Source organism: Lichenostomus cassidix, chromosome Z, assembly GCF_008360975.1.
Source record: "Lichenostomus cassidix isolate B80296 chromosome Z, HeHo_3.0, whole genome shotgun sequence".
Classification (NCBI taxonomy): Eukaryota; Metazoa; Chordata; class Aves; order Passeriformes; family Meliphagidae; genus Lichenostomus; species Lichenostomus cassidix.
In genome coordinates, this window is record NC_139511.1 from 29,687,985 (window position 1) to 29,811,073 (window position 123,089).

At 42.6% G+C, this 123,089-nt stretch overlaps 2 protein-coding genes and 1 long non-coding RNA gene across 5 annotated transcripts; all 3 read left to right on the forward strand.

Moving 5' to 3' along the window:
• The first annotated feature begins 4,440 nt into the window (after positions 1-4,440).
• On the forward strand, positions 4,441-28,062 carry SLC49A3 (solute carrier family 49 member 3). 3 transcript variants are annotated; one of them, XM_085043602.1, is made up of 10 exons: positions 4,442-4,608; positions 13,675-13,833; positions 14,693-14,912; positions 20,699-20,775; positions 20,893-21,030; positions 21,598-21,714; positions 23,241-23,393; positions 25,161-25,318; positions 26,341-26,453; positions 27,908-28,062. In XM_085043602.1, exons 1-10 carry the CDS (start codon positions 4,480-4,482, stop codon positions 28,060-28,062), a joined length of 1,419 nt encoding a protein of 472 aa, XP_084899728.1. In that variant the 5' UTR covers positions 4,442-4,479. The 3 variants fall into 3 exon arrangements, with proteins under 3 accessions (XP_084899730.1, XP_084899728.1, XP_084899729.1); XM_085043603.1 differs by lacking the exon at positions 4,442-4,608 and adding an exon at positions 7,573-7,743; XM_085043604.1 differs by lacking the exon at positions 23,241-23,393 and having other exon boundaries at positions 4,441-4,608.
• A 6,062-nt stretch (positions 28,063-34,124) lies between these two features.
• LOC146424622 (uncharacterized) lies at positions 34,125-38,400 on the forward strand. Its single transcript, XR_014846835.1, has 3 exons — positions 34,125-36,143; positions 36,502-36,587; positions 37,369-38,400. It is a non-coding gene; the product is annotated as an uncharacterized LOC146424622 (long non-coding RNA).
• A 740-nt stretch (positions 38,401-39,140) lies between these two features.
• On the forward strand, positions 39,141-97,692 carry LOC146424623 (neuronal acetylcholine receptor subunit alpha-7-like). Its single transcript, XM_085042787.1, has 10 exons — positions 39,141-40,049; positions 55,837-55,976; positions 69,772-69,816; positions 71,478-71,587; positions 73,926-74,005; positions 75,202-75,369; positions 77,038-77,232; positions 78,517-78,603; positions 91,145-91,254; positions 96,632-97,692. Exons 1-10 carry the CDS (start codon positions 39,971-39,973, stop codon positions 97,148-97,150), a joined length of 1,533 nt encoding a protein of 510 aa, XP_084898913.1. The 5' UTR covers positions 39,141-39,970; the 3' UTR covers positions 97,151-97,692.
• Positions 97,693-123,089: the final 25,397 nt, after the last annotated feature.

Below are 123,089 nucleotides of genomic sequence, written 5' to 3' on the forward strand. Positions count from 1 at the left end.
CTACACAGGAGGAATTTAAAAACATTGCCCAGGCAAGTAGGGATGGCGTCAGGAAAGTAAAAGCTCAGCTGGGATTTTAACTTGCATGTCAATAGTAACAAAGAGAGCTTCAACTGTTAAATGGTAGCAGCTGAACAAGGAAGATGGTGTCTAGTCACTGGGTAGGCTGGGTGATTTACTGACAGTGGACACAGTCAAATCTAAGGAGCTCAATGCCTTTTTACATGGCTAGGTCTTCCGGGCCTTTAGTGGAGGGGAACTACAGTGGAGGGGAAAGATTACCATAAGTGGGTGAATTAGGAATTGTATAACTTGCATTATACAAGTCCATGGAAACGCAGGGGCTGTGTCCAAGGCTGCTGAGAGAACTGTCTGATACCATTTCAAGATCACTTTCGATCAAAGAGCAACTCAGGAAATGGCAGACTGTCCAGTCACACTTCAATCCCTGGTGAAAAAAGCCCCACGAAACAAGTTCTCTTGCATGATAATTCTAAGCACGTGAAGGAGATGTAGGCAATTGAGAATAATATGCACACATTCACCAAGGATAAATCTTAACTATAAATGTGCCTGATTGCCCTTTTTTGATAAAGAATGGGATTTGTGGATGGGTGAGAGCAATGGATGTACTTTATCATGAGTTTAGCAACATTTTCAACTCTGTCTATCAGTGTTCTTGTATTTAAGTTAGAGCATTATGGTCTGGATGGGTAGCCAACCGATCCAACTTTGAATGAGGTCAGAGAGTTGTGCTTAATGAGTTGTACTCTGTCTGAGGGCTGTGCTGTGGCATCTATCCTAGGACTGATCCAGCAGTATAATCAATTGCCCAGAGAGGTTGCGCAGACTCCATTGCTGAGGGTTTTCAAGACCAGACTGAGTCCTAAGCAAACCGGTCTGACTCCATTGCTGTACAATCCTAGAAGACACAGGGGCTAATGTGTGTGTCTGAAACACTGACAGCCATATAGCTGTGGAGCCAACCACGGATTGTGGGCAGTAACAGCCAAGTTGGTGATAAAACTCCGTGAGAAAGAACAGGATGTGGCTGGAGAAGAGGCTATAAGGAGGCAGGGCAGCACATTTCTGGGACAAACATCCCTGTTCTGGCTCCTGGAGATGAGCGCTACGCAGCACAGCACAAGTGCAGGGGTGAGGCTGAGAAGTAAGAGGGAATCAAGACCACCAAAGAAGCCTGAAGCCCTCTGACCCATTTCCAGAAAGGTCTGTAGGAATGGACTGCACAGCATTTCTAATTTGCATAGAAACTGAGAAGCTTATCTCCAGGGCAGGGAAATTTATCTATAAAAGGTACCCCCACAAAGCCCGGGTGCACAGGTGCTCCTAGAACCCTGAACATACCATCAGCTGGATCAATGCTGGAGCCAGGATTGGTGACCTCACTTTCTCCCTTTTTTCCCTTTCATTCTCCCTCCTCCTCTCTAATACATCTCTCTGTTACCTTTCACCCTACCCTGTTACCCAAAACCCAGTGCCATGTGCTTATATAGTAGGTCCAGCATTAACTTACACCAATTTACATACCAAGAGCGTAATTTATTGATAAAACTGACTTGAAATTTCTTTCAACCACGAGCATCTACAAATCATGGGTATTCCCTTGCCTTTTAAGCCACAATTGCTGACCCTGCTTTTACCATCATGGGGGCTGAATACTGGACAAGTGCTACAGATGCAGAATCCTCTCCCATAACTAAGTTATTTCATACCCATTATTCAACCAAGGTACAGAGACTTCAACTACTCCATTGCTAAAAACTTTCTTTCCCATACCTACTGTGCTGGTTGCATAGCTGGATCTGTTCAGTGAATATTAGAAATGCTCACACATCAGAAACTACAGGTATCTAAGTACAAGTACCTACTAAACAAGAAACTGCTTCTCTGAGAAGCAGACATCTAGTTTATGCCTCCAGTTCCTAGAAACAAAAATCAGGATGAAAATAGGGGTAGGATGTGCTTAGGTATGGGAAAGAGAGGGTGACAATGGGGACAAAGGGTCTAATAGAGATATATCAGGAAGAAGTAGAGCACCAGGAAAGAAGATGCAGGGCAGATGAGGCCATTCTCCTACAACACTGATCCTATTGCTGTCCTTGTTGTGTTGCCAGTAACAAATGGTGCCTGTGTTCATAGGGGACGTGATATAGAGCAGAGGAATGAGGTTGCAAAGAGCTGCTCTGAGTACTCTTCCAGCAGCCCCAGATCAGTCCCTATAGGTTACATGCAGCAAGGCAATACATCTAGAAGGGTAAGGGGAGAAAAATATTTATTTTATTCCCAGATGTGGGAGTAACTTGTTCTACTCCAAACAGCAAAGCAGTTCTTTCCTGCTGCTGTTGTCTTTTTCCCTTCCTGTGGCCCTGTTTGACACTGGATTTCTGAAATCTGCGCCCAAATCTACAGAGCTCTCACACCATCCATCTCCCTTACAATCCAGCTCCAGTTTGTTCTGGGAGCCTATTTCAAGTAGAAAACAGCACACCACATTATCTTGACATAAAAAATAATACAGAAAGGGGCTAAATAGGGCAGACTCTGTTCTGTCCTACAAATATGTGCAATTTGAGATTTTAATACATTTTACTAACAAAATGAACCAGTAAAAGTATTGCACATGGGATTTTGGTTTCTGACAGGATTATTCAGATATCTTTAATGATAACAGAGGTTTTAAGCAGAAAAAGGAGTTGGCATGGTGAATATTATGTAGACAGAGCCTTAGTGAAGTTCATTTTCACACAGGGCTTGCCTGCCAATAGGACAGACCAGGGAGAGGAGGAAATGATGGTTCTCCCTGGTGAGCATTGGCTGTTGTGCCATTCTGCTGTCAAACACATCTGGGCTTCTCTCTAGCATGTTGATGTACAAGTTTCTCCCCACATGACAGCACTGCTGGGTCAGGAGGGCAGTTCACTCATGCATACAACCCAGATCACTGCATGTCTTTCCAGAGCAGGGCAGAAGTTGCTGTACATCAGCCTACAACATACAAAGAGCAATGCACATTTGTCAGCAGCCTCACACACCAGGCAAACCAGGTCAGGCCTTTGTAGACAGAGGAACATATCAATCAACAATATTACCTTAATATTCCCACTTGCTATTACAAAATGTCAACTGCTATTACTAAATGTCAACCCCTAATTCCAGCTGAGAGAGACTAGAAAGCACAATCCATCAGTCAGTAAAGTTTGCTCACAAGCACAGCCTGTGCTTCTCTCTACCCTGAAACAATGGGCTTGACATGGCTTAGAAGTGGTTTCTTCTCCTTCATTTCCCTCTCTCCACTCCTTACTCCCTTCCCACCCCAGAAAATTTCAGCTAAAATTGTTCATGAGAGAGCACTGGCATGCAAGATAACCTTCCTTACTGACTCTTCCAAATATGCTCAAAGCATTCGGAATAAAGTCCTTCTGACATTAAGTGACCCCAGCCTCTTACTGAGAGGGTGTTGTGCTCTTAGCAGGTTGTGGTGAAGAATGGCACAAGGATTTCAAAAGCCTGAGCAAGAGGTGACACAGTGGATGTTAGTATTTTGAAGCCATTTCTGGAATCCATCAGCCTGTCAGCTCAGTACTGGTGAGGCCAAGCAGTGGTTGTGGGGGGGTGGGGTGTTACGGTAATTAGATCCTAGAGTTGGGGTAAAGACATTCAGGCACTACCAATGTTCAACAGTCCTGAAGTCGGTTCCAAACAGGTCTTGTTTGGAAGCAGGGGAGGCTTTTCTGTTGAACTCTTTGGCTTATTTCCTCGGTGAGTTTTTGACTAGGAGATAACAGCCGGGGAGCGTATGTATCTCTGAATCAGGGAAAGAAAATACCGCTGCCTGTAGCAAAACCAGTCATACAAATCCATAAGCAAACTATATATCCTGTGGCTGACAGACCCCAATGGGTCTTAACACTCTCCCTTCATTCTCCTCTAGTCCTTTTCCTACTCCAGTAAGCGACCACCCCTCGGCCAGGGCTGCTGCCGCAATGCTTCTCCCTCCTCACGCCAACACCTGCACCCCAGCCGCGGCCGCTGCCGCTCGGGTGCTGCCGGAGGCGACAGCTAACGGTGACTCCCACGGTACCGCGGAGCCGCCAGCGAGCATCAGCGATGGTGGCGACGCTGATGTTGTTGTTTCAACCACAGGCGAGCAGCAGAGGCGTCTCCTCGCCAGGGCGCCACTGTTCCCGCACACCTCAGCAGCCCCGATGCGGAGAGCCGGGCTCTGCCCCGCTGCGGAGCTCGACAGGGTAGATCAGGCAGGCTCTGCGGGCAAGGGCTGGCACTGGGCTGGCGCTGGGCTGGCGCAGCTCCGCAGCGAGGACGAGCCCGCAGCGCTGCCCCAGCCGGGCCGGGCCGGGCGGTGGCGCGGCCAGGGCCGCCCCGGGGAGGCTGGGAAGGGCGGCGGGGCGGGGCCGGACGAGGCAGTGCCGAGCCGGGCCCCAGCCGAGCCGAGCCGCGATGGAGGGTGCCGAATCGGCCAGCCTGCTGGGGGAGCGCAGCCTGGGGCCGCCGGCCCAGTTCAAGACGTACCGGCGGCGGTGGTTCCTGCTGGCCGTCGTGTGCCTGCTGAACTGCTCCAACGCCATGGTGAGTGCGGCGCGGCGGCCGCTTCTCCTGCCGCGGGCAGCCGCTCCCTGCAGCCCAGCTGCGGGACGCTCCTCCGGCTAGGTGGGGAACGGGGCGGCCGCCGGCAGAGCCAGGTGCCCCAGCAGCAGGCGGAGGCGCAGAGCGGGCAGAGCACACAGCCCTCCCCTACCGCCTCTCTGTGCAGCACATCTGGAGAGCAGCTCTGCCTGCTGCTGCTGCTGCGGAGAGAAGACGGGCTGACATGGCTCGCCGGAGCCAAAACCATCTCCTGTTTCTTCCTAGAAGCAACCGGGCAATCCTCAGGGCTCTGCCCCAGTGCCCTGTCTCAAATCCGCCCCCTCATCCTTGGAGCACCGGGACTCGGTTGTATGCGCACAGTTCAGAGAAACCTCTGCCGTGCCTTATGGACCGAATAAGTGGCTTTTACTTTTGAACTTCGTTGTTCTGGTTACGACCTCGGCCTGCTGGCTTTCCTTTGTGACCGGTGGGATCCGGGGCAGGGAGGGGTGGTGACGGGGGAAGGGCAGGATGGGGCGGGAGGGTGTGTGTGATCTCCAAGAGCGCAGCAGGAAGTACCGCAGCGTCGAATCAGACTGGGATGAAGCAAAATGTGTCCTGGAGCACAACAAAAGTTGCTGCCGAGTCCACTTCGCAGGCTATGGGGAGACAGAGAAAGTATTCAGCGTCTGTGAGGGTCACATGTTTCTAGCCTAAGAATAGTAGAGCAGTGTTGAAACGCCGTGGGAGAGGAATAGTAGTTAGCTCTGCCGCATTGCTGGCCTGTGACAGCAGATCTGTCTGGTCAGGAAAAGAAGCAAGTTTCCTTCCCGGGTCTGTTGCACGTACAGAATGCTATAGGAGTAATTCTGCGCTAAAGAGATATGGTTGTCTGAACTTTTGCCTACTCTTACTGCCTTATTCTGAGAGACCTGAAAAAATGGGATGCCAGATCATACCCCACCTGTTGAACAGATTTAAATTAAGTTTAGTAATTACAGGGATAAACCCATAAAGTTTCCTCTTATCAAGGCTTAATATATGAAAAAGATGCCCAGATATTTGCTCATGAAGTCATTGAGGATATTGTTGATAATTATCAGACTGATGTAGATTTATTCATGTTCTTGAGGATTATCGTACTGCGAATGCAAGGCTGTCTGGCAGACAAGATCAGGCACTGTAACCTGCAAACATTTAAATGCTGTGAAAAAAGATTAGGTATTCCATGATGCAAGAGTGCTGGAGTAGAAAAATGGGAAAACATAGTGAGAATTTGGCTGTGTATGAAAAAAAAAAAAAGAATGGATGCACCTTCTCAATGGAGAATCAGTATATCCTTTAAGAGTTTAAAAGAGTGTACTGCAGAAAAGCCCCACTGCTTGCTTGCAGTTACACTGGCATAGCAGAACATTATGTGGCAAGGAATAAACCCAACCTGCTAGAAGCAGACAGGGATGACATGGGTGGAGGAAGCTGTCCCAAGCCTGTTCCAGGATGTTCTGTCAGATTTTGACTTTGCTGAAACCTTAACAGTGGAACTGGAGGGTTTCTTACAACAGATCCTTTCAGTACATCTGCAAGTATTACTGTGTCCTCAGTGTGTTGCTGAAAACTTTGTAGCCTTGGAAAATTGACCTGTTCTGTCTCCTTTGTCTCTTGACAACTTCTTGACTGCCCAGTATTATTTTTCTGTGGTATAAAATTAGGCCAGAACTTTACCACTGGGTGCCTAATAAATATGCTAGAGTAGAATTGCTGTTTCCAAGCCATTGCAACAATCTAAAATGTTAAGTATGCTGATATATAAAGTTGTAAGCAAACATTTCCTGATGTTAAGGTTTCTCCTAAATGTTCCTGATAAAAATCACAATAAAATGGAGGGAGTGGTTGAAGATCCATGAAATCAAAGTGGTTGGTTGCTGTTTAAAAGTTCCAGATGAAAAGATTAATTTACCAGTTCTGTGGTGTGAAAAATTGCCCTGCAAGTTAAGATGTGTCCTCAGTTCCTGTGCAGATGTTGCATGCAGCACTTTGTTTTATGTACTCCTGTATCAGGCTGTCTGCAAATACATATGGTGAGAACACATGACTTTTGAGTTGTCTCATTGGGACCCCATTTGCTGGACCAAGCTCCCAGAATGATGCCTTGTATTCCACACTCTTGTCCACAGACATGCAGTTTTCTATTAAACGGCCTTCAGTGTCACTAAAAGTGGCAATTAGGAGACCAGATTGAGTAGGAGAGACTGCCAGTGTCAGGCAGACAAGGTAGAGACAACTTAACTGCAGGACAGCACACTTTGTCATGCAGCAAGGGTAGGCTGAGAAAGGAGTATTTCTTAGTTCAGTCTGGTTTAGAGTGTGATTGAGCAGAACCAGACCAGACCATGTGTGAAGAGAGGGGCACTCTTCCCTATATCCTTCTGCTCCATGTCATCGTGTCCCTGCATTAACAGGAGCAGAGTGGGGTTAACATGATATGAAGGCTTTTACACCAATGATAAATAGCCCCTTACTTGTGCCTTTGTTACTGACCTGAGTTTAAAAGCCTCTGTCTCTCCCTGCTGTACAAAGTGGGTACTACCTTAGTAGGAATTTGTTCTCATCTCCTAAATATGGCTATTTTGGGAATTCCTAGCTGTCCATATAGTGTAAGAAACTTCTGTCTTATCTTATGAATGCTGTAAGCAGACATCAGCATAATTCATTTGCTGCCTGAAGTCCTGGGCAGAGAGGATGTTCTGACCACAGCTAAGCTTAGGTGATTTATCCCCAGCTGTCTCTTGCAGCACTGCTGATGGAGGTGACATAACTTTGCCTGTGGTTTCTCCTGAGATTTGTTTTGCCAAACTTACGCTGTGGTTTTGAGTGCGTTTTTCTTCGTCTCAAGACTTAATATTAAAGAGTATTCATGATGTGCTCACAGCTGCTGTAGCAGCACTAAACTGTTGGGAGCAAATAGCTCCCTCCTTTCCTCCTTTCTGTGAAGCTGAACAGGCAGGAACTTTGTGTTTCATAGGAGGAACTTTCTCTTGCTTTAGCACTGGGGACATGGAAGAAGACAGTGGAATGAGACTGAGAGTGTTTACTGCCCTGTTCTGTGTACGCCAGCATGAGCAAGCTGGGGAGGAGCAGGTGAGCAGGGGTTTGGAGCTGGCTCATGCTTGGCCAAGTGGTTTCTGACTCACCAGCTGGAGGACTTACACCACCACTTTAGTGTACTTAGGAGAGGAAGGAGAGCTGCACAAGTGGAGTCTGGCATGCTCCAGGGCAGGGTGCACACGCTCCTCACCCACACCTGTCTGCTCCAGCAGTGCCCCTGTAGATATGCATGCACACACAGCTGCTGCTCTTTTGTCCTGCTACTTCTGAGAGCTTTAGAGGCTAAAATGAGACATCTTGGCAAGGATCTAGCCTTCTCTGAAGGTCACGCCTCTGTTCTGAAATCCTAGACTCCAGTGTTAGCATGGGTGCCTTCAGCTGAGCCCAGGGCTGTTTGCATCCAAACTGTGTGGCCCTTTTAATCTTGAAGATGAGGATTCTGGTGTAAGGGCTTCATCATCCAGTCTCAAGGAAGAAGGAGGCAGCATCCATGTCACAGAAAGACACTCTATATCACCTTGTAAGCAGTGTTCAGGTTAGTGAAAGAAAAGCATCCTGGGGTTGGGAGAATTCCTGTAGGCAAAGCCTGTGTGGGGACTGGCGAGCTGTGCTAGTGCCTGCTCTGAAGCAGAAATTCTCATTTCATGCAAGACATGCACCTTGGCTCCTCCTTTTAAAACTGTACAGAAAAGGTACTACAGGGCATTGCTACAGTCTAGTCAGCTATACAGTATGGCAGAAATGAAAACCACTCTGTATAGCAACCTTTGCTAGCTGATACAACCTTTGCTAGCTGATGCAAAGTGGCCTGATTTTCACCCTGCCTGATTGCATATGTTTGCCTTTCTGCATGTATTTTGGTTTCTGCTTTTAGAATTTTGATTTGTTCATGAGGAAAGTAGACACTGACTGCTGGCTTGCCCTCTGTGAAGAACATGTGTGATGTGTCAATGTATCATTGCTGCACTTTGATCTCCAAAAATCTTACATCTATGTCATGTATGCTGCCTTCTACTGCTCACACCTGTTGCTTACCAAAGTGTAGGGTCTGTATGGAGTCCTGCGTTCAGCCATCACCTTGCTACCATTGCGGACAGAGAAGTGGTGTCCCACAGCCCACCAGTAACCTCCTGCAGAAATGGGAGGAAGGACAAACAGTGGGCTCCCTTGGAATAGGTGGAGGGAAACCAGATCCTGCAGGTGAAATAGGTCCTGGGGACTCTGTGCAAGAGTGGAAACAGTAAAGGTAGTAGGGTGGAAGAACTGAACCAGGAGAAGATGGAGTTAGGAGCGGAATGAGAGCAGGAGGAAAACAAAAGGATTTGGGCTGATTCTGGGAGGAAGAGGGTGGGATATGTGTCTGAGAATCAGCTAAGGGGTATACAAGGATATACAAGGAAGTATACAAGTATACAAGGAAGGGCAACAGAAAATCTTAGAAATGGAATCAGGATGAAAACAGCTGTAACCTGTTTTGATTACAGGAATGCCCATGCAGGCCTGCAATTATCATAGGATCATGATCATAGAATCATAGAATGGTGTGGGTTAGAAGGGACATTAAAGATCACCTAGTTCCAACCCCTCTGCCATGAGAGGGGACACCTTCCACTAGACCAAGTAATTCATTCAGCCTGACCTTGAACACCTCCAGAGATGGAGAGTCTACAACCTCTCTGGGCAACCTGTTCCAGTCCTATTCCTCACCAACCTCACTGTAAATTTCCTAATATCTCATCTAAATCTACTTAACTTTCGTTCAAGGCCATTTCCCATTCTACCACTACAAGCCTTGTGAAAAGTCCCTCTCCATCTTTCTCGTCAGCCACCTTTAATGGAGATTAGGTCTCAGTTAATGGAGAAGGGACCAAGCAGTCTCTGGGAGGTGCAGGATAATTAAAAACAAAATGTCAGCTAGAAGAAATGAAAGCAGATGGCAAGAGAGCTGAAAGTAGAGCCAGTACCATTGCTAACATCAGTACAAGTCAGGTGATGTGTCAGTGCCCTTACCCTGGTGCCTCTACAAGCTTCACTGTTAAAGAAGGTCTGGAGGGGGCCCTCCTGTAACTGAGGATATAAGTAGACTGGGTGGAAAACGTTTCTGTCCTTTTCTGCTAGTGTTGGCTCATGGCTCCTCAGTCAGCCAGCTATGTGTAGTAGGAGTTGCAGTTCCACTCCAGTACAAGGCAGAACAGGGTTATGGATCTTCAGGGGCCCTTCTGTCCTCATCCTCAGCTGCTGAGCACAAGTTTTCATAGTGAAGGGTGTGTGCTGAGGTTTGTCTTCCAGGCCAGACTAGCATGCACTGGAGCTTTTGCTATCTTTAAACCCAGAAGTCACAGTGACATGAACATGTTTCTAAGGCTTGGGCTCAGGAGAGAAATGTGGGAACTAAAAATCCTGCCTTTGGAGAAGTAACTGTATATTACAGTGGCTATTTCAACATCCTGCTAGATGCATATGTGAAAGGAGGGAAAAATCCATATCAAATGCTGAAGGAGCAAATACCATGGTCTACATTGGTGAAATAACCAATGATACTGGATTATACTACCAGGAGGAGCTGTGATTTAAGAACAACTAATGCAAAATCTGTGAGATAATGCTGGGGAAGTGAGTTTTGCCAAGTGTTATGGAATTGAGCTCACAGTTGAGCTCGTTGGGGCTTTTTGGCCTTCAAAAGCAAAGAGTACCTGTGATTTAGTGGCTCTGTTTGGGCTTCTGTGTAAATCTCTTGACATAACATGCAAAGTCAAGAATGTGAACTGCTGCTGACCTCCAACATCATCCACTCCAATTTGTGCCAAATTGGGAATTTTGTCAGTTTGCCAAAAGGTTTTTGTTAATTGTAGCCCTGGTAGGGCTCTGAAGGGACATAAGGTGAATGAAAATTGCTTGTCACCATAGCAGTTAGGAATTGACATTGTGCCATCTGTTGATCTGTCTTCAGAGAAGCACACGTGGACACAAACAAAGAAGTGCATAACACAGTCTCCCCTTGACACCTTCTGCAGCTCACACTGAGGCTCTGGTTTTGTGTGGCCTCTCAGGCCGTGGAGCTGCATGCAGCTTGACCAGACCACAAGGGTGTATTTCCACAAAGTGAAGCTTGTGTAGGGACTGAAAAAGCGAAAGGACTGAACAACCCTGCAAGGACAGAGGTGTTCCTGTTTCTCCTTCCTCTATCTGTCCCAGAAACAACCAGCTTTTGGGGTCTGACATCCTATAACCCCACACATTGTCTCTCCCTTTGCATCTGTCACTCTGATCTACAGTGGTAAGCTTTGATACAGCCCATCCAGTTAAGACTTGGACTCAACAATTCTTGTGGGTTCTTTCCAGCTCAGAATATTCTGTCATTCTGTGGTTGGCTCTGGGAGTGGCAGAGAGAGAAACGTCTCTCTGTCTCTATTCTGCATCTTTAGAGCTTACAGGACTTCAACCTCACCAAGAAAGAACTGCATTTTCTTTACCTGTTCTACCTGAGGGGACTTATACCAGGGCAGCCCCTGTGTAAGTACCAGCTTTGGCAGCACAAAGTTTCAGAAAAACATGTAGGATAAGGGCTCTAGCTCCCAGCAGAAGAGCTTACTAACTGCTGTGGGTGAAGTTACCGTAACTGGGAAAACCAAAAGCACAAAGTGGCATACTCGCCGTTTCCCTGTGCAGGCAAAACTCCATAGTGCCATCTGTTTGTTGCAGGGGCATTTGGTGGCCTCTTTGACTGCAGTTGCATCTTGAGCTCCATTCCCCAGTTCTGACTTTCTTTGTTAGAGCAACACATGGTAAGCAATGAAATACACATTTTCTCTCCAGACCCATAAAGAAACCCACTTCCTATTTTGAGGGACAATCTCAGGACAGGCTGCAACTTTTCACCCTCCATGCTCTCACATGGATATGCTCGAACTGGAACTGTTGCTTAGGATAGGAGTATGGGTAGCCTGTATGCTTGTTTTTCTGCAAGGAATGGTTTTACTAGGTCTAATGGAATTGTGCCAGAGTGCTTGATCCCAGATTGCCTAGATGCATACAGTCACTGAACGCAAAATGCTGTGCTCTGTCTTGTGGCATCACTTTCCTAATGATGTAATGCATGGGTGAGTATCTTGTGTAAAGGAGCAGGAGGGGTGAAAATGTATCTGAGCTGGCTTAAAAAATGTATAATGTATAATTACACTGTTTCCTGGTACAGTGGTTCATCACCACACACCACCCCCCCACCACCATGTGGAAGGTAGCAAGGAACTGGGAATTGCTGTTGCAGGAAATACACTGCTGGGGTTTGTTTAGCAGCAGTTTAGCATCCCATAAGCAAACTAATGCTCATGCCTTAGTAATGCTTGTAACATCTAAACAGTTATATTAGCATTAAACATTTAAATTCCCATCCCAGTCTAATGAACGTCTGGGAAGTGACCTGGATTAGCCTCCTTGTTGTTTAAGAGTAGTTTCCTTCAGCATCTTCATTCACCTGACTGTAGTAGCTGAATAAACACCAAATCCATGCCCTACCAGACCCCTGACTGAAGTTACATAAGTGTGTCTGAGCCCAGCATGGTGGTGTGAGCTGAGCTTTGCACTGAATGCAGGGGATGTGGCATGGCAGCTGCTTCCAGAGAAGAGGAAAGGGCTGATGCTAGGACACCTTGCAAGGATGCTGATAATATATTCAAAACTTCTCTGTTACTGCCATTTACTTACTGCATCCCTGCAAGGGGAAAAGGCTAGCTAAAGAATGATTTGCATGTGGCTGTTCTCACACAGTGACTCTAGGAAGAAGAAAAGTCCACCTCCCCTATGCTCCTGTCTAATGCGGTAGTTTTTATGGGCCATAGCATGTAACAAAAAAACAACAACCCAGGAGCAGTGGAAATAACAAGAAGCAGATTGTAGGGACACACCTTCCTCTGAGATTACCTTTTTCATTTACACGTAAACACCATAGCTGATGCTGTCTGCAGGATACCGGCTGTGAAGAGGAATCTTGTGATGGCAGAAGGGAGTACCTGAAAAGGGACAGTGGCTGAAGTTCTTTTGTAGAAAGCTATAACTGAAGATTTTGTTCACATTTCTGGAAACTTTATAATCTTGAGTATTCAGCAGCAGCAAGATCATCTCCTAACAGTGGAGTAGCTCATATCAACGTTATTGAATGGTTAGGCCATTCAACAGGCTAGGCCAGTCTTTTTGAAAAGCACCAGGAGGCATCTTTGCAAAGAATCTACAGAAACATCCTTAAATTTTTAGTACCTTGTTTTATATCTTGTGGGTGTGATCTCTGAACCTGATTTTAGGATCAAGCAGGCCTTGTCCTTCCCATAAGAAATGAGAAGCAGACAGGAACTGTGAAATCAGTGTGTAAAACAAGGTTTAGGGAGCTGTGTTCAGGTATGGCACTGGAAGAAAAACGTGGACTAAGTAACTCTCTGTTATGTGTTCTGATACATTAAATAATGCAAATTTCTACATCCTTTTCTAACTGTTGAGTGTGTATAGGAAAGCAGGGAATAATGTAGCTCTTGGCTAACATATAGTGAAGTTGTTCTTATAAGACCACATCCTGGCATCACCAATGGAACTGAAAACACCAGTTTAAGAAGATCTTAGCTGCAGAGAGGAGGTGGCAGCTTTTATTTTGTTTATGCTAACATAGAAGGATTCCATGTGGTGTGCATCAGGGCCAACATATTCAACATGGAGACAGAAAAGACAAAAAGAGGCTTTTGCCAGCCTCTGGCATCAGGTCTAGGGCATTTGGGATGGGGCAGTGAAATAGATGGGGTGCTCTGGGCCAAGTAACTGCAGACACTGAGGGTTTGAACTTTTATTACCAGCCTTAACATCCTAATTTCAAGGAGAGACTAAGACAGTGAGCCTCTTCACAACTCAGTTTGAGGGGATGCTGATTTTTGTTCTATCAGAGGTGTTCATGCTTACCCATGTTTGATCTCTACTCTGCAGCTGTGGCTGACGTTTGCTCCTGTGGCTGATAAGACAGCTGCCTACTTCCAAATTTCCCTGGAGACGGTCAACTGGCTCTCAATGGTGTACCTCCTCATCTCAATCCCATTTGGTCTGGTGGCAACATGGGTTCTCGACAGCGTGGGGCTCCGATGTGCTGTGAGTTGAAGAGTTCTGTTTCCCTGAGGAAGTTTCACCTAGAAGTAGCCGTAGATGCACACAGCACTAACATACATGCTTTGAATAGGAGTCTTGCTAAATGTTGCAGAGGATGAGCATGTTGAAAGCACTATCCTAGTTCAGCAGCAGCTGTCACATCCCCTCTGAGGTAGAGAGAGCAGTGGGGAAAATCAGAATAAAGTTGCATCCCGGCTTGCCTTTTCCAGCTTTAGTTGTCAATGTCTTAGCCAACCAACAGGGATGGATACTGTGAGCTGACCGTGAAGAGCTTTCTGTAATTAGGTTGGATTTGCAGTGGAAAAGTGTTAGCACTGCAATTTTGTTTGCAGGGCCTGTTTAATAGCAGGGCAGAGTGCAAGCAAGAGACCACTGTCATGTCAGAGCTTGATCTCTGCTAAACCAGTTTGGGATCGCTACACAATCCCAGAATTGTGTTGTGGAATGTGGCACTTAAACACTAGCATGCTAATGGTACAGAAGAGCATTTGCAGGATCATTTGCTGGATGATTCATTGCCATGATCTTTGGATCGTTGCAGCAAAATGTGGGTGATGGCGCAAACTTGCCAACAAGGTATGATTAGTGAATGTTGGATTTCTCATCAGTGTGGTTCATTATGGAGCCAAGACAGCCACCTTGCTCCCTAAGGAGGCTGGTAACTCATTCTCGGATCAGGAGCATCCTGCAGTGGCCCAGAGGGGTGGGGATGGTCTGCAGGCAGTGATTACTAGCACCCAGTGTCTTCTGTAGTGCATTTTACACCCTGCTTATGCTGTTGTATTAAGTTCTGCACTTCAGGCTTCAGCACACAAACCCTGTCTATTTCTGCTCACTGCAGGTGGTCCTGAGTGCATGGCTGAACATGGTTGGTAGCATCACCCGGATGTTCAGCGTTCTGAAGTTCCTGAGCTTGGGTTCCCAGAGTTACTGGTACCTGTTCATTGGACAATGCTTCTGTGCATTAGCACAGCCTCTTATCATCTTTTCACCCACAAAGCTGGCAGCACTATGGTTCCCAGACCACCAGAGAGCAACAGCAAATATGATTGCATCAATGTGTAAGTGATAGCTGCAAAGTAATATTGCTGCCTCACAGATCTTGCTAGCAATGTTTTTGCCTTTCAGAGGCAGCAGGCAGAGGAATTCCTTTGTACTACAGCCATTTGCCCTTGCAAATACAGCTCCCAAGAGTCTCATAGCCTTGTGCAGCAAAACAGGGAAGAAAGAAGTGGGTTTAAGCCACATCCAGGTTCAGTGTTTGGAATAAGCCAGCCAGACTCCTAACCTTCCTCTGTTCCAGGACCAGGTTGTCATCTTTGCCTAAATACCAGGTTGGGGACAGCTCTTAATGTTACTAAATTTTTAGTGGCCTTAATTTTGCAGCTTCTTAGGAAGCTGTCTTAAGTGTCATGTAGTGCCAATGGTCACAGTTGCCAGATTCTGTAACTGGATAGAAATGAGGTGAGGTGAAGTGAGGTGAGGTGAGACTGCTGTGGCAATTTTGCCCAACAGTTCATCCAATAGGAAGGCTGAGCACATATTTCTTATTGGTATGTGTGCGCACACAGAAAAAATATACTTATCTGTCTGCACAAACATGTTGGGCATGCTAAATGGCAGGACTAGCCATGTGGAAAGCACATCTGCCTTGCTAAGTGCCTGGAAGCTGGGAAGCTGGAGGAAAGCACCAGATAAGCCTGCTCTAATAACATTCCTCTCTTGGCTCCTTTGGGCACAAATAGAGACAGGATACTGCACTTGATAGACCTGTTTCCTCCCTTCATGTGACATTTTACCCAGTAGCGAAAGAAAACTCTTTTCTCCAAGAACTTGAGAGGTGCTCCAGAAACTGGGCTGGTTCACTAGCTTCAGCTGTGAAGTCTCACAGTACCTGCATGTGTGTGACAGCCCCATCTATCATTCCCTCAAAACAACGAGCAGCCACCTTCCCTCCCTCTTGCCTTGGAGCTGTAAAGAAGGGTTAGATATGGGGAAAGGAGAGCACCCCTATGCAGTTTTACCAGTGCTGCTGCAAGCCTAGAGCATGGGCACTCTTGTTCAGCAAGAATGGATTTACGATGTCAGAACCAATAAATTATTTCTGCACTGCTTTTCCTGGAATAGGGTGGACCTGATGAGTCACTTAGTTTCCTAGTGCTGAGACAGACCTTCCCTGCTGGAAAATGAGCTTTCTTGTCAGTGTGGCATGATACAAGCACTTCCAAGGACTGGGCACTCAGTGCTTCACTGCCTTGAAAGAGCCCAGCCTGCAAATAACTTGCTCTTTTTAAATAAGAGAGCAGCCACAGAAACCAAAAAGCATTTTGTTCACGTAGCATCCTCAGTCTTTACAGAACCAAATGGATCTAGGTATGACAAAGAACAAACCTGAAGAGCAAGGAACAGTGGAATCCCAAGACCTGAAGCTGTTCAGTTTTGCCACGTTGGGATGTCAGAATGCAGACCAAATGGGCTGTGATTGTTGTCTGCTGCAGTACCTCCACATTGCTCTATGGAGGGTTTCTATTAATAATGCCTGGTTACACCCATAATGTCTGCTGTACCAAATCAGCATTTCATTGCAAGAAAATTTAAATATTGTCTGGAAAGCCCCAGTCATTTAATACAGTGGTTAATTACCTCACGGCAAATGTCAACATGTTATTTCTCATCTTGATGCTCTTTATCCCCCATCTATTCTGTCTTGTTGCACCTGTTTGTCAGGTAGTTGTGGACAGAATCAACTCTCCACTGTCTTGAAAGACCAAATGGTTCCCACCCAGCCACTCTACAGCCAAATTTCACTTTGCTCCTTCCCACTTGTCTCCATGTCTTCCTGTTGCTCACATGAGCTTTTTGTGTCATCTTGCTCCAATTTATCAGTGCTCACTTCCTGTGTAATTACCAGAGCAGCACTCAGCATTTCCAGCACTGTCAGTATCAGTGCTGCACACAGAAACGGGCCCTACAGCCTCCTGCTGTTAGCATCTATGGGTAGGCTTTGCTGGGCTTTTATGACAAATATGAACCTTGCACCCAGGATCCTGCTGAGCAGCTGAAATCACTATGACTCAGCTGTCACAATGATTAATGACTCAACTCTGGTGAGTGTGTTGTATTTTGGTCCTACCCATCACTTGTAGAGATTTACTCAGAGAGCAGTGCAGGGCCAAGAACTTATCCCTTGTGAAGATCATGCGAAATTCTCCTGTGTCAGAAGTAGAAAGAGTTGTCTGAGTCCACTGAAGTGACTTCTGCTTCATCCACAGGAGTCTTCACTTACTGAGGTTTGTTGGTATGACATTTTCTGCACCCTGAAGAGTTTTAGCACCTCAGTGTCACTGACCACAAAACACATAGCCCCACTGCAGAGTACTGCATGCTAATCCACCAGGACCCCTGGACAATAATGTATAGTTGATTAACTCCAGGGATTTCCTTTCCATTCAAAATCTAGGCTCATGTAATTGCTTTTCCCAGGAAAAGAAGGCAACTGAAACCATGTAATTAATCAGGTGGTTTGAGTCCTTTCAAATTTAGCCCAATGCTCACATTTCCAACCTTCATCTATTGCTTCTGGAACTGTTTCAGTATGTTGATAATTCATGGAAACAGCTCACTAGTTTGCAAGCAGTCCCCTACAATGCCCAGTTGCATTTTAGCCCAACAGAGAAGATGTAATCAATCCCCTTGAAAACTGTTTAATTGTTTCTGTGTACTTAGAAGCAGGCAACATTTCACCAGCGTCATAAGCTACTACTTTTCCCAAGCACAGAGGAGAAATGCTACAGTTGTATTGTGTGCTATAGCACTATTAATGATGACTCAGCAGCACTCTAGAACAGACAAGGTTGGAAGGCACCTCTTGGGATCATCTCATCCAACCCCCTGCCCAACCAGAGCTGGCTAGACCAGGTTGCCCAGGTTTATGTTGAGTCAGGTTTTGATTATCTCCAAGGATGGAGGTGTGGCTTATCTGAGGTTATCTAAGCATCTGGTTTCAGTGCTGAACAGCTAGTAAAGAACTTCTTCACCACAGTAAAGAAGTTTATATTCAGGTCTATTTTCCTGTGTTATGCTTTGTACAACACTGAGAAAAGTCTGGTTCCATTTTTGTAATTGCTGATCAAGGTTCTTTTCTGCAGGCTGACCAGTCCTAGCTGTCCCAGCCTCCTTAGGTATGAAAGATGTTCCAGACCTTTAGTCATGTGTTGGTCCTTGACTGGACTTGCTCCACTAACTCAATACCTTGTATTGAAGAACCCAGTATTGGACTTGGCATTGTGTGTGTTTCTTACCAGAGCTTAGTAATGGAGGAGATCGTGATCTTCCACCTGCTTCTCCTAACGCAGCCCAGCATGCTGTTGGACACCTTTTTGCAAGGATGCATTGCTGGCTTATGGTCAACTTCAAATCTGCCCGAACCCCTTGTCCTTCTCTGCAAAACTGCTTTCCAGCAGCTTCTCCAGGCTGATCAGTCCCAGCTCTCTTACTGTCTCCTCACATGTCAGAACCTCCAGTCCTCTAATCATCTTGTCTCTTTTCTGGACCAGTATATTCATGTCTCCGTTACACTGGGAACCTGAGAGCTGCACACAGTACTCCAAATATGGACTTGATAGTGCTGTGTAGTGGATAAAGAGCACCTTGCACTGACAACACTGCCTAATGCTGATCACAGGATTCTGGTGGCCTTCTTTATCAGAAGGCTGTGTTGCTGGCTCATGGTCAAGTTGGTGTCCACCAGGAGCCCCTACCTACTCCTCTGGTGCCTCTCTGCAGAGCTACTTTCCAGTTGGTGAGCCTCAAGGGGTACTGGTGGACGAGTTATTATTCTTCCCCAGGCACAGCATATTATATCTCCTGTAGTTGAGCTCCATGAGGATCCTCTCTGCCTGTTTCTCCAGTCTGTAGCAGTGCCTCTGAATGGCAGCATGGCCATTTCTTCTGCAAGTCACTCCTCCCAGTGTCACACCATCTGCAAACTAGCTGTGGGTGCCCTCTGTCTTATCATCCAGGTCCTAGTATCAACGCCTGGGGTGCATCACTGATGACTGCCCTCCAGCTGGTCTTCATTTCAGTGATGACAATCCTCTAGGCCCAGGCGTTCAGCTGGATTTGAGTCCATCTCACAGTCCACTTGTCTAGCCTGTACTTTATCAGCTTGTCTGCAAGGTTGTTATGGGGACAGTGTCAAGTGCTCTTTCCTCATTCATCCAGCAGTCATTTCACTGTATAAAAGCTACCAGTTTAGTTAGGCATTTTTCCTTTTCACCTTGTCACCCTTCATGTGCCTGGAAATAGTGGCAAGGATTGGTTGTTACATGACCTTCCCAGAAAACAAAGACTGGAAGTCCTGGAGTTCCCTGGATTCTCCTTTTTCTTTTGAAGGTGGAAGTGACATTTGCTCTCTTCCAGTCCTCAGGAACGTCTTTGAATTGCTGTGGCCTTTTAAAGTTAATCAAGAATGGCCTTGCAATGAAAACAATATGTTGCTTTGGCACTAATGTGTCCTATCCATGGATTTGTGTGTGTGTCTGGGCTATTTAATGTTCTCCAATCTAGTCTTCCTCCATTGAGGGTAAATCTTCATTGCTTCAGACTTTACCTCTGGTCCAAGGGCTGAAGGTCAGTCTTCCCAATCAAAAGGAGATGAAGAAGGCATTGTATACCTTGATGTTTTGTCCTTTGTCACTGAGTCTCCTGCCCCATCTAGCAACAGGCCCACATTTTCCCTAATTCTCTTCTTGCTGCTGAAGTACTTAAAGGTGCCTTTCTCACTGCCCTTCATCAGACTCCATTCCTGGTTGGCTTTGGCTCTCTTAACTTCATCCCTGCACGCTAGCAGAAAAGAAACTTTACTTGTTTGACTATTTGCAGAATGTTGCCTTAATGTCAAAAAATTGTGGATTTTGGATGTTCCCAGGCTGAGTCCCAGGAGTGCTGCTTCACACACTGCTAAGCTCCAGCCCTATAATAATGCAACTGCCTCCTCCAGGACAAAATGGGCAAGATTCTCTGCTGCCACGTGATTTTTGTATTTGGTAGCAGAGATCAACTTGTACACCTGCTTGGGCTTTGCAAAGGCTTGAAATATCTCAGGAATGACCTACTGTCACTTTAGAGAGCTGTCATGCTGTTCATAGCCTTTTGACAAAAAAAAATAGTGGCATCCTGGTGACCCTCATAAAGAGCATTTCCAGCAGCTTGAGGGAGGTCCTCTATCCTCATCTGAAGAGCTGTGTCTCGTTGTAGGTTCCTATATGTAAGAAGGACATGGATGTATTAGTGTAAGTGCTGTTAAGAGCCACTAAGACCATGAAAGGAAAGGAGTGTCTGTCATGGCCACAGAGGCTAAGAGAGCTGTGGCTGTTGACCCTTGAACAGTGGAATCCTGTACACAATGTTTACATGCCTAATGGCAGACGGGAGTATAGAAGGAAAAACACCTCTGTAACTCCTGCAATATAACACCAGGACAGATTACATGGATTCACCTGTCTTAATTTTGTCCCTTCAGCTTGACATTTATTGAGGCAGCCTTGTGACAGTCAGGACATCATAGTCCATAGTTGAAAAACAGGGTACAGGAGTTAGGAGTTGTAGGGAGACAGTTATACAGAATGGGCTTCGTGGGGGGAGAGACAACAGATGTGGCAACAGTAAAACCATGCAGTCAGCTTCTCCAAATATTCCTTTCCTGCTTCTCCCTATATATGCCTTGTTTTGTCCTTACTCATTACTCTACTGCACATTGCAGCTGTGGTGCTGGCAGGCAGTAGGGGTGGAAACACAATTCTAAATGCTTGCATGAAAAAAATGTTTGTCTTCTATTTCCTTCCAGCCAATCCCTTGGGCATTCTTATAGCAAACTTGTTGTCACCTGCACTAGTTCCTGAAGGAAAGCACATTCCATTGATGGTAAATGAAAACTGCTTTGATCAGTCAGCTGGGTTGATTTGGGCCCAGCAGATTTATTTGTTTGGAGGTAGTGGAGCTGGAAAGACTGGTAACTTGTCTTGTTCTTTTGTTGTGTAGCTGGGTGTTTATGCTGTCCCAGCAGTAACAGCCTGTGCTCTAGCAACTCTGGGGATTCACGAGAAGGTCCCGCCAACACCTCCATCAGCCAGTGCCACTAACTCCAACTCACAGCCATTCTTCTCGGGGCTCAAAATGGTAAGTGTTATAGCACAGGGACTGCCATGCTGGAGTGAGGGATGCAGCCCTGCAAGGCAGGGATATGCTGAAGGATCTACTTACAGAGCAGACTCTGAACACCACTCCCCCAAACCTGCCATGCAAAGCCCTTGAAGGAGATCAGGATCCCTTCCTTCCTCAGGGAGTGGAAGCTGCTCACAGCAAAGCTGCAAGAGATGCTATCTGACCATTCATCTGTGGGCTGGCTGCCGTTCAGATAGCTCAAAGAGGCACACCTGGGCTTAGACAAGAGAAGCACACTACCTGAGCCTTCTGAACAGATGTGGTAACAGGTAGGACAGCCTGTGGCAAAGTGAAGGAAGAATTTGAGCACTGAAGAGTTCCTTTTTCCCTACATGGTCCCCATTGTAACTTTTCCTCTGGCTGAACTGACAGGACAAAGCTATACTCTATACTTTGTCAATGATCATGGGGTTACCTTGTCAGCATTTCCAACTGAGGAGTCAGAGCTGCTGACCCTCAAGTCTGCTCTAACAGCCAGGCCTTTTTCCTTCTCCACTTACTTACATTAACTTCTTTTTTTAGCTCCTGAGAAATAAGCCATACATCATCCTGGCAGTGTGCTTTGGAGGAGGAATTGGGATGTTCACCTGCTTTTCAGCTCTGCTAGAACAGATCCTTTGTGAAAAGGGATATTCAAATGTGAGTCTTCTTCCTTTTCTCCCCATTGTCCACATCATTTATGATACATTCAAATTGATTTTCCCTCATAAAGGACTCAGAGCAAAATGAAGACAATTGCATATGCTGCAGTTTCATATCTTACTTGCTCGCATTATCTAATATAGATTAAGCAGTACATTAACCCAGAGCACAGTCAATCTCTTAGTATAATGGATGACCTGCATTTTCATTACTGCCCATGGCCAGGCTCCCATTTGCAAATGAAAAAAATTTTAGGAAAAAAGAATATTGTGATTTTTCCAAGCCACTCCAGAACACCGATGTCTATGCATCCTTCTGTCACCTACTGCAGAGTAGAATGGGGCCCAGGCAGGCCCTGGAGTGAAGCTGAAGGCAGGCAAGCACCTTTTCCTCCTTGCACTTACATGAAGCCAGGGCAACAGAGGAGGTCAGTAGTACAGTGATAGCTGTCTGCCCATCCTTCCCATGACACTGGCCAGGTGCTGTTTTTGCAGTTCAGCACAGTATGTACACAGCTGGTTCCTCCTGCTCTCTCCCTCCTACTTATTAGAAGAAGCCCCCACAGTACATGTGTTTCCCCTCAGTGGGCTGTGCTTCAGTCCTGCTGCTTGTATCGCCATGGGGGTCCTCTTAAAACACCTCTCCAGCTGTTATGTGTCCCCATTTACATGTCTGGTCTCTGTCCACTGCCTCTTTAGCTCCCAGATATGATATCTGGCTCAGGGCTTCATAACCAGGTCACATTTTGCACACTCCATTGGCTTTTAACTGGAAACCTTTTAAACTTGGCAACCTTGCTTTCTGTGCATCACGATTTTGTCTGTGTGTGACTGACTTTGTCCTGGCCCTTTAGCCCAGAGAAGCTCTTCCATATACCTTTTACTTCCAGTGCTCCTGAGGGTCCCAGAATTGTTTACCCAAATTTGTTAAAAGCTTCTCTGCTTTAGGATTGCTGTCTGTGTTTGAGTTCTTATGGAGCTGAAGAAGAAGCAAAGGGCAATCACTGCAGGCATATAGCATGTACCCTATCCCAGCCACTGCTCACTGCCCCTCTAATTAGACTTTCACAAAGGCAGGCAATGTCTCCTCTAACATGCTTTGGCTGTGCCAGTGCAGGTCCCTGGTAAGAAAAGAGACAGGAGTAGGATTATAAACAGCAGCAGGTCCCAGTGTGGACAAAGCACCTGATTGTCCTTGGAAAAGGCCAGAGGCCCCAGGCTGGAATATTTAATACCAGGCAAGTGCTATTGCTTTGCATCCAGCCTCCCTTGACAGGTGTGCAGAGACACTTGTCATCCTTTGGGAATTCTGTCACCCTGCTGTCCCCACACACTTGTAGAAGCATCTACAAGATTCTATTTTTACTGCTCAGAGCCCTGTGAAGGCCTCAGCTACTGCAATGGGCAAGGAAGCTTTTCCTGTCTCAGTAAGTCAACCACTGGTAGCTGACAGATGGGTCAGTGACATTAAAACCTCCTTCCTAACTGCTCTAGTTTCTCATTACTTTTTCTTCTGCCCTCCAGGATTTTGCTGGCCTGAATGGTGCACTGTTCACAGTGTGTGGTTTGTTGGGTGCTTTCCTGCTAGGCATGTATGTTGACCGGACAAGGAAGTTCATAGAGTCCACCAAGATTAGTTTCTGTCTGAGTGCACTTGCCAGCATCATCTTCGCAGTGGTGAGTTCTCCCTTGCATTGTGTCATTCCCATGGGCTTATTTCTGTTGCCATCTGATAAATCATCAATTTAAACCAAGGTCGTTTGATGTCATAGTGTTTATTATGCTATGTGTTATGGTTTGGGATTATCTTTCCATGCTAGGAATATTTTAAAGAAAAACCCTTTATTGAGGATTTGACAGAGAAGCTCAGCTTCACTGTAGAGCCTGAGACAGACTGATTTGGGATGTAGATAAATTGGCATAGTTTTACTTCCCTATACTGGATCACCATGTTTGTTTACTGACTCCCAAGACCATTCTTTCAAAAAAAGAAAGGGAATTGCTAGGTATTTTTCTTAAAAAAATGAACAAGAATGTCCCTGTTTTCCCAACACTTGCCTTTAGCAGTGGTGGATGTCAGGGTTGGGACATTAGCAGAAAGGACCTAGTTATATTCTAGTTCTGAAGTAGCTCCTTAAGAGGGATGAGAGAGGCAGAAGAGGAGAACACTTGAATTCAGCTAGGAGAGGGATGTACAACCTGAAGACTTAACACTCATGAGGCCAGAGTACAAGTACTGCACTCCAGCATAGCCAATGCCAATGACAGCCATCACACAGCAGGAATCTGATCATGACACACAGGACTCCCAGCACTGCAGAGGACCCAGAGTGGTGCAGGTTTCTGCTGTCCGAGCAGTCTTATGCTGTGCATTTCTCTTGTATGAAAAAAAATCCAGACTTTCACTAGAGGGGAATCACACCTTCCCTGGGGCCAAGACCCCAGTGATGGTAGCACCATTTGGAGGAGACAGACAGATGCAATGCCCTTGTCCATGAAGGACAACATTATGCATACCTTGCATTTTCCCCTTTCATACTCTTAACATTTGTTTTGAGGATGGTCTGAATAAAAGTCAGCTAGCCTGGACTCAGGTAAAGCACTGAGTAGGCAAGAGGCTGTATTCCTTCATCCCATACAGCTGAACTATTAGTTCAAAGTAGTAGAACAAAAATCCCCCATTCAAATCTGTTTGTTCCCTTTGCACTTTGAACTCAGATTCCTGACACAGAGTTTTCCTTGACTTAACCTGTTTAGCTGGGCCAGGTCTGCTGCCATGCCAGGACAGATACCTTGTGTTCCTCTGTGGAAATTTATTACATAGTCAAGGAAGGAGGTACCAGCAGTGTCACTGCAAATTACTTTGTCTTTACTAGCATTGGCTAGACAAGGACATGCTTTTGTCTCCATTGTCAGGGACAAACTAACCTCCAGGTTATGTAAATGTTTCAGGTGGTTTTTTGTTTGCTTTCTTGTTTTTGTCTTTTGGTGTTAAAATCCTAGTGTTACAAACGCATGTCTGATTAATTTTCCTTATCACTGAGCTTCAGCAACCCTGAATTCTCACACATAACCCAGTGCAAAGACCATTTCCAAAATGTTACTTTGCATTGGGAGGAAGGCGTCTGTTTTTCTTGGCCCTAGAGAGATCCTGAACACACTCCTGGAATGTTACTGACCAGACAAGTTACAGTAGTACAGCCACACCAGTGCTTTTCAGATAATTCTGCTGTCTCCTTACTTCAATTCAACAGATAGCTCTCTGGTTTGTAGCCTTTTGTTGACTCTGGAGTGTTGAAGGTAAAAAATTGAATTCAGGACCAGGTAGAGAATATACTGATGAGAAAAGTCACCCTTTGGGACTTCCTGCAGGTTAAGGGTTCAGAGACTTTCTGCACAGCAGTGCTGACATTGAGACTTTGGTATTTCTTTTTTTGCCTGCAGACTTCTCGGTTCAGAAATCAGGCTATCTTGTTGGCCATCACCAGTTCGCTCTTCGGTTTCTTTGGTTTTGCTATCTACCCCATTGCCATGGAGCTGGCTGTGGAGTGCTCCTACCCTGTGGGAGAGGGCACATCTACAGGCCTGATTTTTGTTGCAAGGTAAGCAGGCAGATTAAATCCAATTGACAGCTGAGCTTGGGTTCCAGCACTCACACACACACAGACAGGGGCGTGGGTGCAGATAAAGAAGAGCATGGATACCAGTGCTTGCCATCCTGCAGAATGTCTCTCTGGTGTCTGTGCACATGCCGTGGCAAGGGGGGAGCTGGCTGGCTGAGCCATAGAGCACAAGACCTAAATGTTTTAAAACAAGGACTATGTGGGAGAGGTGCAGGAAAAGCAAGAAGGAAGATGAAGGTCTCCCTTGCTCGGCACAAAGCACGATTTAGCCACGCCCAGTACCGCCTGCCTTTGAAGAAGATGGGGGCTGCATGTCTAAGACGGGCATGGCTGTATGCCATTCCCACAACAGTACAGGGACAAGTCAGTTCTCAGTGCTCTGCTGAGGGAGATGGGGCTCATCAGTCACAACAGATGGGACAGTGACTGTCCTTCCTGTTACCAATTTACCTGCCAAGGGCTGGCTCTGGACTTCAGTAGCAATGACTTGTTGGAGCTCTAAGCAGTGACACAAATGATCTGGTGCCATGTGTTTGTGTCAAGTGGAGCTGCAGCAGCAAGAAACATCACTCAGTGAGGGGCATCGGACACTACCTTTGAAGGATCTGGTTGTAGATGTAGTGACTGCTGCAGCCAGCTGTGAATGAGAAAGCCATATGGTCTGACTTTTTTGCATCCTCAGTCCTGCAGTGAGAAGTGTTTCCAAGTCTCTGCCCAGTGAATATGCCTCAGCTTTTTGATAGGTGTAGTTCCACACCTGCTTGCCTTCTGAGGGAGTATATAGTGATCTTGCCACAGTGGCTCTGTGTCTGGACACCCCTGTGGGACAGAGCCAGTTAACCAAATGCTTGGGCCAGAGGAATCCATCATTAGCTTTCTATGCTAGAAGGACCATGCTCCAGAAAGAGACATCACTCTCTTCCAGCTGGGAAAGATGGCCTTGCGTGAAGCACTGGTAACTCAGGCAGGTAACATAACAGCATGTTGGCTTCTCTCCACAGCCAGATTGAAGGTGCAATTTTAATGATTCTTCTACAAGCTCTCACTGTCCGTGTTTCTGAGGATCCATTCTCCACCTGTGCTCTTGACCAGGATGGAGCCCTGGATTGGACAAGTAAGTATGTCCTTGGGAGATGATGCTGGACACTCAGTTGCACCCCATGTACCCCCTGCTCTCCTCCAGTTGTCATTGTGAGGAACCCTGCAAGTCTGATTCCTATTGTTAGCATATCTTCTAACCACCTTTCTGAACCTGATGGTGCACTACTTGCTGCTCCTGCTAAACCCATCCTGCAAGATTGAAATGGGGAGAACTCTAAGGTGCCATGAATGCTGCCTCTGGCTCTAGGTTAAAATTTCTCTTGTGGTAGCCCTGCAGAGACTTGAGTTTCATCAAGCTAAAAAGCAACTGTTCTGAGGGGAAGATGCAGTCCATGTAGCATAACCAGGGCTGGTTTTCACATCAGAGGCCAAGGTTACAAATGCTTTGACTGAAAGCTACCTGCCTTGCTTCTGCACACACAGCTGCCTGTGTTTGTAACATACTGGTACAGCTTTGTTGTGCCTTATTCCAGATTTCCCTTCCTTTGCTAGCTGCTTGGGAGAAGAGACAGCAACTAAGATGAACAGAAGCACATAGGTGTTTTCAGTGCAGGCTAAACCCTAGTCTTGATCTCTCAACTGGTTCATGCTTATGTAATACTGACACCTGGGGACACTGTAAGCAAAAGCTGACCATCACCTGCTAAATATATCGAGCTGGGCTGAGCAGAAACTGCCCAAAACATGCTCCCCTAGACGTAAGGGATCAAGGCTTCATAATAGCTGTCCCCAAAAAGCAATTTGACTGCATCAGTGAAAGCCTGCAATTTGCCATTTAATCAGATCAGATCAGAGCTGGATCTTGGGATTAGTTACCCATTCCTGTTTCTTTTGTGGTCTGAGACATGCAGGAAAACCTGTGGAGAAAAGGATGGAGATGTTTATTTGAGACATCGGTGTAATGCGATCTACTCCCAGGCTTTGTTGCATAGTCTTTTAGATATACTTTTTCTTTCCCTTCAGAAAAGGTTCTTTAAACACAAATCTGTCATTAATAAAAGTTCATGTTTAGTGAATTTTTTCTGCACTTTGCTCTCCGATGGTATAACAAGAAGCACTACCTGTGAGGACGTGTTCTCTTATGGAGCTCAAGTGATTTAATTCAATAATTTTCTAACGTTTTTCACCACCCCCCAAGACACAAACATGTACGCTTACAGAGAGACACATACTCCCACAAGCATACTATGTGACCACTGGTGACCTCCAGCTTGTGTGGTGAAGCAGGACTTGGTGTCCTGGAAACCTTCCACATTCCACCTAAATACTCTTCCTATGCCAGTGTTAAGTGAAGCAAGGTTTGTCTGTTACCAAACTGGTAATGCCTCACTGGCCTGCACCCTGTCCTCTGGGGTATCCCTTGGGAGGAGATGAGACAGAACGTGCCGTTTTGGGGAGCTGACGTGTAGACTGCTGCATTCATGGGGAGTTTTGGATTCACTGCCTAAAAGCACATCTTTCTTGCAGCTCCGGTACTAGTGCTGGCTGGTCTCTGCAGTGGTATGGCTTGTTTCTACGTCATCTTCTTCCACACTGACTACAAGCGGCTCCATGCTGAGACAATCAGTGCTGATTTGGTCAAGGCAGAAGATACAGCAACAGCAGATGTTCCTGAAGCCTAAGCAGGCCAAAAAGGGGATACCAAGGGCCAAGGACTCAGACTTGTGGGCATGGACCAATGCTGAGCTGGTACACGGGGATATCTGTGTCCTGTTGCACAACAAGGAAGGACTAGAGCATAGGGCACCTTTGCTGTGCATCCCTCAGTCTGTATTTATTTGGAGATCTGGGCTGTAAGAAAGGCTGTCCTGTCAGAAAGGTCAAAATGGGAAGGGACGACTATGCACATAACTGAAATTTTTAGCTAACTTGATTCAAGCTAAAGAAATTTTAAGTGGGGGATAGCATCATATTTCAGCCCTTTTTTTATTTTCATGTACATGGATCAAGGGTGAAGGTTTCAGAAAGATGGAAGCTGTTTACCACAAATCCAGAGGAAGACTTCTATTTAAGGACTGTGGCTCTTGTACAGTGTAACAACTCTTCCACTCAGGCTGGAGCTAATTGTGCCTTTTGCTAAAGGGCAGTAAGAGCTAGAGAATCCATCCATTCTGGTGGGGATGTGTAAGTATGTGACCTGTAATACAAGTCTGTTACAATGAGCCACTTTGTGTTCTCCTACAAAAAAAAAAAAAAGCCTTGCCTGTTGTGCTGCCTATAAAAGAAAGTATCAGTAAGCAGCAGCAGTTAAATACAGCAGCATTTCTCACCCCTCTGGTTCCCTGCTAAATGCTGAGACATTCAGGGTAAGATTGTTTCACTTGTGATTCTATTTCTCCACCTCCATTGCAATTTCAGTGGTTAAAGTTTTCCACAAGATGAACCTGCTGGTTTAATATTAGGTGTGATGCTCTCCTATAGAAGAACACTGAGAGGGTAGCTCACTTTTTGGGCAATGACACTGTAATGCCTGGCATGGTGGAAGCTGGCAGAAGGACTGGCATAGGTGACCACATAGTGCAGGGACTTGTCATAAGTTTCTGCAGGTGACAGGGGATTTGAGGGGAAGACCAAGTAAGAAACAACATCAACAAACACCTTTCAATTCTCTCTGCAACTGATAGCTGTTCTTTAGTATTACAAGAGATGACAAGTTCTCTTTCAGTTCTCTCTGCAACTGGTATCTGTTCTTTAGTATTACAAGAGATGACAAGTGACACAAAAGATCCCATTTGGAGTTCAGTTATACCAACAATTATAATCGGTTCAACTCAATTTTTCATTTTACAGTACTTCCATGGCAGTGTGGTGTCTTGCTTTGATATTCAGATCTAGGTGTACAACCTTAGAATCTTCTACTTTATAACATTTAAGTGGTTAAAAAAAATTAGATTGTTGGGATTTTGTGATGCTTCATATCATATGTATTTCAAAGGAATTTGAGTACCTGCTGATTAAGGGACCTTGATGCAAATTGGACCTGTGACTAGCTTTATCCAGTCTATCTAGAAGATGATCCCAATGCCAAGAACACACTTTCCCTGAGGAGCACTGTACCAAGGAGCGCTTTCAGTGCCTGAAATCTCCACTAGCAGCTGGAAAGCTTTCCCATTGTAAAACACCTGTCTGCATACTTCTAGGAAGCCTGCTCGTTCCTACAGCTCCAGCCTTGCTCTCACTAGTAAGCACTGATGTTTTTCAAAAAAAGCAGGAAAGAAGTCTGAAACCCAAGTGAAACAAGATGGTTTAAACCTGCCAGAGGAGTGAGATTAGCTGTCTTTTGCAAAACTCGATGGTCAGTTCTGCAGCGCTGGAACTAACACACCAGATTAACACCAAATTTACCAGCCTCTTCTGAGTTCCACTGTACTGGGAAGCGAGAAGCACTTGATACTTTATAATTTTATATATTTACAAATCTTTATGTTTTTTAATAAAGGGTGGTTTTAAAAAAAGATTAACCTCACTGTACCAATCTTTTAAAAAGTAAAAAGATTATAGATGCCAGGTGCATCAGATCTGCTATGCAGCACAAAGCAAAGGCCCCTGTATTTGTCAGATCTCATGAACTTGTTCTGAAACTGACGTGTGAAGTATTATCTCAGATCCTTAAAATTACCTTATTAAATTAGGTGTAGATTAAACTACAGTTATCTCTATTTTGAAGGATAGGTTAAAGGAGTAAGGAAATCCTGCTAGCAATTTTCTCCAAAACCTGCTGTTGCCCTGGTAAGAGAGTCTGCCTTGCACCAGTTGAGACACTATTATCATTATCCAAGCACATAAAAGAGATAGTAAAAAGGGGAGATTTTTCTCTCTACTAATGCATGAGACATACAGGTGTGTGAGGCTCTTTCTGGATTCCTGATGTGCAGTGGAGCAGGTTGTTCCCTGACTTTCTGGATTGTCATACCCTGGCAGTGTGCCATAAACATACAATGGCACTACCAACAGTAAGGGCAGGCAGCTCATGCATGTACCTACTTAGCACCATCAGCTGCTTCTGCTGGCTCAGTTAACTTCATGTTTTGTGTTTAGAACAAAAGAGGCTCAAATGTCCATGCTAGTCTGTAATTACCACCATAGCTGAAGTAGACTTTCTGCTGTATACTCTTCTTTTCAAGACTGTATAACTCCTCTGTCTCACAGCTCACTTTAAGATATGCCTTTCCTTGGAAAGCCTGTGGAAAATCTGAATCTGAAATATTAGCAGAACAGAGAGATTTTGATGTTAAGGCATGGGCCAGGTATGCTGGGAATCATGCCAAAGGAGTGGTCTGTCTGCCTTAAGCCTTCTTCAACCGGAGCAGAGATGTCTACAATTAGGTCTGTAGGGGTCACTGGAAAACTGCAGAAAGCTTCCTGCAGAGATGAACGGTCCTGCCTGTGGTCTGGTCTCACTAGAGCCCTTCTGGTTTTGTGAAGTCAAAGAAGAGGGACATTAAAGTCAGGCTACTGGTCCCATGACAGCAGTGAACCAGACAGAAGCCCTCTGAAATAGGCAAGAATACACAAGCCTGCTGTGGCTGCAATCTGCGGTCTGCAATGCAGTCTCTTCCTACAGAAGTTCTGTCTGGGTGGGGGCAGCAGACACCACCAGGGTAGATATGGCAGATCTCAGATTGCAGAAAGAGACATGTTTTTCCTAGGGCAGGGACAAGCAGCAGACCTGCCTGCAAAATGTGTGCTCAGGTGGTGCACCTCCTGCACCAGGTGGCTGAGCTGCAGAAGGCGGTGAAAAGGTCGCATAACATCAGGGAGACTGAGAAGACATTAGATAACTGGTTCCAAGCACAGCCTGCAGTGGCCTCATAAGCTGACAACCAGTCATAAAGTCCCTTACCGGCACACACAGAAGGAAGGGGGCTAATGCAGAAGAATGGAGGCTTGCAACAGCAGGGACCAACAGGTGGAAGACACTTACCTGAAGCCTGAAGTTCCCTTGCATACCACTTTGTTGCTCTGCAGACTGAAGAGGTAAGTCCTGTCACATCACGAGAGACACTGGCGCTGAGTAAGGCAGCCCTATCTGCTCCCTGTATAACAACCAGTAAGGCAGCTCTGGATCTGTTCCCATATCACAACTAAGCACAAGTAAGATAAGGCAACAGGTAATAGCAGGAGGTGACTCTTCTGAGAGGTTCAGAGGTACCCATTTGATGACCTGACATGCTGTCTAGAGAGGTTCTGCTTATTGGGGTGTCATAGCAGGGATCTCACTGAGAGACTACTGAGCCTCATACAGTTCACTGAGGATTACACACTGCTGTTTCATCAATCCTCCCCTCAAAGGGATGGTGTTTGAAAGGGCCACTCAGATCTGGCAAATCTGGTTACAGGGCTGCTATCACAGTACCTTTCGCTTTCTTGGACCATGACTCACCTTGAGAAACTGGGTGTCCTGGGGGCTGACGGGGTCCATCTGTCCAAGAAGGGGAAGAGCATCTTTGGCCGTAGGCTTGCCAGGCTGGTGCAGAGGGCTTTAAACTCAAGGTGTTGGGAGATGGGAGTCTCAGTCCATCTTAGTCCTTCCAGTTTGAAGGCAAGTCAGCAAGAAATGCCTGGAATTTGGAGTGGGTCAGGAGGAGAACACATGAAAAGTCACAAAGGAATTCCTGAAACTCAGCCAGTAAGCTAGCTTCATCAGGCACCGAACTTAAATGCCTTTTTGCAAACACACAGAGCATAGGGAATGAATGAGAGGAGTTAGAGATAGGCTAGCAGGCATCACAGAGATGTGGTGGGATGGCTCCTACAACCTAAGCATTGGAATGGGGGATTACAGGCGGGAGAGACAAGGAAAGAGTGTCACCCTCTGTGCCAAGGACATGCTGGAGTGGATGGATTTCTGCCCAGGGATGGATGAGGAGCCAACCAAGAGCTTAAAGGGAAGTGACAGGTGACATTATGACCAGGAAGACTGAGCACATGAGTCCCTCTGCAGATAGACAGGAGCAGTCTCACATTCAGAAGCCTGGTCCACAGGGGGGCTGGAACCATCCCAACAGCTGTTCAAGGGACAACTCAGCAGGACATAAGCAATCCATGAGGTTTCTGGAACACAGTAACTTCCTTCTCCAAGTGGCAGAGAAGCCAACAAGGAATGGTGTTATGCGGGACCTTGTTCTCACCAACAAGCAGAAGCTGGTGGGGAATGTGAAGCCCAAGGGCAGGCTGGGCTGCAGTGACCATGAAATGGTGGAGTTTGAGATTCTCAGGGCAGGGAGGAAGATGCACAGCAAGTTCACTACCCTGGAGTTCAGGAGAGCAGATCTGGGCCTCTTCAGGGGTACTGAGGGATAAAGTTCTGGAGGGAAGAGAAGATCAGGAAAGCTGGTTGATATTCAAGGATCACCTTCTCCAAGCTCAGGGGCTATGCATGCCAGCAAGCAGGAAGTCGGGCAAAAAATGCCAGGAGGCCTGTGTGGATGAATAAGGAACGCCTGGACAAACTCAAACACAACAAGGAAACACACAGAGGATGGAGGCAAGCACAAATAGCCTGGGAGAAGTGCAGAGAGGTTGTCCAAACCAGCAGGGATCAAGTTAGGACAGCTAAAGTCCTTGCAGAAGTAAATCTTGCCAGGGGAAACAATAAACGGTTCTACAGGTACACTGTAGTGTAGCTGTCAAGTAATAATTGTTTTGGCATTGGTAAAGGCATGGTGACAGACGTGTTGCTGGGGATGGTCCTGACATGAGAAGGAAGCTGGACTGAAAATGTCCTACCAGTGGCACAGCTGGGAGTCTACAATCAGTGGAAGAAAACAAGTGTGTGGGTGACTCACTGTATGTACCTCAAATCCCCTTTAGCAACTCAATCATCATGGGACCCAGACTTCTAGGATCACTCTTTACAGTTTCCAAATGATGCCAAGCAGTACAAACAGATGACATGCCATATGTTCTATGAACGGTATCTAATTGCACGTGCCCCACCATCAGGTATGAATTAATATCTTTAGATGGGTCAGGATTGGGCACTTTGGGGTCCAGTAGCCTTCTGCAAGTCCTATTGTGTCACAACGTTCACACCATCTCGACTTTCAGAGATCTGTAACAGTTACAGAGTTGTAAAACCAAAGCACACGTTTTAGTTAGTCGTGAATTATAAATACACTGATCAGGACGTAATTAATACCAACTTTTCTTAAAACATACGCGTAGTTACGTATGACATGCTGCCAGGCTTCCTTGGCCGCTCCGCCGGCTCCCGCCAGCAGAGGACATCCCGCCGCCGTCCCTCAGCGCCCAGCGCGCTCCCGCCGCAGCACGGCCGGCTCCCCACGGCGCCGCCTCAGGCGGGCGCGCACCCCGCGGCCGTCTCGCGGGCCACCTCGGGAGCAGCGCGGGGCCGGCCGCAGCCGGCACTGTCCGTGCTGCCGAGGGAGGCGCGGGAGGGCGGCGGGAAGGAAGGCGGCGGGGAGGGCGGCGGGAAGGAAGGCGGCGGGGAGAGCGGCGGGAAGGAAGGCGGCGGGGAGGCGGCGGGAAGGAAGGCGGCGGGAAGGAAGGCGGCCCGGCAGCAGAGGGCAGCACGGGACGGCGGGCGGCGCCATGACTTCGGCCGCGGCTCGGCGGGCCTCGGCTGCTGCGCGCATGCGCCCGGGTGCGCCCGCAGCGCCGCGGGCTCCGTGGGGACAGCGCGCATGCGCAGGGCACGGCGAGAGGCGGGCGCGAGGGAGTGAGGGACAGCGCCCCGCGAGCAGAGAGCAGGAGCGGAGTGGAGCTGTGTGCCAGTGTGGGTGGCAGGGACCGGGAGGGGAAAAGGGACCGTGAGACACGGAGTGGGGATAGAGAGAGTGAAATAGGGACGCGGAAGGAAGGAGGAGGAGGTGGGGGAACAAAAGAGAGACAGGCACAAAGAACTATGGGGACCGGGTAAAGAAGGGCTAAGAAAATAAACAAAAAGGATACAGAAACAAGTCTGAGGGCATGGCAGTGGGAGAAAGAGAAACTGGGAAACGGGGAGAGTGGAAAAACCAGGAAGTGGGGCAGAAACAGGGAAGAAAAGGGATGGAGAGCAGAAAGAAGCTTGAAAGGAAAGAGGGAGGTGGACAGTGATGTGGAGAAAGAAATGGAGAGATGGGAAATAGGACAGATGAGATCCGCAGTCCTCATGTCCCTCCTGGGTTTCACCACCTGTTGCGTGGAGTCTCCCTCACTGGAAACATTCAAAACCCATCTGGACAAGTTCCTGGTGGAACCCTCTAGGTACCCTGCCTCAGCGGGGCTTTTTTACTAGATAATCTTCAGAGGTCCTTTCCAACCCTAACAATTCTATGGTTCTCCTTCAAAGCAGGGGAAGGGCTCTTTGCCTCCTCACCACCCCATGCAAGCATCAGGGGAAACTGTTTCCAGCTGCTCTCAGCAGTCAAGGCCGGAAGGGAGGGATGGAGCCTGGGCCAGCATGGCTGTGACACAAAGTGGTGCTGCATATCAGACAGTATTTCAGTGACTCGGAGGTCAGTGGAGAACGGGGATGGCACGTGGCCAGGATGGCCGAGGCTGACTGACTTCAGGAGCACTGCACACGAGCACAGACCCCATCTTGGCTCAGGAGACCAGCAGGGTCAGGGGCTGGCAGTGCTCCCTCACCTGCTGAGCTTCCACCATGCCCGGTGACACAGACCCCAGCACCAGAGGAGGGGAAATTGCTCTCCCAGCCAAGCTCTAGTATGCTGCCCTACACCTACTGCTTCTCTTCCTCTTGTGTGGGGAAAGGACAGAGCAGGGGCTGAAGAGTCAGAGCCCCATCTCTTGGGGATGACTGCATGCCTGCCTGATGGGGCAGAGCTCCTTGCACCTTGCTTTTGTTGTACAGCTCTGTTCCATGTGCCACTGGAACATGCAGGTGGCATCTGTGTTGTCACCTCAACCCACCCAGAAGGCTTATGCTGCCTGCAGGGAATGGGGAGCCATGAGATCCCTAGTTCATGCAGACCCTCCTGCCACCATCTGCCTCCCTTTGCACCAGCAGTGGACCCCTCCACAGCTTACTCCCTGGCTTCCCCAGCCCAGCACCCAGCAGAGCTGGGATCACTCTAGCCCAGCTCCCTTCTTAATCAACCAGGTATTCTCGTCCTGCAGTATCTTCCTATCCTCCAGCATTCTCAGGCTCACCAGCAAGGTCATTTGGCCTGTGCATGTGTGGCCTGGTGTCATTCACATTCCTTGGAGGGTTGCCGAACACAGTGAGTGGTCTCTGGAGCTTGACATGCGTGGTGAAATCCTGGTGACATAGCTAATGAACAATACACTGTGTTCACTCCAGCACTTGACACCTTTGCCCAGCTTCCCCAAATCACTGATAATTCATCCAAACCACTCTTGGGGAAAAGCACTTTGCAGCGCTACCTGCATTATAAGGGCTTTCTTCATCCTTCTTTGTCCCTGCTCAGATGTTAAAGTGTGACTGTGGCCAATTGTCTTTTATCTGTGTTGGCTCCCAGCACGAGGTGCTGAGGTTTGGTTTGGAAGTCAAATCAGTGCTAGAAGGGCGAACTGAGCAAACTCAGCAGCAAGCTTTGGGAGAGGTGGTAGAAGAGGAAGAGCTGGCTCACCTGCAGACAAACTTATCCACAGAGGAAGGATGCCCACCTCTGAACTTGTTGAGTTGTACGGATGTGACCAACAGGACAAGCAACCTCAAGAAGAAAAGGAACAAGTCACATAACTTCACAAGGTGAGAGCACAGCCTGAACCAGTAGGTGGAGCTTTGACAGGGACCTTATCTATAAGCCCCAGTCTAGCAGTCCATCCCAGCTTTTCACAGGGAAATGGCAGTGGAAGAAAACAACTGCCTCCCAACACTTGGGTGAAAATTTCTGGTTTCTATATTCATGTAATCTGCTTCTGCAGGAGAGGGGGGCTGAGGAGTGAACTCATCCTGAGCTGAGGGGCAAGTGTGCATCCTTACTGTAGGATCTCAGCCAGAAGGGCCTGGCTTTATGTTCTCTGGAAAAGTCTTTTGGAGTGGCAGCACAGTTCAGATGGACATGAGAGAGGAGGAGCATGACAGACTTGCACAATAAGGTTGTTCTTGCTGTTTCCCTCCTTGACAGCAGCCTCTGAGAGAAACACACTTTTGCCTCTGCACTGATGTGAGCAGCTATCTCAACAAAGAGCCTGGTTGCAGTTCAGGAGTGCAGTAAGTTGTTTTCTAGACTCCGGGGTGTATATTTGGTTGTCAAACATGCTCATTTTTGCCACATGACATGGTTAAATGGCTGTGTGTGGAATAAAGCAACTCAGACATTTCCAAGAATTCACTTGTAGCCTAATTTTGAAATGTGATTAAGAGCTGAGGAGTGCAGAAAGCAGCTGGACTGCAAAGCCCCTGGATTCCAGCTGTCTGCATTTGCAGGCTCAAAGTGGGACCAAGGCTCCATGCAGCACCAAGTTGCCACCCTTGTGAGATCAATGACCAGCCTGTGCCCCTGTGAGGCAGTTGCAAAATAGGGCTCTCTGTTCAGGCAGCCGGGGCAAAGGAGTCACACTTACAGCAGGAGAAGTGACCTGGGAGGAGAAAACTCCATCGGGGGAACAGGAAGTGTTTCCTTCCTGAGGGACCTGGGCATTACTTCCATCCATCCTAGGGCCAGACATCAATTGTGGCCTTGATTTTCTAATGCAACATTAGCAGTGCAGTGTCACTGAGAGGCAGTGAAGCGGTTTGTCATCCCCAGCTGCCCCTAGATCCCATAGCACACTGCAAGCATGGCCATGGAGCTGGACAACTGCTGTCCCATCTGCCTGGACAGCTGAGAGGACGCCAGCTACATACTGCCACGGCTGCACCGCTTCTGCTAAGTGTGTCTCTTGCAGTGGGCTGGAAGCAAGCCCAAGTGCCCCCTCTGCAAGAGGAGGGTGACCTCCATCCTGTAGTCAAGTGTGGGGGGATGATAACTTTGAGGAGTGCATCATTCCAGCCCACGGAGCACCATCGGACATCTTCCACCTGAGAGGAGGAAGTCCTGGATACCAAGCTGCCCCCAGTCTCCACACTCTGGCCATCAGTGGGAGGACAGCCACCTGCAATGACTGAAGGTGAGCACAGGGAGCAGAACTGAAATGTATGTGAAGTTGTACTCACTGATGAAAGCTTTCATTTTTAGCAATTAAAAAAACCCCAAATTTAAACCAAAAATATTGGACAAAACTGCAGTCCATGTTGTTTACTGTGGAGATGTGAGGGGAGTAGAGAAGGAGGAAAAGGAGAAGTTTTGGTACAGGTGCTCCCCAGTCAGCACAATTGGCTGCAGGAACAGGCATCCCTGCTATGGTCTCTGCTCAAGTGATCTCCCCTTCTCCCCTGCTGGGAGCTATGATCATGTTTCAAAGTCACGGAAAATCTGATGCATGATCTCCTGGGCACTTAGCTGCCAACAGTCTCCATTGCCCTGAAGCACTGTCAGATATGTTGCACCTGAGAGTAGGAGCTATTGCTGCCCCCAGTCCCTATAGCACTGCAATAGCTCTGCCATCAGCTGTATGGCCACTGCCCTGAGGTCAGTGAGTACCTCCCACACTGCATCTACCTTGCTGTTATCCCTCTTCTACCCTCTTCTACCTTTGTTCTCCATCACCTGCTGTCGTGTCTGCATCAGTGGCTGGGGCAGTGCTTTAAAGATGCTAGGAAGCAGCAGTGCAGTGCTTCATCCCATCTAGCCTGCTCTGTGTTGGTCTGGATGAGGAGGCTTTGTTCCAGCTTCTGTGGGCCTCCCTGGCACAGGCACACAAGCTTTGCCCACCAGCTTATTGACACCATCACACACGGGCTCAGTGGGGAGGCCTGACATCAGATGGGCCTGGAGGACAGTAATGCAGCTGGAGGGTGGAAGGACAGACCTGCTACTGTCCCTGGCCCTGATGCCACCCAAAGGGGTCTCCCATGCCAGCCTTCATGGGGGCTCAGCAGCACCCATATTGTAGCCATTCCCACCCATGGGGAGCAAGAGGGGGCCTGGGACAACCCAGAGGGGGTCTGGGAGAACCCAGAGGAGGCTGTGCTTGGGTGATCCACGTGCAGCCAGCCAATCAATGCTCACCTGGGGGACCTCAGCAAGCCCAAAAAGGGAGGGCAGCAGCTCTAAGGACCCTTCCCAGGCCTCCAGGAGGACACCCCACCATCCAGTGACAGGGTGAGAGTGTATCAGGAGCCAGCTAAATCAGTCCGGGCTGCAACTGGGGTACATACCAGCCCCTTGTGGTCTCAGCCTTCCAAATCTATTTCACATTTATTAAAAGAAAATGAAAGCATGAAAACTGCATAAAACGTGTCAGTATTACTAACTGATGCCAGTGGTGTTGCCCTCCCTAATTGCACTGCTTTACTCCCCTTTCCTGGTACTTTGACTGCTGATTTCTCACTCGTTCTGTGAGCATTACAGGTTTGCATTACTGCAGCTGATTCCAGGGCAGATGTTTCCCGCTGGGGGATTCCACTGCCAGCCCATGCCCCACCACTCATGCTTGCAAGTCCTTCTCATCAGACCCCATCCCAGGGCTCTGCTCTCCTAGCAGCCTGCACTGCCCGCTGCAGCCTCACTACGGCAGCGCCCAAATCCCTCCTCCTGCCCGGAGTCACGACTTGCTGCTGCTCTCTGCGTCAGCCCCGGGTTGTACCCTGCCGGGGCAAGAGCCCCAAGGAATTAGACAGACAAGGACTAGTGGAAAGTCCTGTCCCTGCTTGCAGTGAAAGAGAAGTGGGTGAGTGTGCAGAACAGGCAAACGAGTAAAGAGAGGCCCAAATGATGAATATCATTTATTCAAGCCTTTACGTCTCCTTGCCTTTCTTCAGCTGGTGAATAAAATTGTGGGGAGGAAAGGGAGCCAGGGTGTATGCAAAATCCCACAGTGGGCAGCTGGGGAAGAGGGCACTCAGGGTAGTTCCTTACATCTGGTGGAAGTGATTACAAGAAGGGGTGCATCAGAAAAGAACAGGAGATTGGCTATTTTCATATTTTCAAACTTTCGCACTCTTGAATCTCTCCTGCCACCTCTGCTGGGAGAAAAGGCAGGTGTGTGCCACAGGTGCTTGCTGCAAGTTGCCCCGGCAGCTGGGAGAGAGCAGAGGGGGACACAAACTAATTTCACCGGGAAACAGCTCTAGAGGCACTCGAGTGCAAGCACTGGAAACACTGCAGCCGTGCTGTCTCGAGTTAGGTACAGTATGTGGAGAAGTGGAAAGCATCTCCGAGGCAGCACACTCCCCCTTCTTGCAGTACACAGACAGCTGTGTGTGAGGATCACTTGCATTTGCTCCTGACCAAGGAAAGGCTCAGTGTGTCTCTCAATGTGAGTCCAGAGGAGTGTAACCTTTGTGTTTGGATTTACTGACCAAGCACTGAGCTGATTCGGCTCCTGGGGACTGGAGAAGCACATGAGCAAATGCACTTCTCTCCCCTGGTGGGAAGCTGGTTTGATGCCTTATTACCGTAATTGCCAAATCCATCAGTCATTGCAGGCTGCCTCCAAGACTTCATCCTCTTTCACCCTCTGCTCAGGAAGGAGAGCCAGCTTATTTTGACAATGCTCACAGAAAAGTGCTTGGCATTTGTTTATTCTGCGCTGTATCTCTGGTCGTCCTTGTTCCTCTCACTCTTTAAAGGTAAGCTCATCTGTGCTTGTCCAGGGCTCACTTTTTTTGTTGTGGTTTGGTGTGTTTGTAGATGTTGGTTTTTGCTTTTGTTTTGGTTGGTTTTTTTTCCCTACATGCTAGTTATATCCTACCCCAACTCTTATTTTTGGAAGGACTTGTATCTGCTTGTATTTTGAACTTCATTAGAGTCCCAGGCTGGTCTAACTGAGTTTTGTAATCAGTTTGGGTAAGTTTGTGGATCTTATGGTGCTGGCCACATTTTTTTAAGAAGGAAGAGGTATGTGGGTTTGTTTTTGTGGGTTTTTTTTCAGTTAAAAGTGAGTAATTTTAACTTCCAGAAATTAATTGAAATGGTTGTGTTTCCAAAGAAATATGTTTTCACTTTCTTTAAAAATTTGACCTTCCCATGTATTTTTGAGAACAGGAAATTATAATTTCAGGCTGGGCAGAATGAGTTTGAGAGCCCTGTAGGTGTGTGGGTGAAAGGGTGTTCTACAGAGAAAAATGAGCAGAAGAAAATTCATAACTGTTTACTTTGTATGCATCATTTATGAGGATTAAATCTGTATAAATACATAAATTTACTACTTCTGGTTTATTTTTATTAAACATACTCTTAGTATGCTTAATAAAAACCCATGCAGGCAGAGGTAGATATATAAGTTGGACACATTTAATAAAAATAATAATAATGGGCTTCTGTAGTCTAAGATGTTACCACCTCTGACCAAGCTGTCTTCTGAAGTTTTATCATGGTACAAACAAAAATAGGAGCTAAATGATTATTTCAAAACATGCAGGATTGCAAGGCTGGCAATAAAGTGTTTTTAAGTGAGAATGTTGAAATAGCCACAGTCCTGAAAGATGTTCAGTATTCTACACAGAATGTGCTTTTATGGCTCCCTTACAGCTGAAACACACATGCCTGCAGCAACCAAAAATTTTAAAACTGAGAATCCCAGGTGTGAAGGACCATGTCTTGTTACTCACAATTTATAGATAAAGCAGGATTGTCTTTTTAAAGCAGAGAAGGCAGTCTACCTATTTCTGAAGTGCAGGAGCACAGGAAACTTGCATATATGTGGTATTGCACTGGGCTATTCATGCCACATAGATAATTCCTCATCAATTCATCTGAAGCTGCAAAACGTCTGGGCATTTTGTTATTACAGGTCAATATTTCAGCTGTCTAATGTAGCAATGGTACTGCAGATAAGTATTTCCCCACCTTGCTAAATAAGGAACCTTGCTATCTTTAAGACATTTCTGTGGTACTTTAGGAGCTGAACTAACAGGCAGGTTACAGCTTCTAGTTATGATTTAAGTCACTTTGTGGACATTTTCATTTTGAGAAGTTGTGTGTCATGTAAATACTGCCTTTTAAATAATGAATAATCACTAATTCACCAGGGGGGATGCTTAGTTTCTCTCAGCAGCACATGAAGACAAACTGCTTTTATAAATAATTCAGAGGATTTTTTGTTAGGTGCTTTTACCAACAGCTTACAAGTATGGACTTTTACAGATGACTGCTAAAGCAGAATGAAATAAATCTCTGATAAAGTTGGTCTGTAACTGACCTCTGCTTCAGGGATTTTTTTAAACTTCTAAAAAAAAAAGAAGGAAAAGAAATTGAAAGAAAAGACCTAGTAATTGAGCAGTTGGGGCAGAAGAGAAAAAAGTCAAGGTGATCTTAGCATGTTATCAGTAGCAGTCTTTTAACAGTAACTCCAGATGAACTCCCCCAGGATTCCTTAGTTCCCCCTGAGGAAGTCACAGCACATGGAAGTCACAGCAAATTCAAATCATAGCTAACATCACTCTCACATAGCACTGAGTTGTTTCAACATTGTTCATAACAATTTATCAGGTACTGAAAACTCCTGTAGGGCTGTTTGACAGGAAAGTTGTGACAAGAAATAGGTAAAAAGCAAACAAAAACAACACATGAAGAACTGATATTTTTTCCAGTTCTTTCCTCAACTTTCTGCTTCAACCTGACTTCACTTAAAATGATGCTAGGAGCCCCAGTAGTAGTGTCACTTAAGTTAGGTCATTGCAGCCTTCCTTCTCGAAGTTAGTGATTTTTTTGGGATATGGGCCTTAAGAAAAATCAGAAAACTGCTTTTCAACCTTCCTAGATGCCAGGTGAAATCACTCAGAATCAGACACCCTTTCCAGTCTAGGGACAATCCTTGAAGGAGCACTCAGAACACAGAAGCACCCAGTGAGTCTCAGCAGCTAGCCAACAGCCTTGGGTGGAATGACTTGAAAACCCTGGTCCTGATTGGAAAGGAGGGATCAGACCCATTCCTGCTCCTTCTTCTGAGTGTGGTGCAGTCTTAGAGCGAGGCTGCACACAACCCTGCAGGGACATTCTCAGAAACACATCTCAGCAACCACAAAGGCACATAGCCTCTGTGAGGAGTTACCCTCAGCTCAGTGCACATGCACCTACAGGATTTGAACAGCCAGGGAAGTTGAACATGCACTTGGCTAGTCTCCAGTCAAACCATGTATTCTAATTACTGTGTTTTTATATCCTTTTTTGTTTCTCAAGTGAGACTACTACAGTGCCCACATGCCTCACACAGCAGGCAGACCTCTCAGTTTCTTTGCTCTCTACAGCCTGCCATCAGGATCACATCTGGCCATGTGGCTTTGAAAAGCCCAACAAAGGCAAAGGCAAACTGAGGACAGCGACCTTTCTCTGCAGTCTGGTGGGAATATAAACACTCAGCTGTATGGGACAAATCCTATAGCAGGGTATGCTTCAAGAGAGCTAACTAGCTGAAAGATGTAAATGATGAAGTAATTTATCCTGACTTGGCGTACCCAGCTGGTGCAAAGCAGTTTTTCTTTGGCTCACTCTCAACAGAGAGTTGAGTTGCTGTGTTACACCCATTTCATGCTTTCTCACACCTTTGCTTATTTCAATGAGCTCTAGTGTTCACATCAGAACACAACCGATGATCTCTAGGAGCAAATCCTCGCAAATTTCTTGGTTCACTTCCATGCAAGCAGGTGCTGTTTCTGCAACAGCAGAAGCGTTGGCAAGACAGCCTCAGAAGGCCAGATTCCGCTGCCAAGCTACAATTTCTCTAATGTGAACTAATTAGACTGAGGTGACATGAGCTTAGAGATCTGTGTAGTAGGAAGAACAAACAGTGTTACTTAAATACCAATATATGGAGTCTAAAGTTTAGGTCTCAGCTGTGTTGGCATGATCGAACTGCAGTGGTGTGTGCTAATCAAACTCTTACTCCAAAGAGACACAGCTGAACAGATGAAAGGATTCCTGTGCCTTAATAGAGTACAATGTAATGTCATTGATAATTTAGGTGGTTAGTGAAGCAGCTCTACTTTTACATCTCATAACTGTTATCAGGCTAGAGCCAGGTGTGGAAGGCAGATAATTCAGAATCTTTTATACCCTTAATTAAAGGTCTGAGGGCTATATTTTTCTCAGCTCTCCACATTCTCTATGTTGATGCACTGATACAATTTTAAAGATAACAATGCAGCTGACACCTATTGAAAATAGAAAAGGCCTTAGCTTGTACTGGTAGGTCTTTTCTTCTGTATTGATGGCATAAAGAGATGCCCCATGTGCAACTTGCAGAAATGGGAAATTGCTGTCAGATCCCTGCCATTACTTTAATATCTAATAGCACGGACACCAGGGCTGATCACTCTGAATGCTGACAGCATGCTAAGGCATCGCCTATGCATGGAGCCAGAGGGAATGAATGTACTTGACCATGGCACATGCACATACGCTCTGTGATCAAGAGCCCTAGTGCCATTGATATGTTTCAATACACTTAAGGCAGGCAGGGTCCTGGCAAACCCCTATTTCCTCTGAATTGCTGTCTGCTACAGTAACTTGCTGTACATGCTTGCTTCTTGAGGTTGACTTTTCAGTTCAATGAACCAGACCTTGTGTTCAGTCACTAATATTCTATGTGCATTCACTGGCACAGCCCTAAGGCTGATCTGTATTATCATAGGCACAGCTGTGACAGTGGAGCTGGACCAAGCTTCTGAGAAGTTGCCAGGCTCCAGGGAAGTTGGAGGTGTTTCTATGCACATTTGCTGATAGTGATCTGAGTAAAATCATGTGGTAACTCTTCGCAAATCACACTGGAAAAAGGTGAAAGGTCCAGAAAAAGCAACTGGGTCGTGACATCACCAGTGCCTATTGTTATATGCACCTCTTGGTATAGCACTCTGCATGTAGGGAGGGATCCAGAAGCAGATACAGTGCATCCATCTGGAAAAGCAGCACCCATATGGTCTTTGGGATGATGCCAGATGGCACCTTGGGAGCCTTCAGCCTTGCTCCAGCTCAGAGGTGTTTCTGATGGTCTCAGAGCAGAAGTTCCCTTTCCAGGCAGAGGGTTCATGTCCTAAAGACAGCTTCAGAACTCCTTCTGCTCTCTGGTTTATTTTCCTAAGGCGTGTGGAAAAGAACATGAGTTAGTGATGGTGGTAGCACAGACAATTTTATTTGTATTGACAAGCAAGGAGGGAGATACAAAGTCTCTTCAGCTGTAGGGTGTGATTAAAATAGATCAAAACCCTTCGCATCAGTCCTGACATCGTTGTTTGAAGATGTCTACTACCTAGAGATCCTATATAAACTAATTAAGAAAGGGATCAAATCTGACTGAGACAGGTAGGGCTAGCACTGGCAATCAATATCATATCAGGGAATGAGAAAGGTAGGCAGGAGTTTATTGCCGTTTTAGAATACACTCCTGAGAAAATACGGCTTGAAGAAAGAGTTTTGCTTATCAAATACTTTCTGCATTGAGCAAAACAGCTGATAAGTAGGCTGAGACCAGAATCAGATTATGTGTTTGGAAGTAAGAATCTCCCCACACAGGGTTTGCAATTAAGTCAGTAAATTGCAATGGAAAGAGACCCTGTAGTCAGCATGAGTACTTATGCATGTAAACAGTGAGGTGCAGGTGTCTCTATCCTACCTTGCTATCAATTGGTTTTGCTCAATTAGAAAATCTGTGGTTAATGGAGTGCTAAAACAGATGTCTGCAAACCTTATCACCATTCAGAAATGGATATTTTCAGCAGTTACTGCGTTCCAGAATGTTGAAGAGAAAGCCACAGCCCTCACTTCTGTTCTTAATGTGACATGGATTTGAACAGAAGAAATGCTTAGAAGAGGCAGGCTTGAGGAGGTCTCATTTCTCAGTGAAAACTCAAAAAGCCTGAAGTGGGTTTGCAGATTGGACTAAGTACACTGTGTTCCCTGAAGCTCAGCTGTGATTAAGTGGAAAAGCATCACTGTCCCTTAGATCTTCACCATGCCAAGGGAGAAAATTAAGCTGGAAATTGGAAAAGATGTGTCTGTGGCAGCTGAGGTGAGAGAGGGTCTGATCTATACAGATTCATATACTGGTAGAAAAATTTGGCTAGAAGGGACCTCCAGAGGCTGCTGAGAAGTCAAGCTGCAAACATCTCCAAGGATAGTGATGTCCCCCATGCAGAGCACCCTTGAGAAAAACAAAAGGCTACCTTAGTACTGAGGCAATGCCCCATCATACAACTTTATTATATCAGTGCTGTCCCTGTGCACCTCCCAGAAGAGCCTGAATTCTTCATGATGGAACCCTTCCTCATGGAAGCCGAAGGGAGCTAAAATCTTGTTTTAGCTTGTTTTCTCCAAGCAGATCAAAAGCATATGTCTTTAATCTGTCATGCTGTGCTTCAGCAGTCTGTTGTCTCAGTGGCATCCGATGCACTCACTCCAAGGGGTCCGTGCTGCCCTACAGAGGCTTCATGAACCCAGAGCTAACTGTGTGTCATGCAGCGGGTCTCACTGAGCACAGGATGGCTGTAGAGAATGATTCTGCTTAATGTTCTCGTCTCTGAGTCAGTACATTTGGGAAAAACCAAAAGTAGGTAGTCATATAATGACGCAGATAATACATTCTGTAATTCTTAGCCATCTTGTGGTGTTTTTGAAGAGCCTGTAGAAATGGTAGAGCAGTCATGGAAATTGATGGAGTGCTTTCCCTTTAATATTCTGTTGTTTTAGAAAGGTAGTCAGCAAACTGAAATCCAGCTTGAGCAACTATAACAATGGGAAGAGGAGATCAAAAATTAAATCAAAAGTTTCTAGATAGTTTGCACTTCTCACTGTTTCAAGTGGCAAATGGGCAGCAACTTTGAATTGAACCCGTTCATGTTCAGGCTTCACACAGAATTCATAAAAGGCAACTGGGTGTCTCCAGGAGCTCCAAGCAAAAGCTTTGCCTTTCTAGTGTAACCAAACAGCTATCCTGCAGCATACTCTCTGCAGTAGCACTTTGTTCAATGTCTAAGCCTTCTAATGTAGTTTCCGAAGATATTAGGGTCACCAATTATAATTCAAATTTATTGGGTTGGTATCTCAGCTCAAGCTCTTAAGCACTCCTGGCATCATCAGATCTACTTACATGTTGCCTGAAGTCAGAGAGGGGGCAGGAGGGTAGGGAAAAGATAGATCTAAGGGAAATAGGTCTGTGGGTAAGGAGAAGCGACATTCTTCTCCAGAGGAGGCCTCTGTCAAATGGGCAAATTATTTCACATTTAGGTCAAATTCAGGAAGTCTGCTGGGGAATACAGGAGGGCAGCCCAGACAGCACAGTATCACTTTCTGATTTGTAGGCTCGTTCTGGTCTCACTTAGAGAGCATCCTGCATCTGCAGGCATTGCTATTGTATCACAAGAGGAGAGTCATGCTCCACCTGGACACACAGGGCTCCAGTTTTGTTTTAATTTTGTTTTAGTTTTATTTTGTGTGCAGTGATATAATTCAGGAGCGTGATACTGAAGTTACCAAGGCTTCAAATCAACAGAGTAAAGACAGGACGAAATCAGGCTCCCCACATCATCATTGTCTAGAAGTACATTGATTTCATGGTGTTTTCATTTCTGCTCTTAGTCAGTATGAGTGACTCAGCCAATGCAGGTTTGGCTGTCAGGGTGCAGCAGGGACAATATTTCATATACACACTGATCCCAACAAAACCAGGACCTGACCTGTGTACTTGAGGAAAAGACAATAGCATCTGGAGTTCTGAAAACATATCAAGGCTAACCAACCTTCAGCTGTCACTGAGATCTTGTTACCTTTAGAGTTTGGGAAAAAAAACCCAAACAACAAAACAGGTGTAAGCTTTTAAGCCACTTTATATGCATATAAACAAATCAGGACTGAATCGTTGTCAAAGCATAGCACATACAATTTCAAGTGTCCTAGATCAGATCTCCACAAATCTTGTTTGATTGGTCACAAGTCAAATTTGCTCAGAGCCAGTCATTTACCTCATCAAGATAATATTAGAAGCAGCTTTTCTCTTCAATGTGAAATAAATTCAGACTCCCTGCTGAGAATTTTCATGCCCCTATCTACAGTTCTTTTTGTCTTTGAAGGCCTCAACCACCAAAGCCTGAGACTTCTTTCCCTTGGAAAAAAGCCCTTCATAGCAGCCAGTTCTGCTGCCAAGACTTCGAAACTATCACCAGCTGGTTGGCAGCACAACATCTCACATAGACAAGCAGCAATTTTGACCTGACCTAGTGAAAACTCATTGGTGCTGCCTAAAATAGGGCTGAGTCTCATCTATAGGTGTCTTTTGAAAGCTTGGCTTCCCAAGTGAGAAACTGTTTCATTCAGATTTAGGAAAATGTGTTTCCATATTTCCCAGTTCACATACTAAGCACTGAACATATTAGCAGCCATTCAAGGTGCAATCAAAATTTTCATCAGACTAACCCCTATCGCTTTCAAAGGGCACTATGTTTCTCATTATCCAGAATTTGAGTTTCTGGTACTGTAAAGATAAACTTGGAACTTGCTTTGCATTCCCAGATCCGTGTTCACTTTGGACATTTGTGTCTTGCCTGTGCCTTGCAGCCAGTGGAGTTCTCACTTTGTTTGTGGGCAACAGCTGGGGCTTGAGTGATGAGGGAAAAAGGCAGGAGAAGCCATCTCTAGCCTTGCTTATTGCATCCTCAGCACCTTTGCTGCTTAGCTTTGCTATGCAAGTACAGGTGGCAGGCTGGCAAGGCAGAAGTTCATAGTTTGTGAAAGTAGCCGTCTCTGGGTTCATAACCAGCCGATGAGCACTGCAGAAGGAAAAAGGGAAAGAAACACTGCAGCATTTTTGAGCACACTTTCATTTTCACAGTATTATTGTCTGTATCATTTCCACTCCAGCCTGTCTGCTGCATTGCCCAGAGAAGTTAAACCATATTACCACTGCTTCATCAACAATGCACTGAGGCAATGGTTTGGAGGCAAGATTTGCCTCAAAATCCCTCACCTTTGAAGCATAAAAAAAGGAAGCAAGCTTTTTTTCCTAGTAAAGACATGCCTGTGACTAAGGAATAGCTCTTGGAATCTTTAGCATCTTCACATCTTGGGACAAAATTACTTATTTTTCTCTTCCTCGGAAGTCAGTATATCTCAGTGTTTAAAATGGGGGCAACTGACCAGAAGAGGCTGATTGCTGCTCGGCATTGGGCTGGGCCCACACCTGTGGGTGGCAAGCAATTGTGTTTTGCATTTCTCTTTTTTGGGTTTTATTTCTGTCTCTCTTTTTGTTGTCTCCCTTTTCATTATTATTATTAATATGTTTCATTACTTTTATTACTGTAATTTTTTAATAATTTTTCTCTCCATCCCACCAGGGGAAGGGAGGTTGTGAGCGAGTGACTGCATGGTACTCAGTTGCAGTGAGGTTAAACCACAATATCATTGCAGGCTCTGTCACTACTATTATCTGCACTGGGTTTAGGTAAAAAGAGCTCTTCCTACCTATTGTTTTCCCAGCCTGATCAGACTTGCCTATCTGTTTCCACAGAAATCATTATTAGACTCGTCAGTTCATTTATGACTTTCCCAGATATGAGCTCTCCACGTGTACCTGGCATTGTGTAGAGTTGGCTTTTGATGGGGAGGTGCAGAGTGACCCTTTTCAGAGCCATCTGTGAATGCTGTGCATATTGCCATGGCTGCCTCACTGATGGCATGTGGTGGGTGAAAGTCACAGTGCTTCCCCAAGAAGGACTTTTCCTGGGTTAACTGGTTTGGTTGCTGAAGCTGAAACTTGTAGAGGTGACAAGATGCTCTGCACGCCAACAGGAGCAGGGAGTACAGAAGCCCAGTCCAGTACACTGATGACCATATCACTGGTATCTCACTTTTATCTTACGATTTTGTTTCTTTCCTTTGGTTTCCTTTACTACTCCTCTCCACAAATCCCAGGATGGCTGGCAAAAGTCACCTCCAGGCAGCCACAACGCTGTGCAATGTGTAGCAAGGGGAGTCCCTCTCTTCATCACTGCTCCAACTTCCTCCTCCTGTGCTCCCTCTGCATCTAGTGTTGTAGCAATAAAACTTGTATTGCATAGAGCTAACGTAAACGAGCATTACACTAAAAGTACATTTTTGTACAGCCTTTCCTGGCTGTAACTAGTTATGTTTCTGACCTGGAGTAATGAAGCAATTTAGATAACTATGATGTGTTTGAGAGGTATCCCACTGTTAATAACTTAAAGGGTGTCTCTCCACCTTACACACATAAGTCAGCCTTTAAAACACCTGCACCAAGCCAGTAGGACCAAAAATATAATCCCACCCTTTCAATATGTAGTTTTAGCATGTTGTCATGGGCCTGGAGTCCTTAAGATTAAATTTTTCCTAGCATACCTTTTCAATATCCATCACTGCTGGGAACTCTTAATCTGCTATGAAAGAACAGAAATCACCAGTTTCAGGAATATTAGGTCCTTTTTGCCTAGGAAATTTTGTCATTTCTCTCATTCCTCTGGGTATCTGATGAATTTTTGTGTGTAAGATGCAGAAACAATCTGCATAGCGAGAGACAAAGATTAGAGTCAAAGATTACCCAGAAGGGAAGTAGATTAAAAAGAGGTTTTAAATGAGAGAAGTATTCAAATACACAACACACAAACACACACACACACACACACATACAGGGTGGAGGTAGCTGATGTGATTCCATTGTTTCTTATGTGAATCCTCTTCCCTGAAGGCATGATGGCAGGCATTTTAAATCAAAGGGCATTGAAAGAAATAACGCATTTGCAGCCACAGATAAAAGTAACAATGCTGCACATAAGAACAAAAGCAAATGGGACACATCTGTGTCTCTGGGGATTAAGTGACATATGGCAGTGACATGCTTTACATTCTCAAAAATCTGTAAAATATTCAAAATAAGTTGTTTTTTATAGCTACCAAATCATTAGAACATGCCTCATTTTGTAAGTGCTCTTGCTATTGCAATTCTTTATGCCAGTGAAATTGTCTGTGAAACAACCTGCTTTTTTCCTCATACTTCTCCTGTTACTTCCCCCATAATTAATTTTTGCATTTTGTGTGTTTGTGTGTGTGTGTGTGTATGTCTTCCTGTGATAATTTTATTTGGATTTTGAGAGCAATAGCTAAAAATCCCTGCAAGAATACAGTGATAAACAAAAAAGAAAATACATAATAGAAGAGGATCTGTGGCAGAGGAGTCTGAAGGTTTTCAGAAAATATTTGGAAGTTCTAGGATTTAGCTCTGATAACCATAGTTTTTAATGGATTTTCCCTCTGTAAATATTCCAATTATAAAAAAATTAAATACAATCATTACACAACTAAAGTTAACAATACCTCACAGTATAATAGCACTGTTGTGTTCATGCTTTTTTTGTTTTTTGTTTTTTTTTTCTTAAAGCCAGAACTTCACTCATTTTTTTAGGAAACAGTGGCACAAACAAATAAAGCAAAGGGTATATGTTAAAGTATGAGTACGGAGAGAAAAAAATGACATAGATGTGGTGGAATACCTGCAGAAGGTACAAGGGGAATGAATAAAGGTCACAACCACAGTGTCACTGCAGTTTGAGACCTTTTATGAAGTCTTGGTAAGCAAAAGATACAAAAGCTACAATGTGATGGACCAGAAATATGCTGTTGATTGTAAGTTAGCCTGTTCTTCAAAAAGATTATAGATGAAAATGATTCTAGGAACTGTCTTTGAAAACAGAAGGAAAAAACAAAGAGACATCTTCTAATTCAGAGGCATGTTAGCGTACATATATGTTAATATAAAGTGATATGGAAAGAATATGGTATTTTGTCTGAAAACCGCATTAGGTACCAACAATCTTGTATGAATAAAGTAATAACTTGTGTATTCAAGCTCAGGTCTCTGCCTAAAGAAACGAGCAGTAGCTACAAAACAGCTGGCAGCTGCCTTCATCAAAAAGTTGAGAGAGTATAAAAACAGAACCCGGAACACTATACAGGTACCATTGCTGAAAAACTAGTGGACATCCATGTTCTTCTACCTATTATCTTGTTAATATTTGATTATTTATTCTTTACTGTGCACAATAAGCCAGAGTATGTCTCACACCAGGATTCTCAGTTAAGAAGCTGACCACTTGGTGAGCAAACCTGGGGAACTGTAAGGGCTGGACTCTTGCCTTATAGCTCGGGGACCTTGGCATGCAAAGCAGAACAGGAAGATCAAGTAGCCAAGACCAGACATGACAGCACAGCTCCTAGAAAGAAGAGTGCATCTGTCCTTGCTGGGGATGCCATATGGCTAGACTGGCCAGATCTAGCTGCTGGTTTCCTTGCTGAGTGATTCTTAGCAATTACATCCTGGAAAGAAACATGAAATGCCAACTATAGCATGTATACTCAGAAGATTGCTAGCAGTTTATAGGTAATGTCATTCAATCAGTGGGCTTCTTGCAGACTTCTTTGCACATGCAGAAGTGCAGGAGGGAATTCAGAGGTGTTTAAAAGTTTAATGTAGTCCATGAGTAACTACTTTCCATAGAGCTCTGCACAAAACCATCAGGGGATTGCTTGCCTTGTGCCTCCCAGCTGTTTGCAAACTTCAGGAGCAGTTTAGGGAACATTTTCAGATTATTCAACAGTAAGTCTTGAGGAACAATCCAGTCCTTGGTCTAGGAATTCCATGTCTCCTTTCTACTGATAAGCCCCAGCACTGGATCCAGCACTCCATGTGTGTCTCACCAGTGCTGACTGGAGAGGAAGGATCACCTCTCTTGACCTACTTGTGTGGTTTTTCCTGCTGCAGCTCAGGATGCTGGTGACCTGCTGGTGACCCTTGCTGCTGCAAGGGTGCATTGCTGGCTTATAGTCAACTTGGTACCAGCTTGGTTCCTCAGGGCTTTTCTTCTGACCTGCTCGCCAACCAGCAAGCCCCCAGCCTGTTCTGGTACCTGGGGTTACTCCTCAGGTGCAGGATGACTTTACACATTATTTTGTTGAACTTCATGAGGTTACTGTCAGTCATTTCTCCAGTTTTTTATGGTCCTTCTCAGTGGCAGAAAATCATGTGCTGTATCAGCCACTCCTCCCAGTTTTGCACCATCTGAAAACTTGGTAATGGTGCACTGTGTCCCATCATACATAACAATGTTAAATAGCACTGTTCCCAGCATCAGTCTCTGGAATACTCCACCACTGGCTGGCCTTCAGCTGAACTTTGTGCTGCTGACTACAACCCTCTGAGCCTGACAAGTTAGCCACTCTTCTGTCCACTTCACTGTTCACTTATTTAGCCTGTAAGGCATATACAAATGTCTGTGACTATTTCTCAGAAATGCTGTCAAAAGTCTTGCTAAACTTGAGGTAAACATCATTCACTGTTCTTTCCTCAAATTTTAATGAGTTTGTATGTTTTCCTACTGCTTCAAAGATATTTCAGAAACTAGACACCATCAGAGGCAGTGGGTCATAAAAATTCTCAGATCCTTTATCTAGAAAATATCATGCCCTTTGCCGGTTACTTTTGCTTACCACTAACATACATAGGCATGTAAGTCTGGCACTGGTTTTGGGAGACTGAGTTGGCAACCTTAAATATTGATATCTATCATCCAGCCTAGTTTAAAAGATGAAACAGTGCTACTGCTTTTGGTTAAACTTCTGTGACTGAGGGGTAGTCAGTGGTAAAGCTTATTCTACCACTACTCCTGAGAGATTCAGGCTTCCCCATCCCCAGCAAACACTCCATTTAGCACACAGAGATGTAGTGTCACAATGCATTAGCACAAACATTATAGGAGAAAAAAGCAGAAATCTCTGTGGAGTATAAAACATTAAGTATTTGAAGATTACAGTTTAAAGAAAAAGTTCATGAACATACAAGTAAGACTAGGCATCCAACTCAGTTGCTTCTCCAAAGCAGCTGTGTCAGAGAGATGGCAGTGTGATTAGGCTAGCCAGCTCTTTGTGGTACCAACAGCTGCTATGGCTATTTGCCAGGACACCCCAAGGCTCCATCGCTTCTGAATCTATGTCATTTTGTAAGCAAAACCATGCAGCACACAAATATGTGATCACCAATGCCAACTCGGCAGACTAAGAATAGATCAGCTATGACTATGCTAACAATTTTGAATACAAGAAATTGCAAAATGTTCGGATCACATTACAGAGGGGAGAGTTGAAAAAAGGGTGGAAAACTAGGCGCAGTTCTGGGCTACTTCAGCAAGTTTGACAGGGAAAGGGGCTTGGCTTCAGCATGGTTGAACACAGTGCATGGACAGCTTTCCAAAGCAAAGGGTTATGCTCAGACTTCTGCAAGTCAGACCTCCCTTGGGGTCCTGCTTCAATGCACCATGACAATGGAGATATCAGGGCAGTCTAGCAGCCCAGTTGAGTCCAGAGACCAGCAAAGAGCATTTTGCCCTGGTAAAAGCCGAAGCAGCCAGTTTAAAGAAAAGTTAAAGGCAAGTATTACGTAAGTACTCAAGATGAGAGCAATAGTTCAGGAAGACATTTCTTCCCTTAAGCACAGGAACATGGGTGGGTAGGCGAGTGAAAGGACAGCAAATTTGCTCCAAACACAGAGCCTCCTTCCGCAGGACAATGTGTGGTGATTTTCCTGGGTTTCCTTTCCACAGAAGACTTTTATAACACAGTCCGGGCCTGCTGAAGCACTGGAAAGTGTGAAGGCCATAACAGAAGTCTTAAATAACTGCTCAAGTAAGTAGGGAAGCTTACTTAAGATGCTGAAGGAAGAGATACTGTGGTCAGAGCTTGTCTTTGCCATTGGTGAAACATAGCATCCAATACTGAGGTGTCAGCAAGGGCTATTGAAGGAGTGCTTGCAGCATTTTCTCCTCTGGGTGCCAGTGATCATGTAGAGTATTATACAAGAGGAGAGAGGGCCCATGAAATTGATGTGTTGGTGTAATTTATCAAAGTGAACCAAAATACTCTTTTATTTAAGAGGTACTGCCATGTTAGAAAGTCAAAAAGCTCTGTTGAGTATCAGCAAAAATGAAGAGAACCCAAGTTAAACAGACCTATGAAGTGTTTATAAACTGAATTTATTATTAGCTTTAAAAGGCATGGCTGTTAAGTTGTAGGGTAGTTGTCTCAGGCTTGAGGGGTTTGCTGAGCATGGTAAGAGACTGGGAAGGCAGAATGGCTTGTTATATTTTGTTTGCACTGTCAAGAAGATACTCATCACAACTGCAGTGAGAGAAATTTTGGTCTCAATGCGCAGAGCTCTGATCAAGAGGTAAAAAACATCACACGCAGAGACGGGGAGCTACAGTGGATGAAAATGCTTCAGTCCAAAGTCATAATGATTTAGAGTGTGGATTCTCTGCCAGGAATTGAATTTGTACAGTTCAGAGAATACACACTCATGCTGACAGGACTGGTTTGACCTCAGGGAACCTGCAGTCCATGACCCTCACTCCCTTAGGTGTAGCTCTTTAGCAGGGCTCAGTCTGCCACTAGCCACAGCACCAAGATCTACTCCGTTTTGGGGGAACCAGTGCTCCGAGCAGTGTGTCCCCACAAACTGCTTGCTCTGCTGAGGGAAGATACCAAAACCTTCATCATCCACATTTGTCATGGCAAGGACATGTGGTCATTCAGGTTAGGTGGATGCTTTCCACACACACCCTGAAACTGGGGAACTAGGGCATCTTGGAAATTAAGCATAGGCTGAAATTCTGCTAGTCTTTAACATGCTCAGCTTTTTGCATGACAGTTTTGTGTGGAGTCTGTTCCCAGTGGAAACTGAATTAAATGTGCAATACCAGAAATTCAATATCACTCTAACAGCTGTCAAATGCTCTGGCCTTCTTACCACCGCCTCCGTAGGTGTTAATGGAATGTGCTGCCATCAGAGTGAAAAAAATCAAGGGAAGTAACCCAAAGCCTGGAAAGACTGCTGTACAAAACTGAAGAGGGTAAGAATAAGGGCTGTTACTGTTTCCTGAGCATAGACAAAGGCCTGATACATCAGTTCCAAGAAATAAGAATACCTGTTACCCCTGCTTGATAAAAACACAGTATATCTAAGTAACACCAATGCTGGCTCACAGTAGCCAGTCTCTAGGAAATAAGAACAAGCAAATGAAAGAATTGTGGCTGCCTTCCAGGAAGCTGTCTGGTGGTTTTGGAGCTACTGGCCATCAGTAGGAGGGACTCCAAGAAATGGGGACATTCAGTCAGAGCCCCAAACTTTAATAAGTAGTTTCTGAATGTTAGTAATGAGTTAGAGCGTTAGTAGTTAATTTTTTTAAGATTTCATCATTCCCTATGCAGAAAAGCTGTGTCTGCCACATCCATGTGCAGAATTAGGATGATACTTTTAGGACCTGCTTTCAAATTACAAACCTGTTAAGAAGGGTTTTTCAACAAAACAGACAAATAATGGTGACAGTGTGACCAGCTCAAATAACAGACAGCTTCTTTCTTTTCCTCTAGTCTCTCAGCAGGGTGAAAGCCAGAGACGCTTGTACAGAGAACTGCTGAAGAACTACAATCGTCTGGAACGACCAGTAGTGAATGACTCCCAGCCGCTTGTAGTTGAGCTCCAGCTTTCCTTGCTGCAGATAATTGATGTGGTAAGTTACTTGCTATTCCCTTTTCTGTGGCACCCATTCCACATAACAAATCTGATTTCTCATCTAGGAGACATGCTTTTCCTCTTTATCAGGCTATCACAGATGAAAGCAGTCTGTCTTTTGCTAAGCATCCTCCCTAAATGCTGGAGTACATGCTTTGACACTTTAGAACAGTGAATAGCCTCCTAAAAGCACAGCCATTTCTGACACATGAGCTGCAAAGAGATTAATTATGTATTTTTTTCCATTTGTTTTAAACACAAAAAAAATTTCAATTAATTAGAAGCCATGTGTTGCTACGAATTATTAATGATACATTCTTTTCAGAGCTATGTGGGATGCAATAACTCAAGACCATGTGCAGCATTGAAAGCTACCGTCACTGCACTTCCACTTTTTCATTAGATATTATAATGGCACTGGCCTCTTCTCCCATCATATTTTTACCATGCACTGAAACTGAAAGAGTCTGCCCTGAGATGAGCTTAGAAATACATAAAAGAAAAACCTGGAGGCACAGCCCTCTAATTGTCTTGACTGCAACATGCTTTTACAGAATTGGAGATTTGACCCATGGTAAATTTTAACATAATAATCCAAATCCTTTTTTTTCATCATGAAGAGGATTCTGTATGATAAACCATGATATATATAGATGGGATTTCTTTCATCTACATGAGAAAAACAAGCCAGAACAACAATTTTGACCATCTTCACCCTGTCAGCAGAGCAAACAGGTGAACACACTAGTGCTCCTATATGCATCCTACCTTTTCCATAAACAGTATTTGGGGCTGGTTTCTGATCAGTCACTATCACTGTCATGGAAGGAAGGAGAAATAAATAGAGAGATGTAGTAATATTTGTGCAGTTGCAAAGAAATTTAACAGAGACCTCACATATTTAAACTTCTTAAAGCTCTCCCAGTCTTCCTGAAAATGTGAAGTACACCAGGTGCTCTCCCTAGAGAGGTAAGCAGCACCCTTGAAGATGTAGCCCCCCACCATCGCAACATAAAAATGGCAGGTCCAGTCAGCTGTGGTGTTCCTGGAGGCAGGCAGCAGCCACCCTGACAGGGTATGCATCTTTCTGTTTTAAAATGTTACCAACTGCATTGAACTGGAAGAGAGTGGAGATCAGTACTGTCAACCAAAGTCCTTTAAATGAATGAAAGAGCAAAGATTTCCTGAAGCTAATTTCAAGTAAATTTCAGCAAGCAATTCTAGGTTTAGCAGAGGCATCTCAGTTCCAAAGATCTTCCTTCAGCCCTTCTTTTTCTATGGTATTTTCTTTCAACCTGATTTTAAGGTTAGGGGTACTAAAGGGGACTCTTCAGCCATAGGGCTGTGTCTGTAAATTTTCAAAGTCAGTCAGTCAGGAGGAGTAATGTAAAACAATTTTTCAGCTGTATTTCACATTCTCATATGAAACCCAACCTTTCAGGGAATTGGCATTTTTTTAAAGTACTTCATCCTCATTATGTCAATGTCCATCACAAGAAATTTAGTTCCAGTGTTCCCTTTTGGTTGTCCACAATATGAAAGAGGTATGCTAAATGTTCATACCTATCAGAAACAAAGCTTTTTTTCCCTACATCTCTGCACCCGGTAGAGATGCTAGATGTTAATCAGTTTTAATCAGAATTAATGATCTGCCCCGGGCTTGTGGTCTTCCAAACCTCACTCAAGGTGTTTTAAAAAACATCCAGAGTCGCCTGAAGTGTTTATCTTGGATGATGTGAAAAAGTGCCTGTCTCCTCAGTGGAGGACAGAAAATCACTTTGCAGTCAAGTCCCTATGGTAAAAAGGTGGTGGCATCAATAAGTGGCTAAACTAACCAGCCTGACAATGCACAAAACACTGACCCTCAGGGTCCTTAATTCAGGAATCAGTGCAGAAATATGCCAGCACAAGTATTGTACTTGTGAGGCCCTCATCCTCCATTGCTGGCTGGACAGAGGGCAGCATCTCTGTGCCCCAGCTGCTGAAGTAGATGTTTGTTTAAAAGGAGGCTCGTTATAACCATTGTGATGTAAAGAGTAGCAGTCAAGCTACAAGGAAGAGGTAATCTCTATCAGCTGAGACAGCATGAGGCAAACCAAGTGGCCATCTCTGTTCACTCAGATGAGAGGCTGGGAGTGAGTCAACTCTGCCTCCTCAGCTACTCTGCCTGGCAGAAAATAAAGCAGCTGGTACACAGCTCTTCACCTGGGGGAGAGGATAGTCAACATCACAGTCTTGGTAATGGTATATGCATTGACAAAGTGAAGAGCTGCTCCTTCTGAGGATTTGTATGCCCAGCATGCTCCATTACCATAAAAGAGCAGGATGCTAGGCAAGGTCTCAGCATGAGGACACTCCTTACACCATGCTCCCTGGGATGGAAACAAGCACTCCATGCTCAGTAAACTGTGGTGTGCCAAGGCATACTACAGCACTGCTAGACTCACTGTGATGTTTGCAAGCAGACACTGCAATGGATATGAGACAGTGGACCCTGTTCTGGTTTGCCTGCAAGAAAAAACAATGTGAAGAAGATGAAAACAAGACTCCTGTTTTGTTGTTGCATGGAAATGAGAAGGCCATTGATACTTAAAAAAACTTGTGCCTTATTCATGCCAAAACCTGGCATCCCATCTAATGCAGTTGTTTCTGGGACAGGTTCTGTGACATGCCTCCATAAGTCTGTTTCTTTTCCTACTGTATTAAAATATAATGAATCCTAAATTCACCTTCTGCAGACAGCCTGCTGAGAGCAGCATTGGTCACAATCTAGTTTCACTTTGCTACCTAGAGAGAAAAGACTGCTCTGAAATCACTGTGGTTTTCCAAGCAGTAGTACCAGTAACTACTTAAAAATCTCACCTCATTTTCTTACAACTGTTAAAGAAAATTTCAAAGAATGATCACTTTGGATTAGGTTTTCTGCTTCTACTTGCATGTATTTGCCTGTACAGCCTATGTATGGTTTTTAGCATTCAAAGCCAGCCATCATACCCAAAGCTGAGAAGAACATGTTCTCTGCTTGTCACAGTTATGGTAGAGAAATGCAAATGAAGGACTTTAGGGTTTGGACTTTTCCCCAGAATTATATTAATTCATAACTACAGCCATGACAGGGCCATTACATTCAGGAAACAAATGAGCAGAAAGAGGGACAGTTACAGCCCCTGTTTAACAGCAGGGTTCAGTTCAGTTTGCCTTGTCCTCTGTGTGTAAGGACAACTTCATGCTCAGCTGTCTCATGTGTATGCCATTTCTGAAGGTCACTTTTGCTTGGAGCCTGACCCCCAGGCACTCCCTGTGCCTCAGAAGGGCATTGGCTGGTGATCTCTCCCACAGAGCACTGTCAGGCATTGCCAAGCCCTACCAGCCCAAGCAAGGATAGACATCCAAGAGCACTTGGAACAAATATTATCATTTTGTCTAAGAGCCCAGTCAGTTGGTGAGGCTAGAGTAATTAAGAAATGAGGCATGACATTTTCCACAGCAGAGGAAATGCAAGCATTTTCCTTTGGTACAATGTGAAAGGAACCTGCTGGGTGGAAACTATTTGCCATTATGAATGATGGTTTTCATTGCTCCTGTTGGCATTTGCAGGAGACCTTTTCTGAAGGGATGTACATGTGGTTGCACTGTTACGTTATTTAAAAAAAAATACTGTTGAAGTCCCTATATATGGTGGAGTCCTGTAGTACTTTTCTCCTCCATGTTCAGCCTTCCAGCTGCCGCTGTGAGAGGTCATATGACAAAAAAAGGGACTGCAAGAGACCAGTGGGAAGCCACAAAAGTGCTGGCAAAATCCCCAACAATCCACAAGTTGTTTTGCACTTCCAGAAGCCAAAAAATACATTTTGCTGTATTTCGGACTGCAAACCCAAAACAAATGCTTTATCTGGAAAAATTTATTATGGACCATTTTGATTAAATTGCACAGTGTGTAAAATGATTTTACATCCTAGGGACTGCAGGATTATCCCAAACTTAATCACATGCTTGCAAACAATCTGACTTTTAAACTGCAAATGTTGCTGCGGTGTGTCAAAGCTATCAACATTTTTGAAAAACCACAAGACAAGGTAATGTAAGAGTTTTGTAAGACAACAAAAACAAAGATTCACTTCATTTTTTTTTTCTGAAAACTGGGTCTGTGCCTTGCTGTTCATACAAAACAAAGGGAAAGATCCTCACATGCTTTCCCTGAGTGCTCAGGTGCAGTCACTGTCACTATAAGCAGCATGCTAGCTTATCAGCACAGCTATTTTTGCCTGTGCCTGGAACTTATCAAAATGTTGATTCAAACTTAAGCTTCCATTGGTTTTCCCTAAATCAGAGACTACAACCCTGAAGGAGTTGGGGGTTTTTGTTATTTTGTGTTGGTTTGGGGCTTTTTTTAGAGAGTGTTTGGAACTTTTAAATGCAGGCATCTGTTGAGATCAAAGCTGCCTGCAATCAGCCTGTTCATTTCCCAGGTTATCTGCTCATCAAATAATAGGACTGTTGAACTCAGTCCATAAGAGCTGGTGAAGACTGACCTTTTTGCTGGAGAGTTCTCTATTTGAGTGAGAGTTGCCAAAGCTGGAGGCTGCCTGTCAGTATGCTGTGCCATAAGTTAAAGGTGAGAAGGCAGGAAGCAAGGCTATGCCTAGCCCTGGGGTGCTTTCTGTCTGACACAGCCCTCCTGCTGTTGTCTTTTTCACAAAATCTCTGTCAGATCTGAATGCCTTTAGCAGTTGATATCCTTGTTTTTAAATTATTTTGTTTCATAAGCTTTCCAGGGCTGGTTCTGCAGGTGTATTGAAAGGCCAGAAAGTTCAAGGGTTTATTTTCTAGCTCTAATTCACCTCTTCCGTCTTGAAATGACCTTACAGTGTCTAGGTCATTCCCTCCCACCTTTCTTTCCAGCACCATCACACATACAAAAATCTGTGCTGGGTGTTACATTTTAAACCCAGATCAACAGGGAAGTGATTCAAGGAAACAAAAATATGCAGTGCACATAAGCACCTATTCATTTGTTATTCCCAATATAGTCTCAGTATTTACTAGATTAAACCATAATCCCTATAGTACATCCCTTACAAATCTTTTGCAGATAGATATCTTCAACAATGTAAGCTTGACCACTCAATTGACTCTTTCAGCCCTTCTAGATTAAAGTATCTTTTTTTTTCTTTCCTAATAATGCCTTTGCATTTATCTGTGGGCTTCCTGCATAGCTTTTGTGAGTGATGTTTGTTTACTCTGTTTCTCCTTGAAAGACCTACTCTATCAAAACACATATCTTTCCAGAAAGCTTTTTTCCCACTCTCATCTTGCAGGAGACAATTCCATGAGACCAGAGCAGTGAGGCTGATGCAAAATGGTGCAATTGAGAAGAAAAACAGACTGGACACCATTATAAAAGCTGAAAATCAGTAATTACTGATCACGAAATAGTCATTAAAATTCCAGACAGAAAAATTACAGAAAGGATTCTAGACCAACAGATTCATTAGAGTTAAATTCCAAAATATCTCCTGGTCACAGAATTCACTTAGTGTAACTAATTTTCAACTCCGGGAAGAAAAAATAAAATCCCTCTTCATTAGCATGGGAGGATCTTGAAAATTGGGAAATTCAGGGCTCATTGGGCCATGAATTATTATTTTTCTGCCTCCCATGTGCCAGGCATTATCAAAATGGCAGTATCGTGAAACCAATTAAATATGCAACATGTGAATTTGTTAGCACAATGAAGTAAACCATCATGGATAATATGGCTTCCAGACCAATACTGCGTGCACATGCTTACATGAAACATTACGATGGAGCCTTCATTTCCAGAACCTTACTGGTATCTTTTTATTTTGTTTGACTTCTGCCCCACTCTGTGCAGAGTCAAGACAGCTCCTTAGTGAGCAGCAGTTCCACAATTTTTTTCTTTCATCATGGTTCCCCCAGCTGTATTTAGTGGCAGTGGCTCTAACAAAAAAATGGCTGATTTCCTTCTGAGATTTTTAGTTGTGGTCATCCATCTTGAGCATTTCATGTTAGTTAAACGATTTTTTGTCTGCCTGATGAAAAGACTATACTCTGTTGTTTATAGATGTGGGAATTTAGATCTTGATCTCATGCATATTCTTTAATTCTAGGTAACTAATCTGAGGCATCAAGGATTTGCAATTAAGTAGTTAAGCCAAAGCTGCAGGGGTGGCCTTGAACCTAATATTACTTAGTTTCTCTGAGTTACCTGAGGGTAAGTCCTGAGAGGCAGTGAGTTCAGTTCCTGAGTAAAAACCTTTCCTCCCATTTTCTGTCTCTGATCACAGGCTTTAAGAGCTCACTTGAGTTTTGGACCATGCCTACATCCTCTTATTTTTTGCTGTGCTGTCACAGCAGCATGCAAATACAGGGAGAAAAAGCAAAGGCAGCTTTGCATATAGCCTGAATGTGAGTCTCTGGTAAGTACTCAGGGTTTGCTTTCTCAACTGCCCTTCCACTGTTTTCCTTATGATTTCAAATGCTGAAAAAGATGATTAATAATTAATATCCTGAAATAACGATTTGTGTCTAGTCCTGTTTATTGATTCACCTTCCAACTCTGCACAAAATACATGGAGGGCTGTTTCAGGATGAGGTATGCACCTTGGAGAATATAAAAACCACCTACATGCTATGTGTGGATGATTTAAGATTTTAATGGAGGACTGATTGCTTTTGTATGGTGACATAACACCCTTCCCCCCAGGAACTAAGCATGTATGTCAGTTTATCTAAGCAGTCAGAGAGCAGCAAGCACTGAGCTGGAAGGCCATGTGAGGCCCTCTGACCCAAATTCTGGGCTTTCCATGAGAAGCATCTTTGAAACAGTGGGATAAAGCTGGTGGCTTCACTCCTCCCTGGATCCCAGAGAACTGTGGGGACAGGGAGTCCTGCAATTTGCAGATCTTTGTGGAGGAACTTGAAGTCAAACTGACTCAAAACTAGTGCTGGAGTCTACATTGTGTCACAGTTCACAGCAGTCTTGATCTTCAAGAGCTAGTGCAAAGCTACAACCTAGAAAAATAAAATTAGTTTTGTAAGTCAAGTTCCCACAGCCCAAGACAGTAGTTGGAATGCATGTTGCATGTGCAGGGCAAGAAGAAGACTGGTTTTTTCACCACAATGGAAATTGCAAAATTGGAAAATGTTGGGGGGAAAGACAAGTAAGACATGAATCAAATAGGCTTGGGAGACTCTCAGTCCCCGGTTGTGCCAGTGAGAGGGAGGGCTACCTACTCTGAAGTCCTTCCTGGCCACAGAAACTGGCATTTCTTCGCTTATTTCTTCCTCCCACTCTCACCTGTGGGGAATGCAGGATACAGTACTTGCTGCAGTGGCTTTTGTGTCCAGCCCTTTGCATTTAACATCCATACCTGTTTGGTCTCTGACATACAGGGAGCCATGGCTTTCACAAGGATTGCCTCTTGAGGACTTTGATGACCATGCCTTATATAGCCTAAGGAATATGGTTGGCATCCCTACATTTGCAGGCTGTTCTGGCACAGTTTCTCTTTCAAGGCTGTGCTCATCCCAGTACAAGGTTCTCTTAAACTCTCCATTGTCATCACAAGTGATTGGTCTTGGTTCTGGGGCTTGCAAACGCAGGAGTGTGATCTGACAGTGGCCAAAACCTCCAATATGTAAAGTTCACATCTCAAAAGAGAGTAGACTGCTGAAAGTTGCAGATACAGATGCAATGGTAACTCCCCCAGGCTGCTCTTCTGAGGAGAGAAGAGTGCAGGTGGTTAAAAACAGTGGCACCACACAGCCTATACAGGCTACCACACTGCCTTTGTAGTAGCCGCTACACAGTGGAAAGACCAAAGGCAGATTGCACTGCTTGCCCACAGTGAAAGAACACATGCCTCTACAAGGCAGGAGGGGACCAAGAAAGGCATGGCCTCAAGGAGAAGCCAGTGACATCAGAGGGGAATGCGATTCGACCCTAGATGAAAAACACTCATGAGGCATCACCTCCAACCATTCACAGGAGAAAAAGCCTGAGCAGCAAAGGTGTTCAGCTATGAGCACTTGCCTAGATGCATCTTCATCCTGATGGGCAACAAAATACTCAGCAGATGTTTGTTCATCTTTTGTTATTCCTTTGTGTTTTTGTATTTCTCCCCAGTCTTTCACCTTGACTCAGGGCCCTCCTGTCTAAGTTCCATCTTCCTCCTGAGGGTGCTTTGTTAAAGGGGTTGAGATGAAGTACTTGAACTTTAGATATCTCTACAAAGTTGATGTTACCATGGCAAGATTTATTCCAGCTTTTTAATGAGACCCCTGAAATACAACGGCTGTCCAGTGATTCTTACTGTAATGTTGCCAAGACAGCTGGGGCTTTCTTCAAAATTACTGGTTCTGTGAGCCTTCAACCACTCAATGCATTTGAGCTGACTTTTAGAGACTTTTAGATAATCATCTGAAGGTTGTGGGCAGATTGATGGTTCAGCAGTGGAAAAGAGTGCTTGTGCAGTCATAGCCTGAGCATCATTCGAAAGCTTGATCAATTCCTCTGGATTTTTTGAATAAAATCACACTCAAAGTTCAGTGTCCCTGCTAACAAAACTTTCCAAGCCTCCATGTCAAGGTCTCCATGTCACTTGGCTGTTTCCCTCCTTGTCTTCAGATCTTCAGGCACAAAAACACTGGGAGGAAAAAAATTTTAAAACTAACCAGAGTAGTACCAAAGGAGTCACACGTGACCTCTGAGAGTTACTTGTTCAATTTGCAGTATATCTTGCAATAAATCAATGGCTAATTGAACTTCTGAGGCCTTGTGAGAGGGCAAGAATTAATGTCTCCTGGTAGTTACTTAGTAACAAATGCCTTGCTACAGAGATGACATGTAATCATCAGATGTGACTATTAAACCGGGAAGGGCTTTGGGTTTTTTTTGTCCAAGTGATACAACCCAGGTGTGGCTAAGGGCAGTTCTATTTTATTTAGACTTTGACCTGGCAAGGGAGAATCTCTTGACAGGCAGTGGTACACAATGCAGGCAGATGTACCTACATTATTAGCTTTGAATTTAGGGCAGGGAAAAGAAAACTGAACTAAAACATTCACATGTCACAGCACGTGCCCCAGAACAAACCAAACTGTCACTCTCCATGGGTCAAAGGTGGCTGTAGGAATAAGCACATATCCAGGGCAGAGGATTAACTGGTGTCAGGCTGGAGATAGAAAAAGGAGAAAGTGACCCAGATAAGGACAGGAAGGATTTAGAAAACAACTGTTGCACTCACTAGTAACCACGGCTTTTCCAGCATTTTTAAATAGCAGGAGAAAAATGATTTGTCTGAGCTGAATGTTTGCAAACCAGGAGAACTGCCAGGGGAGTGATAGAAAAGCACCTCTGGGAGCTGGTCATTTTCAGCCTTTCCCAGGATCTTTGCAGAGCTTTGTTCAATGCGTTACTGCAGGGAAAGATGGGAGCTGAGAGCCCAGTGGAGAGGGAAGGTCATCCCCAAGGCTGACACTGCCAAGAAAGACAGGAATATTGCACAGAAAAAGCCATGTGATGGATTTTTCGAGTTTTCTCCTAGGAGGAAAGGCATCCTCTCAACTCTCATTCTCTCAACTTTCACCTTAAACCCCTCTGCCCAAACCAATGACACAGAGTGAGGCAACTGCCTCCAGCACTTCCCAAGCTCAGTAATTAGCTTTTGCTTAGACAAAGCTAAGTGTCCAGTGATCTCCTGAGACAGTGAAGCACACACATTCTCATGGTTATTGGTTTGTAAGTGTCTTTGTAACAGAAGAATGCAGTCCCTTCTGTGCCAAGTATTTTAGAGATGCATACAGCACACGGGTCATGATGAAGATGGCAGGAGCTATAATTTTTTTGCAGCTTTGGAAAGGCAGGGAAACCAGCCCACTCCAAAGGCCAGTATATTTCCTTACAGGATACAAAGCTACATGGCTCAGTAAACCACCACAAAGATGGAAAGCTCCATAAACACCTCAGCTCTTAAATGCCTCTTGCTCTAACAGGGGATAGATTCAAACTCAAGATTCCCATGGCCCTCTTCTCCTTGGCAGCCCCAGCAGGCACTTTTTCCTTGGTTCCTCAGGGTCCTTCTCTAGAAAGGAGTTAGCAAGAGAGCTATATCTGGGCAAATGCCTGCCCAGTGTAAAGTAAGCTTTGCTGCTTCTACAAACCAGGCAGTTCTGGCAAACTCAGATCCTTTTTTGAAAAATATTTTGTTCTGTCTTGAAATGAGGACTCATGAGGCTGCATCTGTTGACCAGCTCTGCATATGAAAACATTTTCTGTATTTTGCCAGAATGCCAAATGCCATTTAAGAGCTTAGCAGCCTGAAGGCAAGGATGAGAATAGTCTCTGAATGGCCAGGAAAACATCCTGAAGTGACATTTTTTTTCACCCAAGCTCAGAGAGACATAAGCAGCCCAAAGCCCTAGTTAGACCTTGTGGTTTTTTTGCAGACTGCTGCTGTCAAAACACAAGACAAGGAAAACCATGATTATTCTCTAGATAAGCTTGTAAGAATTCTAAAACTTTTCCTTTGACTACAAAACAAATCTAAGAAGAGGACAAACATGGTGATAACAGTAGCCTTGTGAAAAGGAGACAAAGCAGACCGAAGACAATAAATTTAAAGCTACATGAAATACATGGCTGAAGAATTGCTTGGAGTCAAAGCTGATTAGCCAGGTCATTAGTATCTGACACACAGATAAACAGGTAAGGACAACAAACTTTTCTGAAATACAGAAGTCAGCCTGAGATGTCTCCCTTTGCAAGCTGTCAGATATAAACTTACTATGCCAGTCAAAAAAGAGTTTCCTTTTAAACCAGAGCCACATATGAAAGGCTCCTGATGGAATGCATCTATCTCCACATGCTGGAAACCCACAGCCTCACAGATGTACATTAGACTTTAATCCATTCCCCTGTGGTTTACATAGGTAGTTGACAAAACAAGGAATGTCCCCTCCTACCCTTCCCTCTAGGGTTCAGTGCAGATGGGGAAAATCCTTAATTTTGCAGAGAAAAGGCATTGGCTGACTGTTACTGACAGTGTTTTTAGTCATGGTGTCCAGGCTTCTTTAAAAGTACACAGAAAGTCTCTGTAAGGAGGACGCAGCTTACAAGTATAAAGCACTTATTATTTGGCTAACAACACAAAATATTGCTAGGATTTGATGCGCAGTTCGGATGAGTGTCATACTTGCCAGCCCTACAGGACAGCTTGGGAGTCACTGGTGGTGAGGAATACATCAGATGGGCTGATGGCTGCCTTCTGAGGATCCTTGGGACACAATCTCTGTGTTGCTGGGTTACTTTCATTTCCCAGGTCAGTGGACGGAGATAGCTCCGACAACACTATCAGTTACCAACTCTGTTTTTTTGGGTTTTTTACATTAGGATTTTATACTCTTTCAAGATGGTGTTTGTCCCATTGAATTCTTCAGCATCTAAAAGTCTTGTCTCAACAAGCCTACTCCTTCTCTTTTTTTCCCTGCAGATTTCCTTACAATTACTTTAGCCACAGCAACCAAGGGAGCAAAAGGGGGTGCAGATGGACCAGGCTTCTGGAGGTGGGTTGTGGTTTGTATAGAAAGAGGCATATGCTTGCTGGAGCAGCAGAGAGGAGAAAGGGAAATGTAGGAACAATATAACAATAAAAAGTCACATCTGATTTTTGTGTGCAATCTCAAAGCAGCAGAAGCAGTGTAGTCAGGTCTCAAGGGGACTCAAGAGAAGGTAGTGTGATAGACAGTTTTGTGTGGATCACTATGGCAAAGAGTTGTCTCATGCCTGAAATTTATCTTTCTTGAGGCAGGAACCTGGCTGCAGAGCCTAACTCTGGCCACAGTGCCAAAACAGTCAGGAATCTTCCAGATCAGTGACATCTCCCTTTCTAGCTTGTGGTATTTCTGGAGCTCCAGCAACCCAAATGAAAAAAGGAGATCATGCTACAGACAAGGTTCATGCTAAGAGTTCAGCAGTACTACTGGTCCAGTGTCCTATGTGGTGGGAAATCAGTAATTAGGAGACTTCTCTGGGCAGTTCTCTGTCATTCGTTAGCCTAGGAGTCTGCAGTTCCTGCATGAGACACAGAAGAAGTGACTCCAGAGGACTCACAGAAGACCACATGCATCTAGTGCTGCAGCTCAGTGTGAGATGTTGCAGTTTGGTTTTGAACAGTTCACATCTTCCCTGACACTTCTGGGGCAGTTTCTTTGCATACATACTGTGAGGGTAGCTCAGGAGGGGAGGAGGGGAGGACAGGCAGAATGAATGTAGCATGAGGTCAGCAGGCTGATGTCTTTCCAAAGTGGATAAGGCAGTTTAGGTTTTTCTTCCTTATTAGACAGTAAGTACTGCAAAAAAAAACCAACACCAAACGAAAACCAAACACAAAAAACAACATCCCCCAGTAAACTCAAAAAAACTAAACCCCCTCCAAAAAAATGCAAAACCCTCCCCTCACGAAAAAACCCCAAAACCCCCAAACAAAACAATGAAAACAACAACAACAAACCAAGCAACCAAAAAACCCCAACCCCCAACATTCTTCCCGCATAATTTAGAATCAGAGTGAGCTAAAAAGCCCAGGCTACTTTAGGAGTGCAGTTTATCTTCTGGTTTTGGAGAGCAGCCTTTTTAGATCTTGAGTTCCAATAAAGGGTAAAAGTTGCATGGATTCTAGCGGAGCAAGAGAGGTAGTAGTGAGATAGGCACTTGGTATGGGGGACAATGGCAAGTGCATGATCATCCTCTATGCTAATGACATGACCAGAGAGGGCCTGCATATCCAGGGAACTCTGTGTATTGTTCAAATGCCTGCCAAGCAGCTTGCAATTGCAATGTCTCCCACCCCAAACACTGTAAGAAACCCTGTAAGCGAAACCGTGTAAGCTTCCTAAGACATGGACACACACAGGGGCAGCTGGGCATACAGTGAGCTATTCCCTGAGCTATTCCCCCTGAGTACCACAGCCTCAGCTCCTGGGAAGTGCAGGGCATGGCTGTGGTGGTTTTCGGGTACCTGTGTATCTGCACCATAGTAACTTTGCAGCCCTGCTTTTCGATCCCCCCTCTGCAGGTCCTGTACCTGCAGGGTGACTACAGAAAGCTGGGCACCTTGTAACTCCCCAAAGGATTTGGGCACCAACTGGATGGTAAGAGCATCTTGTTTCTGTTGAGAGTAAGAGCTGCATGCATATGTCCTAACCTATAGATTCCTGTTCTGTGCAGGCACCATGTGCACTCCCATTCAGGCAGTATTTGTGTCCTTTTCACCATGTTTTAGCTTCTGCCCAAGGCTAGGCCTTCCTTTCCTTTCATCCAGAGCTAAGCTACATACTGACACTGACACTCAAAAAGAACAGCACTTCCAGCACTATTTAGTCATTGCTTTGCAGTGACAGCAAATAAAACAGAAAATCTCTCCAACTACAATGTGGCATGGTACTGGAAAACATGTTGTTTTGAGCAAGTAGCTGGAAGGTAAAACTTGTTAAGGAGTTTGTCCCCAGAAAAATAAGAGAAATCATCTATTACTTTCCTTTCTTTTGTTGATCAGTTATGATAAGACTGGGAGTCTGTAGGGCTAAAGGATGGAAAAAAGTCATTATTATCTGGGCCGAAGAGTGGTGTTCCAGTGAGCTCACAATCTATTCTATGGAGTTTGGTTCATGCACCCCAGGAGTCTGGATTCACTACAAGACACAGAAACTCTTCCACCTCTAATCAAACTGCTTCATCCCTTTTTCTCTTTTCTTCACCCTTTTGTTCAAAGGATGAGAAGAATCAGGTGTTGATCACCAATGCTTGGCTGCAGATGGTAAGTAACCACTGTCAATGTAGTAAAGAAACTTTAATTGAAAGCTAATTGAAAACTATTGAATGTGATTTGTTAACTGGAAAGCAAGATTGCTATATTGCACCTTGTGTTTAATGTATTACAAGCAGGCATTTTGAGTCCTTTAAAATTTTCCTAGTGCTCCTTTTAGCATTAAAAATTAATTGAGGTGACTACACTAATCCTTTGGACAGATCTGTTGACCTTTGGAGGATGAAACTAAGTGCATTGTTTTACCAGTGGATGTAGGGATCTAGTAACAAAGAGCCCAGAGTTAGTTTCATCATAGCCAAGAAGAAAATCTTCAAGGGGCTTAAGGCCCTCTCCATAACTAGTGATGGCAGACTTATGAAGGAGTCAGACATGCAGTAAGACCCAGGCAACTTGCTACTTCTGGGAAATCTCCACCTCTGCCTGCAATCAGGAGCCAGGGCACTTTCACCTGGACACAAAAGTGATGCAGCCACACTGAACCCCATGGAGACTGCTCATAGTGGGTGGTGGGGTGTCCAAGGACCACAGAGAGCTTCATGCTGCGCTACTGCTGGCAATACCCAGGCATATTCCCTCATGCTTTACAAACCTCTTCTGTAAACGTTCCTCCTCCTTCTTCTGCAACCTGTTCCAGCTGAGGATTCACCTGCACCATTCATGCAGGATAAAAAAACCTGACCTTCGCTAAGGGAGGGAAGCTTTGCAGGGGGGAGCTTTCCATCAGGTTTGCCTGGCTGCCTAGGGTGAGAAGTACCATGGCTTTTTTATGCTGCATAAACACATATCTTTAAGGGCTTGTGCTCAGGAAAGAAGCAGTTCTTGAAGGAAAAACCAGTGGGAGACTTGAATGATTAAACTAATTCTGCTTTGACTTTCACAGCCAAACACTATCTCATATTAATATCTTTGACTAAACAGGCTGTTTCTTCCTCAGCTACCTGCTGGGATTTGCAGCAGAAATGTGCATTTTTGTATTTCAAAAACTAATGTAGGCAAATCTATATGACTATAGGATTGTTAAGTCAGAGCCTCTGGGTGTCCTGTCCCTTGCAGAGATGTTCATCACTTATAGCACTGATAAGGGTTTCCCTTGCAGCTGCCCCATTGAACTTCATTGTAAGTCACAAGGCTCATCCCAAAAACTCTTTCTGCACCTTTCTCAAATTAACTGTATTGAGGTGGAGGAGGTGGGATCAGAAACAACCCCTTAGCATATAAAGTTCACTTGCCTTCCTCTCATAGCAAGGTGGTTATTAAAAGAATCACCCAAACTTTGCAACAGATTAAATTATTTCCACCAAATGGGGACTCAGACCATGATCCACCCTACCACTGACCACCTCAAAAACCACCTAACCTCAGAACCAGCATACCTCATGGAGGTGCCTACTGCCAGTATTTCTGCCTGCCCAGCAGGAAATCTTTGGAATGCCTGGTTTCAGGCCACAAGGTGAAGAGCTAGATATTGTCTTCAGCAGTCACACTGTTATTTCCTCTATATATGCCAACCTTTCTTAATAACTAAAGCCAGACAATAAACTATTATCATACTGCTGGTGTTGATATTGACAAAATCTATTCTGTTCCCATAATATTCCAGAGAATACTTTTACAAGTTCATATAATCTCGTGTATGTGTTTGCCAACAGTCCTGGGTTGACGTGTACTTGTCTTGGGATCAGTATGAATATCCAGGTGTGCAGAACTTGCGATTTCCTGCCGACCAGATTTGGGTACCAGACATTCTTCTGTATAACAGGTAAGCAAGATGTGAAATGGCTGGTGGGAGACTAGAACTAGGTACTGAAAATTGGTTGTACTTCACTGATACTGTGGGCTTTTTGCCATCTATGGATTTGTCTCTTACTCTTTCAAGAGTATCAAAAACAAACAAGCATCAGCTAACAGATTTTTCTATTAGCCAGTCTAAGTTGTCCTTGCTGTAGTTCTGAAGATATCTTTAACTTTTTCTCAGTGAATACAGAGAGAAAACTATAGTCTCTTCAAAATTGCCATATCTCTGCAGGAGTACTATTGTCATGTATCTGTCACAGTGTTTCTGATTGAAGTAAAAAAGTGGATTTTCTTCTCACCTTCCTCATCACATATTTTATAAACCTCTCCATCATTCCTCTTCCACTCTGAACACTCTCTAATCTGTTTTTTCTCCTCCAGAGGTGAACCTAGCTCTCTAGACAGCATTTCTGCAGTGTTGAATGAAGTCGAAGTTCTCTAGTCAGCTGTTTCCTTACTGCTTTCCAGGAGGAGGAGACTTGGGGTTTTCTTTAATAGCATCTTATTTTTTGACTTATTTTTTGATCTATTGCAAATCCCAGATGTTGTAGTAAAGCCCTGCTGTCTTACTAGATTTTCCCTGATATATCTTTGTCTGATGGTTTTCAGGGTAATACTTTCTAATTACCCAGACCAAATTTCATTCTGTTTATTTCCAGAGTTCACCAAGATCCATCTTCCATTCCAAACCCTCACTACAAGGTATCCAAAGGAGGCCTGGAGAGACCTAGGTTGTTTGTTTGTGTTCTTCTTTACTTCAGCTTTGCTTCTGTCTCTTTATTCCTTTTCAGTCTCTAAAAGGGAGGCATACATATTACTGTAGCTTATAAGAACATGTTGAAGTTCAGATTTATCACCTGGCTCATCTTAGACAGTAAGAAAATTAGATTGATTTGATGTAGTTGGCCCTTCACAAATCTGTGCCAGCTGTTTTCACCCCATTTGCTTTGAAGTTAGGCTGATGTGTCTATAATTTCACCTTTAAAAGAAGTCAGAACTCTCTTTGATCTCCCCTAATTCACCATGCCCTTCCCCTCTTCTCCATGAGCTCTCACAGATAATTGTTAATGCTTCAGAGGGTATTTCGGCCAGTTCTTTCAGTTCTCAAGAGTATATTTCATCATCTCTTCTGAGTAGAATCTGTCTTATCTACATTTCCTTAACCTGTTTGTCCCCTGTTCTGCCATGGACTCCTGCCACTGTGTGAGAATTAATTGCAAAGAGTGAAGCACACAGGGTGCAAGATACTGCAGCTCTCTGTGCCCTGTTGGGTTTTTTACCTTCCATAGCAAGGGATGGATGGATCTCATCCTCTGTCTTTTCGTTGTCTGCTTGTATTTATAAAACCCTGTTTTGTTGCCTTCTATGTCTTTGCTAATAATCACTCATTCTGGACTTAGGCTTCTCAGTGTCATCCCCTTTGTTTTGTGTTGGGGGCAATACTGAGAGCTGAGGACTCGAGGCATGGATAAAGCGCAGATCAGAAGAGTAATGGAGGGTCTGAATTTTCTACATCTGGTTGAAAGACAGGGTGTGTAGGATGGTATAGTCATGCAACACAGATCTACACATAGCCACTACAGGCAAGGCTCCACAAGCCAGGGGATCCCTCTGTGGTTAATCTCTTCCCAAGAGACCCTCTGGAAAAAAACCCCAGACTTATTCTTCTGGAGAATCCTGTCTTGTCTGGCTCATTACTCCTTTAATTTTCTCAGAGTTGTTGGAATAGTAAACAAATTCTCTTTTCTTGGTCCCTTTTCTTCCCAGCGTCTCAATGAAGCTCCTCCTACAAGGCCCTAAAATAGCTTCTTCCCAGTGGCATCTTCCAATGCTAAAAGCAAACCCTTGTCCCCTCTGAATTTCAGGAGACTGCAGAATTTTTACATCAGGCCATCATTGCTGTTACAACAGATATCTGGGTAAGGTAACAGATAACTTGATTTATGTGGTGAGCTGCCTCATTTTGACAGGTGCCCTAGAAAAGATTCGTTGTCCTGACTGTCCAGTTTTTGGATACAGCTAATATGACACTTTTGCTTCTTTCCTTCTGCCTTTGCTCTGGGACATCCAATGCTGGCTTTCACTTCTTTGAGGACATTGCAGTGTGCAACCCTCCTGCCCAGGTGTAGGCAAACAGTAACTATGAGAAACTGAGATATTGGTCAAGGGTAGACCCTTCACCCAGATGTAAGAACTTAATTCAGCTGAAAGGTTATATTTATGTTTACAGTTACTACATCTTTACTCAAACATCAGCTTGCTTCTTCTTTGTTTTGTTCTATTTTGTTTATACTGTGTTACAGTGCAGATGAAAGGTTTGATGCAACATTTCACACAAATGTGCTGGTGAACTACTCTGGATCCTGCCAATATATTCCTCCAGGTAGGGTACAGAGAGTATTTGTTTACTTTTAATCAAATAATTTCAAGCAGTTTTCCTTCATGAATGAAACCAAGGTGTTTAAAACCAGTCCATGGAAATTTTGCAAGCTGTCTAATAATGGAAAATTTAAGAAAATTTAAGTCCGTTATCAGTGGTGTATTTCCACTTTATGAATCAGTAAAACGTTCTCCTGAGCAGTTTGCTCAGAACATCCAGAGGCCCACCTGAGGTGTCATCCAAAGTAAGGTGATGTGCACCATCTCATCATGTTTCATTTGCAGTCCAGCTGGGTCTTTGTTATGTGGAGAGGTGTGTGAACAGAGGAGACCCTGAGAGCACCACTTGCTCTGCATTGAAGCCCTTCCTGCCAGGCTGAGGCTATAAATCCAGGTGAAAAGACAAATTGGGATTGATATCAGCAAGTTGGGGCTAAGTCTCGGCATCTTTTCACCTGTGTTGCTGATTCCATGCCTGCCTGGTCCATCAACTGGGACTCACCAACGAACACATGGGCTATCCCACAGTTGTTCAATGTGGTGGACAAAAATTTCCTGAACTTTGTGTCACAGCATACCATAGCCCCCAAGCAAATCCACAGGGTCCTGTAAGAATCAGCAAGGACTTCCCTGATGGCTGCTCCACTATTGTTCCCTACCCCTCACACCCCTTAAAGCATCCCAGAAAGTGAACTAGACACATCCAGAGCAAAATTCAAGGCACAGTTAGCACATAGACAAGAAAGGCCAGCAGTGAGCAAGGTTTGGCACAACAACGTATATTCAAGAGACGGTTTGTCTGAGGCAGTTCCTGACCAGGAACTCCTCTCAAAGAGCTGGTGACAGTACACTCAGCCTCTGGGGCATACTTTTTGTTCCTGTCAGACCAAGCAGCACTCCCTGTAATCTGCTAGGGCTAGCCAGCACTGGGAGATAGGCTGGGCTGCTGCTGGGTGGCCGAAGTGTCCCAGGCAACCTATCTCAAGGATGCCATGAGAGGGATCCTCACTGGTGGAGGAAGGAAGACTATTCTACTCATAGCAGCATCTTCCTTCTGCCATACTCGTTTGGTTACACCATGTCATGCAAAAATGCATGACAGCATTTTTGAAGAAGAAACTTGCTCACAATCAGAGACAGATAAGGGCAAGATGAAATGCACCCTACACATGCTTGATCACGACTGATTTCTGTCTACAGGCATTTTGAAGAGCACGTGTTACATTGATGTCCGCTGGTTCCCCTTTGATGTGCAGAAGTGTGATTTGAAGTTTGGCTCCTGGACTCACAGTGGCTGGTTGATTGACCTGCAGATGCTCGAGGCTGATATTTCCAACTACATCTCAAATGGAGAATGGGATTTAGTGGGTAAATTGGCCAGCCTACAAATTTTCAATAGATGAATTTTCAAAGGCAAACCTCAAATATATAGAAATAATTAATCAATTGAACATGAAATATAGATATTAAAAATATGTTTCTAAGAAGAAGCAAAAAAAGAGAAAAAACCCCACATATCAGAAACAGCCTTTCAGCCACATTCATTGAACTGTGTTCTGAAGCAATTGCCTGCCACTGAGTACATAAATGAAAGCTACTAATCCTGACACATCTGAACAGTTTGTCAGTACTAAACTTGGATGTGTCTTGTGTAGGTGCATGGAACACTGCTGTCATATTTACTCTAGCACAGCAGCAAAATTGAGTGGGCTAAAAAATATTTCAGCAAAACTTTTACATAAATGAATCTTTCTCACCCAGAAAAGCATCAAAGTGTCTACCAGTTCATAAAACCCACAGATTAGTATGTCTCTCTTCTATGCTTTGGAAGATACCTGTATTTTCAAAAGAACTTATGCCCAAAACTGGTTATTCAGAGTGAGCTCCTGGTGAGTTATTTTGAACTCATTTATGCAGCTGTAAGTCATAAGTAGTGTTACAGAAATTGAGAGAACTTAGACAACTGCAAGAAAAGCTTGCAAAATAGACATTTTATCTTCCAGTCTGGATATATAGTCAAGGAAATAATTGCCCTGCAGTATTTTTACCATTCAGGGAATCTGAGAAATTATATTCAGTTTTTTGTGAAGCTGGAGGACTCCATAGTGAAGTCCTCCTAAATTACAGCTATTTCAGAGCACTTCTGACTGTCCACTGCTCCTTTATAATAGGTATTTTTGTCCAGTAATTTGTTTGCATATCTGTATGAGAGGGTGTGGTTTATCTGCCTTAAACCCTGACCAGGGGAGAACAAAACAGGGACTTATTTAGCTCATACAGCAAAAGCATTAAGTAGCACCTCAGGCAAGCCATGGCTATATCCTTTAGGAAAACTTAGCTAAGCCTCTGCCAAAATGCACACATTGTCACATTTTCTGTCATCTCCACAGAAACAAAAGAGAAGGGAGCAATTTTGGCATGAAAGATACAAGGCACTGAGTTCTTCCAGCTCTTCTGACATTTCCTGTGCTGCTGCAGTCCCCATCAGGCAGCATATCAGGCAATCTATTACAGTGGGATCACCGTGGACAACCCTAGAGTACAGCTGTATTGGACAGCTATGTTTCATAAACTTTAGATATGACAGGCTTTAGGCTTAGCTTGACATCCTTCTTGAAAATTAAGCCATATCCTGTCTGCTTTTCCTGACAAAAAAAGGCAAATATTTATAGAGAATCACAGAAAAATAAGAAGCAGTGGCACTTGCCACACAGAAAATCTGCCTCGTGTGCTAGTGAATATCACATCAACAGTATGATACCATTCACCAAATGTAGGAAGGCAGAATACACTTTTTTCTTGTGGAGGTTGGGATGCTCAGGACTGTTGCATTCTTGCCCACATGAGCTTTTTTGGCTAAGCTAGGTTCAGATGACTCAGAAGGCATGAAAGTAAACCCTAGAACATACAGAAGGTGGACTAGGAACAGCAGAGGTGACACACATTGTCTTGTAAACCATCACTTCTTGGTCCAGTCCAAGGAGATAACTGGGAGTCCTGCACCTCTCCACACTGCTCTGATCACCCTCTCTGTAGGTGTCCCAGGGAAGAGGAATGAGATGTACTATGAATGCTGCAAAGAGCCATACCCAGATGTGACGTACACCATCACCATGCGTCGACGCACCCTCTACTATGGCTTGAACTTACTCATTCCCTGCGTTCTCATATCTGGCTTAGCACTGCTTGTATTCCTTTTGCCAGCTGATTCAGGGGAGAAGATTTCTTTAGGTAAGTGCTAAAATATTCATTTTTTTCATAAGCATCCTATAAAATAGAAAATAAGTATCTCATGGTGCTGTGGTGCTTGATGAATAAAGATTTCACTAAAAGAGCACTAGAAGTACTTTTTTGTTGCAGGAACAAGGATAACAGCTTTCTGTATGGCATTCACACATCTAAAATCTTTTAATAAACACTTCTAAAATCTTTTGGACTGGGAGGAAGCTGAATTTGTTGCTGGCACAGGCAGCTGTGATGGTATTCTATCATGCCTGTTATGTTCTTTAGTACCTCTCAACGCATTTCACAGCTCATTGACTCTCTTTTTCAGATAGGACATACTAGGATGCAAAGAGTGAAGGGTTGTGAACAGCAGCAGCTGGGCACTGGATTTGCACTTTCAAAGTTCGAGCTCCCAAAACTCCTAGCCATGAGTCCCCTATGAACACAAAGGAATGACAGCCATGGAAGGGCTAAATGAAATTTACTGTTGTGTATGTTGTTAAAAATGGGAAGGGTTCTTCCAAGACAAGACAGGGGAGAGCTGTAAATACACCAGACTGGTCCAGATGAGACCTTAAGAGTTAATTGTGCATGGTTCTGTCTCAGGACAGAGACTTCTAAATCATATGAAATGTTATCAGTGTTTTTTTTAGTTAAAAACCAGGTGTCTGAGCAGTCTGTCCTAGAAGAAGTGAAGCATAGGCTATCAGGGGTACAGCTGTCTATGAAATATGGGACAGAGGGAAGGAAAAGAGTTATTTGAGCTGAAGTAAAATGTTGACAGAAAAATAGGAGCCTATGTTCATGCATTGACCTTTTCTCAGTACCAGGATGGTTAGGTTTAGCAGCAGTCTTTCCAGACAGAACAAAGAGGTTCTTTGCATGTCTTTGAGGGATGTTATATAATATGCAGCAGCAAAACCTAGACTCCTGTCTGTGCAAGCCTCTCCTAGCCCTTAACAACCATTTGGGCTTTGTGCAGTGTTTTGGAAAAGCACTGTAGTTCACCGGTTCTGAAAGCTTTGTTTCACTCAGCAGAAAAGATTTCTCCATTACTTTGAGAAGAGCAAGGGATTGTGTGTATTAGAAAAATGTGAAAAGAGAGCAGATAAGTTGCATCTAAAAACGCTCTAACTTTGTGGAAGTTTTAATTGGCATTGACAGACATGAAGTCGTGGGTTTGGCTTGGCTTTATACCAGGACAAAACTATATTTAACAGTAGAGACATCAGAGGAGCAGCTGCAGAGTTCATTTTCCTCATTCTTCCCAAATATGTTCACTCCCTGCAGGTATCACTGTCCTTCTTTCCCTCACTGTATTCATGCTGCTTGTGGCTGAGATCATGCCTGCAACTTCTGACTCTGTCCCACTAATAGGTAAGTCAATTTTCTCTGCTTTGTACACCATGTATGATGCCTCTCAAGAGCTGCTCAAAGCCAATTTGAGGACTGACTCTTTTTGTTACTCTAGTATAGTCTTGCACTCAGCAATGTTAGCATTAAATGTCAGCCAGGAGTTCACCATGTGCACATATGAAAGGGTTGCAAGAAGGCACTGAAAATATTAGATAAGCAGTAACTGCAAGGATTGAGAGGACACAGAATCAACGCTGCAGAAAATTCATCTTTCTTCTTCTGCATCACCCTGCCTCCCTGCTGTTATGCAACTCCTTCCCGCCTTCCCCTGTCTCCTCCTCATCTCTCTATCTGAAGAGCAATTCAGGATACAACAGTCAAAATTCAAATATATTACTGGAGTGTTTTTAATAGGTACTGAAAATTATTGGACAGATCATCATCTTGGGATTGTGGGCCAGACAGACATTGTTACATCCTCTGCTTTTATAGGACCACCCCTTTACCTTGGTCTCATGGGGCCTCATTGCAGGGTTACAAAAATAAACCTGTCCTATTTTACAAAATAAAAATAATGAACACCACCAGAAAGACCTATGAGTACAAATCATGACTAATGTACACATTCTAGACAGTAGAATTGAAAAAAATAGTCAACAATATATCTAAGTGCTGATGGAAAGATGTGCCTTACAAGTGTATAATGAAAGCCTAGCAAAAGTTATATAATGACTAGGACAAAAAAGCATTTACTGAGCCAGTCTTCTTATCTCTCTTCAAGGATTTAAAACCAGGCCTCACTCTTGGGAAGGAGGATAAGCATGCAACATAAAGACAATGACACCCACAGGCTAGAGTTTCTGGAAGCTTCCAAAATATTTACCCATCTTAGTGAAAGTCAGCAGGACTCTTGTTGGAATCATACAGGAGCTTTCAAAAAACTAATAGAACCCCGTTCTGAACATATACCTAGGACACAATGGAGACAGACACAACTCTAAGAGAAACTTGTGGGTGGGGAGGAGACACAAGCCATCTTGAAAAGCTGTAGACATAACTTTGCTTTGTATAATACATAACAAATCCCATTTAGAATTAGTAAAGGAGTACACTTTCTTATGGCCAGTCCATGAGCTTTAACCAGAGCAGTTTCTACTAATATAGTCTTCTATCACAGAAGGTAGGATTTGTACCAAGAAAAACTATGAATAGTTATGTGTTTTTACAGACTTTGTTGGTGTAATAACAGACAGTTTCTACTTACCAGAGAATTGCTAAATTTGATGTAAATTACATATGCTGCTCTCTCTCATTCGCTGCAAATATTGTAATTTATTACTGAAGACAATCATGTTTGCCAGACATCATTTATCCTCATTAAAGGTTGGATAGCTGTCCAGCCCCCACTCTCTTTCTCAACTCTCCAGAAATGGTCCCCAAGGACTTGCTTCCTAATTTATCAAGGGACAGAGTCAGAATGACAGAGCTGTAATTCTCTGGATTATTCTTTTGGACTTCTTAGAGGTGAATGCAGCATCTGTCTTTCTCCATCTCTGTTGTCTTGCAACGATACCTTTGCATTGGTGATCCCATGGATTTGGGCAGGTTCAGATCTCATAATCAATCTGTCAGTCCATCCTTACGTATTGCCGGTTATGTTCTTCATCCTTGAATCATCTCTAACCTTAGAAACGTTAGAGATGTGGATGGTGAAAACTGAGTCAAAGTACACACTGTCTTGACCTTATCACTGTTCACTGTCACTAAATCATCCCCGCCTTTCAGCAGCAAGTCCATGTTTGCCTTGTTCAGCTGTTTGTGTAGTGATAGAAACTCTTCCTGTTGCCCTTGACTCCCTTGCCAGTCTCAGTTACTGACCTTTAACATACCTGACACCAACCATAATGACCAGGAAATGCTTCCCAATTTTCCTTTTGAAGCCTGTCCCTGCTTCCCACAAGCCCCTCTCTTCTGCACTGAAGCCTGACCATGAGTTCACAGTGTAGCCACAATAATTTATGGGTGTGTTCTAAGGTGTGCTTATGTACTGGTGTACAAGGAATAAGTGCAAGACTTATTTCTTGCACTTCAAGGCTGCTGTGCTTTGAGCCCTTGCAGTTTTCCCATGCTGCTTTATCTTTCAGAGCATTCCCAAGGGGGATTCCAGCTACTAGTTCCCAAAATAAATGAGAAGTCTGTTCACCTGAAGTCCATGGTCTACTCTGCAGTTCTTATTCCTCACTCACTTCACAGTCCTGAACTTCACTATTTCACAATAACTCCAACCTAGGTTGCCACTGATTATCATGTTTCCAAACATAGTTAGTGAAGCACACTGTGCACTGCCCATGGTTATACATTACATATGTCCTGCATTTTCAGCAGTCTTCAGGGAAGATCAAGTTCCTGGTGGCAATGAGGGTCTGTGATACAGAGGTTTCCCTGAGTTGTTTTAAAGAATACTGATGTCCCCTGTGTTTGGGTGGTCTATTATGCACTCCCACCATAGAATCACCACAGAATCATCCTGTTGGCCTCTTCACTGAATCTGATCCACAAGCTCTCCAGCAGCTCTTATCCATCTAGAGAGAAGCCCCTCACATCCAAGAGTCTCCTTCACATTAGAGGACAACCCATGTTGCCTTCGCTGATAGTTCTGTCTGAACTTCTTCTGAAGATCTTCCAGTAGTGAGAAATGTCCCTCCACATCTCAGTTTTCGAGCAACATTATTTTTTCCTGACTATGTGCAGAGTTCCAGTTGGTCCTGCACATTCCCCTGATTTAATGCATTTTCTCACTCTGGAGGTGAGCTCCTCCACCTTGTTTCACCATTCTTGAGGTTTTTCTTGCTCAGACTACCCAACACCATTTCTTTCCACCCTTGTCTGCTACTTCTGCATTTACATTTGGGTTGTTTTCTCCCTTCCACAGTATTCCTGGTTTAAAGCTCTTCCTCTTAACTCCTTGCTCCACTCTAAATTGTTAGGGAGACTGCTTATCTATTTGGCTTCTGCACCCAAACAGCCCTTGTTCAGCAAGTGCTCAAAGCTGGGTTGTGCAGTTTTACGTGATCTCTAGTTCTGAAAACCTTATCCCTAGGCTAACAAAGTAATACAGCATCTTCTATTCACTGTGGTCTTACAAGTGGAATGTTTTAGCTGCTGAACTGAATATGCCAAGTCATGATCACATTTTTTCAGTGTGGTCTCTGGTCCACACTGAAAAAATCCTCAGAATTAAAGGAAAAGGAGTACATTTGGAAAACTCATTCAATTTTTGAAGAATCACCATGGTTACCAACAGATTGCAGGAATAAACAATTCTTCTAAAGCAGGTAGTTTGTGAAGGATGCAGATAATTTGATCTTGAAATAGAGAGCCCTCTTGCTGACCTGCTGAAGAGTCATTGTTATTGGTCTTCATGCATGTGAGAGGAGAGATACTTTGAAAACGTGACTCCACATGCTTTCAAAATCTGCATTATATTCTTAGGGCCTGAGTTTTTAAAAACAATCATACATCTACAGCTATCTGGATCTGGATGAGCCCTCACAGCCTTTGCTGTTTCAAAACCACTAATGCCTAATGTGCTGTGCTTCTTACTTTCTCCTCCTGACCTCAGCTTTAACCACTAATAATATGGGAAAATCTTAGAGCAGCTGTTGGAGTGTCTTTATTGAGGTAGCAAAAGAGAACTGGTTTAATACGACATCTGGAAAAGTACAAGCTTTTGTGATCTGGAACATTTTTATAGAGTAATGTGGAAATTACAGCTTAGTTCCTCTTAGTTAAAGCCACTCTTTCATGATCTCAAATTATATTAATAACAAACAAAGCACCATTCAGATTAAATAATCAGAAAGATGCAAGTGGGACAAGACAGTTGCTTTTTTGTACCTTTGCAAAATGGGTCACTCCTTCCTTTGTATATCCTCTGCATTATCTGCTGTTTGTAAAAAAGCTGCTCAAAGCAGAGTCTCTTACTCCACACGTCCAACCTCCCCAGGCAATAGATTCCCACTTCTCAGTAGCCTACTAACTACTGTAGTAATACATGTTAAAAACAAGCCAGCTTCTTTTTCTGTAAAGAGCAAGTGACAAGAGCTGGCCTAGGAATCACTAGCAGGCTGCTCAGCACATCTGAGCACTGAGACCCTGCTGCTCCTGCTGCAGGGTTATGGGTAGACATTTCCTTTCCACGGTGAGCCATCTACTTTCTGTGCCAAGAAATGTTCCAACTGGACAGGCTGGCCCCCTGCTTTCACTCAGCTTTCTTGGGGTTTGTGTTCACACCAGTAGATAGCTGCTCCTTGCCCAGCAGTATGTGTGCTCCCGTCCTTCTCCCTCACTTTTGGGGAAGCTATGTATTTTCAAATTCCAGTTTCCAACAGCATGTATCTATGCAAAGAAGGCACCACAATCTTTCAGGGGTTAAATCCTGCCCTTCTGCAGAGATGCCAGTGAAAGGAGAAGGCTGAACTAGGGAGAGATGCCTCTTTTCCTGTTTAAAACATTAATCATCCATAGCACAGCAATAAGCTTAATCATTTAAATCAAAAGTGTTAAAGTTCCATGACATCTACGAACACAACAGTTTGGCCAGAATCCAGCACAAGTCAACTTTATGAACAAAGATTTTTTCTCTCTACAGTGTGCTGGAAGTCCCTCCTGGCACTTAAAACCTCTAGAGTGTAGCTCCTAAGAGACATTCAGACCGTGGCTGTACAGCAGCAACTGTGTCCTAAGTTTACCCTTCCTACTGTAGCTTAATCATGCCTTGCAGGAAGTGTGTCCTGCTGCAGTCATGATTTTACTTACTTTTGATTTTTCTCTTGAAAGTTGCTTTTACCAAGAGTCTGTGTAAGTAGGAAACTGGATTTCATTACTTGAGGAAAGTATTTACAGAAATGCAGAGAAACCCAGATGAATTACACAACTAAATTACTGGTTGGACTGCACTAATCACTAGGTAAAATCATAAAGCCTGTGGGATACAGCTCAGGTACATGACAATTATTTTTTCTCTTTCTAAAAACCTATGTAATTATGCAGATTTGTTTTGCACTATAAATGCCAGTAATTTCATGTGGATTTCATGCGCCTTCCAGTCCCTATTATTGCACCCATACAGTGCATTACGTAGGAAGACATAACCATGTCCTACTCTGTTGATTTCCTGGTTGAGCAACTAAATCAAAATTAAACAAATACTGTCGCTGTTGAGCAGCTAGCAGAGTAATGAAGGCACCAGTTCTCAGTGGCAAGAAGGAATGACCTTTATTGTTTTGATTTCATCACATATATAGAGTTCTCAAAAGTCACCCAGATTGGTCAGTCAGAAGCCTTCCCCCAGGCCTGATTGGCCAGGCCTGCACTGCCAAAGTTCTGGGACACTGTTCCAATAACATCCAAACTTTATCTTTATTTACAAAACACAAGAAAACTTCTCATGGGAAAAACCTGTGCTAGCCACAAAATACTATTATTAACAAATATTATTTTAATTAGCGTTTATGTGAAAGCTCAAGCTCTGCCTTTTGAAATTAAAGGCCTAGGTAATTAATCTGAGAACTCCATTTGGGGTATTTAGCTCTCAGCATGGACTATTTCCTCTTAAAAAAGATCTATGTTAGGTGAACAGTTGAACTCAATGATAATAGAGGTATTTTCAAACCCAAACGATTCTATGATTCTGTGTAAATAAGACTGGACCATCAGATCTGGTTTTGGTAGTGGTTATATGGCCTTCTCTGAAGAAAGGATGAGCTCCTTCCTTAGGCGATAGACATACGCCTGAATTCCTTTAAAGTCTTCATATCCCTGATCTGTTTCATTAAACTCTGTTTTCTATCCAAAAGCAACCTTGTAATTAAGACTAGGAAATCATGCATTAAGAAGTCACCAAGGAACAAATGCCCCGAAGTCAATACAGATTCCTAACTGTAACTCTTCCCCTTCGTTACTATCCTTTGACTGAAGCCTCCTTAAGATTACGCAGTTGGTGGTCATATGGTCCCACATCCAGTGGTACCAAATAAAGCAGTGACCAGAATTAAATTTATCATGCACTGCTCTAGGAATGCCTTCAATAATATCTCAGGATAAGCTGCTAGTTTGGGCTCACAGACTTAAAAAAATTAATCTCGTAATGTAATATTTAGTTCATACCAAAATCAGCTAGTTTTTTAGAAAGACGGATCAATCCACAGCCCACGTTAAAGTTAGACATGGCCAAAAGCCATTGCTCTGGAAAACTGAGGTCAAGCCAGTCAGGAGCCTAACCAGCACATCTTCCTTACTATTCTTTCCACCTGCCTGCAATATCACCTCCAGAGGGGCAAAAACATTTGTGGCCACATTGTATTGGAAAGTTTGTAGCTGTCTGCGCTTCCTTTCTGCTGCTGTGATCCTGTGTTCTTCCAGCACCAGATGCTGTGTTTTTCAGAAAACACCAGTCCCCAACCCTAGTAAGCCATGGATTCACCTCTTGTTCCATTCTGCAGTGAGACACAGGCTATGTGTAACTTACTTCACCCACTCACATCCATCTTGCATTCACCTCTGGTTTACTATGCTGCAGTCCCACCAGTGTGAAAGCAGAGTGTCACTATGCAGAGACAGGCCCTAAAATGCCTGCTTTGAAAACTTCGCACAGCTCCTTGAACTTGTATTGATCTACAGCACTGCAGGTTTTGCATTCAGGCCCCCCATGGCACAGAAAGCACAGCTGCCCAGGAAAACAGCCAGCAGCACCCATGTCTGGACTCCTTCAGCTTTAGAATAAAGCTGCAACAAGCTCTGATTTAGCAGCTGTCTGTCCATCCTTGCCAGTGCTCTGAGGAAGTATAACTTTGAAAGTACTTTGTCAAAGCAGATAAGGCTGGCTTTTGCCCAAAAGCCAAATCTTGAAATTAGATGTTCGGACGTCTCAGGCCAGTCAGATGATTTGTTCCTTCCATAAGCACATTTTACACTTTGCAATTCAAGGTTTCCCCTTGCACAAAAGAAGTGGTTAATAGTTTCTGATTGTTTTCCATGCCAAAGTAATTCTAAAGTGCTGCAAATCCTTGTTTTCTGCCAGCTCTCTCCAAAATAACATCATTGATTTTGGATCAAGAGTCTGTATTTTGCTTTAAAAGGAATTTATAGCAGAAAGTGTGGAACATCAGGAAATTGGTATGTGGACAATGTTTGAAAGGGAAACAAGTTGCTCATGAATATGAGGAACTGTCATTTTCTATAATTAACATCCATGAGACATATCAAATAATGCAAAATAAATATGAAGTTATCTCCATCTCCAGTAAGCAAAACTGCATTTCTCTCTGTCTTATTTTGCTGAGCTCCTCTACTTGCTTTTTTAAAAACCCAACACTTGCTCAATGCTTAAGGCTCCAGCTGTGTCCCCTCCTTGCCATTCCTTACCATGGCTATGCTATTGCAGTAAGCCAACATTCTACACTGCAAATAAGAACTTTTGCAGCAGATGCTTAGCATGAATTCTTGCATTTAGTCATACAGCAAATGAGACTTCAAATAACGAGGACAGGAAGCAATCTGGTACTTTGTCACCTTTAGGAGTTACAGATTCTTGTCAGTTATGAACATAAGGCATTAGTTTTGACCAGAGAGAGAAAGTTAGATTAATCTCCTATTATATTTTTTGTCATCTTCCTGTATGTTCTCAGCTGATGCCACCTCACTTTACTCTGTCCCTTTTTGAGTTTTTGGAGTGCTTTTTCTCCCTATGCTGTCACAGTCCTACATGGTACCTTGTTAGAATCAGGACCCTGCTCAATCTCTTTCATTAAACAAATTCTTATTCACCGCACTCCTTACAGTTTTGTACCCCATGATCAGTGATGCTTTTCCCAAAACCTTTACAGAAAAAACAACCTTTCTTTAAAGAAAAAACAACCAATGAAACAAAAAAAAATTGGACAGTTTTACTTTTCAAACTCTCACTTCTATTATTCAAAAGCATATGAGAGGTGAAGGGTTTCAAAACACAAGTACCGTGATTGTATGTCCTCTTCTGTATTTCTTTGCTGTCTGTGTACAACAGTAACTCAGAAAGAGACTTTCTCCTCCATCTTTTGATTTTCTTGGTCTCTGAGTAATTCTGTCATTGCCCTTTGTAGACTGCCACACATCTGCCTAGCACCAGGCCTGGTCCCTACCTTAGGAGAATAGAAGAAGGGTGGTTGGAAGCCCCTCTGCTGGTGTCTGAGGTTTTCAGCAACATCTACAGGGTTCAGTTCATTAACCTGGACAATTTGCAGAAGGAAGATCAGTGAATACCTCATTCTGAGCTCACAAGAAGCACAAGGCATTCAGCCCTGAAAGACTGAAATTACCTGACTTAGAGTGGCTCTAACCCAGTTCATCATTTCACATGCAAATCCTGATATCTTCTGAAAAGATAGAATGGAAACCTGAACACCAGTGGGAGGCATCCAGCATCCAACCTGACCAATGTGAATACCTGAGCACAACACTTTCCTCCTTCCTCTAATATTTCACAGGAACAACAAGACTGTAGCTGGTCCCAGTAGAGATGCTCTGCCTTCCGTATGATTGACTATGTTAACAAATATGGATAACCTGATAACTGCTGACAAAATATGATGATATGATATCAAATCACTACTCAGTGACAAAATCAAGGCAAAGCATCCATCTGGAATCTTCTTGCTCCTCCTAGGGATCCTGTTTTATTTACCCTGTTTCCAATCAGTCTGAAGTTTATTCAGTTCCACTTCAGCAAAACATCTTGTCTTCCAAACATTTGTCTTCCAAAACATCTCTAAAATAATCCTAAGGTGCTTCTCTAACATCAGATAATGGCACAAGACATCCAAAAATGGTACTGAATGCTCTTCAAATGATGAATTGCAAATCATTGCCATAATTTTGATGTAGCTGATGTCAGAGTATGCCAGCAAGAACAAGTAGCTCTCCTCACTGACTTTTTAGAAGACCTTATGACTATCTGTGGATTTATTAGATCCATATTTGTTATGACAACAGCACCCGATTGTCTTCTGATTGTGCTGGGATAGAGGATAACAACTCCTAGATGTTAAAACTGCTGTCCAGATAGTATGTTACATCATGCCTCTGGTAAAGAAAGGGAAGAAAATCAATTGTGTAAGAGCAAATATTTCATACTACTTGCAGATCAGTCAAGCATCCAAAACAGCTTTTATGTTCACACACCTCTGCCAAAGAAAGCATCATGCAGGTTTTAAAATCCATGAACAGCACTTAAAAGTGAGGAGCATGGATCTTGGTATCCCTGAGGAATGTTGCTGTGTAAGTCAGGGATATTGAGGGGCTCCACACACAGGTCTTCTGGTCCATTTTCCTGGCCTGTGGCAGCTACCCAGGGCAGAGCAAAAATGAACTGCTTACCCTCCAGAATGTGTCAGTCACTTCTGAGCTGTGCCTCAGAGCAGCTGAATTTACAGCAACCAGGTCCCTGGTCTTTCAAATGCACCCCAGTCTAGGATTGCTGTTCCTGACACTTCCCAAGGTGAAGGCAATTGTTAAAGGCTGCAAACTGAGTCAGTAACTAGGAGTTACAAGTAGGACACAGGGAGATGTTTAGTGAGAGTTGCTAAGCATTCTCCTCCTGCAATTTAAATGAAAGGGGCTGAGCTTCTTTGTAAAATCAGATTTGAATTTACTTCTGCCAACAGACACACATGGGGCTAGGACTTTGTGAGAGCTGCGGCTTCAAAGCTCTTAATGGATATATGCTGTAGGATTTAGGATGGTTCCTAAAATACTGACAGAAAAGGTCTGGTGGCTAGGCCAAAGCTGTTGCTTGGGAGACCTAAGCTCATTACTTGTCTCCCGCATGTCCAGCCTCACAGTAGAGCATCCTATTTCTGCGTTCAGCAAAATCAGTGGAGACCCAGAAATAGACTTTGCTAAATTGGGGTAGTCTGGGGCCAGGGTAGAGTGACTGAAGATTGCAGTCCTGTGACTCCAAGGGAGGTGTTATTCATGAACATTGTAGCTTGATCCTTTCAGCAGAAAGGTTTCTCTGCACAGAGGGTTGCTGGAGAAGGCCAAGTCATGGTCATAATCACAGGGGATGCTAGAGGTGAGCAGGGACAGCAGCCCTTGTAGCTGTCACCAAGTGATGAGTTTGACCTTCCTAGTGTGAGGGCAAAAGACTGTCAGGAGCAGAAATGAGCAGACTGGAAGATTAAGCTATGCTTTTAGGGAGGGGCATGGAGGACAGCATAGGAGTTTTCCTCACCAGTTCTCCTGCTGCAGGAAGACTATGTTTTTCTGCTGCCGGGAAAGAGAGGATGTAGGATTAAATCCTGGAAGGAAAGATCAGAAAATGCTGAGTAAGCAAGGACATAATTTCAGAGCCAGGAATGTTTTGCCTTGTAGACATACCCAGTGAGTTCTGGGGCCTCCTGTTCCCTTACAGAGGAATGGTCACTGAGTCTAGACCCAGGGTCTTGGCCATCCCTGCCTGGTTCTAGATTGCAAGGACGGTCATGTTTCCAATCAAAGAGATGCATGGGCACATGATCCAGCAGTTCCTTTGTGAGCAATGGCTATTAGTACCTTGTCCTGTCACAGAAAAGGAGGCAACAGCCTTCATCATATCTCCAACTAGAGATGTGAAACACTAGAAGCTGTGCTGGTCGTTGCTATCTTTTTCCTCCGCTTCCACTGTTGGCTCTGCAGGACTGGCAAAATCCAGTCTTAGTACAGGTCTGTGCATTTCCAGGGCTTTTCAACTTTCCCTCCCTGAAATGAGTACTAGACAATTTCCAGCACCTACACCTACCTGGGGGACATAATTCTACCTTCCAGATTTCACAGATATCTTGTACACATCAAACTAACACAGAGGGCTCAAGTACCATGCCCTGTGTCCTCCATCCTTATTTTCTAACTGAAGACTTCAGTGTACCTTGAATGGGAGCACCCCACTCCACCCCCTGAAAATCCAGATGACACACACCCAGTCTTTTCCTTGTCGATCACCAGGTAAAACCATAAAATATCTTTTTTTATGGGCCACTAGTTCCCCTATGGTTTCCAGTGTGCTCCTGAGAGAACTGTTTTCCCTTTACTAGCAGGTCTACACAGCAGTTTCCTGACCTCAGTTCCTGGGTATGCAGCATAAAACATCCTGGGCATGGCAATTCCTCTGCTAGTCAATGGCTAGGATCTTGAGTCAGATATTATGAGGTTGTTTCCAAGTTTAACCAGGTGACTGATTTTCCAAAGATATGTGAAAAATCTTAGCTAAAGCCATTTTATATGGACCACTCCAGACCTTTGAAGTCTGCTGGCATCAAAATGCACAGAGTTTAATTCAGTGACCCATGGCAGTAATTAAACTAACAATATCAACACTGCTGTGTTTCTGTTACATGGGGCATGTAACAGCTTCCTTGAAAACTGGTTTGCCCTGCTTCTGCCTGCATGTTGACTCTTCTGTCTTTGAATAAGTGCAACATAGTCCTTTAAATTCACCATACCTCTGGGATTATTCTTCTAAATCTAGATATGTAATTCATTTTGTCATGAAAAGCCATACCTACTTCTTGAAGCATTTGCAGCATTGTTTTCAGGAAGGCCTTAGAACTTCATTATTATGAGCAAACTTTTTGCTCCTGAATCAGTGGGATGTGGTATTAAGAAACACAGACAAAATAATACTTGCTTTGAAGATTTGATTGAATTTTTAACTTTTCCTTCAAGCTGCAGGAGGGAGGGCTGGGGGTCATAAGAGGCTGCAGTGTGGGGTGGTGTGGTGTGCTCTCCCACACTGCACCATCATGTCAGCCAACAGTAATGCTCCCTGGTATTTTGCCACTGAAACCTTCAAATGTTGTTACCCCGTGGGTAATTCTGCTTTACACTCCAGTGCATCAACCTCACTCCTGGCATGAGGAAGCTGTACTGCCACTTAGGAGATATGGCTTCAAGCCTCAGTTCTGACTTTCAAGATCTTGATTTCTTTCCTGCACAGCAGATGTAAATTTAGCATTCAAAAAGGCTATAGTGTGCTTTCTTAGGAACCAGAAGAAGTGGTCTTGAGGGCTAAGAAGAATAATGAGAAATATACCTAACCACCTGTGAGCAGAAGTGGGGCAAAGGTGGGCAACTGGTGACACTTTTTGCAGGCATCTAGAGGCTCCATGAGGACAGCATCTTCCTCCAGCACTGCTGCTGTACCACAGGAGGCCCAGGACTGGGAATGTTGGTGTTCAGCAGATGTTGTCAGCTCAACTTCTCACTGTCCTGGCAGCAGGCACAAAGCTCTTCTTACTCTGCCTACACTCCTTTCAGGGGACAAAAACCAGTTTTCGCATTTTATTTGTTCTAGCCCTTCCCTCATGGGAGAGGAGGGAGCTGAGCAGGTTTAGTGAAAACCTGAAATGCTCCAGTGCGGCAGACGAGAGAAGAGGGTGTTCAGATGTGATACAATACTTCTCAAATGTAGATCTCCAGGAATGGCAAAGGAATAATATTTGGTCTTTGTATTCCCCCCATCTTAACCAAGTCCTCCTTTTGTTTGCAGCTCAGTATTTCGCTAGCATCATGGTCATCGTTGGTCTGTCTGTGGTGGTAACAGTGTTGGTTCTGCAGTTTCACCATCATGACCCCCAAGCAGGAAAGATGCCCAAATGGGTAAGCAACTTTGGTCATAAACAGTTACTACTACAGTCAGTAGGTTACTACTGAAAGAAAAGAAAATTGTCTACAAGCTACAGGACAATTGTTATAGGTGAGAGGCAAAAGCTGTGCTCCGTTAATCTGAAGAGCCAGTTACAAACAGCATAGTTGACACTTAGGTTTGCAACTGAAGGGAAAGAAAAAGCATACTAAATTTGCTTTTCCATTAAAAACAGTCTGTCTTATTCTCCATTAAGATAGTTCCTCCTACTTGGCCTTTTTTTTTAACCTTATGATGGAGTGGTTGAGTCATGAGGAAGTAATCACTCAGCACCCACTTTGCAAGTGCTAATGCTGTGGGCAGTACCTTTGATTTCTTATCCAGCAGACACCAGTAGTGGCACAATGTGCTAAACAAACACTAGTCTCTACTGGACAGTTTGTCTGCTGCCATCTGATCCATTCCCAGTGCATTAACGTGTGGACCTTGTTTTCTCTACGGCAGCAGGCTTTGTCAGCCCAATAAGGTCTGCACCAGCTGGCTTTCAAACGGAATGTTTCCTTTAGGTTTTCAAGTTAAAAGAAAATTATGCTTTTTTCCCCTTTCTCCTTTTCCTAATAGATTTTAGAATTGGCAAGGTATGCTTTGTGTTTACGAAATGAAAAAGAACAAAAGCAGAAGCAGATACAAATAGTCACAGTCAACTATCTACCACCCTGTTTTCACAGGAGTCTGGTTGTACAATGTCCTCTGGTATCCTGTTCACGTTTGTCATGCTCCACTATTATCCTGACATGCTGGATAATTGAATATCACATGGTTACCAATGTCAGCCCAAGTTCAGAACTGATTTCTAATTCCTCTCTTAAAATAAACTGCAGCTTCAATGCAATTTTTTTAAAGTCCAATAAAAATTGAGCATGCTTACAATTATTTCCCAAAGTGCTGTAAGTTTTAAAAACCTTATACTTTCAAGGCAGCAGAGAATGTGACTTCTGGATGAATCAGAATGTAAGCAAAACCTGAGGCCGCAAATCTGGGGAAACAGTCTTCAGGTGTCTACATGGATAGAGTCTGCAGCAGTGTAACAAACCCAGTTTTATTGCTTTGTCAGCTTTTTGAGGAGCCCGGATACAATGGCTCATGTTAGACCTGCTCACAGGCCCTGCAAGCCAGCTCTTGCTCTCTACCAATCTCTTGTTTTCTTGGCTGGAAACACAGTGTGCAACAAATTCTCACTCAGGAGGAACATTGTTTAGTGGCCTGACAGCTGAACTGGAATACATTACAAAACATGCCATCAGGAAGCAAAAACTGTGGAAAGCATTACTGGGAAGTGCAAATGATAGACTGTAAAAGCTGTAGACCAGACAAGCTGACAGGACTGAGGGATCTCAAGAGGAAAAATGTGAATGTCAAGTATGTAGGGAAGAGCCTGACCCACAAAAGTAGGCATTTTTCCTCTGCAAGACACAGGCAAGGCTCATTTGCTAGAATTCATGTCAGTCTCTCTTATTTTGTTTTAATTTTGCCTGTCCACCTATGTCAGGTGTTTCTTGCAGGGACACCTTGAATGACTTTTGCTCAGTAAAAAAAAGAAATCTGAAGTGAAGAAATAACTTACGAAAGAAGGACTTTTTTTGCATGAAATTTGTTTTCTGCACTTCCAGTGCCTGCAGCTGCCCTTTCTATCCACTTAGTTCCCACAATGTCCTCTTCTTGTTCGAGCCTGACATCAGTCTATTGCAAACTCTAACCTTGATTAATTGGATATTGTTACAGGATTGTTCTCACCTCCTGCTTAAATGGGTTTGTCTGCTGGAGTCAGTTGCAGGGGGAGGCATTGGACCATTGTTCTTGTGTAGGAGCTTCTACAGACCCAGAAGATTTGACTGGATACACTGCCTAAACACCTGCTTTCTAAACTATTTGCAGTTGAGCAGTTTATTTTCCCCGCCGGTCTCTCAAGGGGTCTGTGCTTGCACTTTGCAACAGAAGAGGGAGGAGAGTGCCTGTTAGTGTTTATCCTCTCTGTAGGTGTTCACTTTCCCTGTTCCACTGCTTAGAATTGTGCCTTCCTTTTTATTAATCTTTGATGACTTACAAACCAGCTTTTGCCAAGAGAGGAGTTTAAATCCAAGGTGTCCAGCCAGGGCATTTGCTGGCTACTCAGTTGAGAAGTGAGAGCTGCTGGCTGATTGACACTTTTGATAATGTCTGCTGAGCTAGCATGGAAAGGAACACTAAAGAAGGCCCAGCTAAGGAGCTGTTTGGGAGTGGATAACATTAGGCATGGACTACAACTCAACTGACCTTTCTCTACTGACAGCTAAGACTGTTCCATAGGAAAGAGATATGGAGAGACTAAGCATTGAGGGAAGAAGAGGTTTTGTGGGAAAAGGCTAGAGAACTCTGTCTCTCTGCTGTGCCTAAATCAGATTTGTTATGTTTTCAGGCTTCTGTTTTAATATGCTTCAAACCTGGACATGCACAGTTTTGCTCAGGGGCAGATGCCCCTATTAAGAGAGCTTTACGTGGAGACTCTCTGCCCTGGACTGGGCTGGGCATGTGGCTGTGATGGGAGCAGAACAGCTGCATTATAGTTAGGAGAGGCTCACAGCAGGGTTAGGCTGTTGACCTCTGAAGACAGCTGTAACCTTTGTACTTCCTTCATAGAAACCCATATATGACAATGCAGGTGAGCATATAGATTCATATGATCATACTCAGGCTGCTTTCCAAAAACCTGTATGCTGCAGCTGTCTCTTGAATTTATTGGTATGACAAGAACAGATTGATGCCTGAGTGTCTGTGTTTTCAAGGAAATAGGGCATTTGAAAATCCCAGCTAATTAAAAGCTGTGTTACTGTCTTCTGGGTATTTATTTTTCTGTTGGAAATGGGTTTGGCTGTAGCTATAAATGCGATTTCCCTGAGGAGCAAAAACTCTTTCTTGAAACAAAAAGCAGCATTCCTGTATAAGCGTGCTTTTTCACCTCACATCTCCTTCCAGATTTAAGGCAGTAATATTAACATTTTCTAATAAGAAGGTTTGTCTGACTTGGTATTTTGGAATTTCACAGTCCTGGAGAATTAATTTCCTTCTTCCCCTTGGAACTGACACTGTTGATACATTACCAGCAATTAAGACCTTTATTTTGTTCCATGCAGTCCCATTTTGTGTCCATGAACAGTCTGAATACATTGTAATTAAGTAAGTTCAATTAAACGCAGGCTCAGTTTTTTAGGCTGCAACACTATAGGCTACTATGTGTTTGTGGTGACTATGGAGGAAATAATGAAATATTTAAAGCAAAATAATATGAATAATGTGAAAACAGTCTTTCAGGACTGTTGTAGTTTACCCAGCTGGCACCTAAGTACCAGACAGCCACTTGCTCACATCCTGCCTCTCTTCCCTCGTGAGGATGAGAATCAGAAAAAAACTTCAATACTTTGTGGGTTGAGAGAAGAACAGTTTAATAATTGAAACAGAATACAATATAATAATAGGAATAATATTAATTGTAATGAATAACAATAATTAAAATAATTATAACAGCAAGGAAGGAAGAGAGAGTAATAAAATGCAAGTGAAACAAGTGATGCACAATACAATTGCTCACCACCTGCTGACTGATGCACAGCCTGTTTTTGAGCAGCAATTGACAGCCCCCAAGCAACTCCTTACAGTTTATCCCTTTGGCTAGTTCAGGTCAGCTGTCCTAGCCATGCTTCCTCATGGCATTGTGTGCACCTGCTCACTGGCAGAGCACAGGAAACTGAAAAGTCCTTGATTTAGGGGTAAGCACTACTTTCCAACAACTAAACCATCCATGTTTTATCAACATTATTATCACACTGAATCTAAAACACCACACTGTACCAGCTACTACGAAAAAACAATCAACTCTATTCCAGTTAAAACCATGACAGCCAAGAACAAAAGATTCATTCATGGGAGATAAGCAGAATGGCTTGCAGAAAACAGCACAAGGCTGTGACCTAGAAGAGTTGACACTGCTGAATTTAAAAATTGTGTAACTGCCTTTCACTGGTAATTGGTTTTTGCTATTATTATTATTAGTTATTATTATTATTATTATTATTATTATTATTATTATTATTCCTAACTGTGGTTATTAATGCTTCCTCCTTTCTGAAATTATGCTTGTCATTACAGCAGCAACTCAAAGTGCTTAGCTGTAATTTCCCCATTCCTATATCTGTATGCTGCAAACACAGGAATCAACTTTTCCTGCATTTAAAACAGCTTTGGAGGCAAAGTATGATCCTAAGTCAAACATGGCCAAAGTAACAGGAGCAGGATTATAGAGGGAGTCCTGGACCAAGGCTCAGAAGGGAGACCAGAGCCCATGTTTGTTCTCCCCTTGATGTCATTTGGCTTGCAACCAGGATGATAAATTCATCAGAGGCCTGTCTGCATGGAGAGTCCCTCACAAGCACATTGCAAATGTCCGTTTTGTATGTGTAACACCTGGATGACATTATAATTACAAGATTTTACTGATTTAGTCTTCTGCTCTTCACGTAAGATGTTGCTGATTCCACAGTGTTTTTCCTGCCTTTTGCTGTTAACAGTGTTACCAATAGGAATTCTAGCAGGCTCAGATTTCAGGCAAAGCATTTGAAGATCAGTTCATTGGAAAAAATTCTGGATGCACTTTCTGGAGTTAGCTTGCTGAATGACCTTGACAAGAAACATATGAGGCACAATCTGCTATGTGCAGGTTGTGATGCACCAGTGCACAGGAAAATGACAGCAGTTAATAGTGCTAAATCTAATTGATTTACTCTTTTGAAAAAAATCCTGCTGTATTATGTGGTTGAATTCATCAGAGGATTATAAAATAGCTTTCAAAAAAACCAAGGCCTTTTATTTAGATATAAACAATTGAAATGGGGGTAGGAAATGTTCTAGAATCTGTCATTTAGGGATTTTTTTTAGCAAAGTCTAAATATTGGCCCCCAAAAATATTTAACTGTATCTCTTTCCTTACAATCTGAAAAATGTTTGAAAACCATACAGGCAATTTTGTGCCATTTGCTCAATTGCAGAGATTTGGGATTGTTTGATAAAGATGAGTCTTCAAGAACCATTTTGTAAAGCACGATTTTACATCTCTTTTGCTTTAGAAGCTAAGTGGGCATTGAACAACCCTGTGTTCAAGACTGATTCAAAAAAAGGCCATCCTTGGTAAAGAGCTAGACCCTCAAAAAAAGTTCTGAAAGCAGATAGCTAGAGAACACAGAAATCCGTCAGTATTTCTATGAGACCGTACAGGCTAGCAAAAATAGTCACAAAATATTTCAAAAACTTTAAAAATGCCAAAGAGTCTCCTGTATGTCTACCATGGTAACTCTCTTTCAGGTCCGTGTCATCCTGCTGAATTGGTGTGCTTGGTTTTTACGAATGAAAAAACCTGGAGAAAATATAAAGCCCCTGTCTTGCAAATACAGCTATTCCAGCCACCACCTGAGTGTCAACAGCATGGAGGTGAATGTCCTTCCCGGGCACCAGTCCAGCAATGGCAACAACATCTACAGCTACCATGCCATGGAGAGCCCCTGCTGCCCCCAGAACGACCTGGGCAGCAAGGGCAGAAAGATGACTTGCCCCTTAGCAGAAGATATTGAGCTTGTCCAAAAGCAAGCTTTAATGGATACTCTTCCAGTGATTGTGAAGATCCTGGAGGAAGTCCAGTTCATAGCAACACGTTTCAGGAAGCAAGATGAAGGTGAAGAGATCTGCAGTGAGTGGAAGTTTGCAGCTGCTGTCATAGACAGATTGTGTCTGGTGGCATTTACCCTTTTTGCCATTATTTGCACATTTACAATACTCATGTCTGCTCCAAATTTTATAGAAGCTGTTTCAAAGGATTTTGCATAAGGTTTTCAAAGGTGATATTAGCATGATAATCAAAAAGTGAATATTGCCAGTAATTTTACCAGATAATTTAACTCAAATAGAGAAGTGTACTTATATGTGCAAACATACACAGAAGGGGATTAAAATTATTTCAGGACATAATTATTCCTGATGTTAGTGATTGTAGTTACTGAATAGTAAACACATTGAACTCTGTTACCTATTTCATAGACTAGTGCCACATGTAATTACGTCATGACCTGTGATAAGTGATAGAAAAGAATTCAATACATTACAGTACTGCAATATATTTATTACAAGTTAACACCAATGTATCAATGTGTTACTATGAATTTGTGAACTTTTGGATATTGTTAATTTAAGTGACCATTGATGACTATAAGTTTTGCATAATTTTGTTGTTTTCAGTATGTTTGTGTTTTATAATTATTGTTTGGTGTGGCTGTGACTTGCACTTCTCAGATTTGAAAGACATATCTCCGCAGTCTCATGATACTGTATATTGTATTTATTAAAATAAACCGTCATCATATTAGCTCAAACTACCACAGTGACTGGAATGTTTTCTCAGTGAACTCGTTAAAAATGCCTCTTTCCCAGAAAATCACTTTGGTTCTTTTTTCTTTTAAGTAGTAATATTGGTTGTGACATTGGAAAGAAAATTCCTTCTCTTTGCTGACAATTATATATATCATTAATGATGCCTTCTTAGCTGTCTCACTGCTTAACTGTTTCTGTCACCTTGAAAATCTACTTAATTCAAAATATCTCTGCTGTCTTGGAACACAGTTGCCAAGATAATACTGACTAACTCTCTGCAATTAGGGCAGAATCTTGTGTCTCCATAATATGTAGGAAATGGTCTGTAGATTTAATTTGGCTCAGATTTCATATCTAATCTATACCACCAAAATAGTACTTTTTGAAAATTCTATTAGTATAGTCTCCTTTCCATGTGGTAAGTAGGCTTTGTTAAAAGGAGTGTATAAAAGACTAGTTTTATTTTGCTAAACTTTAATGTATCATTGTTTATTATCAATTTGCTGTCCCTAAATATTCTCTAATATAATGTTTCTATATTAATAAAACATAATGGAATTATGCCACTTCCTGGAATGTAAGGTGGGGGAAAGCACTATTCTGAATAGCAGCTTCCTTCCCCCCAGTTCTGTGGGTGGGAATGACACCTCTGTTACAGGTTTTTATTTTCCCTACTGACCACAACAGAGCTACAAAAGAGCATTGTCTGATGTAGACAGCTTTCCTCTTTGGGGTAACAGCACTTTTCTGAATGTTCACTAGAAGAAAATAACATTTTCTTCATAATAATAAGAAATATAATAATAATAATAATAATAATAATAATAATAATATATTATTATAATAACAAGATAATATTATAATAATATTTATATAATAGATATTATATTATAATAATAAGAAAATAACATTTTCTTCATAATAATAAATAACTCAATAATATTTTCTTCTCTGGCTGACTTTCAACTTCCTGTTCTTCCAGTTAGTGTAAAAGATTAACTTTTTGCCTATCTGGTAGGATCCTTCCCACCATCACTGTTGGAGAGAAAGTAGCTGATCATGCTTTTACTCAATGGAAAGTACTTCCATCTATAAGGTGATGGTGAAGCTGGTAGTTCTACAGATCAAAGCAATATGCTACCATTTCTTTAAGGAAAAGGTGCCTGAGCTTTTCCATTACAGCCTTTATTAGGGGGTGATAACTCTGAACAGACTTCACTGTTTTGAATGTTAAAACCTCTGTAGCTGTAAGGTTATATCATCACAGTCATGGATATGTCATACTTCTTAGAGTTATATTCAAAAAAGCACATTAGGATGTCAACCTAAGAAGGTCCTGACTACAGTGACAGTGTGGTTTATATTTCACATAACTTTTGTGGTTACTTCAGCTCCAGGTGCAGCTCAGAGTGGTAACTATGGCTGGTAGTAAAAGCCTCTACTGAAAATTCTATCCATATTTCAGAGAGATCTTCTTTCTCTTCATAGGACCACCAGTGCTCTAAGTAAACTCTTCCCAAGCTTGCAGGAGAAAACTCCCATGATACCTGGTTCTTTCTCCTGCCCATTTTGCTGCTTCCACTAACAAAATTGTCCTTGCCGAGGTACAAAATGCAGTTCAAGGGGGTTTTGCCGAACAGAAACACCTCAGTGAGCAGCAGAATTTGGGTTAGTTATACCAGGCTCTTCTCCTGGACAGCAGCTGAAATGCTAATTTCATTTTTCCATTAGTTTAAATATCCAATTATTTCTGTAACTTGTGATGCAAGGATGCTAAATGAACTTTGGAGCACTTCTTCAACGACAACTAATATTTTAGTTTGAAAAGCATTTTTGGGAGTAATTTCCAGTGACAGGATCAAAAGGTAAAAGCTAATGTTAAAGCACACAGTCAAAATAACTTAGCCTCTAATACAAAGCATGTCCCCTGACATGAAAGAAGGAGTTATTGCATAAGAGTATTTTTAACTGGATGCATACATCTTAGTATCAGAAGGAGGATGGAAACGATCTCAAATTGTATCAATGGCGTGCAGTTTACAACTCTTTACACTGGACTGAAACTACTTGCTGATTACATTTTCAGATCACATATGAGGGAGATCCTTTTGCTATCCACTTATCACTTGGCCTTTTGAAAGGTAATAACATTGTCACCACAAAATTTGTAGAATGATCTGGTGTAAAACAGCACTGACAAATGGTTACTGTACATAGAGAACATTGCTGAATAAAGTGCAAATGAATTTAAGATTTTCCTGAGAGTTACAGTACAATTGTGAAGATGGATACATTCTGATTCAGAGCTCTTCATTGCATCACCAGTTAGTATCATGGTATATTTAATTCCAAAAGAAGAAAAATATCCCAAACTGACTACGAAGGTCAAATGGCAACAAGAAACTAACGTATAATATCCTTTCCAAAATCCAGGCACTTACAGAAATGTTACACAAAGAGTGATGACCTCACCATCCCCTGGTAACACAGGAACATAACAGTAAGGATCCTTGTGCACTTTATCTTGCCAAGGAGCACCTTATTTTCCAGAAGGCATGGTAGGTTTTTGCTAGGAAGCTATTCAGCATAAGAAGATGAGGATCTGCCATGGTTTATTCATTGAACATAAAGAACACTAGATATAATCAAACATAGTTTTTACTTTGACTCATGAGTTACCTTAAAATATGTAGATATACCCAGGGCCACATGGGTTTTTTTGTCCTCATTAGATCATTTTTGCCTTGCAAGTTTTCTGGTTTATCTGCTTTATAACTTATAATTTACATATAACTTATATATAACTTTATAACTTACAGCAGTGATTATCAAGTATTTCTGTATTACAGGAAAGCTACATATTCCTTTCATTCAAAATTAACTTTCCAGTATTAATGATAATAAAGAAGTAGAGGATCATGATCTAAACCCTTTATTCTAAATTACCAAGTGCCTAGGAAAAGAGGATGCTATAAGTCAGAAGAAAGTTAATGAAGAACAGGACTAATCTGGGATTTTAGACAATAAGAATGTCAAATACTGTGAAATCCCCAAACACTGTGAAATCTCCACAGAAATAAATAGAGGCAAAACCAGCTGAAATGCCTTCCCTTTTGTGATGCTCCTCTTAGCAGTATTTAGAAGAAAAAATTAGAACTCTGTAAAACATGTGCTGAGGTTACATCTGGGTTAAGAGATTGGGCTCAGCAGTGATCCTCTGGCAGAAAGGCTTCCCAGAATTATATATCCAGCTTGGAATTATATGCTAAATACAGGTTTCTTGGTCTCTTTTTTTTTTCTTGATAACAAACAGACTAAGGGAGAAAGGACATGAAATACACAAAACTCCAAGTTTCAACATAGGTAAGAAAGCATATGCTCAGAAAGCAGTCTCCTTTTCTTGTTGAATGAGCTAGAGAATACGAAGGGCTTTACACAGGCGGGAGTAGAAGTGCATCTTAGGTTTATATTTGATACCACAGCTGTAAAAGCTAAACTCCATCACAACTGCTTCCTGCCACCATTTCAGATGGTCTTCAGATCTCTAACTCTAGCTCCTCGTCAAGTCTGTTGAATCATACAAATAATTCACGCCATTTTTCTCCTGTGCCAGTGTGGGAGCAAGAGTGGCTGTGCCTCAAGTGCTTTCACAAGGTGCTTAATCTTAACATCCAATTATGGAGAATTCCGTTTCCCTAATATTTCACTGGCATATTTATCACTCCTTGCTAATCTCTGGCATACAAATGAATCTAGTAGTCTCAATCACTTAAACCCCCCCCTTTTCATGTGACAAAGCAAAATGTCAGGATTGATAGCTGATTAAGTATGAGTGCAAAAAAACCTTTATGGTGATAATCATAATCATTATTAGCAATCAAAGTCCTAATCATGGCACAGTTATTTTAATATTGGGAATATCTGGATCACGCCACAGACAAAATTTTGGAAAAGAAAGTTTACTAGTTCTTCAACACATAGATAATTTACTTTGTGAACAGGAGCCACTGAGCTGATATGCAGGCTGTCAGCACACTGGCCCAGTAGATTTTCATGAAGTGGAAGAAACTGATGAAGACCTTCCTAAGTAAAACACAATTGTCACACAGAGCAGATAGACTTGTCTGACTAAAGGAAAAAATATGCTGAACAAACAAAAAAAGAAGCTAACATAATTAGAATGAAGGAAAAAAATAAGGGAATGCTAGTAAAAACCCATACATTCATTCTGATGGCAAGCTCTAAAAAGAGATGTTGAAAAAAAAGAGAATGTTAAACATTTTTGATTTTCAGAACTCATACAGATATTATATCTTCTTGGATTTTTAAATCCATTTATGAGAGAAAACAGGGTCTGAATTCCAGGCCAAGGACAGGAATATGGTACTGTGGCTTTAGGAGTATCTATTTCCTTATATAGAAAATTATTTTTGTTGAAATAATTTTCATGGTTGTACAACATACAGAAAGGGAACATATACATGACACAGTACAGTGAGTTCTAATCAAAATTAATTTAAAGATCGTATCTGTGACACTCTTGGCTTTCAGACACGACACTGCATTCCAAAACTTTCAAGGCACATCCATTATTAACATTCAAAGATAGAACATAATAATGGGGAGGTATGCTTAGGAATCTCAATATCCTTTAACTGTCTGCATCCCTCAAGGTTAAAGCTGTACATTCAGCTATTTTTGTCAACAAATTGCACTGGGGTTTTTCCCCAGAAATTTCATGCCAAACAAAAGAAAAGAAAATACCTTTTTCAGTGAGAAAAAAGCATAAAAATCAAAAGAAAAAAGCCAAAAAATATTTCTTGTAATGTTTTGTGAAATTGTGTTGGAGAAAAAGTAGTCTTAATGGTATTTCAGGTACTAATTTCTGGTATCTTTGAAGTATAGCATTATAGTAAGGCAGATTGTGGTAGAATAAGGGAGAATGGTTTTAAACTACTAGAGGGGTTTTAAACTACTATTTTAGTTAGAAATAATTCTGGTTAAAACTTACACTAGTTTTTATTATCTGTTTAGAAGACATATGATTAAGAATTCATTTTTAATTGGGTAGCGCTGTCAGTTTGATTAAATAAAGAAAAATTACTCCTTAATAACCCTGGTGATAAAAGTCAAAACTACCTCCAAAACCAGCAGATGCCTATTTTTCTGAGAAAAGGTTCTTCTTTATTTTTAACCAAAAGCCAAGATTTTACACTTTATAGTCAATGGAAGAGTGATGCATAATTAATCTTTACATCTCCATAGAGTCTACTGGGCCATGAGGACTATCCAAAATTACAGATGATGGATCCCTTTTTCCTTTCATGCAGTGGAAATGAAAAGGAGACATCCTGACACACGAGCAACCAGCATCCGTGTTCTGTAACTCTGTAGCAAACAAATGATTTTCCATTTAGGGCACTGGTTTTTGTTTAGTTGGTTTGGTTTTTTGGTTGTTGGGTTTTGTTGTTTGTTTTGGTTTTGGTTTTGTTCAGTTGGTTGGGGTTTTTTTGTTTTTTGTGTGTTTTTGTTGTCGTTGTTGTTGTGGGTGGTTTTGTTTGGTTGGTTGTTCATTTTTATTGTTGTTTGGGTTTGGGTTTGTTTTGGATTGTCGTTGGATTTTTTTTAACCTAATAGAAATCTCTGTGGAAAATAAAAACCAGGGAACAGAAAGATTTTTGGTGACCTTTTTAGACCACGACACCATAAGCTCTGAGTGTTTAACTAAATGTTATTTGCCAGTTTTAACACTGCATACTTAAAATGTACTTAGAAGTTCTTAGCTAAGTTCTGCCCATCTGAAACATATTTAAATTATCCAGAGTGTGATGATGACAGATCCTTCTTGTCCAGTATCCAACTACTAATATGATAAACAATTTCTGTTAACTGATTATGGGTTCCTAAATATAAATTAATTTCTACAGCTTTGCAACTAATAGTATTTAATGAATTAACAGGCCAAATGTAATGTGTTGAGAAGAACTGAGAATATAAAATTTGTTTGTGATTAAAGTGAACACCTCCACATATGACCTGAGTACTTTAATAATGCATTTTCTCAGCACTCTGAATCCTAAGACACCTTGATGTCACAAGGAAGTCAGAGCTGAAGCACAAAATTTTCAGTTCTGAAAGTTTCCAATTCAGTAATTTTGTGAAACCAAATGTCAAAATTCCATTGCAAAATTATGTGATCCTTATATAGCACAGGCACACAACAATGAGCAGAAAGAAGTGGAACTGACTAAAGAGACGTTTCTACATTGGTTTCTGGGTGCATAAGATGCTGAACAGGAGAAATTGAAGGTTTAGGACTGTGTTGAATACATAATCTCAAGCACTAGGTCAGCTCCAAACACAATATTTGACATGCCCTGTTTGTTAAAGTCCCTTGGGTGTTCTTTGAAGACATGTCCACTGTATGCTACCACTAGCAAATCTCTCCACTAAACTCCTGCTGCTGCTGAATTTAAGATGATTGTGCTCTGGGATTAAGTGACCCAGCATACTCCCCACAAACAGATCTAAGATCAGCAGAAAAGACTGCCAGAGTTCCACGTTCTCAGCAGGAGTTTTTTGTAAAGCAAGTAGTGTTTGTGGTAATAAGGAGGACACCTAGAGACTTAGTTTTCTCTAATTATCTTAAGATGTCCTCAGCCTTAATTGGAATGCTGCTGCCAGAAACCTTCTAGACCACACACCTGGAAAAATGGCATTGAGCACATGATCTTCAAAGTAGAATGGGAAACAATAGCTCCAGAGAGATCAGAGAGACAAAGGGAATGAGCCTATCTCAATGACTGATGCAGTGCAGTGACCTGGAAGGCTCAAGCTGTGGAGGTGCTGATGACCACATTCCACAAGCTCTGTGCTTCAGCTCATTCTTCCCACTGCCCAGAAGTCTTTGTCTTGAAGAGCAACAGCAGATTGCAACCAGGTGTTTAGGAACAGACTCAACTAACAGAATTTTCAGTCAGCTGTGTGAGTTTGAGATTCTAGTTCCAAATTACCTTCGTAGAAAGGACTACACAGCAAATTTGGGCCAGACTTTTCTTTAATGTCTCTGCACAGGTCTCCTAGTTTAAGCTGAGAAAGATCAGCTTTAACCTGAGAAGGTTCAGCATGTATCCTCTAGAATGGCTATCCTGAGGTGAATCTTGTAAAAGGCTTCCTCAAGGCTGCAGAGGATATGCTGCATTGGCCCACAAGGCCCAATCAAGAAATCTGATTGTTTAGAAAATTACTATAGATGTTCTCCATCTCTTCTGACATACTCAAAAAAAACAGCATTAGCTTTTTTGAGGGTTTCCATAGAGCTCTGAAAACTAGTTTTAAAAGCATTGTCACAAAACCAGAATGGGATCCCTTGTCTCTTATTCATAGCTGTGTTTTTGTAATGCTTGCTTCCATAGGATAAGAATAACATGGTTTTTATGGGAAAAATAAGTGGTCTCAGCTTTTGATATTTTGGCATTTGAGGGAGTTTGTCAATAGCAAAAAGCAATCAGGTTTACACCATGGGCAAGATGGCCAATTAAAAATTTGGGCTTATGGAAAACTAAGGGTTGATGATAAGCATCTGCAAAGCACTAAAGATTCCTACAAACTTCTCAGAATTCAACAGTGAGAAAGAGGGAGACCCTTTTGTAAGGAGAAATGTCTTTTCCGCAGTTTCTGGGGATGCATGACAGACATAAAGACCAACTGATCTTCCAAAACTGGATAAGGCAAAAAATCAGCCATACATGTGTCCATGCTTTTTTCCATGGTGGTTAAAAGATGGAAACAGAGACACTGTTTATGGCTAGACAGAAATAACTGTGTAATTTTAAATGGATTTTTACGTAAAAATACTATATAGTGGCTTTTGTCATTCCCATGGAAACATCAAAAGAGCCTGGCTTTTATCTCCTGACCAACCATCACAAAATAATTCCAGCTTTTTGTTGCTCAGTGATCACGTTTTCTACCACTTTCTAGTGGCATCTTCTTAGCAAGATGACAATCAGTTTTACTCTCAGACAGGCTGTGTAGTTTCTCTCAGCTGAGACAGGGTTGTGCAGGAGGCCCAGCTGAAGTCTGTCTGTCATGGAATTTTTTAACAGAAAAATTGACAAAGGAAACGGAATTTGGTCAGCGGTAGAAACAGCCATTCAGGGTTTGGTCTTCAACAATGGTTTGGTCTTCACCACTTTTAATGGAGAGAAGGCAAATATTTTCTTGTACCTTCCCAGAAATTCAACATATTAACATCCTTACAGTAAGAATCCCTGGTGTGCTCCTAATGTTTTCCTCTGCATCAGGAGGAAATCCCATTCAGAGCCCCATATTATATTGAGCCTGAATATAAAATTATGACAGATACCTGACACAGGAATACTTATCCATTGCACAGTGAAACTTTTAAGCACAGGGCACATCTACTGAACATTTAGCAGTGGTTCACTGTGCTCACAAAACACTGCACCCATCAAAATAGGGACAAACATCTTTGTCTGACATCAGAGTTTATTCATAACCAAGCTCAACACCAATATCACCAAGGACCTGTAAAACTTCTAAGGAGTTAAGATGAAAGTTTCTTGATATGAAAATCCATTGGGAAATTACACATGTTTAAAAAGAGATCGTCTGCATTTAAATCTGTTTTTCCATTCAGCCATCATTTCTAGATGTTCTCTGAGTTTATGAAATAGTCTCAGAAGTAAGGCTAGTGAATACTAGTGGTAGCTGTAATTTTATAATTTTTTCACCTGGTCAGGGAATTCTTCTATCCACAACATACACAGAAGTAGAATACACATCTTCCTTTTTGACTGCAGTGCAGGACTTGTGTGCTGCTCTGGTTTTGCTTAGCATGGAGAGGGCAACTCTGAAAGACTCTGCCATAGGGACCCATGGTGAAGGTCTGATGGGGATGGGTCTCTTCCTCATGGATGGATCCAGAGCTACCTGATACAGACTGACTGACCAAAAAACCCCCCAAAACTGTGATGTCTACACTCAAAGCCAAATTAGTTGGATCTTTCTTTAGTAAAAAGGCTAAATGTGTCAAGTTATTTTTGTTTACTGACTGAAGGCACACTTAATTTCTCAGTATCAGTTAATTTATTCCTGAACTCCTCTATTCTAAGAAACACTAATGGCATATCTTCTCTACAGTTCTGACCAATAGCATGGATGTAATGAATGTGATTGATTGTTTTATTGCTAACAATTGATGGTTTTGTTGTGATGATGGTTTTGTTGCTTACAAGCAGCTTGGCTAAAGTAGCTTTGAGATGGAGGAGGTCTCGATACAAAAGACAAGCACATTCCACAAGGAGGGAAATGTGGCTCCTACTTTCCTTCCTCAAGGGCTTTTGAAGGATGATTGAGAGCTTTGAGTCTGGTCTCTACATTCACACCTCAGCATCTAAATGCATGTTGTCATTGTTTTGAATCATCTTCAGAACTTTTGCTTTCCACAGACATAAACTAATGGTTCAAGTACTTCGACCTCCATAAAACACACTGGGACTCATTTATAGTTTTTTACAGAAACACTCATCTTGCACTTTCAGCAACAAGTTATGGACCCCTTGCCAGCTCACCTTTCCAAAATCAACTTGGAGCATTCAGGGAGTCACTGCAAAGTAAAAATTAAAGGATTTGTGTAATAGGAAAGCAGTAGACTGAAATCTTCCTGCACTTGTTATGCAGACTGGCTGAAGGAACTCTTAGGGTATGATGGACATGCAAGCTGCTAAGACAATGATTTCAAATGATTACAAGCAGCTGAAAGATTTGTGTAATAGCAGGGTAATACAAAAGTAACTTCCACTTTCTGTTTTGCATTTCAGCTATTTCAGAGCCATCACAGGAGATAACCTAAATATTCAGAGACATCTCTTACAGAAAAAAAACCATAATACATCTCAGGGCAATTAAGATATTCACTATAATGTAGTAAACATTTCTACCATAAGGATTTAATGAAAATTATTAACTCTGTGATTAAGGGTAGCTGGGAATATTCCAATCTAATAATTATTATTCACAATGCTTTCCTTCATGTTCTAAGCAGAAAATAATGAGCTGTTTATATTATATCCTTTCAAACATACTACAAAACAGAAACAAATTAAATGCCTTCAGAATTATGGTCAAACCAATAATAGTATTCCTATAGGCAAACAGGGGCAAGAGTTTTTGAGAAAAAACAAGGCATGAGAGTGGATGCATTGGTCTTGCTTATGCATCAAGTGCACAATGTTAACTGCAATGCCTATTTGGAAACATAAAGCAGTATTTCTAAATGGATTTGGAAGTCTTAAGTGATTAGAAAAATCATCTCTATAGCTCAAATAAATTTTCCTGATGAGGTATCATAGCAACCATATGCAACTTTTGTTCCACTTGGGAAAATACCATGTTTCGGGTGAGCAGCTTATATTATTCATTCCTTATGTCTTATCATAATTTATTTTCTGAAAGAAAATGTTAACACTCACCTCACCTAAAATGCATAAATCTCACAGCTGATTACATGATCACCCAATAGAGAGGGACCAGTGAAAAGATTTCCCTGCCTTGATTTACACTGATGTGTTGAAGAGGGTTGGTGTTTGTTGGCCTCTAGTCTCACTGAACATGGTGAGAATAGTTCCACTGGCTTGTCTGAATCCAGCACTGAGATTTTCACAATTTTACCACAAAATGCCTAGTGCTTGTTTTGACCCCAGGAGCCTGATCCCCCTTCCCTGTTCCCATACACTTGGTGGGCCTATCAAACAGTAGCTTCTGGAATACAGAGGAAATGTGAAGAGCTCAGCTAGAGAAGGAGCTGAATCCAGGTTGATCTCAATCTTCATGCGCTTCATTTTTCTAAGAAACATTTTCTCAAATAAAAGAGGTTTTTTTCTGATTAGGGAAACTGAGGAAATCCTGAAAGGAGGTGCTTAACCAGCTGAATTTTCCACAACCTGTAATTGTCTCCTGCTGCCTTTCTGAGCTGTGACCTGTCGGTGACACAGTGTTACCAGCAGTTCCTGCAGAGGCAGCAGGATCCGAGGTGATGGTTTTTCCCACCCACCTGTTCTGACATCTCTCCAGATTTGCTGTCTGCAGCACTGGCCAGCGTGGGGCACTTGGAAAGAGGCTGCTAACACTGCAGTTTGTCACAGTAATGTGTTTTTAAGCATCATTCTTAACAGTGATTACTGCTTAGCAGTCTTACTTCTTTAAGCACATGAGTTATAACTCCCAAATATTTATCCTGTGTGGCACTTGTCTACACTTAGCAAAAAATACTTTATTTATAAAGAAAAAGGAAGTGTTTTGCTTAATCTTACGTGCTTTATATTTACTAGTCGAAATGCCTTTGTGAAGATATTCAAAGGACAAATGAGAATTCATTGCTCAATGGTGCTTTATACCACAGCTTCCACTGATTAACTGTGAATTGTGATTAGGGGGTTTTCCCTTTCAAACATTCAAAAAAAAAAATCATGAGTGTTAGAAGCTTTGGCTTTTTGTGCTATATGTATATTCACTATTTCATTAGGTAAGCTCAGGATCACCACAAGTGCACTTTGTTAGAAACAAGTTTATTGAAGAGAAAACCAATTTTCATTCTTTTTAACCAATAATCTTCACATTATAGAGCAGCAGCACCAAGAAGATTGAAAGCCAGCCTGTCATACCAGGACATTTGGACAAGATAATAACAAGTGCTTGAACAATTTCATCTCTGTTTTTTCCTGATCCTTGTGCTGTTGTTCATGGCTACAACTCAAGGATTATTATAATTAGCGTATTTATCCCTTTTTGCTGTAAAGAGAAGAGAAGAGAAGAGAAGAGAATACAACCTTCAGAGAACTTTCCAGAAGCCTCATACTGTCTTTTATTCTTTTTCCTTTGTTTAAAGGAAATATTTCCATGGAATATATGGGATTAGGATCCTATTTACATGGCTCACTCCAAAATTTAGTTCTGATACTCTGCACCAACTTTCTAGTTACTCTCAGATATTTAATAAAAGAATAACTACTCAGCAAAAATGTATTTCTCAAATTTCATTCCCAGAAATATACTGTATATTTTTTTAAATTCTACACCATGTCTATTCCATTGAATTGCAGACTATGAACACTATTTAAATTCAAAATAGATACTTAAAATCAGATTAAAGTGTTTATTAATTCTTCATGCTGATCGTTCTAAAGACAATTTTCACTGATTTCTACATAAAGAAGCTTATTCTCCTCAGTATGTTTCTAATTTGACCATTAAAATCCTTATATATATTACAAAATGAGACCTTGAAAATGAGGAAATGAGTTAAAATTTTAATGATTTTACTTCACTTTCTTAATACTAGATGTTATTAAATACTTATTGCAAGCCAAAAGGGACAAAGTTTATTAAATATTGTGTTATTTACCTTCCCTATTTTCTGTGGGAAGGGTTCTCCTTTATTTTGCTAGTACTTCACCTTATTGCTGTAGAAGCCTACTTTGTATAACTAATTTTTATTTATGGACACATATTGGTGCTTTTTTCCCCAGATAGAGAGTTATGAGACCTGTAAATTGACTTGGCTCCAAATCTGGTTCTAAAAGCTGAAGCTGATACTATCTTCACAAAATGACTGGTATGTGTCTTGTTGCCTCATGGATTTTGGATAGAAATTTAAATAATTGGAAATCTTGCAGAAACTGTCAGATACGTGGCAGAAGTATGATTTACAGATCTAGTTAGAAAGAGTGATACAAGGCGAATGTAACAATGTTTCCAAATCAAGAGTGGTCATTATTAAATACAACAGGTATAGGAAGAAGGTATATCTTATCATCTATTATGATAAACAGAAGAAAAAATAAAAAGAGATTAAATTACTTACCCAGGGTATCTGTGGTACAATCAAGAATTGTACAAAATCACTGCAATTCTACCCAAAAACCTTAAGCAAAAACTAACATTTTTTCCTGTCTTGTTTTTGCATCCATTAGTTTGTATTTAAGGTCTCAAAATTCTTATCCTGAGTGTTTCTAAGCATATAATATTACTTTGATTTAGCTGCTATAAATGTCTTGCTTAAGAAGATTTTAGAGGATTACCAGGGTCCCCGTAGGAAAAATGAATAAGATTTAACAAATATAATATTGAGAACTTGGATGTGAACAGCTTCTTAGTATTCCTTCAAAGTGTTCCTTTGTGAAATCAGAAAGTATAAAACAACTATCCCATGAAAAGTGATTGACTTGTGCAAAGCCATGAATAACATATGCTAGCACAGAATATAAAACATATAAATATTAAGAAGTTATTTAATAAAACCTGAGTTGATAGGAAATGGGCTGAAGAGAACATCCAAGAATCCTCTGTTATGCAAGAGAAACCAGATCTAACAAGTAGTACAGACATTCCTCCTTATTATTTCTGCCCAACAGACTGTGATTGTTAAATCAAATTTGCCCTTTAAACTACAAAGTACAATTTATTTAACAAAACTAGTTTAGAAATGTATTTAAGAAAAACCTACAAACCTGAAACACTAAACTGGCATTTCTGTGCATTCCAAGGAATTTTGCATCAACAGTCAGAAGAAGGTTTCAATGTATTCTTTAAAGTCTTGGCAATTGCCATGCACATGAGCAAAACACACTCTTGTTGCAGAAACACAGACATCCATATGCATATGAAATCCGTATTAAAATCCTTTCTTGTGAATGAAATAGGTAAAATTGTCAGCCCATACAAATGTTATCAAAATAAACCAAGGATTTTCTGTAAAGTATCTGAAGATACACATAATTCACCACAAGAAAATATGTGTAGGAAGACATTTGCAACTGCACATGGATGGCAAACATTTTCATAGAGACAGAGCAGTATCAGCTTTTGATCTCCTCAGGTTAACAATGACTACAACTGAATTTTACCATATTGCTTAGAAGCACTGAGTGAGCTTGATCCTAGTTGAAGATTATTGCTTCTCTGTATCACATAAAACAGACATGAAAATACACAACCATTCACATTCACAAAGTACAAATATAATACCTGGGACTGAAAAAATTATTCTACTCAGATTGTCAGACAACTGAAATATTTTCATCCTTTCCTTGAAATAGATGTTCCTGATTCTGTATATTTGCCTTGTTTCAATGTGCCAGCAAAAACTATCTTTAAGACTTTACAAAGGCTGAGGCAGTATTGACAGATTTCTCTCGAAAAAATAGAGAAACAAAGAAATATTATCTTATATTTCTAAATATTCTGAGTATTCTGATAGATCTAGGAGAATTTTTTTATTGTCATGTAGGCAGAAGTGGAAGTGCCTTCATATCAAAATCAGTTATTTTCCATTGTCAAAGCATAAACCAATACTGGTAGTACTGTAACATATCTATGTCAAGCAGTAAAAATGATGTAAACATTGAATATTCGACATCATACATAAGCAATTGCATACCTCATTTGAACATGGTCATTGGTGCAGCTGAATATTTATGCTTTATAGTCGTTATTTGCCTCATTGCCAAGGTGAACAAACTACTTTGGGTCATCTACTTGTATGTGTGCCCAATTTCCTGTACAAACAGAACTGGTGCATAGGCAAAACAAACACTTGTTTTCACTTTCTTCACTTGTAGCTTCAAATTATGATCTTTAGTGGGATCATCAGTATACATGAACTATCATTGTCTTAATTTCACATAATGATTGAAGGAGTTTCAAATTCTGTATGGAAATTCTAGTTTCTCAGTAAGAGATAAACAAAACTTCCTAGACAAACAAACCTTCTAAAACTAACTTGTATCAGCACTGTTTAATTACACATGTACCAGCAAAGAGACACTCTCAAAGACATAAAAAGTGTTTTCATTTGGCCTGTCAAATTAAAATTGGAAACATTCACAAGGGAAGAAGAAAAATTATGTCAGGTATTATTATGTGCTCTGACTTTTATCTCAAAGGGCAAATATCTGTAATACAGTAAAGAAGACATAAAGGTTAATAAAGAAGTGAATATGAGAAGGCTAAAGAAATGTTGCGTCTCCTAGGTTTAATACAATTAAATTGTTTTCAAGACAACTGCTAGAAGCAGAAAATGAAAAAAGAAATCTTTATATGGTCTGTGAAGACTGACCACGGAGATGTTTTGCAGAATTTGTCTTCAAGGGCCGATACATCTATTTCTAGAATCTAATTCTATGTTACCTTGTGATTTTACTTTTCAACACTTTTTTTTTTTTCTGTGACTGGTAGCTTTTTCATTTTTAAGGGCCTGGCACTTAATGGAAAACCAGATTAGCAGAGCTGATATTCTCGTGGACGTCACATCTCTCTGAAATCCTTGGGTAAAGTCTAGGAACAAAATCTACCTTTTTTCTCTAGACTAGTTTAGGAGTCAAGGCTACAGAATACCAAAGCAATACAGTTGGATTGTCACATTTCAAAAGGGAAAGGAACAAAATAAAAGGAAACAAAGACGAAAGATTTGAATGGAGATAATTCATTCTGCACAAAAAGTATCATTAGAATAATCAAATATTCATGCATGTGCTCTCTCTAATACAATAAAACATTTTCAAAGGCAGTGTGATGGCCTCTTATGGCAGTGTTACAAAGTTGGTGGATGAGGGGAGGGTGAGTGATGTCCTCTGGATTTATGCAAGGCATTTGATGCTGTGCCTCGTGACATCCATGTCCCTAAACCAAAGAGATGTGGCTGTGCCAGATGGAGGCCTTGATGTATGAGGAATTGGCTGGATGGTCACACTCACTGAGTTGTGGACAATGGCTCTATGTCCAAGTGGAGACCAGTGACCAGTGGTATCCCCAGAGGTCAGTACTGAGGCCAGTGCTGCTCAACATCTTTGTTGGCCACACAGACAGTGGGATCTGTAGCAGTATGTTTTTTTAGGATTCCATGTGGCTTCCCTTTGTTCCCCTGCCCTGTATGTTATTGGTTCTTTTTGAAATATGCATTCTGCTGTACCTGAAATCTATTGATGTGTTCCCCTTGCCTGTCTTCCCTTCAGACCTCTCGAGACTGGCTCCGGGAGAGCCAGTCCCTCCCTCCTTCCCTTCCCTTATAAGCCAATGCCAGCAGGACTTCAGGGTCCCATCTTCGAGCCTGCCAGCCCCTCTGACCTAACCCCGCTTTTCTCCCCCTCTTCCCGTCCCTGCAACCCTCCCCCCTTACCCCAAATAAACCTCCCTGGCAGAATGGAGATGGGTCCAGTTCGTTCTTTCGTCCCACTACGTTTCCTGCAGAATTTATGTGACCAGAGACTCACGCCAGGCTGAGCGCTCCCCGGGGGCCGCCCGCCCCAAACTCAGTGGAGATACGCACCCCAAGGACCTCGATTTGGGGGGCTGCTGGGTCCTGCCGTCATCCTGCAGCCAGTTACATCAGGGATCAAGGGCAAGTTTGCCACTGATACTGAGCTGTGTGGAGCACTCAACACACGGCAGGGAAGGGATGCCATGCAGAGACACCTTGACACGCTTGGAAGGTGAATCTGTGCAAACCTCATGGATGTTCAACAAAGTGCAAGGTCCTGCACCTTTGTTGGGGCAATCCCAAGCACAAAATCAGGCTGGGTTGGGAATGAATAGAAAGCAATCCTGAGAAGTACTTGGAAGTGGACAAGGGGCTTGACATGAGCTGGTGACATGCAGTTGCAGCACAGAAAGCCAACCACATCCTGGGCTACATCCGAAGAAGTGGCCAGCAGGGCGAGGGAGATTAATCTGCCTCTCTAGTCTGTTCGCGTGTGATCTACCCAGAGAAGGATCACAGCTGTCATGAGCTCTCATGAGACCCCAGCCCAGGAAGGATGTGGACCTGTTGGAGTGAGTCCATAGGAAGTCCACAAGGATGATCAGAGGGCTGGAGAACCTCTCCTATGGAAACAGGCTGAGAGAGTTGGGGTTGTTCAGCCTGGAAAAGAGAAGACTCCAGGGGAGCTTAGGGCACCTTCCAGTACCTGGAGGTGGCTACAAGAGATCAGTACAGGGACTTTTAACAAGGGCATGTAGTGGTAGGACTGGGGGAATGGCTTTGAACTGAAAGAGGGTCAGTTTAATGATAGAAAGATGGTAGATATATTTACTGTGAGGGTGGTGAGGCACCGGAGCAGGTTGTCTGGAGAAGCCATGGATGGTCCATCCCTGAAAGTGTTTAAGGCCCAAGCTGGATGAGGCTTTCAGCAACCTGGTCTTGTGAAAAAAGTCCCTTCCCATAGTGGGGGGCATTGGAAATAGATGATCTTTAAGGACCATTACAATCCAAACCTTTCTGTGATTATATGATTGTAGTCCAAAAAAAATCTGTGATCTAAACAAGCATTTACTATCTGATGGCATTTACTATTTGATGTTGAAGAACAAAACTTTGAAACTCAGTGGGCTATGTTCTGCAGATCAAAATGGGTTGCACTTAAGAGGGATGCTTGAAAACACTTATTTCAACAAATATATAGAGGGCCTTTTTCTTAAACTTTGCAAAAGAGTTCAGAACAGTATGCTCAGTTTTGGTTTGTATCTTCTAGTGTATGGGGAAGGTGACTATATAAAAAATGTAGTATTGGACAGAGAAAGCACTTTCCTATTTAACCAGAAAGGAGACATTTGAATAGGAGTTCTGCCTCATCTTTGCAGCCATTTTTCTCTGCTGTACTACACACAGTTACCTTGGTTCCATTACCACTAACATCATTGATGGAAGCTATGACTCCAGTGGAATTTGGGGCAGTAATGATGCAGTCTTGAGCAACCCAGGGTTGACAGGTACAAAGACTGAATTTAGTAACAGGGTTGATAGGTACAAAGACTGTGATAACTGAAGTGAGTAATACATCACCAATTCTAGAGCAGAATGTAAAAGAGGTATTTGTAAGAGAGAAAAAATATAACAACCTTGCAGAAGAAACTGCAGTATTGTGAGTGGCCTGTTCAGTAACCTGTGGTGCCAGAAATAAACTGTCTAAATCTGTTCATTGCCTCCCTCAATACATTGAACAGATGCCTGGTCAGCCTTGGAGGGAAAATTTCAAGCATAAAAATAAGCAGACAGTATTTCTTTGCAAATGTGATGAAGGTATGAAGTCAAGCAATTGCGGGTTGCTCCTGCTGCAGAGAGTGAGGGCATACAGCTGCTGCCTACTCTGCAAAGGCTTGAAGATTCTCTCTATGGAGGCTCTTTCTGTGAAAGCAAGAAGGAGATAATCAGCTGGCTAATGGCTAACACGCTCTGTAGACAAGATAATGGTAGAGTTCAAAGAGGACAGCACTAAGGCAGTTGCATAAGCCAAAGTCTGTGGCTGTGACTGAAAATGGTGAGCTCTGAAAGCTCCTTACTGTAAGAAAAAGACATTGCATTTTGTGTTAGAAGGTAAAAATTGGAAATTTGCTTTTCATCTTGGAAAAGGAATGTATGTGGTAAATGGTCTCTGTTAATATGAGCAATTTAGGTATTTTTTCTATATACTTATTTTTAGATGAGAGACTTCAAGAAGATTACCTATGACTTGATAGGCAGCATGTAAGAATCTGTAACTGCTCTGTATATGAGGACTATATGTGGAGTTTTTAAGTTAGAAAGTTCTTCTTTCTGAGAAAAAAGAAAAAAGAAAAAGCGGTTGAAAAAAAGTCAAGAACTCTGTGTCCTATCAAGAATATTTCAAAGGCACGCAATCTTTACTCATTAATCTATGAGTCTGATGGCATCACCCAGTAGTGATGGCAGACCCTGAACTTTAGATGCTATACCCTTCATTTCACTGGGTGCTTCAGTTTTAGAGAGTATGTGGAATTCAGCTCTCCTCATTTTAGCCATCAGAAGGAGCGGTGCTTTTCTGTTAGGCTGCTATCTTGAACTCTCCCCAGTCGATGGAATGAGAAGGGCACCTCACTAAGGTCGTAATAAATCAAGAAGAACATCTAAAACAGATGGAATAAATATGTTAAACAGATGGAATACACTATGTCTACACAGTATGTGTTTTTCCTCCTTCACCTCCTTCTCCTTGCTTTTGTAATAGTTACTGGAGACAGCTCAGAAAATAGATCCATTAGCTTTATGCCACAATTAAGTGAAATACTTCTGCCTGTCAGTAACCAGCACTCACACTACCTTTAGTTTGCCGTGACAAGCCACATTAACAAGACAAAAAGTCTCTGGGCTCTGCAGCTGCTTTACAGCTTCATCTGTCAGCCAGCTGGTCGTGTCAGGTCTGGGCCATGTTACATAACCTGCTGTCTGCAGAACTCTTCTATCCCCAGGAATGCCAGGAGCACACAGCCCTGACACCGCAGTGCAAGTGCTGTGCTTGTTCTCTAAGTGAGGGCAGCCCAGGGCCCCTGCCTGCTGTGACAGCAAAGGCCTCAGGAAAGTATCACCATCATTAAATTCACACCAGATGTTCCAAACAAGAGAAGCAAATGTTTTCCTCTCTTTCTACATTTAAAGTAAAATGTAGTACATCGTTCTGTGGAGTGGGTTTCAGGCAATTCCAAAAGCATAATGACCAAAGCATAGATCACATTGTCCCCTGAGGCAGAAAGAGGTATATCTGACAATCTCTTTAAACTCTATGGCTGAAAACACTAATGCTCAGAAAAATTCCCCTTAATTGACACTGCATTAATTCTTGGAAAAGCTGAAGCTGTCAGTTCAGCACTAGAAAAATTGTTTAAATGGCCAGTTGAATTCTGGAGCCCTTCAATCTCTACTTGAATGCTGGTCTCCTGGTTTGAACTCTAAAATAAATTTTCACAATTTTTAATATTTTTTTTCTCAGAATCTCTTATCTCCCTTGTTAGAAATTTTCTTTACAGATGTATAATTGATTTTTTAAAATATATTCTCCAAGACTTTTTCTTTGGTGGACTAAATAAAAATGATCATGCAAGCATTTGTTAAGTTACAGCAGCAACTTTCTCAAGAATATATTCTAAAAATCTAAAAAACCCCAGGTTTTTGCTCCCAGCTTTTGAAACCTTTAGTGCACAGTGAGATAAGCAATGGGAAATGCTGTGAAAACAGGATCTAAGCTGAAACCGAGGGCTCTTCAGTATATATCTGTTATTTTAAAGCACTTAGCTTGGCAAATTTTCATTGCATCACTGAAGAAATATGATGTTGTAACTATTGGAATTAATAAAAGAGAAATTCCTACCACTTTAGGATGAAGCTAAATAAAATTTATAATGCTGGTAACAAGTGAACTACTTCTGGCTGTAGTGGAAAATGGTATAAATATTGATTTACTGCAAAATCGGTGAAGGAACATTAATATAATTTGTATTTTAAAACATTTTCAACAATCAGGATGAAAAAAAGACTAACTGTGGAAGTATATGTATCCATGTGTCCACTCACAGTCTATGATCTTATACTTCAAATATGTAGTTTATTAATTTAACTTCTTGGAAACACAGAGATAACTTTTTCTTTATGTGTTTTCTTGCTTTGTGTTGTAATTTTATAAGTTAGTTTTAAGCAGTAACAAACTTTGTGTGGACCTTTCTGTGGAATCATAGTTAATATGATTGATGAGAGGCTTCATAGTAGCCAAATAAATACTGTACTGATTCCTTAAAACTAGTCACTATGTAAAACCTGCAGAAAATGCTATTACCATTGTGAAACGCTTTTAAAAAAATTCTAAATATGTAAGACAGGCAGAATAACTGTTTTAATGGTTATCTCTTCCTATGTGCTTCAGTACCTTCAGGCATACCTGGCTAACAGCACTAAAAAAGAAGCCCCAAAAATGACAAAAATTATTTTTCTCTGTGTTTTGCCAGAGTTATATTCTTTTAAAAAATGTAGCTGTCATTTTGGTGAATGCTGGCCATATGTCTGCATGAAGTCCTTTTATAGGATCATTAGGCAGAGGAATTAAAAGAAAAAACAATAACTATATATTTTAATTTTCTTTCAATTTTTTTTATGGTGCTGTGAAGTTAACAGATGGGCTCTAGTGCCATGGAAACTGAATTTCCATTTTCTGAACGGAATGGATTTATCTACAATAGGTTTTAGCTTTAGTCAGATGAGCATGCTGATTATATAACAAGCAGCATTAAAATTTTGCAACATTTGAATGTGGGAAAGAAGAGATTTAGAGCAGAAAAAGATGTAAAATAAATGGTCTTGCAGAGATGGGCATAACCATGCTGTAAATTAGATGAAAGTTGACTGAGTACATCCTATTATGATTTAATGGCCTTGTTTAGCTATTATAATATCCCATTTTCCAGCAGCAGTTGCCTTTCCTAACGGGCAGAAAGAATGGCCAGGCAGGAGAGCCAGCAGCTTGATTGTGAAGATAAGGGTTGCAAAGGTAAGCAAGTTCATTAAGTATGAAGAGAGAGTATAAAATCAGAGAGATCATACAATATTGATTCTTCAGAACCTCTTCTAGGTACCCTTGATTTATGACTTATGTTTTCTTAAGCTAGTGGTGTTTTCTTTCTTCTTAGACTTCATATTGCAGTTTTCTTTTTTTCAATTTGCTAACTAATGGCTTAATTTGATGCCCATGCTCCTCTTTTAAGGTACTCTGTTATTTCTCTTCTACATTCTTTTGATTTTCTCAACATAAAGTTCCATTATTTATTTCTCATTCACTTCTTTTCCAGGATGAAGGTTTCTAGTCTATTTAATTGCTCCTTGTCAAAAAAAAATTCATAGGTTTACACCTGTGATTATGCTTATTGCTCTTTTCTAACCTTTCCTAATGACACAGCTTTTGACAGGGGAGAACCAGAATAGCACACAGGACCTTGTGGAACCAGCACTGATCTGTACAGAGGCATGGTGTACAACTGTGCTCCTCTCCATGACTTCCCTTCAGCTTTTTTGCCCTTTCTTGACTGCTGCTTTTAGGTTTTCATAGAACTGTGTGTCACAACTTCTCAGATTGTTTGGTAGGAAAAGTAGGATTTTTTCCCACACGCATTATTTAAAGATTATCTATCCATCTGGCACTTGATTATTCATTTTACTGCATGAGACTCTACAGCAGCTCATCGGTTTGCTATTGTTTTTACTTCTCTGTAGAGCTTCAGTAATGCCAGCTGATTGATCAACCCTTTTTACAGGGCAGTTACACTTGTAATGAACACAAGTGAGCTCAGCAAAGGGATTCATGGGTTTTACTAATTATTTGCAGCCCTATGAATACTATTTATTCTGTCTTTGGGTTTTGTGTTTAAACAAGTAGACACCCCCCTTCTTATTCAGTGATTTGCTTTACCACTCCTTCACTGGAGACTTTGCTGAGTACTTTGAATAGCAAGAGTATTACCATCCAACTGGTTTGCACCTTTAATTCTTTCAAAGACCTGCAGTTGGTCTGTGAGGCCTGACTTTGCAAAATTTAATTCCCTTACCATATGATGCTTCTCCAGAGCACTTGTTTATCTATTTTTAGAGAAGAAAAAAGGGCAACAATATTCCTCAGAATAAATCGAGTCATGGAATGAATCACAGAATGAGGAGTAAATTCATTCTATGGTTCACAGTTTTTTCAAATTCTTTCAGTCTCAACAAAGACTGTTGTGTAGCTTCCAAGAAAGCTTCTTGTATCCTTTTTAAGAATTGCAGTCACATTTGCCACAGATCAAACTGCAGATACCAAGGCAATTTGAACTGGTTTATTTACACTTGACTGATTAGTACCCTTTTTTCATCCTTGTAATGGTCTAAGTATTTGGGGTCAATACTACACTCTTCTTGTTACTTGAAACTCTCAAATATATCAACTGTTCTATCCACATAGTTTCTCCCAATACTAAAATTTAAGACAGAACAGAGAAGTTTTGGTTGGGAATTACTCAAAGTTCATCCACCAGAATTACAAATGCAAAGAGCAATTTATGTTTTCTGCCGTAATAATTTTGTTCCTTGATTGTTTACTTGACTGGAGTAACTTCTGGCTTCTGCTATCATTGGAAAAGATATATCTGTGATTTTTTTTTGCAACTTCTTCCTTGGGATTTTGAGTCAAACACACCATGTGAAAAGGGAGGACAGTTTATTCTGTGCTTCCTCAGAACCTACATTTCCGTTCCTGAGACTTGACATAAGTACCTTCTTAATAGTTCTATTTACATACACCAACTATAAACTAACACTAAAATTAGAAAATATTGTGACTTGTTGGAACTTGGTATTCTTCCAGTCTTCAGTGCCTGTAATGATGGCATTTCATCCCATTTCATGTAGTCATAAGTAAGATGTGTCTTACATCATAAAGGAAAATAACTAAAGACACGAATACCTCAGTGTGTAAAATCAACAGCCACAAATAGTTATTAGAAAACAAAGTAAATATTCTATCTGAGAGATTCTATAACAAAATGCTTTTTTATTTTGTTGTGTATTTTCTGAACACATTTTATTGGCACTATTTGGCAGCACAGCGACAGGACATGTTTTACAAAGCAGAGAGCTTAAATGGAAATGGAAGTTCCCATGAACTGAAGTACCTGAAAAACAAATAGCTGTGGTGGTTTAACCCTGGTTGTTAACTAAGCACCACACACAGCTGCTCAGTCACTGTCCCCTCAGTGGGTTTGGGAGAGAGAATCGGAAGGGTAAATGCTGGAAAACTTGTGGGATGAGGTAAAGTCAGCTTAATAGGGAAAGCAAAATCTGCACACACAAGCAAAGAAAATCAAGGAATTCATTCAGTGCTTCCCATGGGCAGGCAGGTGTTTCACATCTCCGGGAAAGCAGGGTCCCCTCATGCCTCACAGTGACTTGGGAAGACAAATGACATCACTCCAAATGTCGTCCCCCTTCCTTGTTCTTCCTCCTGCTGTTATTGGCTGAGCATGAGGCCATGTGTTTTGGGACATTGCTTTGGTCAGCTGGGATCAGCTGTCCTGCCCATGTACCCTCAGAGTAACTCGTGCACCCCCAGCTCACCCACAGTGGGATGTTGTGAGAGACATAAAAGGCCTTGGCTCTGTGTAAACACTGCTCAGCAACCCTGAGAACATCCCTGTGTCATCAGCACTACTTCCAACACAAATCCAAAACACAGCCCCATACTAGCTACTAGAAAGAAGAAAATTAACTGCATCCCAACCAAAACCAGCCCATGGGAACAGCTTGTTCTCTTGTTAACTTTGGCTTAATGCACTAACTCAGTTTTAACTAACATGGCATCACAAAATTAATTAAATTGAGTACTTTAGCAATATATGCTCATTTCTATATCTGTTATTTGGGAGACAGAATGAAAATACTCTGATTCCACTTAGAATTGGAACTGGGCAGTTTGGAGGTGGTTGAAGGTCCAGATGAATGACAAGAGCACAAAAACATGGAAAACCTACGGGAGATAAAAGTCAAGACTTAAACCTAAAGGCAGAAGATAATTATTGAAAATTACAAAGACCGTATTATGGGTTGTTTTTTGCAATTTTATCATGCCAAAACGAATCCTTTTTTTGCATATACTTTTATCACCTCAGCTTGAATAGTGACATTCCTTTCAGAATCACTGCTGTCAAAAAAAGTACAAAACATATGGAACTAATAACAAAGGAATAAGAGATTATGCATGTGTAAGCAAGGTGAAGTGGTGAGGGCAGTCAAAATGAGCGCCTGCTGCATTAGTGAAAGTGAATACTAGCAGAAGAGCAGATTTTGCAAAAATTATGTGAAATTTCCATGTTATGTAGATCTTTCTGTGATTCAGCTCCCAGGCTTTAAAATGGAGTATGTCTATAGTTTTCCAGTGGATTTTCACTCCTTCTTTCACAACAGAACCACATGTAAGCAATGTGGTATACCTGAAAAGGCCATAAAAATGAGAAAGGCCTCAAGACCACTACAGTGTAGGTTACATTTTGCATAACAATGTAGCAAAGAGCAACTTTTAAATCGTAAAGCATCTTTCCATTTATTCCAGGCTATAAGTCAGCATTGCAAGAGCACAATTCTGATTTGACACCAACTTTGTGAAAGCATGCTGTAATGTGGCATGAAAATTACATACTTGGCTAGGTTAAACATTTTACAAGCTCTTAGAGAGAAAACTTCCATGTAAAGTTGACTTGACAGTTTACCAGAAATATTCCATTTCCTGGTTTTATTGCATGCTATATCAAGGTTCTATTTTTCTGCAATAGAACCTTGGCATTATCCCAGTGAAATTGACTCCAATCTGCAACACAGCAAAACTTTATGAGTGTTCATACTAAGTTCTATGTTCGGTCACTTTTGAAATAGCAGAAGCTTTGGGATTTGCCATTTTGAAAACTCTGGGGCTTAAGTGTTGAAATCAGGATTTTTGGCATCATATTTAGACCTAAAATGAAAGTGACTTAATTTTTTTGAGAACTAAACACCCCTAAATCTGTGAGCACATGATTTTGGCAG

Bases quoted from the DNA above. Each gene is read 5' to 3' on its own strand.
- LOC146424623 (XM_085042787.1), top strand. From the start codon at position 39,971: ATGCTCACAGAAAAGTGCTTGGCATTTGTTTATTCTGCGCTGTATCTC. The intron at 75,370-77,037 runs GTAAATTGGCCA...CCCTCTCTGTAG, and splicing joins TGGAGAATGGGATTTAGTGG to GTGTCCCAGGGAAGAGGAAT. The intron at 77,233-78,516 runs GTAAGTGCTAAA...CACTCCCTGCAG, and splicing joins AGGGGAGAAGATTTCTTTAG to GTATCACTGTCCTTCTTTCC.
- SLC49A3 (XM_085043602.1), top strand. From the start codon at position 4,480: ATGGAGGGTGCCGAATCGGCCAGCCTGCTGGGGGAGCGCAGCCTGGGG. The intron at 14,913-20,698 runs GTAAGTGATAGC...ATTTCCTTCCAG, and splicing joins AAATATGATTGCATCAATGT to CCAATCCCTTGGGCATTCTT. The intron at 20,776-20,892 runs GTAAATGAAAAC...TTTGTTGTGTAG, and splicing joins GAAAGCACATTCCATTGATG to CTGGGTGTTTATGCTGTCCC.